This window comes from Macaca nemestrina, chromosome 10 (assembly GCF_043159975.1).
Source record: "Macaca nemestrina isolate mMacNem1 chromosome 10, mMacNem.hap1, whole genome shotgun sequence".
NCBI lineage: Eukaryota > Metazoa > Chordata > Mammalia > Primates > Cercopithecidae > Macaca > Macaca nemestrina.
The window spans coordinates 22570760-22692655 of NC_092134.1; the positions used below are offsets into that span (position 1 = coordinate 22570760).

The 121896-nt window shown below is 46.6% G+C and overlaps 2 protein-coding genes across 12 annotated transcripts; one reads left to right on the plus strand and one right to left on the minus strand.

Annotated features, from left to right (window-relative positions):
- The first annotated feature begins 23368 nt into the window (after positions 1-23368).
- On the plus strand, positions 23369-64514 carry LOC105493417 (hydrogen voltage gated channel 1). Of its 8 annotated transcripts, none has more exons than XM_011761023.2 (8): positions 23649-23743; positions 24124-24207; positions 29579-29618; positions 50984-51268; positions 57619-57756; positions 61852-62083; positions 63034-63146; positions 63831-64514. In XM_011761023.2, exons 3-8 carry the CDS (start codon positions 29598-29600, stop codon positions 63894-63896), a joined length of 855 nt encoding a protein of 284 aa, XP_011759325.2. In that variant the 5' UTR covers positions 23649-23743; positions 24124-24207; positions 29579-29597; the 3' UTR covers positions 63897-64514. The 8 variants fall into 8 exon arrangements, with proteins under 8 accessions (XP_070927210.1, XP_011759326.2, XP_011759327.2 ...); XM_011761026.2 differs by having other exon boundaries at positions 57619-57723; XM_071071109.1 differs by lacking the exons at positions 23649-23743; positions 63034-63146; positions 63831-64514 and adding an exon at positions 23369-23387 and having other exon boundaries at positions 61852-62381.
- On the minus strand, positions 61972-99740 carry LOC105493416 (tectonic family member 1). 4 transcript variants are annotated; one of them, XM_011761019.3, is made up of 15 exons: positions 99453-99740; positions 94229-94349; positions 87819-87949; positions 85100-85251; positions 81415-81502; positions 78907-79016; positions 76899-76919; positions 72930-73064; positions 72299-72424; positions 71820-71905; positions 71096-71236; positions 68156-68318; positions 65959-66084; positions 65396-65540; positions 61972-62105 (listed from the first exon to the last, which is right to left on the minus strand). In XM_011761019.3, exons 1-14 carry the CDS (start codon positions 99670-99672, stop codon positions 65397-65399), a joined length of 1764 nt encoding a protein of 587 aa, XP_011759321.1. In that variant the 5' UTR covers positions 99673-99740; the 3' UTR covers positions 61972-62105; position 65396. The 4 variants fall into 4 exon arrangements, with proteins under 4 accessions (XP_011759321.1, XP_070927207.1, XP_011759320.1 ...); XM_071071106.1 differs by lacking the exon at positions 61972-62105 and adding an exon at positions 63146-63815; XM_011761018.3 differs by lacking the exon at positions 61972-62105 and adding an exon at positions 64174-64269 and having other exon boundaries at positions 99453-99739.
- Positions 99741-121896: the final 22156 nt, after the last annotated feature.

The following is a 121896-nucleotide window of genomic DNA, read 5'->3' on the forward strand; positions in this document are numbered from 1 at the left end:
CTGACCTGAGATCGCGCCACTGCACTCCAGCCTGGGTGACAGAGTGAGACCCTGTCTCAAAAAATAATTTTTGATAGAATTTCAAATTCATTATTGTGTTCCAACCAGTTCCTCAATAGCAATATTTGGCTATGATCACCAAATGCTGATTTTAATATTCATTCAGCCAAAATGCATATTTGGTGCAACTCTTGAAACAATTCTAAAATGCCACTTAAAAATGCATATTCCTTTTTTCTTCTAGCCACCCAATTAGCACAGTATCACATACCATGTCTCCCAAAGAGGACCAGCCCAACACCAGTTGTTCAGGGCTGGTGAACAAGAGAACAGTAAACTAGTCATTATATTCTTGGACAGACTGGCTGCTTGACCTTTCCATGGCAAGTTAGGTAGGTGTGGCAGAGGGAGCGGGTGGGATAAGGGTGTTTTTGCTGAGGTTGGCAGAAGTTCGTTTACCATCTGATGGAGCTTTGCTCATTCACCATCTCCATGAACCCCTTAAGGAGCCCAGTTCCATACCTGCTAGTTACCATAATGAAATCACTTCCCAATTTTTGTTTTTGTGTTTTTGTTTTTTTTGAGACAGTCTTGCTCTGTTGCCCAGGCTGGAGTGCAGTAGCACAATCTCAGCTCACTGCAAGCTCTGCCTCCTGGGTTCACGCCATTCTCCTGCCTTAGCCTCCCAAGTAGCTGGGATTATAGGTGCATGCTACACACCCAACTAATTTTTATATTTTTAGAAGAGACGGGGTTTCACTGTGTTGGCCAGGCTGGTCTCAAACTCCTGACCTCAAGTGATTCGCCTGCCTCAGTCTCCCAAAGTGCTGGGATTCCAGGCCTTCCCAAGTTTTGATTACTGACCCACAAACACCACATATCTTCTCTAGTGCTTGCCCTTCAGATTGAGAAGTGGAATGGACAGATGTAGACTCACATAGTCCCCCACTCAGGAGGCTGTCCAGAGTAAGTGAAGGACACAGATTCAGCGTGGATCAGAGGGTTAGCTGGATTTTACTCACCAGCTTGGCTTAGATTGGTTTCAGATCTGCCCCATGTTCCTCTCACTGTTCTAGGGCCATTGAGTATTACTTAGGAGGGTGGACTGAGGAGAGGAGAGCAAGCAGGCAATCTTAAGATTTGCTGCAGTGCAAATTACTTATTGGGTGCACATTTTGGTCACCATGAATGCTGTGTTTTTATATGTTTATTTTTAGAAGCCATATCTTGCTGAGGTCAATATAATCTTGCTAGAATGAAAGTTTTTTTGTTTGTTTGCTTTTGAGTTGGAGTCTTGCTCTGGCACCCAGGCTGGAGTGCAGTGGCACAATCTTGGCTCACTGCAACCTCCACCTCCCAAGTTTAAGCGATTCTCCTGCCTCAGCCTCCAGAGTAGCTGGAACTATAGGTGCCCACCACCACGCCCAGCTAATTTTTGTATTTTTAGTAGAAACAGGATTTCATCATGTTGGCCAGGCTGGTCTCGAACCCCTGGACCTCAGGTGATACGCCTGCCTCGGCCTCCCAAAGTGTGAGCCAGTGTGCCTGGCACAAGAATGAAAGTTTTGAGAAAGTGGTCTGCATTTTCAACTCCAGAAGACTAGAATTCCTCTAAGACAATGCTGTTTGAACTTTTTTGACAGGTAGAACCCATCAAACAAAGTCATATCGGAGGCCTCATGTAAAATGAATAAAATCAGAACAGCTCTGTTAAAAGCAGGAGCTGGGGACTGCTTGTCCCCCAACGGCTTCCACCTCCAAAGATGGAAACCACAGTCTAGGAGAAACATTGGCTGCTACATACAGGCCTGTGTTTGTAGACCAGCACTGGTAAGATGTCAGTACAACTTACGAGGTAGAGCCTTCCCTGACTTTGTGATGCCTTGTCTGAGATCCAAATAGCTAAGAGGTTCAATCCAAGTATTCTCTGAGTAGAAAGTCAACACGTGGCCGGGCACGGTGGCTCATGCCTGTAATCCCAGCACTTTGTGAGGCCGAGGTGGGCTTGCCTGAGGTCAGGAGTTCGAAACCAGCCTGGGCAACACGGTGAAACCCATCTCTACTAAAATACAAAAAAATTAGCAGGACTTGGTAGCGTGCGCCTGTAGTCCCAGCTACTCAGGAGGCTGAGGCAGGAGAATTGCTCGAACCTGGGAGGTGGAGGTTGCAGTGAGCCAAGATTGTGCCACTGCTTACCAGCCTGGGCGACAGAGTGAGACTACATCTCCAGAAAAAAAGAAAGTCAACATGTAACCACTATTTTCCAAGTTATTTAGCTGGTTTTCTTTTCTTTTTTTTCTTTTTAGATGGAGTTTTGTTCTTGTTGCCCAGGCTGGAGTGCAATGGCACAATCTCGGCTCACCACAACCTCCACCTTCCAAGTTCAAGCGATTCTCTTGCTTCAGCCTCCTGAGTAGCTGGGATTACAGGCATATGCCACCACGCCCAGCTAACTTTGTATTTTTGTAGTAGAGACGGGGTTTCACCATGTTGGCAAGGCTGGTCTCAAACTCCCGACCTTAGGTGATCTGCCTGCCTCAGCCTCCCAAAGTGCTGGGATTATAGGCATGAGCCACCGCACCTGGCCTGGTTTTCATTTCTTTGCACTGCAGTAACAGGCACAGGAGATCAGAAAAGCATTTTGCAGATTTGAACAAAGCATCCTTTAGGAGACCAGGGTTTTTCATCAAGTAGATTTCAGTGCCACGTTTTTTTTGTTTTGTTTTGTTTTCTCTGTGTGTCTGTTTTTCTTTTCTTTTTTCTTTCTTTTTGTTTGTTTGTTCGTTTGTTTGAGACAGAGTCTCTCTGTCGCGCAGGCCGGAGTGCACTAGCGCTAACTCGGCTCACTGCAACCTCCACCTCCCGGATTCAAGTGACTGTCCTGCCTCAGCCTCCCAAGTACCTGGAATTACAGGCACCCACCACCACGTGTGGCTAATTTTTGTATTTTTAGTTGAGACAGGTTTTCACCGTGTTGGCCAGGCTAGTCTCAAACTCCTGACCTCAAGCCATCCACCCGCCTTGGCCTCCCACAGTGCTGAGATTACATGCGTGAACCACCACGCCCAGCCTGTGTATCTGTTTTTCAATGTGGTGTGTATCTATGAGGTATATTGTCATTTTATATATTAACTATTTTATATAGTATATACGGTCCCATTTTCACTTAACGATGGGAATACATTCTGAGAAGTGTGTCATTAGGCAATTTCATCACTGTGCAAATCATCATAGTGTCCCCACACAAACCTAGATGACATAAGCTATACGGTAGAGCCTATTGCTCCCAGGCTACAAACCTGCACTGGACCCTGTAGGCAATTATAACACAATGGTAAGTATTTCTGTATCTAAACATATATAAATATATAGAAAAGGTACAGTAAAAATATGGTATTATAGTCTTAAGGGACCACCATCACATACGTGGTCCATCATTGACTGAAAACTCGTTAGGTGGCATGTGACTGTATTTTTAATGGTTTGTTGTTGTTGTTGTTGTTTTGTTGTTGTTGTTTGAGACAGAGTTTCATTCTGGTTGCCCAGGCTGGAGTGCAATGGCATGATCTCGGCTCACTGCAACCTCCACCCCCTAGGTTCAAGCGATTCTCCTGCCTCAGCCTCCTGAGTAGCTGGGACCACAGGCATGCGCCACCACGCCCAGCTAATTTTGTATTTTTAGTAGAGACGGGATTTCTCCATGTCGGTCAGGCTGGTCTCGAACTCCCAGCCTCAGGTGATCTGCCTGCCTTGGCCTCCCAAAGTGCTAGGATTACAGGCGTGAGCCACCGTGCCTGGCTAGTGTATTTTTTAAATGAAATGTCTTAATACAAAAGAATACATAAAACACCCACATACCTATCACCTGGATTAAGAGGTAGAATATTACAATAGCTTAAGAGCCTATGTGCTTACCTCCCCAGTTACATACTTACCCACTTCTCCAGAGTTAACCATGATCTTGAATTTGAAAGTAATCACTTCCTTACTTTTCTTCATTGTGTGTGTATCCCTGTTAAATTTTGCCGATTTATTTATTTTTGTAGAAACAGGGTCATGCTATATTGCTTAGGCTGGTCTGGAACTCCCAGCCTCAAGAGATCTTCCTGCCTTGGGCTCCCAAGTAGCTGGGATTATAGGTGCAAACTACAGTGTCTGGCAATTTTTGAGCTTCATAGAAAGAGAAATATATGTATTTCTGTAAATGGTTTCCTTCAGCATTTAAAAATTTTTATTTATTTATTTATTTATTTTATTTTGAGACAGAGTCTCACTCTGTCGCCCAGGCTGGAATGCAGTGGCGCCATCACTCACTGCAACCTCCGCCTCCGGGGTTCAAGCGATTCTCCTGCCTCAGCCTCCTGAGCAGCTGGGATTATAGGCACATGCCACCATGCCTGGCTAATTTTTGTATTTTTAGTAGAGATGGGGTTTCACCATGTTGGCCAGACTGGTCTCAAACTCCTGGCCTCAAATGATCCCCCTACCTCAGCCTCCTAAAGTGCTGGGATTACAGATGTGAGCCACCGTGCCCAGCCTAAAACTTTTTATTTATTTTTTAGAGAGTCAGGGTCTTGCCTTGTTGCCCAGGCTGGTCTTGAATTCCTGAGCTCAAGTGATCTGCCCACCTTAGCCTCCCAAAGTGCTGGGATTACTGGCATGTAATCGCCTAGCAAGCATTTTTTTAATAAAGAAATGTATCCATGTTATCTTGCTAAATTCCCATTTTATGGCTTTTGCAGGTAAGAGATAGGGTCCCCCCTCCTTTCTTGCTGATTTTTTGCTCACTGCAGTCTCAGATTCCTGGACTGCAGTGACGCTGAGCTGAGCAATCCACCTACCTCAGCCTCCCAAGTAGTTGGGACTACAGGACTACAGATGCGTGCCATCATGCCCGGCTAATTTTTGTATTTTTCTTTTTCTTTTATTGATTGATTGATTGATGGAGGTGGACTCTCTGTTGCCCAGGCTGGAGTGCAGTGGTGCAATCTCAGCTCACTGCAACCTCCGCCTCCTGGATTCAAGCAATTCTCCAGCCTCAGCCTCACAGGTAGCTGGGATTACAGGCATGTGCCCGCTAATTTTTTTTTTTTTTTTTTTGAGATGGAGTTTCGCTCGGTCACCCAGGCTGGAGTGCGGTGGCGCAATCTCGGCTCATTGCAAGCTCTGCCACCTGTGTTCATGCCGTTCTCCTGCCTCAGCCTCCCAAGTAGCTGGGACTACAGGTGCCCGCCACCACACCCGGCTAATTTTTTTTTTTTTTTTTTTTTTGTATTTTTAGTAGAGACGGGGTTTCACCGTATTAGCCAGGATGGTCTCGATTTCCTGACCTCGTGATCCGCCCACCTCGGCCTTCCAAAGTGCTAGGATTACAGGCGTGAGCCACTGCGCCCAGCCTAATTTTTGTTTTTCAAAACAAAAAAATTTTTGAAATTTTTAATAGAGACGGGGTTTCACCATGTTGGCCAGGCTGGGCTCAAACTCCTGACCTCAGGTGATCTGCCCACCTCAGTCTCCCAAAGTGCTGGGATTACAGGCCTGAGCCACCACACCTGGCCTTAATTTGCATTATTAAATATTAGAAGTTATCTTTGCTCTTTATCCTATTCTCTTTGGGAAATATAATGAGATATGTGTTAGACCTCATTCTGTCTTTCATTTCACTTTAACATCTTGTTTTTTTCCATCTCTTTCCCTATGGTTTGCATTCTTGATAATGTCCTCAGCTCTATCTTCCAGTTTACTATTTTTTTTCTTCAGCTGTGTTTAATCCATCCACCGAGTTTTAAAATTTTAATTACTACACTTTTATCTCAAGTTCTATTGGGTTTTTTGTTTTCCCTTTTTTTTTTTTGGAGTTTTTTGTTTTTCACAATCCACTTGGTCATTTTTTGTTGTCTATTATACCTTGCTAATCTTTGTAAAACTTTTAAAATGTGGCCAGGCACGGTAGCTCATGCCTGTAATCCCAGAACTTTGGGAGGCTGAGTCTGGTGGATCACTTGAGGTCAGGTGTTCGAGACCAGCCTAGGCAACATAGTGAAACCCCATCTCTATTAAAAATACAAAAGTTAGCCAGGCGCCTGTAATTCCAGCTACTGGGGAGGCTGAGGCAGGAAAATTGCTTGAACCTGGGAGGTGAAGGTTGTAGTGAGCCGAGATCACGCCACTCACTGTACTCCAGCCTGGACAACAGAGTGAGACTCAAGACCCCATGGCCTTCTGGTCTGTCGCTTTTTGGCCAAGCACCATGGCTCACGCCTGTAATCTCAGCACTTTGGGAGCTCGAAGCGGGTGGATTACGAGATCAGGTGTTCAAGACCAGCCTGGCCAAAATGGTGAAACCCCGTCTCTACTAAAAATACAAAAAATTAGCCAGGCATGGTGGCATGTACCTATAATCCCAGCTAGTCGGGAGGCTGAGGCAGAGAATTGCTTGAACCCGGAAGGTGAAAGTTGTAGTCAGCCGAGATCGTGACACTGCACTCCAGCCTGGGCAACAGAGAGAGACTGTCTCAAAAAAATAAAATAAAATAAATGATTATTTCATGTTCTATCTGATTATTCCAATATCTGAAGTCTTTGTGGGTTTGTATCTATCATTTGTCGGTTTTTGTGGGGGGTTTTGCCATTCTTCTGAATGTTTCTATCATCTGTTGTTTCTATTATTCCTCATAGTTGTTTCTCTGTGTGTGTTGTGATTTTTTGACAGAGTTGCCCATTTTCTTCACATCTTTATCCATGGGATTCTCTGCGGCCTGAATTGAAGTTGAGCTCCTCCAGAGAAGATTAGAGTTTGCCTCTGCTGGTAGACTGGGGCAGTATCAACCTAGACTGTTTAAATCCTCACTTGACATATTTCTTTTCTTTTTTTTTTTTTTTTTGAGATGGACTCTCGCTCTGTCACCCAAGCTGGAGTGCAGTGGTGTGATCTCAGCTCACTGCAACCTCCACCCTAGATTCAAGCGATTCTCCTGTCTCAGCCTCCGAAGTAACTGGATTTACAGGCGTCTGCCACCACGCCCGGCTAATTTTTCTATTTTTAGTAGAGGTAGGGTTTCACCATGTTGGCCAGGCTGTTCTCGAGCTCCTGGCCTCAAGTAATCTGCCCACCTGAGCCTCCCAAAGTGCTGGGATTATAGGCGTGAGCCACCGCGCCCAGACCCACTTGACATTTTTCAGATCATATAAGTCTCATGAAATTAGGCCACAAACCTGCAGGTCCTAGTTGTGAATTCTCAGCAGAAAGTTGTTTTTCCAAGAGTAATGAGATCCCATTGGTAATAACTGTAATATTTTCATTGTGCATGTGTTTGTTTTGATGAATAAACATTGGAGACACATATATCTTCCAGCCATGAGAGAACTTTCTGAGTTGCTAATAGTTTCTAAACAATATAGATAGATGGGTGAGATTCCATTTAAGCTTTCTATTGCTTTAAAAGTCAGTTGTTATAAAGAAGTAGGAAACTAACTCAAAACTATAATAAGGTTTTCTGCAAACTATGAGGCTCAACCTAGCTCTTACAGAAGCAGGGTACTCCTTTCTATAGTGAGTTGGTGGATTCATGTAGCTAGTTACACTGGCACCTCAGTCTACAGAAGCCCACAGGGGCAACTTCTGAAAGCTGTTGCTTCTCTTGAGAGGTCATGCTGGGCAGTGGTTAAAGCCTGGGCTTTGCAGGCAGTGGTTAAAGCCTGGGCTTTGCAGCCAGTGGCCCAGGTGGGAATCCTGACTCTTGCATTCTTGTTGTGTGTGACCTTGGACAAATCCTTAACCTCCCTGTGCCTCAGTGCTTCCCTTGGTTAAAACAGGGATAGCAGCACCTGACTTCAAGCTATACTACAAGGCTATAGTAACCAAAACAGCATGGTACTGGTACCAAAACAGATATATAGACCAATGGAACAGAACAGAGGCCTCAGAAATAATACCACACATCTACAACCATCTGATCTTTGACAAACCTGACAAAAACAAGAAATGGGGAAGGGATTCCCTATTTAATACATGGTGCTGGGAAAACTGACTAGCCATATGCAGAAAGCTGAAACTGGATCCCTTCCTTACATCTTATACAAAAATTAACTCAAGATGGATTAAAGACTTAAATGTAAGACCTAAAACCATAAAAACCCTAGAAGAAAACCTAGGCAATACCATTCAGGACATAGGCATGGGCAAAGATTTCATGACTAAAACACCAAAAGCAATGACAACAAAAGCCAAAATAGACAAATGGGATCTAATTAAACTAAAGATCTTCTGCACAGCAAAATAAAATATCAGTGTGAACAGGCAAGGTACAGAATGGGAGAAAATTTTTACAATCTACCTGTCTGACAAAGGGCTAACATCCAGAATCTACAAAGAACTTAAACAAATTTGCAAGAAAAAAACAACCCTATCAAAAAGTGGGCAAAGGATATGAACAGACACGTCTCAAAAGAAGACATTTGTGCAGCCAACAGACACATGAAAAAATGCTAATCGTCACTGGTCATCAGAAATGCAAATCAAAACCACAATGAGATACCATCTCACACCAGTTAGAATGGCAATCATTAAACAGTCAAGAAACAATAGATGCTGGAGAGGATGTGGAGAAATAGGAATGCTTTAACACTGTTGGTGGGAGTGTAAATTAGTTCAACCATTGTGGAAGACAATGTGGCGATTCCTCAAGTATCTAGAACTAGAAATACCATTTGACCCAGCAATCCCATTACTAGGTATATACCCAAAGGATTATAAATCATTCTACTATAAAGACACATGTACACGTATGTTTATTGTGGCACTATTCACAATAGCAAAGACTTGGAACCAACCAAATGTCCATCAATGATAGACTGGATTAAGAAAATGTGGCACATATACACCATAGAATACTATGCAGCCATAAAAAAGGATGAGTTCATGTTCTTTGCAGGGACATGGATGAATCTGGAAACTATCATTCTCAGCAAACTATCACAAGGACAGAAAACCAAACACCGCATGTTTTCACTCATAAGTGGGAGTTGAACAATGAGAACACATGGACACAGGGCAGGGAACATCACACACAGGGGCCTCTCAGCAGGTGGGGGCTGGGGGAGGGATAGCATTAGGAGAAATACCTAATGTAAATGACGAATTGATGGGTGCAGCAAGCCAGCATGGCACATGTATATACCTATGTAACAAACCTGCACATTGTGCACATGTACCTATAACTTAAAGTATAATAATAATAAAAAAAACAGGGATAGCAGCATCTATATCAATGGTTGCTCTGAGACTAAATAAATTAATACATGGAAAGTACCCAGACACATAATAGGCAGCAAATATTAGGTATTATTTTTATTGTTTGACTATTTCCTGCCACCAAATCCGGGTAGCATTGATGAAAGGTGTAAAACACAGTAACAAAAAACAAAACAAGAACTCCATCCGCCTACCATCATGTAGTTGATAGTTTGCTAAAAGCACTGTTAGGAAACTCTGTTCCACAAAAATCCACAAGCTTTCCACAATTAACACAGAGCCAACCAGGAAACTGAAGGAAAAGTAAATTTTTTTTTTTTTTTTTTTTTTTGAGGCGGAGTCTCACTGTTGTCCAGTCTGGAGTGCAGTGGTGCGATCTCGACTCACTGCAAGCCCCGCCTCCCAAGTTCACACCATTCTCCTGCTTCAGCCTCCCGAGTAGCTGGGACTACAGGTGCCCGCCACCACGCCCAGCTAATTTTTTGTGTTTTTGGTAGAGACGGGGTTTCACTGTGTTAGCCAGAATGGTCTTGATCTCCTGACCTCATGATCCGCCTGCCTCGGCCTCCCAAAATGCTGGGATTACAGGCGTGAGCCACGGTGCCCAGCCAGGAAAAGTAATTTCATACAGTCAACAAATCAATTACTGGTTCTTTTTGAAAACGGAGTCTCACCCTGTCTTCCAGGCTGGAATGCCGTGGTGTACTCACAGCTCACAGTAGCCTTGACATCAAGCGATCCTCCCACCTCAGCCTCCCAGATTCTTTTCTTTTAGCATATTTTAACATTTTTAATTTTTTAATAAATGTGATAGCATGTAAATCTTTTTTTTTTTTTTTTTTTTTTTTTTTTTTTTTTTTTTTTTGAGACAGAGTCTGGTTCTGTCGCCCAGGCTGGAGTGCAGTGGCACCATCTCGGCTCACTGCAAACTCCACCTCCCGGGTTCAGGCCATTTTCCTGCCTCAGCCTACCGAGCAGCTGGGATGGCAGGTGCCCGCCACCATGCCTAGCTAATTTTTTGTATTTTTAGTAGAGACAGGGTTTCACCATGTTAGCCAGAATGGTCTCATTCTCCTGACCTCGTGATCCGCCAGCCTTGGCCTCCCAAAGTGTTGGGATTACAGGCGTGAGCCACTGTGCCCAGCTGTAAATCACTTTTTAAAGATCCAAATACTCCTAAGCATGGAGTGGGAGGAAAGGGTATATGAGAAATCTCTGTACCTTCCTTTTAATTTTGCCGTGAACATAAAACTAAACTTTTTTTTTTTTTTTTTTTGAGACAGTGTCTTGGTATGTTGGGCAGGCTGGAGTGCAGTGGTGCAATCACGACTCACTGCAGCCTCAACCTCCCAGGCTCAAGCAATCCCCCCACCTCAGCCTCCCGAGCCTGAGGTGAGGTCTCTCCATGTTGCCCAGGCTGAAAACAGTCTTTTAAAACAAAAAATGCGAAATTAAATTGTCCCTTTGCCCCGATCTCTCCCCAGAGAAAACTGTCCCTGTTTGTTTTTTGTACCAGCGTGTATGAGTACCTATCTTCCTAACAAATGACATCGAATCATTGTTTTCATTACTTACTGTATCTTGTAGATTTCCCATATTAATACATTGTAGAGCTCTATTTCGTTTTATTCTTTCAACTCAGCCCCTGATTCTAATTTTTCAAAAAGCTTATTGAAATAAGGTTCTACTTCCCTTTGTTGAAAATAGAGAAGCATGAAGCCAAAAGTACAATAGGAAAAAAACCGTGTCGGGGGGAAAAACTCATGTGATCAGACATGGGGCCTATTTGATGCCAGCACAGCTGATAGTGTTTACCTGGAAACTAGAACCAGAAACCAGGGCCATTTTGATGCCAAGACTTCCTCAGTCTTCGTTTCTTCTGTCTTCTTCTAGATCATTACTTTGTATTTGCAAGCATATATGTGTGCCTGTGATATGTTAGACCAAGTTTTAGTCACTTGTAGTCCCAGCTACTGGGGAGGTTGAGGCAAGAGAATCGCTTGAACCCAGGAGGCAGAGGTTGCAGTGAGCCAAGATCGTGCCATTGCACTTCAGCCTGGGCAACAAGAGTGAAACTCCATCTCAAAAAAAAAAGAAAAAAGAAAAGCTACAGGGACCTGTGTTTTTTTGTTTGTTTTTGTTGGTTTTTATTTGTTTTTTTGAGACAGAGTCTCATTCTGTCGCCCAGGCTGGAGTGCAATGGCATGATCTCAGCTCACTGCAACCCTCGCCTCCCAGGTTCAAGTGATTCTTCTGCCTCAGCCTCCCCAGTAGCTGGGGCTACAAGCGTGCGCCACCATGCCCAGCTACTTTTTGTATTTTTAGTAGAGACGGGGTTTCACCTTGTTGACCAGGCTGGTCTTGAACTCCTGACCCCAGATAATCTGCCCACCTCAGTCCCCCAAAGTACTGGGATTACAGGCATGAGCTGCCTCGCCCAGCCCAGGGACCTGTTTTAATATCCAAGTTGGTGTCAGGCTCTGAGCTAGATCGGATTCCAGGTCACCTAATTCAGCCACTGGTTTGGAAGTTGGGGCCCAGGAATGTGCGTTTTCATCAAGTTTAGTATCAGAGTGATGCTGGTATTTTTTTGTGGCCTGCACTTGGAAAAACACTGCTCTAGGCCATAGTACTTTTATAAAACACATAGGTGTTCCCCAGCTCCCCCTAGATGGTGATAAAAACAGACCTGAGAGCTCTACCTCCATTAGTCAGTGCCCTTCAGGTGAAAGTGACAGAAACGAACTGGCCGTAGCGCAGAGGGAATCTGTTGGTTTGTACAACTAACAGGTCCAGGGTAGCTCTGGGCACAGCTGGATACAAGGCCTCAGTGAGACCAGATGCGGCCTCTGTTTCTCCATCCTGTGGCCCTGCTCTCTGCTCTGTGTTGGTCTAACTTCCAGGCAGGCCTTCCCCATGCAATGCCCCACGGGGCTGGGCCCATCCATCCTTGCAAATAGTAGTTGCAGCTGAGACTTCTCCACTAAGAATTCCAGCTGGAGTTCCACTCTTGAGCCCCACTGGCCTGGTTAGGTCAGCCTCTCAAATCACCCGAAATGAAATTATGGGACAGTCGATGGTACCAGAAGAAGGGAAAGAAATGCCTAACAGGGAAAAACAGAAGACAGCAGTCACACTCTCTAAGGGAAAACTCCAATTATAACTATCTCCAAGTAGGCCAGGTGTGGTGGCTCACGCCTGTAATCCTAGCACTTTGGGAGACTGAGGCAGGACGATCACTTGAGCCCAGGAGGTCAAGGCTGCAGTGAGCCATGATTGCATCACTGCACTCCAGCCTGGGCAACAGAGTGAGACCCTGTCAAACAAAACAAAGAGAGAGATCGAAATATTCCCAAGCACAATGAGTTGCCTCATAGGAAGTGAACTCCCCACTGCTGGAGATAGTCAAGCAGTGGCCCAGAAATGCCACCCCAAGAAAAGCGGTTTTCTTCAAAAGATACTCACTCTTCTAGAACTTGGCTGTTACGACGTCCTTTCTACCCTTTTCCTAGACCAGGAGACCCAGCTTAAACACCACTGCCCCAAAGGCCTCCTCTGGCTCCCTGTGATTTTGCTGTCCTCTCTGTGAGTTGGAGTTTAAGTCCCATTGGAGTTTAAGTCCTGTCCTGCCCCTTCATGGCTGGGCGACGAGGACAAACAGCTTCACTTCTCTGAGCCTTGTTTTTCTTATCTATACCATAACCGGCAGGTTCCCAAAGACCTCTTCTCCACTTCTTCAACAATCACTTCTTCAACAATTTAGCTTAGCATGTGGTGCCCTAAATAAAGGCCACACTGCCTGTCTCCCTTGTTCATGAGACTAAGTGCTGCCCATGGGCTGGGAGCATGTGGCCACTTTGGGCAATTCCTCAGAGAGGCGACCGGCACGTGACTATGGTCCCAATCTTGTTCGCCCCATCCTGGGTCCTCCTGCCTGAAATGCAGATGCTGCCGTCTTGGGCCATGAGGAAGAAGGCGCTTAGGCCTGGCAGAGCAGGGAGTCCCTGTCACCTTGTGGAACAGAGGCACCTCACAGCCCTGGACTTCCTGCCTCCAGCCTGTGGCATGAGAAATAGCGCTGGCTTGTTTAAATCACTGATATTTTGGACTTTCTACCGCGCAGAACCTAATCCTAACTCGTCAGAGGGCCTACCTCATGGCTATTGTGAAGACTAGAAGAGGAGATGTGTGTCACGTGCCTGGCGCAGCGCGTGGCACACGGCCGGGAGGGTAGGGGCAGCGGCGCTGTTATTATCTCCCCGTTATTATCATCACTGGCCATTTCACTCTTCAACATCACATTCGATCTGGCTGTTCTCGGTTCTGCCTCCCGCACTTCAAGTGTGTCCCTTACCAGCAAGGACCTCATCTTGTCTGTCTCTCCCTCAGTTCCTGGCCTGGGCTCCTATTCTGCAAACGACAAAACCAGTTCAGGCTGACTGCAGCAAACAGGAGACGGCGAAGGCAGAGGGGGCCCCACAGAACGACGGAGGCCTGGAAACCCTGGCTTGAGTAGGGGGCCTAGGAGCTTCTCTGCTGCAGGAGTCCACCCCAACAGGAGTGCATGTGGCCATTCACCATGATTCTGTCTCTCTCCCATTGACTCCCGTCCCAGGCCAACCCTTTGGCAGGAAGAGGGGGATGCCTGGATGAGCAGTTCCATCAGGGACCCAGCGAGAGTGCCGAGAACATGAAATGTGCCCTGGGCTGAAGACTCAGCAAAGCCCAGCAAAGGTCAAGTCTGGCCAGGGGCTGTGTTTTGTTTGTTTGGTTTGAGATGGAGTCTCACTCTGTTGCTCAGGCTGGAGTGCGGTGGAGCAATCTCAGCCTACTGCAACCTCCGCCTCCCGGGTTCATGTGATTCTTCTGCCTCAGCCTCCCAACTGGCTGGGATTACAGATGCCCGCCACCACACCCAGCTAACTTTTGTATTTTTAGTAGAGATGGGGTTTTGCCATGTTGACCAGGCTGGTCTCGAACTCTTGGCCTCAAATGATCTGCCTGCCTTGGCCTCCCAAACTGTTGGGATTACAGGCGTGAGCCACCGTTCCTGGCTGGCTGTGTGTTCTTGACAGTAAGCACCAGACACCCTGACCCAACAAAGGGTAAATGGGTCCTCTCCTCTCAAAAACCGAAGGACGGAAGCGGGGGCTGCCCAGGGCCAGTGGATGGAGTGACTAAGCACCAGGCCTTGTCCAGAGGAAGCAGAGGCAGGAGGAGGAAACTCCTGGAAGTCCTGCAGACAGCACTCGGGTCCCCCTGGCCAGAGCAGTTGATGATCACATGACCTCTGCTGCAATAGGTAACTGCAAGGGGTGCGGGGGAGTTCAATGTAGACTCCTGTGGTGGAGACGGCTGGGAGTCCTCCCAGGTCGGCTCTCCTCCAGTGCTGCAGCCGCTGTGGGAGCCTCTAGTTGGCCTGGAGGGTGGAACCAAGGTGTGGAGAGCACTTTCCACCAGCAACCAGCAGGTGGAACAAGGGGATGCTGCTAAACCCTTGAGTGTGAGGTTCTGCTCACTAAAGTGAGTTAGAACATATTTCCAGTGTCTTCTGCCTCCATCTTCCCAATGTTAAGTCTCACCCACTTCAACAGACAGGAAAGGTTGGGCATAGAGGCTCACGCCTGTAATCCCAACACTTTAGGAGGCCAAGGCAGGAGAATCGCTTGAAGCTAGGAGTTCAAGACCAGCCTGGGCAACATAGTGAGACCCTGTCTCAACAAAAAAATAATAATAAAAAGCAGACAAGAAAGATCCTAAAGGACTGGAGAACTTGGCCCATGAACACTAGCCGCACCCACTCTCTCTCTCTGCAGGCAGGGAAGGAGCCCACTGAGAATCCTGTATCGGGAGCCAGGTTCATGTTCTAGCTCTGCCTCTTACCAGCTGTGTGGCCATGTGAATAATTCTCTGAGTCTCAGCCTTAGCTGTGAAATGGAGACAAGATGCTTAACAGCCAGGTGCGGTGTCTCATGCCTGTAATCCCAGCACTTTGGTAGGCCAAGGTGGGCAGATCACGAGGTCAGGAGTTCGAGACCAGTCTAGCCAATATGGTGAAACCCCATCTGAACTAAAAATACAAAAATTAGCCAGGTGTGGTGGTGGGCACCTGTAATCCCAGCTATTAGGCAGGGCTGAGGTAGGAGAATCGCTTGAACCTGGGAGGCAGAGGTTGCAGTGAGCTGAGATCATGCCACCACACTCCAGCCTGGGCGACATAGCAAGACTCCGTCTCAAAAAAAAAAAAAAAAAAAAAAAAAGATGCTTAGCACAGTGCCTGGCATATAGTAAGAACTGAATCAATGGGTGTTCTTGCATTCCAGGCGCTGTGCTAGTCTTGGGGGGACTCCAGTGTGGCCCCCCCCCGTCCTCCCCTTTCTCGCTCCCTTCAAGTGCTTTCATATCTCCTCTCCACTCCCTCCCTCTCTGCGCTGTTCACCCTATCAGTTTCCATCTGACACCACTTATTCCTTCCTCTTCCTCAAAACACTCTTCTCTTGGTTTCCAGGATCCCATACGCCCTTGGTTTTTCCTTCTACCTCTTGGCTACTCTTTCTGTCTCCCTTTGCAGCCTCTTCCTCACCTGCCCAGGCCCTAGCTTGGTCCTGAACCCCTTTGTCAACACTCTGGAAGGGGATCCCAGCCCAGGCCTTGTTGTCAATTCCAGCTGTGCACTGATGACGCCCAAGTCTCTTTGCCAAATTCCTGACTCAGATCCTACTGCCCAGGTGACACCTCCACTTCGACAATTCAAACGAAACATTATCAAAAACAGGGACATCCTCCACCTGGCCCCCTCGCAGGCTTCTCTGCTCGATAGAGGGCACCATGGTTCACCCTGCTACTCTGCCCTTCCTCTCCCCTCGATGTCCAGGCCACCCACAGTTCCCACCTGTCCATTCTGTCTCCCACATGGATCTGGAATCATGCCCCTTTTTCCTTCCCTACTCTCAAAAGACTTGTCCAAGCCATCCTTATCTCTCTACACTTCAATTTTTATCTTCCCTATAATCTAATCCCCACCCAACAACCAGAGTTATCTTTTTTAATCAAACCACATCAGTGGATGGAAGGATAAGCAACATGTGGTATACCCATATAGTGGAATATTCTTTGGCCATAAAAGGAATGAAGGACCATGCTACAACACGGATGATGCTTGAAAACATTGTGCTAAATGAATGACACCAGACGCAAAAGACCATATATGATGATATTCCACTTAAAGCAGGGAAATCCATAAAGATAGAAAGTAGACTAGCAGGTTCTTAGGGCTGGAGGAAGACGGGAATGGGAGTAATTGCTTCACGGGTACAGAGTTTCCTTTTTTTTTTTTCTTAAAGATGGGGTCTTTCTATGTTGCCTAGGCTGGTCTCGACCTTCTGGGCTCAAGCAATCCTCCTGCCTCAGCCTCCAAAGTGATTGGGATTCCAGGTGCATGCCACCATGGATGGGGACTTTGACAGTGTTTCCTTCTGAGATAATGAAAATGTTCTGGAACTAGATAGTACTGCAGGTTGCACAACATTGTGAATGTACTAAATGCCATCAGCTGTATACTTGATCATGGTTAACATGAGAACATTTATGTTATGTGTATTTTACCATATTTTTTGTAAAAAAATCAAATGGTCCCAGCCGGGTACAGTGGCTCATGCCTATAATCCCAGCACTTTGAGAGGCTGAGGTGGGTAGATCACCTGAGGTCAGGAGTTTGAGACCTGCCCTGGGCAACATGGCAAAACCTCATCTCAACTAAAAAAATACAAAAATTAGCTGAGCGTGGTGGCGGGCCCTTGTAATCCCAGCTACTCAGGAGGCTGAGGCAGGAGAATTGCTTGAACCTGGGAGGCAGAGGTTGCAGTGAGCTGAGATGGTGCCATTGCACTCCAGCCTGGGCTACAGGAGTAAAACTCCAGCTAAAAAAAAAAAAAAAAAAAAAAAAAAAAAAATCAAACGGTCCCTCCCCTGCTTAGAACTCCCATGGCTTCCTGTGCTCTGTATGGACTCCAGCCCCTTCTGTGGGCCTCTGGCCTCCTCCCCAGCCTTACTTCTCATGACTCTCTTCCCTCTCCTCTGTGTATCCATAATCCTGGCCTCCTTTTGGCCTCATCAGGCCAAGATCTTCCTACCTCAGGCCCTTCGCACATGCTGTTCCCTCTTCTGAAAAGATTTTCCCTCTCTCTTCATAGCTGATTCTCCTTCAACTTTCAGTGTCCGTTTAAATATCACCTCCTCAGAGACCCCTTCCCTGCCATCCTGCCTCAGTGGCTCCTCATCTCAGTCTCCACCTTTTGTTACCTCCACCACAACCCCCAGCTCATTCCTTTGCAATACTTAATTTTTTTCAAGACAGGGTCTCACTCTGTCACCCAGGCTGGAGTGCAGTGGCGTGATCACATCTCACTGCAGCCTTGACCTCCCAGACTCAAGCAATCCTCTGGCCTCAGCCTCCTGAGTAGCTAGGACTACAGGCATGCACCACCATACCTGGCTAGGTTTTGTGTGTGTGTGTGTGTGTGTGTGTGTGTATACACACAAAAAAAATAAAATATATGTAATTACACAATTATAATTATAGAAATATATATATACACACACATATATTTTAGAGACAGGGTCTCACTATGTTGCCCAGGCTGGTTTTGAACTCCTGGCCTCAAGTGATCTGCCTGCTTCATCCTCCCAAGGTGCTGGGATTGCAGGCGTGAGCCCCCGCACCCAGCCCCTTTTCAATACTTATTGCTTTTTAATTTGTTGTTTAGTATTTGTGTGCCTCCCTACATAGACTAAGTTTAATGAGGGCAGGCAGGACCTGCCTGTCTTACTCCACTCTGTATTCTCTGCCTAGCACATTGTTGGCACTCAGAAACTCTTTGCTGAATTGATGACAGATCACCCAGTGGGCAAGAGAAAGAATGGAGGCAGGATTTACACACAGGCCTCTTTGATGCAACTCCTGTGTTCTTCCTACTCCTCTGTGTGACTCTGAACTATGAGGCAGAAGGCTGAGTCAAGTGCCAGAGAAGAGAGTCGGAGGTGACCATGCCCTTTTCCCATAGCTACGTCGTTAGGCATCGTTGCCCAGGCCTTGTGCAGATCCCGTCATGTGGCCGTCACTGCTGTAGATAAATCATATCTGCTGGGAAAGGCGCCTCTGGGCCTAAACAACAGAACCCCCACCCTGTCCCTGACTGAGAACTCATCTACTTTGCTCTCCCTCTGTCCGTTTTCTCACACTCTACCAGAGCCAGGACAGGGCTTTTGCTCTAGGAAACGAAGTGGCCAACTGCAGCCGTTGAAAACTGCCTTGGGGGAACCAAAACCAGCAGAGGCAGCCCTCTCTCTTCCTGCTGGGCAAAGCCAGAGCTGGCCACTGCCCTGGCCCAGCCCCAGCTGTCCTGGAGCCCAGGGAAGGCCCAGTCCCCTAGGGCTGTACTCAGATCTTCCTCAAAATGCTCCATGTGGCCGGGTGCGGTGGCTCATGCCTAGAATCCCAGCACTTTGAGAGACTGAGGCGGGAGGACCCCTTGAGCCTAGGAGCTTGAGACTAGCCTAGGCAACATAGCAAGACCCTGTCTCCACAAAAAAATAAAAATTAGCCAGGCATGGTTATGCATGCCTGTGGTCCCAGGTACCCAGGAGGCTAAGATGGGAGGATACTTTGAGTCCAGGCGGTCAAGGCTGCAGTGGACAGTGATTGCCACACGGCACTCCAGCCTGGGCGACAGAGCAAGATCCCATCCCTAAATAAGTAAGTAAGTACATGCTCCATGAACATCAAAAGGCAGGACACCCAGAAAACTCAAGCAAGCTGGGCTCACCGCTTGGTAAGAAATGCGGAGGAGCGGGGGTGGGGCAGGGACCGGGGGTGGGGCTTGTGTAAGAGGACTGCCTTGTGTAAGAGAACTGTGTAAGTTCTGACCAAACCAGAACAAGTCCTTCATCTAACGCAGTTCCTAATCTTTTTGTAATCTGGGGCCTTTGACATCTGGGGAAGCTTCCGGACCTCTTCTGAGAGTCATGTTTTTCAATGTATAAAACAGAACGAATGCATTGTATTACAAATGACGCCAGCTATCTTGCATTGAAGTTTTGAATTTTTTTTCACTTGTAATAAATAGATGAGGCTCCTATAGTACACATTAAACTATAAGAACAGCTGGCTCAGTAACTACTATAATTTTGAAGTAATTATACATATAAGTTATATTTTGAGATATCTGCAATAACTATACTGTGGTTTAAAAACATCTGTGATTTCGACTGATGACAAAGTTAGTGGGGTTTTTTTGTTGTTGTTTTTTGTGTGTTTTTTTTTTGAGATGGAGTTTTGCTCTTGTTGCCCAGGCTGGAGTGCAGTGGCGTGATCTCAGTTCACTGCAACCTCCACCTCCTAAGTTCAAGCTATTCTCCTGCCTCAGCCTCCCAAGTAGCTGGGATTCCAGGCACACACCACCATACCCAGTTAATTTTGTATTTTTTTAGTAGAGACGGGGTTTCACCATGTTGGCCAGGCTGGTCTCAAAACTCCTGACCTCAGGTGATCCACCCACCTCAGCCTCCCAAAGTGCTGGGATTACAGGCGTGAGCCACCACGCCCGGCCAGTTAGTGATATTTTTAATGCAACTGCAATTTGTTACATACATTCATAATTGAAGGAAATATTAAATTTCAGTTAAAGGCCAGTGGCTCACATCTATTATCTCAATTAAAAAAAAAATGTGGGGATGCTGAGGCGGGAGGATTGCTTGAAGCCAGGAGTTTGAGAACAGCCTGGGAAACAAAGCAAGGTCCCATCTCTACAAAAAATAAAAATAAATAAATAATAAATTAGCTGGGTACAGTAGCATGTGCCTGTAGTCCCAGCTACTTGGGAGCCTGAGGCAGGGGTATCACTTGAGCCTGGGAGTTTGAGGCTGCAGTGAGTTGTGCTCGAGCCACTGCATTCCAGCCTGAGCAACAAAGTGAGACCCTGTCTCTAAACAAACAAAGTAATAATACATTTCAGTTAGAGGTTAATGAAAATAAAACCAATTTTTTTCCCACCCAAGTTCATAGACCTCCTGGATTCTTTCTGTGGACCTTGGGTTACTCTTCCCTAAGTTTTTTTTTTTTCTTTTAGAGACAGGGTCTTGCTCTGTCACCAAGGCTGGAGTGCTGTGATGCAACCATAGCTCACTGCAGCCTCGAACTCCTGGGCTCAAGGGATTCTCCCACCTCAGCCTCTTGAGTAGCTGGGACTACAGGGACACCACCATGCCCAGTTAATTTTTTAAAACTTTTTTTTTTAGAAATGGGGTCTTGTTCTGTCACCAAGGCTCATCTTGAACTCCTGGGCTCAAGCAATCCTCCCACCTTAGCTTCCCAAAGTGCTCAGACGACAGGTGTGAGCCACCGTGCCCGGACTTCTGCCCTAAGTATTGTTGGCCTCACTTTCCCAACTAAAATGGGAGCTCACTAAGAACAAAGGCTGTTCCTTCACCTTACACTTGGTAGCTTGAAAGTGCCTACCACACAGTAAGTGGTCATGTGTTAGTCTGTTAGGTCTTTTGGATTTTCTAGGTAGACAATCACATCGATTGCAAATGATAGTCTTTCTCTTTTCAATGTTTGTATTTCTTTTTTCTTGTCTTGTTGCATTGACTGAGATCATTAATGAAATGTTGAATAGTAGCAATGGTGGAGGGCACCCCAATCCAAATCCTGTGCCTGGGGATAACAATGTAACACATTTGAGATCTTTTCCTGTCCACTGAAATGTCTGAGCAGTAGCAAGATTTCAGTGAACACAATAATGCTGAGAACATCACCAAATTCTCCAGACTTGCTGAAGTGCTCCTTTGGGATCCTGGTTCCCAAAAAGTACGGACATAGGTCCCTGCTGGTGGCCCCAGGTTCCAGGCCATCAGTAAGGCTGGGAGCTGCAGACTTTCCCAGGGCCACTGCAATGCGGAGCAGAGGCAAGTACCCGGGGAGAAGACTGAGAGATGCCTCTGTAGGGGAAGGGATGGGGGAAGGCAGCCAGAGGATTGAGCCAGGCCAGGGGTTGAGCCTTGCCTTGCCTTAGCAGGGCCTGCTGAGGTCACCACCTGTCTACACTAAGGGTCTAACTACAGGCAAGACCAGATGTAAAGACAGAGGACTGCAACTTCCAGGTGTGCAACTAGGGGACGGGGTACTTGTTCCCTTTTCCCTTCCTCAACCAGAGGGGAGTGAACACAGAGGAGGGGCTGTCGGGAGCAGTCCCCACATCCTCTCTAGTCTGTGTAGCTGGCCCTGGAGGAGGAGGAGAATTTTTAATAAAATATAAGGAAGTTGAAGTTGAAAATGGACCAGACTATGCCTTAGGAACTAGCATAGGACTGTTGTAATCATACATGACTGAGAAGTCAGGAGATCCGACCAAAATATTTTTAAGAAAGCCTGCTGCAGGCCGGCTTTCTCATGCCTGTAATCCCAGCACTTTGGGAGGCCGAGGCAGGCAGATCACTTGAGGTCAGAAATTCAAGACCAGACTGACCAACATGGAGAAACCCCATCTCTACTAAAAATACAAAAATTAGCCAGGCATGGTGGTGGGCACCTGTAATCTCAGCTACTCGGGAGGCTGAGGCAGGAGAATTGCTTGAACTCAGGAGGCAGAGGTTGCAGTGAGCCGAGATCATGCCATTGCACTCCAGCCTGGGCCACAGAATGAGAATGTTGTCAGGTGCAGTGGCTCATGCCTGTAATCCCAGCACCTTAGGAAGCCAAGGCAGGCAGATCACTTGAGGTCAGGAGTTCAAGACCAGTCTGACCCACATAGTGAAACCCCATCTCTACTAAAAATACAAAAATTAGTCGGGCATGGTGATGCTGGCCTGTAATCACAGCTACTCGGGAGGCTTGAGGCAGGAGAACTGCTTGAACCTGGGAGGCGGAGGTTGCAGTGAGCCAAGATCCCATCACTGCACTCCAGGCTGGGCGACACAGTGAGACTCCGTCTCAAAAAAAAAAAAAAAGAAAAGAAAGCCCAGCAGAATTGAGGAAAGCCGAGTCAGTTGAAGCCGTGGAAACAATACCCCTATGGGAGGCAGAAGAATGCACCCCCCTACCAAGATATCCACATCCTAACCCCCTAAAACCTGTATGTTGCCTTAAGTGGCAAAGGGGAATTTGCACATGTGACTACCAGAAGGATCCTGAGCTGGAGAGATTAGCCTGGATGATCCAGGTGGATCCCATATAATCACAGGGCTCCTCAGAAGGGAGAAGGCGCGGTAACCGTGGAGGCAGAGGTGGATTGAGGCAGCCAAAGATCACAGGCACCTCTCCAGCCCGGAAGGGCAAGGAACACACTACCCTGGCGCCTCCAGAAGGCACAGCCCCATCCACACCTTGATTCTGGCCCTGTAGGACCCATCTGAGACTTCTGGCCTCCAGGGCTGTAAGGTAACACTTTTGTGTTAAGCCACTAGGTTTGTGGTGATCTGTTACAGCCGCATGAGGAAACTAACACAACCCCAAGGAGGTGAGCCTCTCCCCACAGCCCCGACCCAACCGGAAGGGAGAGGGGTGCAGAAGAGGGCTCTGCAGGATGTTTGGGACAAATGGTCTCTAGGGAAAGACAGAAGCTAACAGAACTGATTCCACTGTGTGAACAGGGTACTGGGAGGGCCCACAGGGGAGGGACTTCAGAGCTGGGCCTGCGCCAGAGTTAGCCAGGAGCAAGGCAGCCCAGGACAGGCAGGGGCTGCCCGCAGGAAGGTTCGCTCTTGCCAGTACCATCCCATGAGCAGCCTCAGCGCCCCCGACCAAGAGGAGTCCTGAGGGCTGCGAGGTTGCTCACTCCTTACAGCATGCTGCCCAGCCTCCACCCCTGCATGCAGAAACTGTGCAGGGGACGAGCCCAAGGAATCAGGACATCCGGAGGCAGGGACGGCCCGGAGACGGTGGAATGGAGCAGAAGCCCCCCGAGAGGGGTTGGCGGGATGAATTCGCCCCGCTCCAGCCTGAGGAGGAAGGAAGTAGTTCCCTCCGCCCACCCTTTCCTTAGGCTGGTCCGGGGCAGGATTCTCGTGATCCGCGATTCGCTCCCACGGGCGGGACCTTTGTAACTGCGGGAGGCCCAGGACAGGCCCAGCCTGCGGGGTGGGAGGCAGTCGGGGTGAGGGAGGTAGGGACGAACGGGTGGACTGACCACAGGCAGGGACAAGGGGGCTGAGACCCGGGGAGAGGCCTAGACGCCCGCCGACGGTTGGGGGGCTGCGGGCAGTGGGGGCGGAGAAGGCCCGGGCCGGGGCGGGGCCTGGTACGGGGCGGGGCGGGGCGGGGCGGGCCGGGCGGGGCGGGGCGGGGCGGGCGGGGCGGGGCGGGGCGGGCCGGGCCGGGCCGGGCCGGGCGGGGCGGGGCGGGGCGGGGCGGGGCGGGGCGGGCCGGGCGGGCCGGGCCAGACCTGCTCCGAGGCTCCCAGTCGCAGCGGTGACCGCGGGCGGGTGGGGCGCCGCGTAAGTTCTCGGGCCGGGCGGGGGGCGTACCCCGCTTGGCGTGCAGCCCTTTCTCCAAGACCCCCAGTGCCCGATCCCTTTGAGAAGAGGGGACCCCCTCGCATCCCCGCTGTCCAGGCCTCGCCGCTGAGCCCCAGCAGGACCCCAACCCTCGGTTGCCCTCGGCTCTGGCGTGTCCCAGCGGGGGCGGCGCAGCCGGGCAGTGGTTCCCTCGGCGAGGACTGGAGTCCAGGGGAGGGGGACGCGGGAGACGCCGGCCCCAGTGACCCCCCCCCCGCCCATCTCGGAAAATTGGTGGTGCGCGCCGCCCTGGGCCAGGTGCCTTCAGTTCTTCACACTCCGTGCAGCAGCCGCAGGTGACCATCGTCGTCTCTTAACAGGTGAAGGAGCCAAGACGCAGAGAGGCCAAGCCCCTTGCCTTGGGTCACACAGCCAAAGGAGGCAGAGCCAGAACTCACAACCAGGTCTGTGTCCCCTAAGTCCTCGGATGCATCGTCCCTGCCCCGCTGCCCTCCTGGGAGATTGTGGGAGAGAAGTAGGGGTACAGGCAGTGCTGGGTGTCCCGGGAGAAGGCTGCAGTGAGCAGACCCAGCCATCCCTGAAGGAGGAGCCCCGGGGCAGCAAACCCTTCCCTGGAAACAGTTTAAAAACACCGACCTGTTGGAGACAGAGATGCTGAGGAACGAGCATGGTTGGGGCCAAGGGAAACACCAAGACAGAGAGGGGAGAGCGGTTCCTCACTGCAACTTCCTCCAGGAACATTGCCCCCACCACTCTCACCAGTGCTAGGTGTGGGGGATCTTGCAGGCTCAGCTACGTGACTTAGCCTGTCTGTGCCTCAGTTTCCGCATCTGTGCCATGAGGTTAAGCATGTACCTACCTCTCAGGATTGCCGAGAAGATGACATAAGATGTTTGGTGTACAGGCTTAGCCCCCTGGCACCAGGTTACTACCAAAAGTTCATGGTTCCAGTGCCTGCTCCACCCTCCGTCGCGCCCCTCTGAGGGTAATTCTCTGTCCTGAGTGCCTTTAACTTCAGGTTGTTCAGGGCTATCTGAGATCTGCAGGATTTCCGGACAGCCCCACCAACAACTAGGAGCTGCTTGGGTAAGACCAAGGCGAGGGGGCGGCAACTTCTCTGGCTCTGACTCCCCAGAGAGAAAGGCTGATAAGGGCAGGGTTTTGAAAATCTCTGGGCTGAGGTTTGCACAAGGTCCAGAGCTGCTCCGTGGCCCCCAGCCCTCCCCGCCACTGGTTTAGCAAGAAGGAGGAAGCCAGAGTGTTCTTGTCCCCAAACTTGATCCTTTGCTAGTCACTGGGGCTTGGGCCCTGGGAGCTGTCATCCACCACCCTCCTCCTCCTCCCTTCCCCACAGTCTAGGCCAGCGACAAGTTCTAACCCAAAGTATATCCTGAATCCGGCCACTCCTCCATCCCCTACTTCCACCCTGAGTCCAGGCTGCCAGCATCTCTTGCCTCCTCATCACGCTTGACCCCTCACTCCTATCCAAATCCCTAGCATCGCCTGCCAAGCCCTCTCCATGATAAGGCTCTATGTGATTATTCTCGATTCTTCTCTCCGGCCACTGTCCTGTACACTGCTGTCCCCAGCCTCCTCCTCCTAAGTTCTCCACTCTCTCAGGGGTTGTACACAGTGCACATGCTCTTCCTTTTCCCGGGAATGCTCTTCTCTGCAATCTGTGACATACTCCCTTGTAATTCAGGGGACACCTTAAATGTCACGTTGTCCCCGACCACCCCACCTAAGGAGACCCCGCCTGCTCCCTGGCCCCTTACTGTGGCTGGTTGGCTTTCCAGTGCTTAGCTGGGGATGTGGTCTGTCTTGTATATTTCCTTGCTTCTTTGTTTGTCTCCCAGGTAACATGTCAGTCTACCAGCATCCTGACCTTGCCCTTGCCCTTGCCTCTTCACCTTGGATTTCCCAGAACCTGGGAAATCAGTGCCTGGCACCTAGGAAAGACGCAGATACTTTTGTACAGTTGCATGCAATGTGTCAGCCATCAGCCTATTTTTCTTCTCATTGCTTGACAGCATTTTTTTCTCCTGTTTCTACATAGACCTCAGAATTATCATTCCTCCCAAGAGCCCACTGCCTTCCTCAGCTTTTCCCTAAAGTAGGGCTTGAGGGTTGAGGGCCACTTCCAGGTTTTAACCGTACTATTCAACTTAGCTATAAATATCATTGTCCATATTGTGCATGTTTTTGGCTATCAAATGACTTCTTGGAGATACAGTTTCCTAACTGAGGCGTGCAAGTCAAGGATGGGATCATTTTGAAGGCACTTACCTCTTGTGACCAGGTATCTATTTAGAAAAATCATCTCCAGGAGTGCGTGCACATTTCCCTGCAGCTCTGCAAGCATTGGGTTTTACCCTTTTTATTTGTTTTGGCTAGTTTAATGGAGAAGGGCATGGTAGTTTTACATTTTCTGTTGCTTGAATTGCTGAAGCTGAGTGTTTCTCTGCATGTGTGCTAGTTCTAGTTCCTGTCTTGCAAAGGAAGGAAATCTCCGGGGTACCTTAATTCTTCCCTTCACCTCCTCTTGTGGTGATGGTTCCACTTGAGCCCCTCTCGTGAGAGCAGGTTGAGGATTCCAGGGGGCTGGTATGGGGACATACAAAGCTGAGCTCTGCTAGGTCCAGAAGCTGCCCAGTCAACCAGCGAGAAACTCTAAGAGTCCCTTGCACCCTCAGCATGTAACTGTGGGGAGAGAAAGAACCTTTTTAAAGTTTTCTTGAAAGTTTATTTCAAAATAATTTTTTAGAATTAGGCCAGGCACGGTGGCTAATGCCTGTAATTCCAGCACTTTAGGAGGCTGAGGCAATGGATCGCTTGAGGTCAGGAATTTGAGACCAGCCTGGCTAACAATGGCAAAACCCTGTCTCTACTAAAAATACAAAACAAAATTTAGCTGAGCATGGTGGTGGGCACCTATAATCCCAGCTACTCAGGAGACTGAAGCAAGAGATTCACTTGAACCTGGGAGACAGAGGTTGCAGTGAGCCGAGATCATACCACTGCATTCCAGCCTAGGCAACAGAACGAGATGCCGTCTCAGGGGAAAAAAAAAATGTATAGAAGTTACATAGAGAGAGAAGGTGCAATGGCTCACGCCTATAATCCCAACACCATGGGAGGCTGAGGCAGGAGGATCGCTTGAACTCAGGAGTTTGAGGCCAGCCTGGACAACATAGTGAGACCCACCCTGTCTACAAAAATTAGCTGGACCTGGTAGTGTGTGCCTATAGTCCCAGTTACTCAGGAGGCTAAGGTGGGAGGATCCCTTGAGTCCAGGAGTTTGAGGCTGCAGTGAGCACTGATCGCACCACTGCATTCTAGCCAGGGTGACAGAGTGAGACCCCAACTCCAAAAAAGCAAAACAACAACAACAAAAAACAAAAAAAAAACAAAAAAACAAAGGGTGCAACGAATAACCTTGCAGGGTTATTCATTGAAGCACTGAGGTGGGAGGAGATTGGAAACAACCGTAGGTGTCCATCACTAGTGAGATTAAACACATTCCTGCAGGGGGCTCCTGTGCAGCCATGGCAAGGCGTGCACTTCATGCAGGATGCACTGGTATAGAACCACCTCTGAGATACTGTGTTAGTCTTCTGTGGCTGCTGTAACAAATGGCCACAAGCTTGGTAGCTTAAGATAACACATTTATTATGCTGCAGTTCTGGAGGTCAAAAGTCCGCAATCCGTCTCAGTGGGCTCAAGTCAAGGTATGGGCATGGCTGTGTTGCTGCTGCAGGCTCTGGGGGAGAATCTGTTTGCTTGCCTTCCCAACTTCTAGAAGGGCCCACATGCCTTGGATTGAGGCCCCATCCTCCATCTTTTAAAGCATTGAATCTTCAGATCTTTCTGACTCCAGCCTCTGCTTCTGTCCTTACAATCTCTTCTTTCTCCTGCCTCCACTTATCAAAGACTCCTCTGATGACATTGGGTCCACTAGGATAATCCAGAATCATTCCCGCCATCTTGAGAGCTGCAACTTAATCATATCTGCAAAATTCTTTTTGCTATGTAAAGTAATATACAAGTTCAGAGATTAGGGCATGTGCATCTTTGAGGGGGAGCATTATTTTGCCTACCACACCCTAAAGGGAAATAAGGTTCAGAGCAGTATGTGGGTTCACATTTGTTTACGAAAAAAAAATAGAAGGTTGGGGGAGAGTGTATACTCATGTGCTTATGAGGGCATAGAATACTCCAGAAGGCGACGTAGGAAACCGGTCAGAGCAACCGCTTCTGGGAAGGAGAATGGGTAGAGGGGAGATTGACTCGTCATAGAATATCTTTTTATATAATTTAAATTTTTTACTACATGCATAGATCACCTATGTTAAAAATAATGTTTTAAAGCAACACCTACTCATTGTAAAAGTTCACGCCTCCCAGAAGCAGAGAAAAGCCCTACACCCTTTTCTTCCAAAAATAACCACTGCGAAGAGTGATCCTTACAGACCAAAAAAAAAAAGCATCTGTATTTCTTTTGAGTTAGATGGGGTCATCCTGTAGACTCTGCCGTAATGTGACTCCTCTGCTTGCTCTGTGGCTGGCGTCTTTCCACGTCCTTATGTGAATACTCAAACAGCACTAGCAGCTCCTGCTGCTCAGAGGTGCATTCACTGATGTAGCTGGTGGTGGATGTTCAGAAGGTTTTACTGCTTTTCAGAGCAACCCCAACACTGTAATGTCTGTCTTTTTTTAATTGGAGTGAAATTCACATGATGTAAAGTTAACCATTTTGAAGTGAATAATTCAGTGGCATTTAGTACGTTTCACAGTGTGCAGCCTTCACCCTCTATCAGAATATTTTCATTGTTTTTCTTTGTATTAAAATTAAATCATTTTTCTTTTTTAAAAATACCTTGTTAGCTGCATGGAACATTTTTGTCACCCCAAAAGGGAGCCCCCTAAGCCATTAAGCAGTCACTCCCCATTCTTCCCTTCTTCCAGCCCCTGGCAACTACCAATCTGCTTGTTCTGTTCTGGACATTTCATATCCTGTTCTGGACATTTCATATCAATGGAATCATACAATATGTGACATTTTATGTCTGGCTTTTTTCACTTAGCATGGTATCTTTGAGTTTCATCTACATTGTAATATGTATCAGTACTTTCTCTGGCTCTCTCTTTTTTTTTTTTTTTAAATGGAGTCTTGTTCTGTCACCCAGGCTGGAGTGCAGTGGCATGATCTCAGCTCACTGCAACCTCTACCTCCTAGGTTCAAGTGATTCTCCTGCCTCAGCCTCCCAAGTAGCTGGGATTACAGGTCCCCACCACCATGCCCAGCTAATTTTTGTATTTTTAGTACAATTGAGGTTTCACCATGTTGGCCAGGCTGGTCTCAAACTCCTGACCTCAGGTGATCCACCCACCTCGGCCTCCCAAAGTGCTGGGATTACAAGTGTGAGCCACCACACCTGGCCCCCTTCATTTCTTTGTAGGGCTGAATAAAGTTCCATTGTGTGGATAGACCCATTTTGTTGATCCATTCATCCGTTGATGGACAAGTGGGTTGTTTCTACCTTTTGGCTTTTGAGAATAATGCTGTGGAAAGCTATGAACTTTTGTGTACAAATAAGTGTTTGTACACAGGACTCAAAGTCCCTGTTTCAGCTCATTTGGCTCTATATCCAGGATGTATGCCCTCCTACATACACTTTGTACTTTACACTAATTTCAGGCACAGTTAAAACTAAACTAACTTAAAACTAATTTGTCAGAAAGAATTGCAGAGCAAATACCAAGGTAGATGGCAGCAGGATGATAGATCTGGACAAATGTCTTCTTATTTTTCAGATCCAGAGGCAACAGGGACATGGCCACCTGGGACGAGAAGGTAAATGAATTCTGTGGTCTTGCAGCATTAGAGGATATCCTAACCTTGAGAGGATAATTCTGTTTGGTGTTTCAAACAGGAGAGGGAGAACCACCTGTTTAGATGTTTCCACTATACTGAAATATTTAAAATCACAATGATCAAAAGCTATAAAAGGACTTCACAAAACCTCCAAGTAGCCTGATATTCCACATCAGACCATTTGAATCCCAGTCCTACATGTTAATAACTATGCGTTTTTTGTTTTTTGGGTTTTTTTTGGTTTTTTTTTTGAGATGGAGTTTCACCCTTGTTGCCCAGGCTGGAGTGCAATGGTGTGATCTCAGCTCACCGCAACCTCTGTCCCCCAGGTTCAAGTGATTCTCCTGCCTCAGCCTCCCGAGTTGCTGGGATTACAGGCATGCACCACCACACCTGGCTAACTTTGTATTTTTCGTAGAGATGGGGTTTCTCCATGTGGGTCAGGCTGGTCTCGAACTGTGCATGTTAATAACTATGTGTCCTTAGGCACAAAATAACTGTGCCCTTCAATTCCCTAAGCCTCAGTTTCCTTATCTGGAAAATAGTGAAAAGATATTTACCAGCCCTGCCCTTGAAGGATTGTCGGGAAGATTTGATAATACAATGGTCTCAGAATGTTAGGCAAGTACTGAGCCCATGACAGGGCTTGGGCACAGCAAAGTAAAGTCACTTCTCCAAGATCACACAGCTAGAAAGTGGCAGAAATGGGATTTCACACCAGGCGTGGTGGCTCATGTCTGTAATCCCAGCACTGTGGGAGGCCAAGGTTGGCAAATCACTTGAGGTCAGGAGTTCAAGATGAGCCTGGTCAACATGGCAAAACCCCATCTCTACAAAAATACAAAAATTAGCCAGGCATGGTGGCATGCACCTGTAATCCCAGCTACTGGAGAGGCTGAGGCAGGAGAATCGCTTGAGCTTAGGAGGCAGAGGCGCGGTGGCTCATGCCTGTAATTCCAGCACTTTGGGAGGCCAAGGCAGGTGGATCACCTGAGGTCAGGAATTTGAGACCAGCCTGGCCAACATGGTGAAACCCCATCTCTACTGATAATACAAAAATTAGCCAGGCATCATGACGCACACCTCTAATCCCAGCTGCTTAGGGGGCTGAGGCAGGAGAATCGCTTGAACCTGGGAGGTGGAGGCTGCAGTGAGCTAAGATCGCGCCATTGCACTCCATCCTGGGTGACAAGAGCAAAACTCCATCTCCAAAAAAAACAGAAATTGGGATTTCAACCTGGCCTGACTCCAGAGGAAATGCTTTCCTCCTGTATCTTGTGGCCATCTCGAGTAGGAAATAGACTGTTTTTGATATCTGAGGCGCAGGTTTGTTGGATTTGGGGGGCATTGGTTGTGAAGATTGGGGGCGAGGTAGAAAGGAAGTGTTGACTTTCACATCAGCTGTTCATCTTGAGGTTCTGGGAGCCTGGCCAGGCCAAGCTGGCAAGGGCAGAGCAGGAAGCTCAGGGCAGCAGCAGGGGTGAGTGGGGCAGAGTCTGAGAAGCAAATGTGAGGGTCAGAATGACCACAGGATGGTGATGATGGTGATTGTGTGTTTCATCAAATTGATGACCCCGGTAACTGTAAGAGTTAGGAGCCCCTGGAGCTCCAGGTATCCATAAGAGAGTCAGCATGGAAGAAAGGTTAAGTGGGAACTGTTCATGCTTTTCCTTCATTTGTAGTTCCCTATTAAATTAGGCAAACCAAAAAGAACATTCAGAAATGCTTAATGCCGATTAGACTGTGATGAAACCAGCTCACTCATACATAGCACGGGGAACTGGGTTAACCCATGCCACTGTTCTAGACACAAAATTTGACCATGTATATCAAGAATCTTGAAAATTCCCATATTCAAGCCTGGTCATCTCACTTATGGGAAAAGAACCCAGAAAAAATAAAAAGTACAATTTATGGCACCATGTTCTTAGCACATGAGACAACACTGTAGATGCACCTTATTTTATGTACTATGAAGAAAAAAAGTGAAACAAGCATGTGCTGCCATTTACTGTGATTAAAAGTAACACAAGCCTGAAACCGGTCAATTGTCAGGCCCAGCTGGATTTCAGAGACGTTAAAATGTGAGAAAACGTGGTCTTAGGATTGGATTAAAAACCATCCAAAATGGTTAAAAAACATGCAAAATGCAATAATGAAGACCATTTGGCTCCTTGGTAAGTTTCCTGGTCTCTGAACAGGTGTGAATCTGATGCATATAGTGGTAAAAAATAAGATAGGAAATTGTCTGCTGTCTTTTTTTGTTTTGTTTTTTGAGATAGGGCCTGGTTCTGTCTTCCAGGCTGGAGTGCAGTGGCATGATCTTGGCTCACTGCAACCTCTGCCTCCTGGGTTCAAATGGTTCTTGGGCCTCAGCCACCCTAGTAGCTGGAATTACAGGCGTGCACCACCATCCCCAGCTAATTTTTTTGTATTTTTGGTAGAGACAGGGTTTCTCCATGTTGGCCAGGCTAGTCTCGAACTCCTGGCCTGAAGTAATCCACCTGCCTCAGCCTCCCGAAGTGCTAGAATTACAGGCATGAGCCACCGCACCTGGGCCACTGTCTTTGATTATAATTGTAAAAGATATAGACAGGTGGGAGAGAAAGAGGTAGACAGGTAGATGACACATAAGTTTGGTGTGCTGGGATTGTTATGAATTTATTTCCCTTTCTTTTCCTCTTTTCACAATAGTAATACTAAAAGAAATAGATCAAGGCTAAAGATCTGTTCATGGGGTAAAAGGTAGCAGGTCAAACTGGGGGTATGCATTTGAGTCTGGGCGTTCCAAATGAGGCTGGGGGTTGCAGGAACGAGTTGGTGGGGTGAGGGCCTTGTCAGAAGCCCATACCAGGGTATAGGGACAGCAAGGGAAGTAGAGATTGAAATACAGGACCAGGGACACACCTTAGGGAACTCCCAGGGCCTGCAGCCTGGAGCCTGGAGCCTGTTTGTGGTCACACAGAGGCTAGCCTGGGAGGGCGTTGTCAGGAGGGCGTTGTTGGGGGGCTGGGGAAAGGGCCAGGACCACTTGTGGCAAATAAGCCTCTTACTGGTTTGAAGAACATATTCCTTTTCATGATCTGCCCTTATGGAATTAATTGTGTTTTGGAAAAAAGTTGTCTTAATGAGATTGCTTTTAGAATTTTTTGTGTTAGCTCTCCTAGTTTCTGAGAGGAGAACAGCTGTGTTGGGAGAGAGACTGGTGGGGTTTTGTAGCCATGGTGCAGACCTGGCTTGCAGTTCTGCTGAGATAGGCTCACCAGCCCTCCTCAGAGCCCCTCTCTGCCTGCTTCCATCTCCCAGAGCCTCAGTTTTCCTCTTTTGTAAAATGGGAATGATCATACTACCTCACAGAGTTGAGGTGAGGGTTAAACAAGATTGCATGTGGAAAGCACTTAGCTGGGTGCCTGGCTCCAGCCTGCATTTAAGACATGGGAGCTGCTGGCTCTGTCATGAGGATGAACCGCTTTTCAGCCATCAGCTGACCTTGTTCCTCAGCACAGGTGACTGCACTCAGCAGCCACCTCTGGGGAACTTAAGAGCCAGGTGTGTGTAGAAATCCCTGCAACTGCTGGGCTCATTTCGTGTGAGGCATGCAGAAACGCCCGGTGCAGCTGGGGTTCCTTACTCACTTCGGCTGCACATCGACCACGCCAGTACCCAGACCACACCCAGATGGGTTGAATTGGAAGCTCTGAGCCCAGGACTCAGGTTTTGGGGTGCCTTAAAGCTGCCGGGTGATTCCAACATGCAGCCTTGCCTGGGTAGCCCCTCCCTCTGCAGAAGGAGGAAAGAGAAATAGCTGAGCTGTGTGTCCTGTGGTTTCCATGGCCAAAGCATCACTAGACATTGGCTCAGGCAACCTAGTCACACGGGTGGCAGCTCTACATTTCTACCTGGGTAACTTTTTCCTTTTTCTTTCTACACTTTCGTAAAACAAATTGCACAGTCCCTGCTCCTGGTTGACATGACTGATGTCACAGGCTTGGAGCAGACTCCCCTCTCAGTTATTCCCAGGGAAATAGGCAGAGTGTGTCCCCCTAGAACTGTCTTTAAACTCAACCCATTAGCGGGTCCTGAAATCCATTGAGTGGGCTACAATCAACCTTTTAAGGAATGAAATAGGGCCGGGTGCATTGGCTCACACCTGTAATCCCAGCACTTTGGGAGGCCGAGGCAGGTGGATCACTTGAGGTCAGGAGTTTGAGACCAGCCTGGGTAACATGGAGAAACCCCATCTCTACTAAAAATACAAAAAATTAGCTAGGTGTGGTGGTGCACGTCTGTAGTTTCAGCTACTTCTGGGGCTGAGGTGGGAGGATCTCTTCAGCCCAGGTGGTTGAGGCTGCAGTGAGTCCTAATCATGCCACTGCCCTCAAGCCTGGGTGGCAGAGTGAGACCTTGTCTCAAAAAAAGAAAAGAAAAGAAAATAGAATAAAATGGAAAATAAGATCTCCTCACATAGTAACTTTAGGGCTAGTTATAGAATGTGTGTACACAAGTCAGTGTGTACTGAGAGGCAGGGTATGAAACGTGATTTCTTATTGAGAAACACTGCTCCAAACTCCCTTCCCAGCACGGGGCTTCGCCGGCTGTGAGGAAGGTGCAGGGCTGGGCAGTGTTCATGAGGGGTCCTGCAGGAGGAGGGGGCGCTGGGCTGGGCAGCCTGGGTTGGAATCCTAGCCTTGCTTCTCACTGGCTGTGTGACCTGGGGCAAGTCACTGGCCTCTCTGTTCTCAGTCTCCTCATCCATAAACAGAGACATTGCAGTCCCTGCCCCATGGGCTTGTTACGGTATGTTAATGAAGGTCTTTGCACAGAGCTCAGAAAATATTAAACAGCAGGTATTCTAGGGATAGTTGCAATGATTACAGTTCCCACTCCTGTAAATATGTCCCATTAGTCTGCATGCAGCCCTGCCATCATCTCACCAGGCTGAGCGGCTCACCTATCAAGACAGGAGGGTTCCTAACCCTATAGAAAAAGGAGAGAGCTGGGGACCATGGCTTTAGGAGGACCTGGGCCACCAGCTAAACCCCTCAGCCTGTAAGCAGCCCGTCCTGCCAGAGCTGATCAGCTGTCACGGTGGCTGTTTTCATGAACCTCAGACTTCCTCCCCACCCTAGAGAAGGAAAAGTTTCTACACTTATTTAAAGACTTCCCTGATTTTAAAAATAGGCCTTCCTCAGAACACAGATCCCCTGGGGCAGGAGGGGAGAAGTGCTGGGGCAGCTGAGCCTGCTGCTTGGAGTCCTCTTGCCTCCCCACAGAGAAGAGATTTGTTCAGGGGTTTCATTCCAGCTTCCACCATCCAGGAGGTATGTTCAGCAGGAGCCTGCGGTCTGCCAGGCACAGAGGTCATGCTGTGAACAGTTGGGCCACATGAGAGTGTGATGGGAAAGGCCTGGCTGGCTCCTGAGAGCTGGGACAAAGAAGAAGATAGGGGACAGGGTGAGAGGGGGTTGCACATTCTACGCAAAAGAAGTCATGTGTGCAAAGGCCCTGTGGTTGGAGAAACCAGCCAAGTATGAAAGGCTCAAAGGAGACAGTGTGGCCAGAGTGGGGAGAGAGGTGAGAGGGAAGGTCAGCTGGGCAGATAGAGGCTACAGCGTGCAAACAGGAGTGAACTTCTGGAAGGCATTGGTGTCTCTTTTTTTTTTTTTTTTTTTTAAAGAGACAAGGTCTCGCTCTATCACCCAGGCTGGAGTGCAGTGACGCGATCATAGCTCACTGCAGCCTCGACATTCTGGGCTCAAGTGATCCCCCTCTCTTAGTCTCCCAAGTAACTGGGACTGCAGGCGAGCACCACCACACCTAGTTAACTTTTAGATTTTTTTGTAGAGACGGGGGTCTCACTCTGTTGCCCAGGCTGGTCTTGAACTCCTGAACTCATGGATCCTCCCTCCTCTGCCTCCCAAAGTGCAAGGATTACAGGTGTGAGTGACTGCTCCCAGCCAAAAGTTTTAAATAAGGGAGTGTGTCAGGGTCCCCGAGACCCTGTGCCCAGCATCAGTGACTCACTAGGAGGACCTGTGGGACTCGCATGCAGATGCGCTCCTGGTGCAGATTAATTACCATGAAAGGATTGAAATTAAAATCAGTAAAGGGAAAAGGCACGTGGGGTGAAGTTCAGAAGAAACCTGGCGCAAGCTTCCAGAGCCCTCTCCTGGGTTGGAGGCAGAGGTCCTAGGGGTCACAATTCCTCCAGCAGGGAGTTGTGACAAGATGTGTGAAGTGTTTGCTAGCAGAGCAGTTCATTAGAGACCCAATGCCCAGAGTTTTCACTGGAGCTGGGCACAGAGGCACCCTCTGCCTGGCACTTAGAAAAGTTCCAGACTCTCCAAAGGAAAGTAGGAGTTCAGCATAAACCATGCTGTTTCCACAAGCAGTCTAGGCACAGTGAGCTGCTCTTATCAGGGAATGGTGGGAATTTTCCAGAAGTCCACGTTCCCAGATGCCAGTGGAGGCTAGGCAGGCCTGTCTGAGGAAGGCAGCCTCAGGCCTGCTGGGCTGGCCCTTTTCTGCACGGGAAGTGATGTAGTCATGCTTGGAGGGATGCTCTCCTGCAGCTGATAGAGAATGCAGCAGGGAAGGAGAGAGCAGAGAGGAGCTGCGACAGCCTCCAAGTGAGGTGGGGAGTTGGCCAGGGCAGTGGCAGAGGGTGGGGGAAGTAGGTGGCAGATCAGGGGTCACTTAGTTGCCGAAATGCACCAGGCTTAGTGCTGGATAGGGCTATAGAGGAGGGTGAGTGAAGCTAGGACAGGGGACAACTGCCCTGGCCCTGCCTGGGTGGCGTTAAGACCCTGGACCAGGAAGCAGCACACCTGGCTGCAAGTCTATGGACTGTCCACTGACAGGTGGTGGTTACCGTGTTGCAGGCCTCAGTTTGCTCCTCTGCTAAGGGAGGTAAGACTGTATCTCAGAACCTTGATCCCATCTCTTATTTTATTATTATTATTATTGAGACAGAATCTTGCTCTATTTTCCTGGCTGGAGTGCAATGGCTTGATCTTGGCTCACTGCAACCTCCATCTCCCAGGTTCAAGCGATTCTCATGCCTCAGCCTCCCAAGTAGCTGGGATTATAGGCATGCACCACCCCCACCCCCACCTAATTTTTGTATTTTTAGTAGAGATAGAGTTTCACCATGTTGGCCAGGCTGGTCTTGAACTCCTGGGCTCAAGCCAGCCACCTGCCTCAGCCTCCCAAAGTGCTGGGATTACAGGCATGAGTCACCACTCCCAGTTCCATCTCTTAAAATATCATTTTTGTTACTTTAAAAAAAAAAAAATCTACTTTTCTGCCATTTTTTTCTCCGTATTGGCAGAGGAAAGAACAAAGCTGGTGGACTTGAGTTCCTGTGCGGGCTTCATCACTTACTTATGATTTTATGTTTTTTTGTTTTTTTGTTTATTTTGAGGTGGAGTCTTGCCCTGTCACCCAGGCTGGAGTGCAGTGGCACAATCTTGGCTCACTGCAACCTCTGCCTCCCGGGTTTGAGTGATTCCCCTGCCTCAGACTCCCAAGTAGCTGGGACTACAGGCACGTGCCACCACGCCTGGCTAATTTTTGTATTTTTAGTAGAGATGGGGTTTCCCCATGTTGGCCAGGCTGGGCCTGAACTCCTGACCTCAGGTGATCCACCAGCCTTGGCCTCCCAAAGTGCTGGGATTACAGGTATGAGCTACTGCACCCAGCCTTGTGTTTGTTTTTTAACAACTCTACATGAACTTATGTATAGCATAATAAAACAGCAAACAGGTATATATTAGGTTGAATCATATGAAATTGTCCATTTCTTCTAGTTTTTATCTACAACGATGGCATTTTTAAGTCCTCTTTTATATCAGAAAAGTTTTCTTGAATTATATCTTTGTTCTAGCCTATTAATCTAATTTCCTTATTCAGGGATTCCAGTTATGAGTATATTGGTTCCTTCTCTTCCCACCCCCACTAAATACTTCATTCACCACTTAACTCCCTGCAGGCTGGATCTCACTCCAAAAATGGCAGTTTCTTAAGGATAAATGTTGTATTTGTTTTCATGCTGCTGATAAAAACATACCTGAGACTGGAAAGAAAAAGAGGTTTAATTGGACTTATAGTTCCACATGGCTGGCAAGGTCTCAGAATCATGGCGGGAGACAAAAGGCACTTACATGGTGGCAGCAATGATAAGAGAGAAGCAAAAGCAGAAACCCTAATAAACCCATCAGATCTTGTGAGACTTATTCTCTATCAAAAGAATAGCGTGGAAAAGATTGGCCCCCATGATTCTATTACCTCCCCCTGGGTCCCTCCCACAACACATGGGAATTCTGGAAGATACAATTCAAGTTGAGATTTGGGTGGGGACATAGCCAAACTACATCATTCTGCCCCTGACCCCTCCAAATCTCATGTCCTCACATTTTGAAACCAATCACGCCTTCCTAACAGTCCCCCAAAGTCTTAACTCATCTCAGCATTAACCCAAAAGTCCACAGTCCAAAGTCTCATCTGAGACAAGGCAAGTCCTTTTGCCTATGAGCCTGTAAAAATCAAAAGCAAGCTAGTTACTTCCTAGATGCAATGGGGGTACAGGAATTGAGTAAATACAGCTGTTCCTAATGGGAGAAATTGGCCAAAACAAAGGAGGTACAAGGTCCATGCAAGTTTGAAATCCAGCAGGGCAGTCAAATTCTAAGACTTCAAAATGATCTCCTTTGACTCCATGTCTCACATCCAGGTCAGGCTGATGCAAGAGGTAGGTTCCCATAGTCTTGGGCAGCCCCGCCCCTGTGGTTTTGCAGGTTATAACCCACCTTCTGGCTGCTTTCATGGGCTGAGGTTGAGTGTCTGCGACTTTTCCAGCTATATGGTGCAAGCTATTGGTGGATCTACAATTCTGGGGTCTGGAGGACTATGGCCCTCTTCTCTCACAACTCTACTAGGTGATGCCCCAGAAGGTGCTCCCACCCCACATTTCCCTTCCACGCTGCCCTAGCAGAGGCTCTCCATGAGGGCCCTGCCCCTGCAGTAAATTTTTGGCTGGGCATCCAGGCATTTCCAAACATCTTCTGAAATCTAGGCGGAGGTTCCCAAACCTCAATTCTTGACTTCTGTGCATCTGCAGGCTCACCACCATGTGGAAGCTGCCAAAGCTTGGGGCTTCCACCCTCTGAAGCCACAGCCTGAGCTGTACGTTGACCCCTTTCAGCTATAGCTGGAGCAGCTGGACACAGGGCACCAAGTCCCTAGGCCCATGAAACCATTTTTTCTCCTGGGCCTCCGGGCCTGTGATGGGAGGGGCCACTGTGAAGGTCTCTGACATGGCCTGGAGACTTTTTCCCAAGGTCCTGGTGGTTAACATTAGGCTCCCTGCTACTTATGCAAATTTCTGTAGCTGGCTTGAATTTCTCCTCAGAAAATGGGTTTTTCTTTTCTATCACATCATCAGGCTGCAAATTTTCCAAACTTTTATGCTTTGCTTCCCTTATGCAACTGAATGCCTTTAATAGCAGGCATTGAATGCTTTGCTGCTTAGAAATTTCTTCTGCCAGATACCCGAAATCATCTTTCTCAAGTTCAAAGCTCCACAAATCTCTAAGGCAGGGGCAAAATGCTGCCAGCTCTTTGCTAAAACATACCAAAAGTCACCTTTACTCCAGTTGCCAAAAAGTTCCTCATCTCCATCTGAGACCACCTCAGCATGGACCTTATTGTCCAGATCACTATCAGCGTTTTGGGCAAAGTCATTTACGAGTCTCCAGGAAGTTCCACACTTTCCCACATTTTCCTGTCGTCTTCTGAGCCCTCCAAACTATTCCAACCTCTGCCTGATACCCAGTTCCAAAGTTGGTTCCACATTTTCGGATATCTTTTCAGCAATGTCCCACTCTACTGGTACCAATTTACTGTATTAGTTTTCACACTGCTGATAAAGACATACCTGAGACTAGGAAGAAAGAGGTTTAATTGGACTTACAGTTCCACATGGCTGGGGAGGCCTCAGAATCATGGCAGAGGTGAAAGGCACTTCTTACGTGGTGGCAGCAAGAGAAAATTAGAAGCAAAAGCAGAAACCCCTGATAAACCCATCAGATCTTGTGAAACTGGTTCACTATCACGAGAATCACATGGGAAAGATTGGCCCCTGTGATTCAATTACCTCCCCCTGGGTCCCTCCCACAACTCATGGGAATTCTGGGAGATATCATTCAAGTTGAGATTTGGGAGGGGACACAGCCAAACCAAATCATATCTAATAGGTTTGGTATCAGCCAAACCTATTAGAAAAAAATGCAAAGTTTCACCCTCCAACCCAGTCCCTCTCTCCTCCTGGGAGTTGGGGCTGATTTTGTCAGTTTTCCCATAAATGTAGATTGAGGACCCCTTTCCCTGTCGGTGCATGAGGTCTGCAGGCCGGCCACACGGTGGCGAGGTGCTCTGTGGTGTGGGTCTTCCATGGCGTCCTGGGCAACAGACTTTGAGGTGGTTTCTAGTTTTGGGCTATTGAAGCAGGACTGGAGCGAGCACCCGTGTGCACGTGGGGTCTCCTGTCAAGTCAGGCGATAAGGGCATTTTAAATGTTGATAGAAAATAAGGTAGCCATGGTGGCACGCACCTGTAGTCCTAGCTACTTGGGAGGCTGAGGCGGGAGGATTGCTTGAGCCCAGGAGTTTGAGGCTGCACTCCAGCCTGAACAACAAAATGAGATCCCATCTCAATAAAAAGGAAATAAAATTTTGATATAAATTGGTTTAGGGCCAATCCCCTCCTTTGTCCCCAAGGCTGACACATCAGAGAGACTCAAATATTTTTTTCAAAAGATGAAAGGAACTGCCCTGTTACCCTCCTAGGAAGGGTATACCCATTTACATGCCCAACAGCTGGCATACAGGAGTGTCCACTTCCCTCTGCTTCTGTCACCCTGCCACAATGTGTGGCACGGTGTGACTTCAGGCAAGCGGTCTTGCCTCCCCAGGCCTCAGTTTCCCCTTCTGCAAAATGGAGAGACTGCACCTACCCGCCCTGCCTACTACTTAGGCACGTTAAAAGTATCAAGCAACAGCAGGTGGTGTGATCAGTGAGCTCTGAGTAAAAGGAGCAGCTGTCGCTGTTGTTGGCTGCAGAATCAGGCTTTCTCCAAGTGGTTTTGGGCCCTGAAGAGGTCGGCTTTCTTCTTGGAGTCCAGGACAAACGTGTGGCCCAGAAACATAAAGGGAAAAACAGTACTTGGTCTACAGACTACCCTGGTTAACTCAGGCACACGTCCTCTGTCCTGGTTTCCTGTGACCACTGTAACAAACTGCTACAAACTGGGGGCTTCAACAACAGGAACTCATTCTCACCAGTTCCAAAAACCAGAAGCCCAAACTCAAGGTGTTGGCAGGACTGGCTCCTGGAGGCTTTGGGATGGGAAGATCTGTCCCAGGCCTCCGTCCCAGCCTCTGGTGTTGCTGGCAGTCTTTGGCTTGTAGGCATATCACTCTGACCTCTGTGACTTCACGTGACCTTACCCTCTACGTGTCCTTTTCTCTCTTTTTTTTTTTTTTTTTTTGGAGACCAAGTCTCATTCAGTCTCCCAGGCTGGAGTGCAATAGCATGATCTCAGCTCGCTGCAACCTCCTTAGTAGCTAGGATTACAGGCGCCTGCCACCACGCCTGGTTAATTATTTTATTTATTTTTAATTATTATTTATTATTTTATTATTATGATTATTTTTGACACAGAGTCTTGCTCTAACGCCCCGGCTGGAGTGCAGTGGCATGATCTCGGCTCACTGCAGCCTCTTGAGTTCAAGCGATTCTCCTGCTTCAGCCTCCTGAGTAGCTAGGATTACAGGTGCCCACCACCACGCCCAGCTAATTTTTGTATTTTTAGTAGAGACAGGTTTTCACTGTGTTGGCCAGGCTGGTCTCGAACTCCTGACCTCAGGCCATCTGCCCACCCTGGCCTCCCAAAGTGCTGGGATTACAGGCGTGAGCTACCGCGCCCGGCCAATTTTTGTACTTTTAGTAGAGACGGGGTTTCGCCATGTTAGCCATGCTGGTCTTGAACTCGTGACCTCAAGTGGTCCACCCACCTTGGCCTCCCAAAGTGCTGGGATTACAGGTGTGAGCTAACGTGCCTAGCCCCTTTTCTCTTTTTATAAGGACACCAGTCACCGGATTTAGGGCCTACCCTAAATCCAGTATGATTTCATCTTAACATCTTTAGTTACATCTGCAAAGACCTACATTCCAAATAAGGTCACATTCTAAGGTCCCAGGGGGACAGGAATTGTTGGGGGGGTGTGCACGATTCCACCTACTCTACCCTCTGAGCAGGTGGCTCTCCGGTCACTGGCTGCCTGGCTTTCTGTCAGCTGTGTTTTCTAGAACATAGTCTCCAAGTCATGGAGCCCAGGGGCAGATCCTGCTTTTCCAGCTCCCCACGGTGTGTGAGCTTGGACAAGGCCCCCCATCACCAGGACCCTAGAGGATGGCCTCAACCTCAGGGTTGTTAGGAGTTGAAATGAAATAGTGCGTGGAAGGAAGTTAGCAGCATGCGGAGATGATATGAGATGTGATAAAATAAGCAACCATACTAATACACGTTGCTGCCATTGTGTGTTGGAGTTTTGGGGTGAGGGTGGTAGTTAATATGCAAATCAAGTCCCCAAAAATAGCTCTGGGAGGGAACAGGGAAATAGAAACTGAAGGGACATCAGGCCATGGGAATTGGGAGTTGGCTGACTTTCTTAAAAAGTACCTTTTTCTCCAATTGTTGGATAATAATGAACGAGGGACTTTCCCCCTCCCACAGATGGCAGCTTCCGAGCCTGTAAAAATAGGCATCCACAAAATGCTTTTCTCTCCTTCACTTCTAGGTCTGTCTTCTTCACTTTCCCCTTCTCTCCCTGGTTAGTTTTTCTGGTCTAATACCTGTAAGAGAGGTCAGCAATATGTTTACCCTGAAGGAGCAGTGCCTAAGATTTTGTTCATTCATTCATTTATTAACCATTTCTTTCTTTTTTTTTTTTTTTTTTTGAGATGGAGTCTCCCTCTGTCACCCACTGGAGTGCAGTGGCGCGATCTTGGCTCACTGCAGCCTCAGCCTCCCAAGTAGCTGGGACTAAAGGCATGCGCCACCACGCCCGGCTAATTTTTGTATTTTTAGTAGAGATGGGGTTTCACCCTGTTGGTCAGGCTGGTCTCCAGCTCCTGACATCAGGTGATCTGCCCGCCTCGGCCTCCCAAAGTGCTAGGATTACAGGCATGCGCCACCATGCCCAGCCTCTTAACCATTTCTTGAGCCTCTCCCTGTGACTGAGGAAGAGTCTCTGCCCTCCCAGCGTTCGCAGCCCAGTGTGGTGGGGACAGTGTCCCAGTAGTTGTGAAGATGGTGTGACGTACACCCTAACCGGGATGAGGGAAAATTAAGGAAGGCCTCCCAGGGAAGGTAAAATCTAGGTATAAGACCTGGAAGATAGATGGGATGGGGACAGGCCATGCGGAGTCCTGGAAGCAAGAGAGCATGGTCCGCTCTAGAACTACAAGTTCCATGTGGCTGGAGGGTGGCAGAGGCAGGGTGCTAGGAAGGAATAAGGCTGGCAGGGAGACCAGGGTCTGGGGAAGCCAAGAGAGCTGGGACTTGATCCCAAAGGCAGTTGTGGGCGTGGGGATTGCTGCACAGCAAGGACACAGTCAGGTTGGCATTGGAGAAGGAGGACCCTGGCCACAGGGAGGTGGAGGGAGGGTCAGGGCAGGCTCTGGGGAGGGAGAGGGGACGATGGAGTGCCAGCCGGGTTCAGGAAGTGAAACCGATAGGGTGTGAGGGAGAGGGAGGAGCCAAGGACGATTTTCTGTTCTTGGCCTGGGCAGACAGGTGGAAGTGACAGCATGCCCTAGGGGATGTGGAAGGAGGAGTGGACTGGGAGAGAAAGGTAAGAAATCAGTTCAAGTGGGTCACAGCAAACCAATGACCCAGCAGGATCTTGAACATCAGATTGGAGTCTTTGATTTGAATGTGAACCGCATCGAAAACACAGGTGTGCTAAGACCCCCAAAGAGAGAGAGTCACCGGCCCGAGGACAGGGTCAGGACTGAGGTCACCAGGACTCCTGGTGCGGGGCAGGGACATGGTACAGGAGGCTGAGGAGGGCAGCCAGAGATAGGAGGAGAAGCAGGGGGCGAGATTGCCAAGCAGAGCAGATTCAACAGCGTCAAAGAGTATGGGACAGTCAGGCAGGCTGGAGTCACGGTCACAGGCTTTGATATGGAAAGGTGACCTCAGAGGAGCATCAGAGTACAGTGGGGACAGCAAGGAGTCTTGCACAGGAGATGGAGCTGTGAGGGTGTCCCACATCAGCAACTCCACCTGTAGACTTTTGGGGTTATAAGTGACAGAAACATAGCTCAGTGTCACTTAAGCCACAAAGCGGCTGTATCCGCTCATGTAACTTAACGCCTGAGGGATGCAGAGGCAGGCAGTGGGCAGAGAAGTGAAATATCCAAGGATGTGATGAAGCTGGAGGAGAGGAGTTTGAGGATTTTTTGTTTTCTTTTTTTGAGACAGTCTCACTCTGTCGTCCAGGCTGGGGTGCAGTGGCGTGATCTTGGCTCACTGCAACCTCTGCCTCCTGGATTCAAGTAATTCTCGTGCCTTAGCCTCCCAAGTAGCTGGGATTACAGGCGCCCACCACCACGCCTGGCTGTTTTTTGTGTTTTTAATAGAGATGGGGTTTTGCCACATTGGTCAGGCTGGTCTCAAACTCTTGACCTCAAGTGATCCGCCCATCTCGGCCTCCCAAAGTGCTGGAATTGCAGGTGTGAGCCACCGCGCCCAGGCGAATTTTTGTTGTTAAGGGATAATCATAGCTGGCACTTCCAGAGCTGGGGGCTGCTCCGAGCCAGGCACCAAGGTAGGTGCTCTGTGCGCCACACTGGATCAGTCTGTCCATGAATGCCAGGAGTCCGGGGTGCATGGTGAAGCTGCTGAGGCCCACCACATTCTCTTGATTAGCCCTATCTTTGCCCTTTTCTGGAACTTTTCTGCTTCTGGAATGACAGACTCTTGACTGAAAACCAGAAATGTTTTCTGCTCTGCTGAGTGCCCTAGATATTTTCATCCCAAATTACTAAAAGTTGCTTCTTCACTGGTTGCAAGGTTTCAGAAAGAAAAATTTCCTCTTCTGTAAAATATAAATGCGGTTTTTGCAAAGTACCTTGAGGTTCCCACCCTACTGAGAAATAGGACAGGCTGCTCTTGTCTGCCAGGTAAGGTGTTTCCAAAGGAAAGTATGGAGTCAGGCGCGGTGGCCCATGCCTGTAATCCCAGTGCTTTGGGAGGCCGAGGCGGGTGGATCACTTGAGCCCAGGAGTTTGAGACCAGCCTGGGCAACATAGCAAAACCATGCCTCTACAAAAAAAACCAAAAAATAAAAAATTAGCCAAGTGTGATGGTATGTGCCTGTAGTTCCAGCTACTCAGAGGCTTTTGTGGGAGGATCGCTTGATCCCGGGAGGTCAAGGCTGTGGTGAACCGTGATTGCACACTACACTCCAGCCTGGGTGACAGAGTGAGAACTTGTCTCAAAAAAGGGAATTATGGCCAGGCACGGTGGCTCACACCTGTAATCCCAGCACTTTGGGAGGCCGAGGCGGGTGGATCACCTGAGGCCAGGAGTTCGAGACCAGCTTGGCCAACATGGTGAAACCCCATCTCTACTAAAATTACAAAAATTAGCCAGGCATGGTGGCAGGCACCTGTAATCCCAGCTACTTGGGAGGCTGAGGCAGGAGAATCGCTTGAACCTGGGAGGCGGAGGTTGCAGTGAGCTGAGATCGTGCTACTGCACTCCAGCCTGGGGGATGAGAACAAGACTTCATCTCAAAAAAAAAAAAAAAAAAAAAAAAGAAGGAGTTATGGCCGGTGGCTGCCTGGAGAGCTTAAGTATACCCTGGCCCTGGCCGTGGCCAGCCCTGGGAGTTCAGAGACATTTGGTCTGGCTGAGATGAGCCCAGCGTGGGAGATGAGGTATCAGTGCCCTCAGCCAACAGGTGCATGATGGGCTTCTGCTCAAGGTCATATGTCACACAAGAATTGGGGGACACAGACCCTGACTTCATGGAGGGTAAATGCTAGTGAGGAGGGAGAAGGAATAAATATATGACTGCACAAAACAGTTTCTAGTTAGAAACTAGCATAAGGGCTCTCAAAGGAAAAGTGGGAAGAGAAGTTATAAATGGAAGGGGAACTGATTTAGATTTTAGGGTCAGGGAGGGTCTTTCTGAGGAACTAACATTTTAGCTGAAGTTTCAAGCAGAAGTAAGAGTAAGCGAAGCTCGGAGTGGGGAGAAGAGCATTCCAGGTTGAGGGAACAGCCTGCATGATGGTTCAGTGTGGAGCATCAGAGGGGTAGAAGAGTTGCTGGAGTGTGGCGAGGAAGCTGTGGGGAAGGAGAGATGCCGATTCCTGGAGGGCCATGAACTACAGGTACACATATGTTAAACTAGTAGATATGGTCCCTGGGGCTCTGTTTATTTTTCCTTTCAGCTTTTTTTTCTCCCTGTGTTTCCAGTTGATGTTTTCTATTGCCATGTCTTTAAGTTCGTTGATCTTTTCTTTGGTAATATGTTATAAGTCGTTAAGCCCATCCATTGATTTTTCATTTCATATATATACTTTTCAGTTCTAAAATATCCATCTGGATCAGGGTTGGTTTTTTTTTTCCCCCTTCTTTTTTTGTGGGATGGAGTTTCACTTTTGTTGCCTAGGCTGGCGTGCAATGGTGCAATCTCTGCTCACCGCAACCTCCTTCTCTCTGGTTCAAGTGATTCTCCTGCCTCAGCCTCCTGAGTAGCTGGGATTACAGGCATGTGCCACGATGCCTGGTTAATTTTGTATTTTTAGTAGAGATGGGGTTTCTCCATGTTGGTCAGGCTGGTCTCAAACTCCTGACCTCAGGTGATCCGCCCACCTCGGCCTCCCAAACTGCTGGGATTACAGGAGTGAGCCACCATGCTCAGCCATCTGGATCTTTTTTGTAGATTCCATTTCTCTATTAAGATTTTTATTTGTTCCCTCATTAAGTTTATGTTTTCTTTGAAATTCTTGAATATATTTTTGTAATATCTGTTTTCAAGTCTTTGTTGGCCAGTTCTATCATTTCTATCCACTTTTAGTCTTTTTTTTTTTTTTTTTTGAGATGGAGTTTCACTCTTATTGCCCAGGCTGGAGTGCAATGGCGCAATCTCGGCTTACCGCAACCTCTGCTTCCTGGGTTCAAGCAATTCTCTTGCCACAGCCTCCCGAGTAGCTGGGATTAGAGACATGTGCCACCATGCCCAGCTAATTTTGTATTTTTGGTAGAGATGAGGTTTCTCCATGTTGGTCAGGTTGGTCTCGAACTCCCGACCTTAGGTGATCTGCCCACCTCAGCCTCCCAAAGTGCTGGGATTACAGGCGTGAGCCACCGCACCCAACTATTCTGAGTCTTCTATTAGCTGATTTTTCTATTAGTTGTGGGCCACATTTTTCAGCTTTATCTGTCTAGTAATTTTTATTGTATGCCAGACAGTATGCATCTATGAGGTTGAGTTTATGTTGTTGTCTTCCTAATAGAGTATTGAGTTTTGTTCCAACAGGCAGTTAATTTACCTGGGTATCAGCTTGTTCATTTCAAGGCTTATTTTTAAGCTTTGTTGGGATGAGTGTAATGTGGCCCTTCCTATAAAGCTAGATTAGGTCTACTTATAAGGCCATGATTTTTCTGGGATTTCTGCTGAATGCTTAGGGTGTTCAATAAGGTCTCTCTACTCTGGCTGTTGGGAACTCACATATCTCCCAACCCAGTCCTATGTAATCTCTGGTCGTTGTTCAGCTCACAGCACCCCAAGGTTTTTTGGGGTTTTTTTTCCTGAAAGTTATATTTTTCCCTGCCTCATGAAATCTTGTTCCATATACACGATGTTTAGGACTCAGCCAAAGTCCATATTTTTGGATCTCCTCCTTTGCATAGCTTTCCTATTTCTGGTACATTGCCATGCAGATTCCCGAGGGAGGGAGCCTCAATAGCTTTGAACTCTAGTCTTTGCCTTCACAGTCCAGAAAGTACCTCCAGGCACAAAGGCAGGGTGATTGTGGGGTGTGCCTCATTCATTTTTCTTCTCTAAGGGATCACAGTAAATTTCACATATTTTATCCAGTTTTATAATTGGTTATGGCAGGAGGGATAATCTGTTTAGTGACTCTATAGTGTAATAAGGCCAGAAGCAGAAATCTCATTCTTGTGTATGTTTACACTCATGCTTTTATACATTCTAAAACAGTATATAATATTTTCCATATATTTAACATTTTTGCTTAAGTGTTATGACATTGTTCTTATTCTTCCATATCTTTCTTTTATAATCAACATTTTTTAGGAGCTATCCACATTGCTAGATTCATTGTTGCTTAACAAACATTTCAATATTATTGAGTGTCTGCTAAGTGCGAGGCATTGTTCTAGGTGCTGGGTATACAGTTGTACTTGATACTTAAATGTAAGCCAGGCACAGTGGCTTGTACCTGTAATCCCAACTACTCAAGAAGCTGAGGCTGGAAGGTTGCTTTAGCCCAGGAATTTAAGACCAGCCTGGGCAACATAGCAAGACCCCATCTCTAAAAAAAAAATTGTTTTAATTAGCCAGATACAGTATAGTGTGCCATAGTCTGAACTACCTGGGAGGTTGAGGCAGGAGAATTGCTTGAGCCCAGGAATTCAAGACTGCAGTGAGCTATGATTGCACCCCTGCATCTAACCTGGGTGATAGAGTGAGATCCTCTTTAAAAAAAGAAAAGAAAAGAAAATTAAATGTAAGGTCTTCCTCTAAAGTATCCACTGACCAAAAGAAACTAGCAGGAAACAACCACTGAGGTAGGAGGAAAACCAGGAGACTGTGGCATCCTAGAAGCCACTGAAGGAAGTGTTTGAAGAAAGAAGTGATTGGTCTACCGTGTTCAGTGCTGCCGAGTGGGTACACATGGGCATCACCAGTGACATACTGAGATGCAGTTAATTCATTTTAACTGCTGTATAGTGTCCCATCACATGAACAGAGAATATTCATTCCTCTATCTCCCACATTTAGGTGAATTTTCTTTTTCTTTTTTGAGACAGAGTCTTGCTCTGTTGCCCAGGCTGGAGAACATGGCTTACTGCAGCCTCGTCCTCCCAAGCTCAAGCAATCCTCCTGCCTCAGCCTCCCAAGTAACTGGGACTACAGGTGTGCTACCCTGCCTGGATAATTTTTTTTTATTATTTTTCTAGAGACAGGGTCTTGCCATATTGCCCAGGCTGGTCTCAGCTCCTGGGCTCAAGCAGTCCTCCCACCTCAGCCTTCCAAAGTGTGGGGATTACAGGTGTGAGCTACCACACCTGCCCAACTACGTGAATATTTGCAATAAACGTTTTTGAACATGTCACCAATTTGCGCACATGTGCCCAAGTTTCTCTTTGGACCCTATGTAGGGATAGAATCACTAGATCATTCAGAAAGATACGCACAATTTCAGCTTGACAAGATCATGCCAAATTTCTCCTCAAAACGATGGTGCTGGTGCCTATAGAACTTCAGTAGTCAAGAGACGCCATTGCTTCACGCCCTCACCAATATTTGATATAGATTTTAAGACTCTTGCCAACCTGAGGAGTGAAAAGATGTGCTGTTGTTACTTCACTCTGCGTTTTTCTGAGTATTATTGGGGATAAGCATCTTGGCTATTTGAGTTTTCTCTTACATGACCTGCCTGTTAACGTCCACTGCCCAGTTTTCCATGGAGTTCTTCTTTCTCTTTTTGGTTTATAAGATTTCTTTATATATTCTGGTTACTAAGTCTTTGTCTATCAAATACATGGCAAATATTTATCCCAGTCTGTGGTGTCCCAGTCTGAGGTATGTCTTTTAACTTCATAGGTTGTGTGTGTGTGTGTGTGTGTGTGTGTGTGTGTGTGTGTCATAGTAAAGTTTATAGTTTTGATGCGGTCAAATCTATGGATTTTGTGTTTGCTTTTGTGTTGTTCGTTTGTGTTTTGAGACAGGTCTCAACCTGTCGCCCAGGCTGAAGTGCAGTGGCGTGATCTCAGCTCACTGCAACCTCTGCCTCCCAGCTTCAAGCGATTCTGGGGCCTCAGCCTTCTGAGTAGCTGGGATTACAGGCATGCGCCACCATACCCAGCTGATTTTTGTATTTTTTGTAGAGATGGGGTCTCGCCGTGTTGGCCGGGCTGGTCTCAAACTCCTGACCTCAGGCAATCCACTTGCCTTAGCCCATGGGATGAGTGCTGGGATTACAGGCATGAGCCACCGCACCCAGCGGTGTTTCAAAAAAAAAATAGTGTTTTTTAAAAAAAAACTATTTTGTGGTGTTTTGTGTTATTTAAGCAATCTTCCCTATCCTAAGCTCATGAAGTTACTGGCTTAAGACTTTTTAAGTTGTTCCTTTTTAAATACACTTTACACATTGATGAAAGTGCATCTCAGATGTATTCTGTGTCGGGGGCAAGGTGGGGAATGGATTTTTTTTCCTATTGAGAAAGCCAGGTGTCCCAGCCTCTCCAGCCTTTCTTTCTCGTGAGTCTGGACTGCCACCCCATCTCCTCTAGGCTCCCTCAGGGACATTGGGCTCTCTCTTCCCAATGAGGTAGGAGTAGTCCCAATGAGTAGTCATGTAGCCTGCTCTTGCACTCATACCTATACATTTCAATTATTTAACTTTACGTAAAATTTGATACCTGGTAGGGCAAGTGGGTAAAGTGGAGAAAGGGCACAGGGATATTTGCTTTTGCTTTAAATAACTGTCTGTGTGAATAACGCTGGCTGAACTTGGAAAATGTCCATCTGCCACGCGCCTGTCATGATGTGTGGCGTGATGGGTGGGGATCTCATGACTTCTCTGTGAAACTCTGGGTACTTTTACTTTTGGCTTCCCCTCCCCACGCCCTGCCCACTGGCCCCTCCAGTTTCCAGGTTATGATGTCTCTGAACCTTGGGGCGGCCCTTCCGGTATTCACACGTGGGCCTGTAGCGGGTGTTTTGGGACCAGGCTGCAGTACTGATTCCGTTGGTTACCACCAACCAGACCACAGCGACAGGCCTGCTGGGGGCAGGAGTTTCCTGTTGCCTCATAGACACCGAGACCCTGGATTCCAAAAATAAAAGCACGAGAAACCACCGTGACCTCATGGTCTCTGCTCACAGGGGTTTCTGAGCACCCGGGACCATCTTCACCTGCAGTGGCCTGGCCCGGCCTGGGCCATGTGGGCTCTGAGTGGCCCAGAGGGCCCCAGAGCCACCTGCCTGAAGCTCTTGCTCTCTGTCCCCGCCCTCTAGGCAGTCACCCGCAGGGCCAAGGTGGCTCCCGCTGAGAGGATGAGCAAGTTCTTAAAGCACTTCACGGTCGTAGGGGACGACTACCATGCCTGGAACATCAACTACAAGAAATGGGAGAATGAAGAGGACGAGGAGGAGGAGGAACAGCCGCCACCCACACCAGCCTCGGGCGAGGAAGGCAGAGTTGCAGGCCCTGACGCTGCCCCTGCCCCTGGCCCCGCGCCCAGGGCCCCCCTTGACTTCAGGGGCACGTTGAGGAAACTGTTCAGCTCCCACAGGTTTCAGGTAAGTGGGACAGGAGTCCGGGATGCCCAGAGCTGGCAGGAGAGCCATCAGGGAATGTGAGGCAGGTGGCCAGGCTGAGCCCATTTGGCCACTGCCTCATTCATTCTATGAGTGTTTGCCCAGCACCTACCACGTGCCGGGGACCCTGTACTGCACTGGGCATGTGGCAGGCAGATCTCAAGTTGTCAGGGAGAAAAGAGTCATGATCCAAAAGGAAAGGGTCCACCAATGGATGAGTGTGAAATCGAATGTGTTCTATCTGTACAGTGGAATATGATTCCAACATCAAAAGCAAAGAAGTGCTGATCCATGCCACAATGTGAATGAACCTTGAAAACATGGTGCTGAGGAAAAGAAGCCAGACACAAAAGGCCAGAGTAAGATTCCATTGATACAAAACGTCTAAGGACAGGCAAATCCATAGAGACAGGAAGCAGATTGGCGGCTGCCACAGGTGGGAGTGTTTCCATTTGAGGAGATGAAAATGTTCTGGAATTATAGTGGTGATGGTTACACAACCTCGTGAATGGACTTAATGCCACTAAATTTTATGCCAACTTTAAAATGGTATATTTTACGTTATGCAAATTTTACCACACACAAAGTAAATAAAGGGTAAATAACAGAGACAGAAAGAACACTCGGCCGGGCGCGGTGGCTCAAGCCTGTAATCCCAGCACTTTGGGAGGCCGAGACGGGCGGATCATGAGTTCAGGAGATCGAGACCATCCTGGCTAACACGGTGAAACCCCGTCTCTACTAAAATACAAAAAAAATTAGCCGGGCGAGGTGGCGGGCGCCTGTAGTCCCAGCTACTCGGGAGGCTGAGGCAGGAGAATGGCGTGAACCCGGGAGGCGGGGCTTGCAGTGAGCTGAGATCCAGCCACTGCACTCCAGCCTGGGCAACAGAGCTAGACTGTGTCTCAAAAAAAAAAAAAAAAAAAGAAAGAACACTCATCCGTTCACTCTGCGAACACTCAGTGCCAGAGGCTCCCCTGCCTCATGGAGACCCATCCTGCTGGGGGCCTCAGTCTCTCTTGTGGAGTGATGCCCAAAATACCTGGCTGTCCTGGCCTTAGCCCACTGCTGATAGCCTCCAGGTGTGGTTGCAGGGAGAAAGCAGAGCTGGGGTGGTCCTCACAGACGAGCGAAGGGAACTGAACTTTCTATGGAGTTCAAGCAATTCTCCTGCCTCAGCCTCCCAAGTAGCTGGGATTACAGGCGCCTGCCACCACACCTGGCTAATTTTGCATTTTTAGTAGAGACAGGGTTTCACTATGTTGGTCAGGCTGGTCTTGAACCCCTGACCTCAGGTGATTCACCCACCTCAGCCTCCCAAAGTGCCAGGATTACAGGTCTTAGCCACCGTGCCCGGCCAACTGTCCTGCCATTGACTGATTGATTGATTGGTTTGAGACAGAGTCTTGCTCTGTCACCCAGGCTGGAGTGCAGTGGCATGATCTCAGCTCACTGCAACCTCTGCTTCCTGGGTTCAAGCTATCCTCCTGCCTCAGCCTCCCAAGTAGCTGGGATTACAGGCACCCGCCACCACACCTGGCTAATTTTTGTATTTTTGGTAGAGAATAGGTTTCACCATATTGGGCAGGCTGGTCTCAAACTCCTGACCTCAAGTGATCCACCCATCTCAGCCTCCCAAAGTGCTGGGATTACAGGCATGAGCCACTCTGCCTGGCCATGTCCTGCCATTTAGAAGGGCTTTTATTATTTTTTTAAGAGATAGGATCTTGCTATGTTGCCCAGGCTGGTCTCGAATTCCTGGTCTCAAGTGATCCTCCCATCTTGGCCTCCCAAAGTGCTGTGATTACAGGTGTGAGCCACCATACATGGTCTAGAAAGACATTTCTGATTTTGAAGGACAAATGCAAGTGGAGTCTGGTCAGCTCTCTCTAGACCCCATCCCCAACCCCAACATGGCAGAGCCTATGTCTGGGTTCCTAGAAGTCCATTCAAGTCCTGGGAGGGCACAGGCCTGGGGACCACAGGGAAGCACACAGTTCTCAAAGGTGGGCATTTGGAGGATGCTACTGCAGGTGTCCCCAAACAAAATAGACCTGTCCCTCCTTAGAGCCTGTCCCTCTTCTGGAAGCAGAGAAATGCAGCCCTTGCATCTTCTATCACTGACTTTATTCCAGGGTAAAAGATTAAAAAAAATTATTTTGGGCCGGGCGCGGTGGCTCAAGCCTGTAATCCCAGCACTTTGGGAGGCCGAGACGGGCGGATCACGAGGTCAGGAGATCGAGACCATCCTGGCTAACTCGGTGAAACCCCGTCTCTACTAAAAAAATACAAAAAACTAGCCGGGCGAGAGGGCGGGCGCCTGTAGTCCCAGCTACTTGGGGGGCTGAGGCAGGAGAATGGCGTGAACCCAGGAGGCGGAGCTTGCAGTGAGCTGAGATCCGGCCACTGCACTCCAGCCTGGGCCACAGAGCCAGACTCCGTCTCAAAAAAAAAAAAAAAAAAAATATTTTGGTCTTTTTTTTCCCCCACTCTTGTGTGGCTGAAAGCAGCGAAGCAAGAGAGCTGACATGCCAGAGCGCCTGGCGGCCCAGCTCCTCTGTGGCTGTGATGGGAAAGGAAACATGCTATTAAGTTGTTGGGGGTTGAAATCCCAAACCCTCAATTTCAGGAGCAGAAGGAAGGAACCAGCTTCCTTGCAGCTGCAAGGGGAGCCCTGGGCCGCCCCCTCAGGATGTTCCCCTCCTCCCTGGGCTTAGGGCTGGGGACTAGCCCCTGAGCTGGGACCCCCAGAGACACTCCTGCTGGGGAAAAAGACAAATGCCTGTCATAAAGTGAGTGGAGGTGTTTATTCACCTACCCAACAGTCACTTATTGAGCACCTGCTGTGTACAGTGACAAATGTGGCAGACACATCTTTGCCCTCATTGAGGATTTGGCAGGCTGCAGAGAGGCAGGAATGATGGGAGCCGTCACTGAGACACACATTGGTTACAGATGGAGAGAAGCCCTCCTCAGGGAGGAGGGAGGCTTTGAGAGGTCCTGGGGGTGGGGGACTGATCAGGGACTGGAGTTGGAGGAGGTGACACCTGCATGCTGAGCAGGAGTGAACCCCGTGGATGGATGGCGTGGGAGGCTTCCAGGTAGAGGGGCTTCCTTTGCCAAGGACTTGCAGCATTGGAGGAATTGAGAAGGGTGCACGTGGATTGGGTGTGGGTGCTGCCAGCAGGCAATTGGCAAGAGAAGAGGCCAGGGAAAGTCATCCACGGGTTGTGGGGTAACTTTGAAAGCTCTAAGTGTGTGGGTGGGGGATCAGATTTGTAGAGGGACTCAGTGGCAGCAGTGAGGCCACACTGGAGTAGGTGGGGAGGCTCAGAGGTTGTGGTTTCTGCAGGTAGGATCGGCATCCAGGAAGCTCCTGGGATCCCTTTCTTGAGTGGTTTGAGATGGCCAAGGTGCTTGATATATTGTTAACTGCGGTCCCTTCTTACATGGGATGGCACCACCAAGGGAGAGAATACAGGGGGTGATTCAGGGCCCAAGGAAGCCATGAATGACAGGACAGAGTTGAGCCAAGGGAAGGTGGTCCCAGGAGTCAGGGAGCTTTTTTATTCCCATGTACCGCAGGCCAGCCCTGTGCTAAGCGCTCTTCATACTTCACTCACATCATGCTCCCATTGTTGCTCTGGGGTAGAAAATGTGGCCCACTCCATTTTCCCCGTGAGGACAGTGAAGGTTCCAGCGATAAGAGATGTGCCCAAGGTCCAGGCAGATGGGGGAGCTGGGAGCTGAGCCCAGGACTGGCCGCCCCACAGCGCGGACTCTGCAGTCTTTGCCAGGGTGAGGATTTGGAATGAAGCAGCTTCTCTGAATTCTCAGCAATTTTCCTTGTGACCTGGTTCCCCTCAGAAGCAACACTCCCTGTGAACTGGCAGATTCAGGGCCCCGGGGATGAATTTTCATAGAGGCCAGGGTTATTATCCAGGCATCGTAGTTTTGTGACCTTGGGTTGGTCTGTCTCTCATTTTTCTTTTGCATTGTTTTTTAAATTGAGGTGAGATTCACGTAACAATCATTTTTAAGTAAATGATTCTGTGGCATTTATTTAATACATTCACAGTGTTGTACAAGTCACCACTATCTACTTCCAGAGCATTTTCTTTTTTTTCTTTTTTCTTTTTGAGACGGAGTTTTGCTCTTGTTGCCCAAGCTGGACTGCAATGATGTGATCTCGGCTCACTGCAACCTCCGCCTCCCGGGTTCAAGCATTCTCCTACCTCAGCCTCCCAAGTGGCTGGGATTATAGGCACATGCCACCATGCCCAGCTAATTTTCTGTACTTTTAGTAGAAACAAGGTTTCACTATGTTAGCCAGGCTGGTCTCGAACTCCTGACCTCAGGTGATCTGCCCGCCTCGGCCTCCCAAAGTGCTGGGATTACAGGCATGAGCCACCGTGCCTGACCCCAGAGCATTTTCAAATGGAAACCTGGTACCCATTAGCAGTCACTCCCCATTCCCCCTCCCCCAGCCCCAGGCAACTGTGAACCTGCATTCTGTCTCTGGATTTGCCATTTCTGGACATTTCGTATAGATGGGATCATATAATGTGTGATCTTTTCTGTCTGCCTTCTTTCACTTAGTATGACGATTTCATAGTAGTGTGGGTCAGAACCTCATCCTTTTCATGGCTGAATATTGTGTCTGTTCCTTGTAGCTCTGTGGCTTGGTTTTACCTCATATGAGCTCTCAGATCCCTTTAGTTCCAAAATAAAACCAAGGAAAAACAACAACAAAAACCCCACTAGAGGCTTGCACCTTTATTAAGCTTGCTGAATTTGGAATGTGTGAAAACTTCATTATAAGGCAATTTGCCATGCAATTTTCACAACAAACCACATCATAGAATACTTTAATTACTGAAATAATTACCTACAGGTTGAAAGGATCAAAGAATTAATAGTCTGTTCTTGCAGAGGCCTGAACTTGTTTAATTTTAAACTGAAACTGCAGAAATTGCCAAGATAGTGGCAGATTAATTTTCAGAGGCCAGAATCAACTGATCTGAGAGTGCGAATGGCAGGGGATGGCGATGGTCCGGAATTTCCAAGGGAACAGAAGGGTCACTCAAAGTCCTGTGGGGCTCCTCCCACTGCTACATTTCCACTGCCATTATGGTATCCCCAACGCTGTCACCTTCACCCTGCCATCAGTGCCCTCGCCAACATCATCACCAGCTGTCACCATGACTGCCATCACTACCAGCTGCTTCCCACAGCTGCCATCAGTGAGACCACCCACCCACTCCACACTGTTCCCCACCTGTCCTCTGTCAGCCCATCACAAAGCCCACGAGGTTGTTTCCCATAGCAGCTCTCCTCAATTCTCCAGGACACCGGGACTCCTCTCCCCTTCACCCTCTTCACCCACTGTGGGCACACGTGAGCTGGGGCAGGCACCTCACATCTCCAGGCAGAAGCTGGTTTGTAAGCACAGCAGCCGTCCCTGTAGCTGAGGAGCCTGCAGTCGGCAGTCCCCAAGGTCCCTCCCAGGACTCAGACTGCTGAGGCAGCGCTGTGTTGAGTTATTTATTGAGCATCTGTTCTGTGAGCACCCCAGCAACAGCAAGCCCCAGGAATAGAAAAATACAAACTTGCCTGGGCGCGGTGGCTCACGCCTGTAATCCCAGCACTTTGGGAGGCCAAGGTGGGTGGATCACTTGGGGTTAGGAGCTTGAGACCAGCCTGGCCAACATGGTGAAACACCATCTCTACTAAAAATACAAAAATTAGCCAGGCATGGTGGTGTGTGCCTGTTATCCCAGATACTCGGGAGGCTGAAGCAGGAGAATTGCTTGAACTCAGGAGGTGGGGGTTGCAGTGAGCCGAGATCATGCCATTGTACTCCAGCCTGGGCGACAAAACGAGACTGTCTCAAAAAAAAAAAAAAAAAAAAATATATATATATATATATATATACACACACACACACACACACACACTTAAAAACTGATTATTTGTTGCCATCTAGGTATGGGCAGTTTGGTTTGAGAGGTGGTATTTGAGAAACAGTGACCAAGGGTCAGAAAATGAGCGAGACATGTTCTGGGAGGGCAGGGAAGGTGGGCACCACCTAGAGGCAGAGCAGGCCAGGAGGGTGGTGGGAAGGAGGCTGGTGGCTTCTATCAGAGAGGAGCTGGCCCTGCGCAGCCACCATCCCGGTGGGGCCTCTGGCGAGCTATAGCAATAGCCTCCCACCCTTAATGGCTTTGCCCAGTGGTTTCACCCACGTGCTTCCAAGCCAGCTCTTAATCATGGGAAGAGGGAGGGCCTCCATATGGGTCTCATGGTCTCTGGTGCCTTCCCTCGGCCCGCAGGTCATCATCATCTGCTTGGTGGTTCTGGACACCCTCCTGGTGCTTGCTGAGCTCATCCTGGACCTGAGGATCATCCAGCCCGACAAGAATAACTATGCCGCCATGGTAGGGGTTGACAGCTCTTCTGGGGTCTTACTGGTATGTTTTGCTTGTGTTATCTGCACAGTAGGGGTGCAGAGTGGAGCAGCTGACACCCCACTTGGAGTAGCAAGGTCTGTGGTAGTTTAATAGGTGTTTTCATCTTCCTTTCCAGATTATGGATTAGCATTTACTACAAGCAGGAAACCTTGTTTCACATGATGGCTGGAATCCTGGGCCATGCTAGGCTAGTGAGCATGTGGGGTGGATCCACTCTGCCATCTCTGGCTCAGGAGGGGCATTTCTCCTGTCTTCTGTTGATGGTCTGCATGGTCCCCATGCTGGGCCGTCAGGGGATGTGCTGTTTATTCACTGATTCAGTTACTGAGCCCATCCTAGACGTTCAGGCAAAGGGTGGTGGACACACCCTGTCTCGGTGCCAAGGGAGGAGATCAGGAGAGTTAAAATCATCCCTGGCTGGGCGCAGTGGCTCACACCTGTAATCTCTGCACTTTGGGAGGACAAGGTGGGTGGATCACCTGAGGTCGTGGGTGGATCACCTGAGGTCAGGAGTTCAAGACCAGCCTGGCCAACATAATAAAACCCCGTCTCTACTGAAAATACAAAAAATTAGCTGGACGTGGTGGCGCAGGCCTATAATCCCAGCTACTCAGGAGGCCAAGGCAGGAGAATCACTTGAACCCCAGAGGCGGAGGTTGCAGTGAGCCGAGATAGCGCCTCTGCACTTCAGCCCGGGCAACAAGAGCAAAACTCCGTCTCCAGAAAAAAAAAAAGCATTTCCCGTCCCCAACCCCCGCCATGCCCTTTTTTGGAAAAACAAAATGGAATTGATATGCAAATATATGTCTTTGCAAGTAGTGAAAAAGGCAGAAGGAAATGTTAAACCTCCTTCTTCCTGGTACCTTTCCCAGAGGCAGCCCAGTGACATCTCCTATGCCGGCATGAAAGGAGAATCTTCCCTGTCCATCTAATTTCTCCTAAATAATTGCTTTCATGTTTCTCAGAGACTGAGGTCTTGAACCCCTGGGCTCAAGCGATCCACCCACCTCTGCCTCCCAAAGTGCTGGGATTACAGGCATGCGACACTGCACTTGGCTCTCTTCCTCTATTTTTAATAGAATCCATTAACATACCTGCCATATTGTCTTTTTTCTCTCAACTTTTTATTATGAAAAATGGCAAAGACACATTTTGCTGTTTGCTTTGTCACTATATATCCCCACAGATGCACACACATTTCCATCTGACCATTTGACGTCACAAACCTTCACTCCTAAATACTTCAACATGCCTAATAAGGTTTTTCTCCCGTGGAGCCATGAGAGCATCATCAGACCTAAAATAAGATCAATAGTCCCACCTAACAACCACTTTTATTCACTCACTCATCCCAAATGTCTCTTTTTATTTTGGGGGGACAGAGTCTCTATCGCCCAGGCTGGAGTGCAGTGGCACGATCTCATCACACTGCAACGTCCGCCTCCTGAGTTCAAGCGATTCTCCTGCCTCAGGATCCAGAGTAACTGGGATTACAGGTGCTCGCCACCACACCCAGCTAATTTTTGTATTTTTAGTAGAGACGAGACTTCACCATGTTGGCCAGGCTGGTATCAAACTCCTGACCTCAAGTGATCTGCCCACCTCAGCCTCCCAAAGTGCTGGGATTACAGGCACGAGCCACCATGCCCAGCCCAAGAATGTCTTTAATGGCACTTTTTTTCAAACTAGGATAGGGAATTCCAATATTCTATTTGGTTGTGTCTCCTTGGAATTTTTTTTTTTTTTTTTTTTCCTTGAGACAGAGTCTTGCTCTGTCACCCAGCCTGGAGTGCAGTAGCACTAACAGCTCACTGCAGCCTTGACCTCATGGGCTCAAGCCTTCCTCCCGCCTCAGCCTCCTGAGTAACTAGCACCACAGCCATGCACCACCACACCTAGCTAATTTTTAAATTTTTTTATAGAGAAAGAGTTTCCCTGTGTTGCCCAGGCTGGTCTTGAACTCCCAGGCTCAAGCAATCCTGTCTTGGCCTCCCAAAATGCTGGGATTACAGGTGTGAGCCACCACACGCAGCCTCCCTGGGCTTTCTTAATCTAGATAAATCCTCCTGCTTTTCTTTTTCCTTCATGACCATGACTCTTGGAAGAGCCCAGCCAATAGAATGTCCCATGTTCTGGATTTGTCTGATGAGTTTGAAGTCTCCTGCCTTATTTCCTGCACACCACGGTTAGGTCCAGGGCTTGATCAGCAGGGAGTCCTCATTGGCGGGCGATGTTCTGGAGGTGGCATTTTCAGGAGGCACACGCCAGGGGTCCCACTCAGTTGGGTCACTTGATTTAGGTAGTAAATGCTGGATGGCTCCACTGGCCAGGGGCATTTTTCCTGTTGCAGTGGTAAATGATCTGTCCGGTACTCCTTTGGTAGCATGCAAATATCCTCTTCCCCAGTTGGCATCTGTTGGTGATCCTTGCCTGAGTCAGTGACTACACTAAGGGATGCAGAATGGTGATTTTCTAATTCTGTCTTTCCTTCTACATTTAGTAGTCGGTACTCTTCTATAAAAAGGCACTTCCCTGTTTTCCCATGTGTGTGCGTTTGCATGGGTGTATGTGCTGCACTGTGAATTTTTTTTTATTCACTGTGTTACAATCAATCTTAGTCATTCTTTTCAATGTTCAGATTGCCCCAAATGTTGTCACTGTGAACCTCTTCAAGCTGACTGCTGGGTCCTGTTGACATGACTCTGTGATGTCTTTGAAGACTTCCTTGCTTTCTGGCACAAGACATCCTTGCCCACATTGTACCTTCCCTGCCCCAGATCTGGAAATGGTTATCTTGGTGTGAGGACTGGTTATTTTATATTTTTATTTTTATTTTTATGTTTTTGAGATGGAGTCTCACTCTGTCGCCCAGGCTGAAGTGCAGTGGCCTGATCTCAGCTCACTGCAAGCTCCACCTCCCAGGTTTACGCCATTCTCCTGCCTCAGCCTCCCAAGTAGCTGGGACTACAGGTGCCCGCCACCATGCCCGCCTAGTTTTTTGTATTTTTTTAGTAGAGACAGGGTTTCACCCAGGATGGTCTCGATCTCCTGACCTTGTGATCCACCTGTCTCGGCCTCCCAAAGTGCTGGGATTACAGGCTTGAGCCACCGCGCCTGGCCTATTTTTATTTTTTGAGACAGAGTCTGACTTGTCACCCAGGCTGGAGTGCAGTGGTGCAATCTCGGCTCACTGCAACCTGTCCTCTGGGTTCAAGCAATTCTCCTGCCTCAGCCTCCCAAGTAGCTGGGACTACAGGCGTGCACCAACACACCTGGCTCACTTTTTGTATTTTTTTTTAGTAGAGACAGGTTTTCACCATGTTAGCCAAGATGGTCTCAAACTCCTGACCTCAAGTGATCTACCTGCCTCAGCCTCCCAAAGTGCTGGGATTACAGGCATGAGCCACTGTGCCCAGCCAGGACTAGATCAAGATCTCGGAACCCTTTTCACTTACCTTGGTGATCACTCCTAATTGGAACATATGGATCTGCCTCCATTCATTCATTCATTCATTCATTCATTCACTCAGTTATTTTAGAGATGGGGTCTTGCTATGTTGCCCAGGCTGGCCTCAAACTGGGCTCTGGGCAGGAGGCCCCACCTAGCCTCCTGAGTAACTGGGACTATAGGCTCGAGCCACCACACCCAGCTTAATCTTTTTAACAATTGTGTCCTTAGGGCCCCATATGGAGGTGCCACCATTCATTTTAAGAGTACCTTCTAATGGACATTTCTGTCTAACGGACATTTCCGTTGTCTTACAAACAATGCAGAAAATATTTGCTCTGCAAACAGTGCTGCAGTAAATATCCTTAGTCCCTGTGCACACGGGAGTTCAGCTGTAGGATAAGTTCTTAGCCACGGAATTGCTGGTCCAAAGGGTCTGGAGGACGCTTTAATTCCGACATTGCCTAATTGCCCTTTAGACAGCAGGTGCCTCATCTGTGGTGTTCACAGCCGTGTATCCAGCACCGGGCATCTGGATTTGTCCAACAGATGAATTATCTTGCTGGTGACCAGGCAGGTGCATGCGAAGGCAGCTTGACCTCCCAGAGGCCCGATCTCCCCTGACTGTGGTTCCTTGTCCCCTTCAGATACTCCACTACATGAGCATCACCATCTTGGCCCTTTTTATGATGGAGATTACCTTTAAATTATTTGTCTTCCGCCTGGAGTTCTTTCACCACAAGTTTGAGATCCTGGATGCCGTCGTGGTGGTGGTCTCATTCGTCCTCGACGTTGTCCGCCTGTTCCAGGAGCACAAGTTTGAGGCTCTGGGCCTGCTGATTCTGCTTCGGCTGTGGCGGGTGGCCCGGATCATCAACGGTACGTCTCGTGCACTCCCAGGCTGTGGATGGAGAGTGGGGGCTCAGGCATACATCCGAGGCCTGGCAGCACAGTCACTCTGGGCGCCTGAGCTCACAGTGGCTCCCATTACGGAGGCCTCCCCACTGACCCCTCACCTCCCTCTCCTCCCTTCTTCCTCTTCAGCCCTTTTAGGAGCTGGTTATGAGCAGGTTTATGTCAAGCAAATAAAATGAAACGGTTGGGTACAGTGGTCATGCCTGTAATCCCAGCAATTTGGGAGGCTGAGGCAGGAGGATAACTTGAGCCCAGGAGTTCAAGACCAGCCTGGGCAACAAAGGTGAAACCCTGTCTCTACAAAAAAAAAAAAAATAGAAACATCAGTTGGGTGTGGTGGTGCACACATGTAGTCCCAGCCACTGGGGGGGGCGGAGGTGGGAGGATCGCTTGAGCCCAGGATTTGGAGACTGCAGTAAGCCAAGATTGTGCCACCACACTCCAGCCTGGGTGACAGAGCGAGACCCCATCTCAAAACAACAACAACAAAAAAAAAAAACTGGCCTCTGTCAAAGGAAAGAAAAAAAGCCTTTGAGTTCCTACGGAAGATGCCTGTTATGGAGAAAGGGGGCATTTCCCAGCCTGTGCTTTCGTGGTATCTGTGCACACTGCTGCTATGCACCCAATATGATTGTGAACAGGTTCTAGGTTAAGAAGCCTAATGTTCATCTTGTCAGCAATTATTTTTAAGGATTTCTCAGCCATAACAGCTATAGAGAGATATTGCATAACTGGGGACTAAGTAGCTCAGGCATGAAACCCTGACTTCCCAGCTCTGATGCCCTAAAGTGATGACTGTCTCGTGTGTCTGTCACCACTCCTCCCAACACTATACGGGTGTAAGAATACAGATTTTTTTTCCTCAGTGGTTAAGTTAGAAACCAGTATCACTGAGACCCCCAATTTTATTTCAGGGATTATCATCACAGTTAAGACACGTTCAGAACGGCAACTCTTAAGGTTAAAACAGATGAATGTACAATTGGCCGCCAAGATTCAACACCTTGAGTTCAGCTGCTCTGAGAAGGTAAGACACATCTGGGGACCAGGCATGGTGGCTCATGCTTGGAATCCCAGCACTTTGGGAGGCTGAGGCAGGTGGATCACCTGAGGTCCGGAGTTCGAGACCAGCCTGACCAACATGGAGAAACCCTGTCTCTACTAAAAATACAAAATTAGCCGGGCCTGGTGGCGCATGCCTGTAATCCTAGCTACTCAGGAGGCTGAGGCAGCAGAATCGCTTGAACCTGGGAGGCAGAGGTTGCAGTGAGCCAAGATTGCGCCATTGCACTCCAGCCTGAACAAGAGCAAAACTCTGTCTCAACAACAACAACAACAAAAAGACGTCTGAGAAGCTGGCCTCTGCTGCAGCAGCCGCCTGCAGCACAGCGCTGCTCATGCACCTAGAGCGCCCTTCCCTGGGCTGAGCCTGCCTTGTCCTTTCAGATCCAGCCCAGGCATCATATCCTCCCTGAAGCTGTGCCCACTCCCACACCCTGGGGCTCTGCCAGGTCCCCCACCTTTGTCTTCTCACTGCTGTCACTGCTGCTCAGTGGAGCCTATAATTGTAGCAGTCTCCTCAGCAGACTGAATGCCACAGAGTGTAGCTTTCATTCATCTCTGTGGCTCTGTGCCTGGGGCTTACTGAATGATTGTCACATCCCTGGCGAGGCTCAAAGTAAATTCCAGTGTTTGTCTGCTTTTGCAATAGGAACAAGAAATTGAAAGACTTAACAAGCTATTGCGACAGCATGGACTTCTTGGTGAAGTGAACTAGACCCAGACCAGCTCCCCGCAGAGAAGACACTGCCTCATGGGCCTGTGCTGTCATGTGAGGAACAGCTGCCCCTCCTGGGCCACCTGGTGAGAGGTTTGGTTTGATGCCTCTGCCTCCCTCCTGCCAGCATGGATTCTGGGTGGACACAGCCTTGTGGAAGGTCCAGTACCACCAAGAGCTGCCCATCCATTCCCACCCCACACTGTGTCAAAGGTATCACATTTTCTCATGTTGAACACTTTAGCCTTGCTTGAAAATGAGCAACAAAGCTGGACAATTTCTAGTTGTATATAAAATTTAGTCGCATCGAATGTACAGTTTTCAAATTTCACATGTATATTAAGGAATTGATGTATCCTTTCATATGAGCATTCTGAAAGAAAGAAAAAGAAGCTACTTTAGCTGCCACCCCATTCTAGAAAAGTCTCTTATTTTCAAGCTGTTCTAAATAGCTTCCCTTGTCTCAGTTTCCCCAAAAGGGGTACCCAGGCCCCTCCTCTGTGTGCCCCAGCTGCATCAGCCAGCTTTCTAGGTGGCTCCATTGCGTTCTGCCACCTGATATTTTTCCTCAATTACTGTACAATTACTGTATAAAATAAACTCTCTCTTTCCCCTGGATCCTCCTACTGTATTCTTTCCTCTGTGGCACCCATACCAGCCTGCCAGTCAGAGAGCAAGCTAGCTATAGTGCCTGGTGCAGAAATGGCAATAAGACCCAAGACTCCACTATAATTAACATGGTACTTAGGGGAAGATCCCTTGCAAGGCTGTGTACTCTTCTCGCACGATTTTATCTAATATATTGCTATTTTTTGTACTCACTGCAACCAGACCTAAAAAGGAAAAAACCTGAACTGAATATTTTTAAAATAACTCAAAGCAGGGGATGAATGAACTGGCCAAATCCCCCATGCCTCTGCTGCTTCAAGGCCTGTTCATTTTCTTTACCATCTCTCCAAAGACTTTTTGGGTTCTATCTATGACCTATGTGTTAAGTGTATTCCCCATTCAAAAGTCAGACAGAATAACATTTCCAAAAGGAAAAAAGGTGGGAAGGGAGTGGAGAAGGGCAGTGTGCTGGTTTGGAGGCAACCTCAAAGGTTAGAAGTATAATAAGGCCAGGCATGGTGGCTCACACCTGTAATCTCAGCACTTTCAGAGGCTGAGGCAGGAGGAGCACCTGAGCCCAGGAGTTTGAGACCAGCCTGGTCAACACAGCAAGACCCCATCTCTACAAAATATATTAAAATTAGCCAGGTGTTGTGGTGTGTACCTGTAGTCCCAGCTATTAGGAGGCTGAGGTGGGAGGATCACTCAAGCCCAGAAGGTCAAGGCCGCAGTGAGCCATGATCACACTACTGCACTCCAGCCTCAGTGACAAAGCAAGACCCTCAAAAAGTATAAAATGCAGTGTCCCCTAGGGACTTCTAGCCCCACATGCACTTTCCACAGGGGATGACCTCAGAGGAGGGGCGTAGTTTCCTCAAGTGATGACTTACGTCAAACAAACGGGAAGAAGAAGTTAAAGGGCAGCCTGGCATTGATGGCTGGCGGAGCTCTGAAGCCTGCCTCTGCAGGTGCAGACACATCCACAAAAGTAACCGCAGTAGAAATAAGAATCGTCCTTTCATTTCCTGAGCTGACCTGTAATAAACAGAGAGAGCAAGGCCCACCCTCCAGTGTGCTCCCAGAATGACAACAATGAGACACTTTTCATTCTCTTCCTCACTCAACCACTGTCAGTTCATGAATCTGATAGATCCTGGAGCACTAATCAGCCATTAACTTGGATGAGGGAAACAATTTTACCAGGGTGTCTGATTAACACATGAATATCAGTCATAATTTTCATGAGAATTTTAAAGATCCAATCGAAACCAGAATGCTAATATAAATAGTACCATCAGTGTTTCCTTCTAAGTAAAAGAATGCTGAAGTATTTTATGAACCCCCATGGTTTAAATTATAATCTTTTACACAAAGTAATACCTGTCACCTACCACACTTGAGTTGTGTCTAGACTTCTGTCTTAACATATGCCTTTAAACTAGGTTAGACCTACCTCAGGAAAGGAGGATGAAATTAGATTTGCAGTTACATTGACTATTTTGGCCTGTGGATTCAGTAGGGATCCGTATTTGGTCCACTTCACTTCTATAACCAAAGCCCCTGGGAGCTGGCAGGAATCCTGCAAAACAGAATGCTGTTAATCCATTGGAATCTTACACAACCACAAGTCAGACTTAATCTGCAGTTCAGAGTGTTAATTAGAAAAGGTTTCATATATTACAAAATGTTCTGAACAAGAAAATGAATAGACTCTAGTAGTTCAGATAAAAACAGCTTAGAGAAAGTACGTATTTTAAAGTAACTCAATGCCCCAAAAATATTTTTAACAACTGAAGCATAATTTTTCCATCCCCTTCTATTTCTAAAAAAGTCGACACATCACCTGAAACTGCGGTAGTGCCGATATTCAACTGTGGACCCTTTAGGGCCATAACTGCTCTAACTTCATCTACCTGTTTACACCTGCCTCACAGACTTCAGGAAAGAAACTGGTGGGAGGGATGGAGGGGAAGAAATAATTATTAGCAGACAAATAAAACCTGATTGCATATCATGTTAAAATGCTCTGAGGGGAAATTTAAGTGCCTTCTCATTTATCTAATTTCATCAACTGGCACTTAAGATGTGACATTTGGGTAACCAGGCAGTGTCAGTATGTTGTCAAAGACATCAACTCTTCATCTGCACCAGGAACGCTGCTGGTGCCATGAAGGAGCTGAGCTGCCCATTTGGTTGGCTGCTTTGGGAGCCAACTCTAAGGCCTCTGACCCAAGGGAAAAAGGGGCCGTGGGACTTCCAGGACTTTTTCCTGCCTTTGCAGTCTCTCCAGTTGGCAAATGTGGTAACTGTTGAAGCTGCAGGCTGGGTACGTGGGGACTCCATGGTACTATTCTACTTTTGTGTATGTATGACATGTTTTCATTAAAAAAAAAAAAGCTTTAAAATACATCTCTTCAGGACATGAAAACCTCACAGGCCTGCTAAATTTGGTGGCTGCAAAAAAAGCACTGATGGAATTCCTTAGCTTGGAACTGCCTTTAAAAACCGTGCAGGCTGAACAATCCTCTCGAATATCCAGTTCTTAGGAGACGATGCAGCATGCAGCTGGTGGAAACTGAGTTTAGCAGGTGCTCGTGCCTGCCTCTACCTGGGTTGCCGGCAGAGTTGGTACAAAACCCACTGCTGCAGGCCCTCTGAGCATTCAGGATCAGCACAGACCCTGACAATGCTGTGTGCGCACTGCTGCCTCTCCTCCCGACCCGTATCTTCCCTTCTGAGGAGTAATAACTGCATGTCTTCAGCCATGGCCAAGAAGCCAGAAGCAATGTGCCTGGTTCTGGCGGGAGAGTTGAGCCAAGACTTCGCAGTGGAATGGAGTAATCCTGGGTCTCTGCTGGCCTCGGTGGGAGGGCGGATCAGAAAAGCGAGCAGTCCTCATCCCTGCTATGCCCATGCTAGAAATACTCGGAGCAGATAATGAGAGGTCTGAAGAAAGTGTGACAAGAACAAGCTGGGCAATTACAGGCTAAGATGGAGAGCACGCCTCCGGGCCAGGGCTGGCCCACACACTGACTGCTAAGACAAAAGAAAAAGGTGGGCAGAAGCATCACATGTGACCAGGAACCTATCTGTAGGATTGTCAACTTCCATTCAACTCTGTGAGGAACTGTGGCAGTGAAAACTCTGAGGTGTAGGCTGCCTGGGTAGACCAGAGGACAATGGGTGGGATAGCCACGTGCATGGAAGGAAGTCTCAGTCTTTGATACAGGACTCAACATTCGTCTATCGTGTCATGAGATGCCTGGAGAGGGCTCAAGGGACACCAACAATCACAATGATGGTAGCAACAGGATGAGGATCACAGTGGTTCCCATTTATGGACCACTAGGCACCATGCCCAGGGCCACATAAATGTTACCTCACTTAACCCTCTCAGTGCCCCATGAGGCCACTCACCCACTATGACTAGCGTTCCCATTTCACAGATGAAAACAGAGGCTCAAAGCCATAAAACTGCCAGCCAGAGACAACATTGCTAACAAGGGGCAAAAATCAGTATCCAAGATTCAGCACATGCTCCCACTCAGAACCATCCTGCCTCCTTAACAGCTGGCTTCCCCGGCTGCCTTCATCACACCACCTGGAAGAGAGAGACTGCTAGCATGGAACCTGCACCTTCTCCCCTTTACCTTCCTGTTGAATGACTGGGTGATGAAGTGGATGGGCACCCAGTCCAGCACATCCTGGGCCTGCGAATTTCCAAAAGGGGCCACATAATCTGGGAAGCCCTGGCCCCACAGCAGGTTCTTCACCTTCTGGGCTACAAGCCGACACGGGAGAGCTCCAATCAGTCTTGGTGAAGGAAAAAGAAGTCAACTGAATGAGGCTGTTGTTCATCCACCAGCAGTTTTTCTTTATTTTCTTATTCCTTTCCTTCCCTTTGTTTATTTATTTATTTATTTATGACAAGGTCTCACTCTGATGCCCAAGCTGGAGTGCAGTGGCGCCATCATAGCTCACTGCAGCCTCAAACTCCTGGGTTCATGCGATCCTCCCAGAGTGCTGGGACTACAGGAGTGAGCCACCACACCCAGCCCACCAGCAGTTTTTTGTTTTTTGATTTTCGATTTTTGTTTTTTGTTTTGTTTTGTTTGAGATGGAATTTGCTCTGTCACCCAGGCTGGAGTACAGTGAGGCAATCTCAGCTCACTGCGACCTCCACCTCCCGGGTTCAAGTGATTCTCCTGCCTCAGCCTCCTGAGTAGCTGGGACTACAGGCGCCCACCACCATGTCCGGCTAATTTTTTTGTATTTTTAGTAGAGACGGGGTTTCACCATGTTGGCCAAGCTGGTCTCGAACTCCTGACCACAGGTGGTCTGCCCACATTGGCATCCCGAAGTGCTGGGATTACAGGTGTGAGCCACCGCTCCCAGCCCCACCAGCAGTTTCATTCCTTCCCAGTTTCATTATCTCCTCACTCTCCAAATGGGGGATTATCTGACAGAAGCTAAAGCGTCTCTAACTTTGCAAAATCTTGACCTGCGAGATGATGAGTCTAAAACAATGTTTCCCAAAATGTGTTCCACTGAAGCTCTGTACAAGAAGGGTTTCATGGCCAAAGTTGGGGAAGCATTGAACCTCCATGTCCCCATGTCCCTCCTGAGGCACATGTGTCTATTAAAGGTTCTGATGAGTAATATAGGAAGGAACCATGGTTTTAACTTTAATTTGGTGTTTCCCAAACGTATTGGACTGTAGACCTACCCCTACTGATGTCTTGTGGAAATGTATTCCATGGAACCCTCTCCCTTTGAGAAATGCTGGTCTAAATGGATCAGAATTAATAATGTAAATGGTGGGCCGGGCACGGTGGCTCGAGCCTGTAATCCCAGCACTTTGGGAGGCCGAGACGGGTGGATCACGAGGTCAGGAGATCGAGACCATCCTGGCTAACACGGTGAAACCCCGTCTCTACTAAAAATACAAAAAATTAGTCGGGCGAGGTGGCGGGCGCCTGTAGTCCCAGCTACTCGGGAGGCTGAGGCAGGAGAATGGCGTGAACCCGGGAGGCGGAGCTTGCAGTGAGCTGAGATCCGGCCACTGCACTGCACTCCAGCCTGGGAGACACAGCAAGACTCCGCCTCAAAAAAAAAAAAAAAATAATAATAATAATAATAATAATAATAATAATAATGTAAATGGTGGCTGGATGTAGTGGCTCACATCTGTAATCCCAACATATTGGGAGGCTGAAGCAAGAAGAGCACTTGAGCCCAGGAGTTCGAGACCAGCCCGGGAAACATAGGGAGATGCCGTCTCTACTAAAATTTTAAAAATTAGCCAGGTGTGATGGCACTCGCATGTGGGCCCAGCTATTAGGAGGCTGAGGCAGGAGGATAGCTTGAGCCTGCAGGCCGAGGCTGCAGTGACCCTGATCACGCCACTGCACTCCAGCCTGGGCAACAGGGTGAGACCCTGTCTCAAAAAATAATAAGTAAATGGTAAATATTGGTCTAAACAAAATAATGATCCAATGACCCTGGGAAGATGTGGGAAGTGTGTGGGTCATGAGGTAGGGGATGAAGGGGAAAGAGCCAACCTTTGTCTTCCTTAATGGAAACTCAATAAAAAATTCATAAAACCAAAATATCAAGAAGTAGCATTATATGCAGGATATTTCAAGATTTGGGGGTAGATTTTGAAAAAAACAGCAACAAGATTTGAAAGTGGTTGCCTCCAAGGTGGGGCAAATGAGGGTAAGAACTGTTTTTATAACAAGCCATGCAGCGCTGTTTGATATTTTACATTATGTACATATTTGGTAAGATGTAAGCAGATAATATTCAGATTTCCTCTCCCTGGTTTTGATGTGCTGTGTATATTAAAATGCAGAAACATAGGAAATATTTTCAGGGAAAATATTTTTACTGTGAACTCAAATTCTAAACAACCTTAAAAATGAAACATACAGGCCAGGCACAGTGGCTCAGACCTGTAATCCCAGCACTTTGGGAGGCCAAGGCAGGCAGATCACCTGAGGTCAGGAGTTCTAGACCAGCCTGGCCAACATGGTGAAACCCTGTCTCTACTAAAAATACAAAATTTAGCTGGGCATGTTGGCACGTACCTGTAGTCCCAGCTACTCAGGAGGCTGAGGCAGGAGAATTGCTTGAACCTGGAGGCAGAGGTTGCAGTGAGTTGAGATTGCACCACTGGGTGACAGAGCGAGACTCTGTCTCAAAAAAAAAAAAAAAAAAAAAAAGCCAGGTGTGGTGGTGCGTGCCTGTAGTCCCAACTACTTGGGAGACTGAGGTGGGATCCCTTGAGCCCAGGAGGTCAGGGCTGCAGTGAGCTATAATGGCGCCACTGTACTCCAGCCTAGGAGACAGAGCGAGACCCCATCTCTTAAAAAAAGAAACACACAAAGCCTTGAAATTTTTGCTTTGCCACATTTAATAACAAAAATGATTGTAACAGTTTTGCTACTATTCATGCATGATGATATACTGTATGTGGCTTTCATATGAGCTCATCAGCTGATGCAGAGATTTGATTAAAATGGGGAAAAGTGAGAATGCTTTGTTTTCTGATCAACACAAGTTCAAATAGAAACAAGTGACTCTTTTACCTTAGTTTACAGCCAGATTGCATAGTGTAACCAAATAATACTGGGGTCCGGACCCCCTCCAGTGCTAAGCAGTCTTGCTCAGCTGTGCTATGAAGAATAGTAAACTGTCTGTATCTGTTCGTGGTCTGAATAATCCCAGACATTCACAGACAGTTAAGGGACAACTGCCTAGTGGTAGAGCAGCCTGATTCTCAGGTAAGAAGACAGTGTCACTGTGTGACATGAGGGAGACCCAAATACACTTTTTCTGGGCCTCTGTGATTTTAACAGCTATTTCCCAGGAGTGGGCAAAAAAGTAGTTCTATTTTCCTTAGTAAGTGGATTCTCAGAAGAAAAATTATCAGAAACTGGCCCTTCAAAATTGTTTAAATGTGAAATTAAAAACGTTTAAATGTCAACTTTTCTCTCTTAAGATTTTCGTTGTAAAACACTGACATATTTTGTGGCTTAATGGCAGGCTGGGAAAAAAAAAAAGGAGATTTTTAAAAAAAAACCTGACATTTTCCCAGGATGTGCTGTCTCACCCCCAACTGCCAGTCTCCCCCCAGCCCACCTGCTGTGTAGCCAGACTGGCCGCCCACCAGAGCCACCTGCAGGAAGCTCGGCCTGGACTGCTCTCTTCTTCCCACAAGCAGCCCAGGGGAGCCTCGGCGATAAAAAGCAGTGCAGCCCACGCACACGGAGACAGGAATAAATCCACCCTCTACAGAACCAAAAAGGATATCCCTTATGAGGCTGGAATCCAGCAGCTAACGGGAGCCCCACGACATAACCAGGGTTTCCACTGAGAGGGACTGGCTTGGTATTTTCCTGAAAGACAGTGTAGAAATGCCCCCAAATAATTCTCATTTTAATAAGGAAATGGCAGGGAGAAAAATGCTTCTTTCATAATAAAATCTGGAATTAACAACCAACAAAATAATTTCTCCCTCCCTACTCAGAACTATAAATACATCTGCCAGGTGTAGGAGTACATCATACTGTAAAAGAACAAGCTAACGTGGAAGGGAATCTTTTCCCAAAAGGAAAAAAAATACAAGGAGAATGCTTGGTTTCATTACAGATGCCACAGGCTACACAAAGCCCTCTGTTCACTACAAAGGCTTGGATGTAATACTTAGAAATTCAGTTTTATCCACTAAGAAGTCATTATTTCTTTTTAACTTGGCAATTAAATACTTATGCCAAATTGATCAACCTTACCTGAAGAAAATGAATTTCAAACTTTTGCTGCAGTGGGACCACTACACTGCTAACTGTCCCCAGAAGGAATGACAGATCAGCTTTGGTGACTTCACCTCTATCTGTGTATGTGAGGCTGTATTTTACCTAAAAAAAAATGATACTCCTAATATACCTGTTCCATTACATTTCAGAAGCTGTATGAATAACTGAAAATACCCACAGATAGCAAATCTTTCCCCATTTCTCCATGTGTTAAAGCCTTGCTCTGCTGTCCAGTTGGATTACGAGAGGTGTTCCCTCAGCACCACCCCTAGCAGACAAGGTCATCTGAGCCACTCTGCCCAATTACAGAAGTTCCACATAAGCTGGTCCAAGCAGAATGTAATAAGCCTATCTCTGCAGAGGAAACATGTTAAAACAAAAACAGCAACAACAAAAATATTTTGATGTATTCCGGCAAGTCACTAGGTTTGTGGAGACAAGAGGTGTCCTTTGATGAGACAGCAGAAAGGCAAGCAGGCAGCCAAGCCAGGTAAAGCCACACCACAGGCTAGGACAGAGTGTCCTCGGACGGCATCCAGTTACCCCAGCGCGACAGGAGGCTTAAGTCTGCCACAGACAAGCTCTCAAAGCCAAATTCGGCACCTACCTCAAGAACAACATTCATGCAAAGGTGAAAGTGTCCAGCATTGACGAGAGCCGGCTGTAGCACATCAGTGTCTTCCCGTCGGGTGAGCGTTTTATTTAGAGACTGAATGAGGACGGACTGAACAGTGATAGGGACCTGCAGAGTGAAGACCAGGAGTGTTGAAGATGCTCTACCCAGGGAGGATGGGCTAAAATAACAACCAACTGGAAAGAAACCTCCCCTGATATATGGCCAAGTAGGGGGAAGCATGCTACACAACATGTGTATACTATGATCCACATTTGCAAAAGTAATAAACATATATACATTCACAAAGAAAATACTTGAAGATATAACCAAAACTTTAAAAGTAGTTACCTCTAATAACAAAGTTTACACAAAAACTTGTACACAAATGTTCACAGCTGCACTATCATAATAGCTAAAACCAAAAACCACTGAAATGTCCATCAACTGATAAATGGATAAATACAAAGTCTAGCCTTACAAAGGAATATGACTTATCCTTAAAAATAGTACTAATACATGCCACAGTACAGATGAATCTTGAAAACATGCTAAGTCATAAAAGCCAGACACGAAAGGCCACACTTCTAATTCCATTTATACGGAATGTCCAATTGGCAAACCCATAGAGATGAAAACTAGATCAGTGGTTGCCAGGGGCTGGGGGACAGAGCTGGAGAAGAATGAGGAGTGACTGCTAACACAGGGCTCCTTTTTGGGGTGATGGAAATGTTCTGGAATTAGTGGTAATGGTTGCACAACCTGTGACTATACTAAAAGCCACAGAATTGTATACTTTAAAATGGTGAGTTTTATGGTATGTGAATTATATCTCAAATACATACACACAAAACTCCATCACACTGTCAAGCGCACATATATATCCTCACCTCCAAAACACAACTCCTACACACTCCATACCCACACATGCACATTCACACACAGTCCCAGGATACATATGCTTAAGCCCCCACACACCCCCGAATATTCATTTGACCCAATTTATACACAACTTCTACACAAATGCAAGTGCACACATACATAAACACACACACACACACAGTGGTTTCTCTGGGTGGTAGGATTATGAGCAATAGAAAACAGACACAGACAAACGTTTTCAGCAACACCAGGAAGCCCTGCTTATCCCAGTGCTATTAAAGGACATTTTGCATTCATGGCCACCGCCAGCAGACTAGCAAGGCATCAACCCATCCTCTAAAGGTAGCTAGGCCTCCTCACACTATAGGATGAATCTGTCATTTGCTCTAAACTTCAATTCTTGGAAACCACTGTTGAGGAAGGAGCCTCATGTATCTATTAATAGTTGTTTATACCACTTTGAACTTAATCATGCACCATGCTGTTTATAATTCAAAATGACCAAGTATTTAAGCAGTCATTTTAGAGATAAATAAGCAGTCCTTATGTGTCTGCCCCCATGACCAAGAAGACCTGCGAGTCAAAACCTCTCACAGAAGAAAGTGACATGACTCAGTAACAAAGATGTGAGCTGTCATGTGACGAGAATGGCAGAAGTGCAACGCCAGTCACTGCGAAGCCCTCTGCATAACACACCGCACCAAAGAGTTTCAGCATGGAGGGGATCCTAGGCTGCGATTCAATTAGCTCTTGTTTAACATAAGGACAACCTGGGTTCCTTACTCTGAGCACAGTGGCCCCTGATTCAGCAATGACACCGGGTTCCAAGAAAGAGCATAGCCTGCCATACCAGCCTCTGCTGAAGCCACTTCCATGGTGTGTCCGTGGAATTGGCAAAAACCAAAGGATTCAATATCAATGAGCTTTGGAGAGTCCTGGTGTCAATGGCAGTAGCTGCCCTCATCTCAGCAGCTCACTCAACAGTCACGAGAAGGAAACGGTAGGGCCGTGCTGATTTCCTTGATTCCTCTTTCACCACATACCATTCCCAAACCACACACTGGTAAAGAACTCCAGCATACTCAATGAAACTACAGGGCTACCCTGGAATCATTTACTGATGGCTTCACAGATACTGTCAATGATTCCAGGCAATCATAACAGTCTTCACTTAGTGAGGAGATTAGACCCAATTTCTATACTCCTGATCCTCTAACCTTAAAATCTGCTTAAGAAAATTTTAAACAAATTCCTGCTATTAGTTTACATGCTCGTCCTTTAGAGCACAACCTTTGGTGTCACACAGACCTAAGCTGGAAGTCCCAGTCCACTGGGTGTGTGTAGCCTGTCATGTGGGCTCACAGAGAGAGCTGGCCCAGTGTGGTGGTAAAGTATAAGGTCCCTGGGGCCAGACCGCCTAGATTCCTGTCCCAGCTCTGCCACTTCCCAGCTGTGCAGCCGTGGGCAAGCTCATTCATCTCCCTGTAACTCATCTGCCAGAGAGTGACAGTAACTGAACCTACCTCCTAGGACAGCCAAGAGGATTCAAAGATGGTGGACACGTACAGCACTTAGAATGGTGCCTGGCATCTGCTCCAAGCCTCCCAGTAACATCCATCACATTCCTCATAATAGGTCTTTCCACACTTACTGGACCCACCTCCTTCCTAGTCATTCATCACTAAAAACATAACTCACTGAGTGCCCAGAACATACCGGACGCTGCATTAGAAATACCGATATATCATGAACAAGGCTGATAGGGCTGCTGCCCCCACAGACAGTTCCAGTTTTAAGTGGTAGAATCCAAGCACTCTCTAGGGATTGGAGGGAGGTGAGAGCTAGCCCATTGCATGACTTTCACACTGCATTCCTGCGAGCCCTAGCGTTCTTTACTGGGACCAAAGAGGAAAGAGAAGGAGACTGGGCAGGTGGAGGGCTTCAGGCCCCATCCCTGCTCCAACCAGCACAGCTCCACATTCAGTCTGTGTTATACTCTAGGGAGGGTTCCGCTTCAGACTGCATTTAAGAAAGGATATCTATAACTAAAACAAGTTTGAAAACACAAGTAACATCCAGTAACATCCATCATTCCTCATAATAGGTCTTTCCATCCTTCACAGAAGACGGGATCCAGCCCCACACACCATTGTGTGAGACCCAAAGTCACGTGGCTATTTCCTTTCAAACATCTCCTTCAAACACGTTTGTGTGCAGAGCATCAGTGAAGTCAATCACAGCCAGCGCATCCCCATCCCAAGTGCGTCCCATGCACAGATGCCACACCAGCACCTCATGTGCTTCTCCCACTTGACCCTGCATCACGCCTCTGCACAGATACTTACCATCCACTCAACAAAGGGAGAACTCAGTGTTACTAAGACAAGAAAATAATGGCAAAGCTGAGGTTTGAACCTAGGCTGGCCAGTTCCATAGGCTGGGAAACTAGGACAAAGCCACCAACTCAGGCCTCCATGGGGACTGTGTTCACAGGCAGGCCTAGGCTACAGACCCTAGAATAAGGGGTGAGGGATCCACATTCCTTTGACATAGCCATGAAGAGACCCTGGCATCCTGACCACAACCAAGCAGAACCCTGGGCTGGGGCGATAAGGTTTTGAAAAGAACCCACCCTCAAATAAAGCCCTGAAGGTACACTGTGGGGCACGCCTCCCACATGGTGTGGACACCTACTGGCCAAAGTGCTTACAGCTTCTGTCCTGGACAGGCAGCATCCTGGGAGCTGGACAGCTTTCTCAACAAGAGACCAAGAAGAGAACAAGGGACAGCCTGAATGTCCAGAATCTGTCAATCACACCCACTGCTGGTCACGACAGTGGTGTCACTGAACCGTAGAAGAGTACAAAACCACAACAACGGAGGCAGCTGGAAAGCCCAGAAGTGTTACTCCCGCTAAGGAGTTTCCCTATTGCTCTTCTGCTTGCTTTTTGGCAAATGTATTTGCTATTGACAACAAGGTCCCCTTCTAACTGTAACTGTATTCCTTTAAAAGGGCTCAGAAATAAGACAGAGTATTATAAACTATTCTACTTTCCCTTACAAAAAAAAAAATACTCTTACCTTTGTTCTTGAATCAGGTGCCTAGATAAAAAGAAACCACAAAAAATTGTGTTAAGTACAACAAAAAGAAGCATTTTCATTGCTTTTTCAGATCTTGAGTTGAAGAGTATATTCATCTTATTAAAGGTTTCACAAAGAAGAAAACAGAATTTCCTTGATCAAAACTTCCCATATCCATCTGTTTGAATCTACGTCCTAATCAAAGAGGTCACGTTGCATTTTCCTTCTATCTTCATTTCCTCCAGGTGGAAGCTCACTGAGCTAGTCTCAGGAAGGTTCCATGCTCCAGGGTCATTATTGTGTATTTCCACATGGTCTCACGGCCGTAAGCACTGTGAGAAGCACAGTTCTTGCACTCCTGGTCACTCTCACTGCACCTGTCCTTGCTGGAAGGCCACCATTCCTTGCCAAGGCGATTTCCACATCCTAACTGGTCTTCCTGCCTCTGGCCCAAGCCTCCTCAATGACAAGCCCTTGCCTCCCCAGTAGAGCCGCAGCTCTGTTTCTGAAAGGCCCACTGGGAAATGTGGGGAGGGAGACAAATACACCTGTTTGGAGAGACTGTGCTGAAAGAGAACTGTACCTGGATGCCCAAGGAATTACTTCAAGACAACTGTGAGCTCAAGCTAACTAGAAGAATTCACAAGCCTGGATGGCTGACTTACACAAGAGAGGGAGAGAGAAAATGAGAGGAGAGGGAAAGGTTAAGCTTGATCCTAAAAACTGAAGTCCAGACAAATAATGGTGCCATGAACCACCCTACCCCTGTACCCCTCATAAAAAGGAAATTGAGAAGGGACCCCTTTGACAATAATCATATGTTTCTGGCGGGGGGGTTATTTTGTTTTGTTAGAGACCAGGTCTCACTCTGTCACCCAGGCTGGAGTGTGATCATAGCTCACTGCAACCTTAGCTCACTGCAACCTCAGCCTCTTGGGCTCCAGTGATCCTCCTGTCTTAGCCTCTTGAGTAGCTGGGACGACAGGTGTGCACAACCATGCCACACTAGTTTTTTTATTCTTTGTAAGGCAGGGTCTCACTATGTTGCCCAGGCTGGTTCTTGAACTCTTAGCCTCAAGTGATCTTCCTGCCTCAGCCTATCATATGGTTTTTTAATCATTGAAAAAAGTCTTCTTGCCTTGCCACCCTCCATCTCATCTGTCATGTGGGCCAGTGGCCTCACTCATTTCTTCAGTTTAGGGTTCAGACACTGCAACCAGAGAGAAGGGGCCCTTTCACCACCGTGCCCTCTTCTCCCATTTCCTGTTCTTTCCTGACTGCCTGTGTCATCTGCCAACCAAAAAGTGGATTTCCTCTTATTTTCTGGCCTGTTTCTGAGAGAGAGCCCTTTTTGGGGCTAATAAGATTATTTCTGGGGCCGGGCGCGATGGCTCAAGCCTGTAATCCCAGCACTTTGGGAGGCCGAGATGGGTGGATCACGAGGTCAGGAGATCGAGACCATCCTGGCTAACACAGTGAAACCCCATCTCTACTAAGAAATACAAAAAAACTAGCCGGGCGAGGTGGCGGGCGCCTGTAGTCCCAGCTACTTGGGAGGTTGAGGCAGGAGAATGGCGTGAACCCGGGAGGCAGAGCTTGCGGTGAGCTGAGATCTGGCCACTGCACTCCAGCCTGGGTGACAGAGCGAGACTCCGTCTCAAAAAAAAAAAAAAAAAAAGATTATTTCTGTCACAGACATGAAGATGTTTTTATGATTTCTAAAGTTTTTAGTTATTAGTAAAGATTTGTTTTTATTCAGGAGACAGGTATTGGTTACCATCAAAATGAATGAAAGAAAAAAATCAACAAAAGCAAAATATGAGCTAATTATATAAAAATAAATTATTTAAAGGATTATTTCAATAATCACTGATACAAAAGTACTGGAGAAATTTAAACTTGAGTGTCAATCATGTACTGAAATTATTCTATACTTGTCATATTTTAAAAGGGCAGAAAGAACAGAAACATACCTAATGAGTAAGTTCCACTTCAAAACAATTCTTACCCTCAGAATTTCCGGGCTGCTGTAAAAAGCCATGCTGAGGGCTTCAATTTCTTCACACTGTTCTAAATTTATTTTTCTGGTGCACCTAACAGCCTGGTTCACTAGAAACGCTGGAAATCATTAACATTCCCAAGGGAAAAAAATACAAAAGAGAAGAAATTTTTCAATTTCCCAATGGCAACTAAAAAATTGCAATCTAGGTAAAACTGTAAAATAAGTTACAACACAGATATACAATTTTTTTTTTTTTATTTTTTTAGTAGAGACAGGGTTTCACCATGTGGCCCAGGCTAGTCTCAAACTCCTGACCTCAAGTGATCCTCTCGCCTCAGCCTCCCAGAGTGCTGGGATTATAGGTGTGAACCAGTGCGCCTGGCCTACGATATTTTAAACAGGGTTTTAAATTATTTTTCAAATAGGTAATACATTCATGAGATTGTATTCAAAATTCAAAAAGCACAAAAAGATAATAAGTAAAGCCCCTTCCCATTCCTCTCTTGCCCCCCACCTACCACCAGTCCCCTTCTCCAGAGGCAACTGGCAAGAGGCTTCTTGTGTATCTTTCGAGAAATATTCTATGGAAAAAAAGCAAATATGTGTGTAAAAAACATATATATATAGTTATTATTCTTTCCCCTTTTGGAAACAAATGTACAATATATACACTATTCTGCCCCTCATTTTGTTCACTGAACAATATATCTTAGAGATTGGCCTGTCTTTACATGAAGCAGCTCTTCCTTTCTTGGAGATAATTAGTATTATATTATAGATGTGGCATAATTATTGTACCAGTTCCCTATTAATGAACATTTAAGTTGTCTCCATCTTTGCTATCACCAACAATGCTGCAATCTATTATTTTGCATGTTGGCCAGCATTTCTGTAGGATCAACTCCTGGAAGTAGAACAGCTGGGTTGAAGAGCACATTTATTGGTAATCTGGATACAAATTGCTAAGTTGCCCTTCACCAAGGTTGTACCAATTTAGTCTTATCAGCTATGTAGGTGAGTGCCTATTTCCCCACAGCTTCAGTTTTTTTGAGTTTTGCCAATCTGACAGGGGAAAATGGTATCTCAGTTTGGTTTTTAGGTTTTGTCGCAGTGGGGGAGTTGTTTTTAATTTTGTTTTCTTTTTCTTTTTCTTTGAGTCAGGGTCTCGTTCTGTCACCCAGGATGGAGTGCGGTGGTGCAATTTCAGCTCACTGCAACCTCCACCTCCCTGGCTCAAGCAATCTTCCTACCTCAGCCTCCTGAGTAGCTGGAACTACAGATGTGCATCACTATGTCTGGCCTGATTTTTGTAATTTTTATAAAGACAGGGTTTCGCTATGTTGCCCAGGCTCAAACTTCTAATCTCAAGCAATCTGCCCACCTCAGCCTCCCAAAGTGCTGCGATTAGAGGCATTAACAGCTGCACCCAGCCTTTGGTTTGGTTTTAATTTACACTGTTCTTGGTGTGTACAAGATTGTCTTTTCAGAAGAATGCATTTTCCTATCGTCCATTACTTAGCTTTTTCATTGTGAGGTCCCTTGGGGATGGCAGAGCCAAGCCTGCTGCCTTCCACTGCCTAGGGGGCCACTCTGCAAACTCCTGGAGGCCCCTGAATGGAGAGGAGCATAGGGGAGCACAGGCTGCAGGCCAACTGCATCCCTGCTCTACCACCACCTGAGTGAGCCTGAATAAGAAACTGCACATCTCCGTTTCCTGCTCTAAAAAAGGGAGATACTGGCCGGGTGCGGTGGCTCACACCTGTAATCCCAGCACTTTGGGAGGCTGAGGTGGGCAGATCACAAGGTCAGGAGATCGAGACCATCCCGGCTAACATGGTGAAACCCTGTCTCTACCAAAAATACAAAAAATTAGCCGGGCGTGGTGGCGGGCACCTGTAGTCCCAGGTACTCGGGAGGCTGAGGCAGGAGAATGGCATGAACCCGGGAGGCGGAGTTTGCAGTGAACCGAGATGGTGTCACTGCACTCCAGCCTGGGCGAGAGCGAGACTGTCTCAAAAAAAAAAAAAAAAGAAAAATAAACAAACAAACAAAACCAGAGATACTAACCTCAAGGGATTACAGAGAGAATTAAAGGGAAAACACATGCAAGCACTTAACATAATACCCAGCACAAATAAGTGCTTAATAATTGTTAGCTGTTGATATGCTTTAGAACTTTCCAATAACTGGAAGTAAACAATTGAGTGAGCTGTTTTCAGGTAGTCAGTTCCCCATCACTACAAGTGCTCAAGCAGTGGCTGCACGTGGTAGAAAAGACTGGCCCTGAGTGGGAAATTGAACTACATGACCTTTGAGGCCTCTTTAACCCGAAGATTCTGTTTCTAGTCACAAGGCCTGTTTAATTATGACTACTACAAATGTAAGGTATTAAGTTGGTGCAAAAATAATTGCGATTTTGGTCATTACTTTTAATGGCAAAAACCACAACTACTTTTCCACTAACCTAATAATAACAGCAAATGTCTAAGGAAAAAAGAATGGCCACTTTCTTACCTGCAGGGTTATTATCAGTGCACAGAGATGATGTCAGGGATGAAGGAAATCTCAGAAACGAATCTGAAGTCTGCAGAGGAACCCCATACTGCAAACACAACAACCAACAGTAATTATGGTGTAATTAAGGTATTCATTCAACACTTTACTGGGCACCTACAACATGCCAAGCAGCACTGCAGGCATCAGGGACACAGTGATGAGCAAAAAACAGATGTGGTCCTTGCCCTCAAGAAGCTCACATTTAGTTGTGTCGCCATTTTTTAAAGGATGTGTGTTTGTGTGTGTGCATGTTACTGTATTTGTAGGCTTCTTAGTCATGGAATTCCTCTGGAAGGGTACATGAGACACTGACATAACAGTTTGCCTCTGCAGACAGGAACTAGGTGGCTGGACACAGGGGTGAGAGAATTATTTTTCACTAGCATTAATTATTTAAATAACATATACAGTATACATTAAAATAAAAATCAATTTTTTATGAATCAATTTTATGAAAGAATGCCTTCTTTCCCAAAACTAAACCCCACAAAATTATTTCCCAATCTTCAAAACTCAGATTAATAGCTATTAGGTTTATAGCCAATTTTCTCGAACTTGCAAGTTTATCCAAATGCTTCAGTGCCAGCAGGAGTATGGGAAACATGTCCTTCCACTCACTGGAGCTGGGAGTGTAAAGCACTGCAATTTTTCTGGAGAGCAATCTGGTATCAATATTTAAATTTTCCATTCATTTTACCAAACTAACTCATTTATAGGAATGTATCCTAAGGATTTAATCAGTGAAGTGTACAAAAATGTATGTATATATGAGAATGTTCATTGTGGATAAAAGCAAAAATGGGAAACTGTTAAGAGTGGAACAGCTCAGATACATACACAGAAAAGAATATTTTTGTTTTTGTTTTCCCTGAGATAGAGTCTCGCTCTGTTGCCCAGGCTGGAGTGCAGTGGCATGATCTCAGCTCACTGCAACCTCCGCTTCCTGGGTTCAAGTGATCCTCATGCCTCAGCCTTCCAAGTCGATGGAACTACAGGAACGCGCCAACATGCTCTGCTAATTTTTGTATTTTAGTAGACATGGGGTTTCACTATATCATCCAGGCTGGTGTGGAACTCCTGACCTCAAGTGATTTGCCCGCCTCAGCCTCCCAAAGTGCTGGGATTATAGGCGTGAGCCACCGCGCCAAGAATATTTTGTAAACTGCAGCTCTTGGCTGGGTGCGGTGGCTCACGCGTGTAATCCCAGCACTTTGGGAGGCCGAGGTGAGCAGATCACCTGAGGTCAGGAGTTCAAGACCAGCCTGGCCAACATGGTGAAACCCCGTCTCTACAAAAACACAAAAGTTAGCTGAAGACCAGCCTGGCCAACATGGTGAAACCCTGTCTCTACAAAAATACAAAAATTAGCTGATCATGATGGTGGGTGCCTGCAATCCCAGCTACTTGGGAGGCTGAGGTGGGAGAATCGCTTGAACCTGAGAGGCGGAGGTTGCAGTGAGCCGAGATCACACCACTGCACTCCAGCCTGGGCAACAGAGCAAGACTCTGTCTCAAAAAAAAAAAAAAAAAAAAAAAAGGCCGCAGCAGCAGCTCTATCACTAGTTCTGACAAGTTACTTTCCCGTGCCTAAGTTTTTCTCATCAGGTAAATGGAGACAATGGTGTATCCTTCCCAGAGGGGTGCATGAAGTAATGCCTGAAAAGCTCTTCACAGTGCCAGAACATGAAAAATGCTCAATGGTAAATTTTATATTGACATGGGAAGATGCACATGACTTACCACTGAAAAAGGAATTTTCTAGAACAACATGGATAGCTATAAATCCCACTTCTGTACAACACCATATATACATTATAATAGACATATTTAAAAATCAGCAAGAATACACACCAATCTTTTCAAAGTGATTTGCAGTATGAATTTTAATGGATACAGGGATCTTTCAACTTTTACTTATATGCCTCTATACTTTGAACTTTTAGAACTATTTCTCCACATCCTCTCCAGCACCTATTGTTTCCCGACTTTTTTCATACTTTCCTTTTAAAAAAAGTTAAGGTTCCAAAAAAGTTAAGGTTCATTCAAAGTTAATATGTGTTGCATTTAAAGATGTACTACTGAATAGACATAAAACAGCACACATCTTCCAAAATCCGTAAAACTAAATACAATTTTGAGAAGATGACCAGGTATCCAACTAATCTACTCCATGGTCTCAGCAACGTGCCTCAAGCATTTTGCTACATCTTTTAAGGTTGAGGAGAACAAAGAACTCTGAAGAGACAAAATACAAGTTTATCATAGAATAAACAACCTTAAATCCTCTATTCAGAATTCAAATACTCAGTTTTGTTTTATTTTTATTATTATACTTTAAGTTCTGGGATACATGTGCAGAACGTGCAGGTTTGTTACATAGATATACACATGCCATGGTGGTTTGCTGCACCCATCAACCCATCATCTACATTAGGTATTTCTCCTAATGCTATCCCCTCCCCAAGCCCCCCACCCCCCAACAGACCCCGGTGTGTGATGTTCCCCTCCCTGTGTCCATGTGTTCTCATTGTTCAACTCCCACTTATGAGTGAGAACATGCGGTGTTTTGTTTTCTGTTCCTGTGTTAGTCTGCTGAGAATGATGGTTTCCAGCTTCATCCATGTCCCTGCAAAGGACATGAACTCATCCTTTTTTATGGCTGTTTAGTATTACATGTTGTATATGTGCCACATTTTCTACATCCAGTCTATCATTGATGGGCATTTGGGTTGGTTCCAAGTCTTTGCTATTGTGAATAGTGCTGCAATAAACATACAAGGGCATGTGTCTTTACAGAATGATTTTTAATCCTTTCAGTACATACTCAGTAATGGAATTGCTTGGTCAAATGGTATTTCTGGTTTGAGATCCTTGAGGAATCGCCACACTGTCTTCCACAATGGTTGAACTAATTTACACTCCCACCAACTGTAAAAGTGTTCCTATTTCTCCACATCCTCTCCAGCACCTATTGTTTCCCGACTTTTTAACAATCGTCATTCTAACTGGCGTGAGATGGTATCTCATTGTGGTTTTGATTTGCATTTCTCTAATGACCAGTGATGAGCTTTTTTTCATAGGTTTGTTGGCCGCATAAATGTCTTCTTTTGAAAAGTGTCTGTTCATATCCTTCACCCACTTTTTGATTGGGTCGTTTTTTCCTTGTAAATTTATTTAAGTTCCTTGTAGATTCTGGATATTAGCCCTTTGTCATATGGGTAGACTGCAAAAATTTTTTCCCATTCTGTAGGTCACCTGTTCACTCTGATGATAGTTTCTTTTGCTGTGCAGAAGCTCTTTAGTTTAATTAGATCCCATTTGTCAATTTTGGCTTTTGTTGCCATTGCTTTTGGTTGTTTTACTCATGAAGTCTTTGCCCATGCCTATGTCCTGAATGGTATTGCCTGGGTTTTCTTCTAGGGTTTGTATGGTTTTAGGTCTTACATTTAAGTCTTTAATCCATCTTCAAATATTCAGTTTTAATTTTCATGATCTTTGATTTGTAGGCATGAACATTAAGTTATTTAGTCTGTAATATCAACTCTGTCTCAGCGAAGACAGTTTTGCTGGTAACCTGAAAATTAACTTACAAGGACAAGACATTTGTGATGGGATGAAAAGAATCAATCAAGTTCAGGCTCACCTTATATTTAGCAGTAGTAGGAATATCCAGTTTGGTTGTGAAGGAAATATCTGATTCAGCATTCAATGTAAAACCATCAGATGTTTTCATCAATGTATCAAAATTATTTTCATCAGGTACTTCTGGATTAATAAAGGATAATGCAGGCTTATCTGTTTTTTTTAAAAAAAAAAACAGTATTTTAAATCGGTATAAAATATATGTATAGTATGTATGATATATATAAAGGTTTTGGAAACAGTTTTTAATAGCATTAAGGCTGATGTAAAAAACAAATAGTGTCTTGGCTGGGCACATTGGCTCACACCTGTAATCTCAGCACTTTGGGAGGCCAAGGTGGGCGGATCGCCTGAGGTCAGGAGTTTGAGACCAGCCTGGCCAAATGGTGAAACCTTGTCTCTACTAAAAATACAAAGATTAGCCAGGCATGGTGGTGCACAACTGTAATCCCAGCTACTCAGGAGGCTGAGGCAGGAGAATCACTGAAACCCAGGAGGCAGAGGTTGCAGTGAGCTGAGATGGCGCCACTGTACTCCAGCCTGGGCGACAGAGCAGGACTCCATCTCAAAAAAAAAAAAAAAGTGTCTTTTTCCATATTCACTTCTCCCAGGAATTTTTAAAGCTTATTCAATAAACAGGACCTCCAGACTCAGCCTGCTTCTTCTAATAATGGGGAAGTAATAGTTGATAGCATCTACAAGTGAACAGCACAACAGAAGCCGATAATAATCTGTCTATTTCTCTAGCCCATGGACTGATGAGTCTGCTGTATCAACCTGTAAGGAGAAGCTCTCTCCGGATGCCTGTGGGAATGAAAGAATCCGATTTCTACTCTCACACAGCCACTGTGAAAGTCCTGGAGAAAAATGTGCTGTGTACAGAAGAGAGAGAAGGGAGCAGGCTGGCATGTTCACTGGGCTGGTGTTACAACAGAGAACCTGAGTCACTGGCCAGTTATCACTTCAGACTACAAACCACACAGAGCATCTGTCTGTTCAATCACAAGAGAATAAAACCAAAATCTGTAAAGATATTCTGAAAATATGACAGAGTTTAATTGACAAATAAAAGCATAAATGTGTCTCTGATCTTTGATATCCTGATAACATTTTACATGCACTTGTACTTTGGATCTAGAAATATATTTGAGCTAAATGCTCAGATAAAAATAAAGATCCTGTTTTCATGCAAATATTCTTAGTAAAAATAAAAGAAAAAAAGGAAATAGAAACCACAGGTAATGTTCAAAGCTGAGCCTGATTTTCAACCATTAAACCAGGAGGAAATAAAGTTAAAAAAACACATGTAGGCCGGGCGCGGTGGCTCAAGCCTGTAATCCCAGCACTTTGGGAGGCCGAGACGGGCGGATCACGAGGTCAGGAGATCGAGACCATCCTGGCTAACACGGTGAAACCCCGTCTCTACTAAAAAATACAAAAATCTAGCCGGGCGAGGTGGCGGGCGCCTGTAGTCCCAGCTGCTCGGGAGGCTGAGGCAGGAGAATGGCGTAAACCCGGGAGGCGGAGCTTGCAGTGAGCTGAGATCCGGCCACTGCAGTCCAGCCTGGGCAACAGAGCAAGACTCCGTCTCAAAAAAAAAAAAACAAAAAAAACACATGTATATATAGAAACCTAGATTCCTATGTATGTCTGCATATTATAAACACCTTTGAGATAAGTATAAGGTTTCAAAAGACAACTACACAAACATAATTACTTTTAAAGAAAATGTGCATGCCCACAGGTCTATAAAGTTACTTCCTATTACCTGTGAAATGGTCTCTAAAGAGATACACTATACATATAGCAAAACATAGAATAATTGCTTTAAATCTAACTGAGGGTTGGACGAGGCAGTTCACACCTGTAATCTCAGCATTTTGAGAGGTCGAGGCAGGAGAATCATTTAACGACAGGAGTTTGAGACTAGCCTGGCCAACATGGTGAAACCCTATCTCTAGTGAAAATAAAAAATTAGCTGGGTGTGGTGGCAGGTGCCTGTAATCTCAGCTACTCGGGAGGCTGAGGCAGGAGAATCACTTGAACCCGGGAGGCAGAGGTTGCAGTGAGCTGAGATCGTGCCACTGCATTCCAGCCTGAGTGACAGAGTAAGACTCTGTCTCAAAAAAAAAAAAAAGAAAAAAAAAAAGGGGGCTGGATGCGGTGGCTCACGCCTGTAATCCCAGCACTTTGGGAGGCCGAGGTGGGCAGATCACCTGAGGTCGGGAGTTCGAGACCAGCCTGACCAACATGGAGAAACTCCAACTCTACTAAAAATACAAAACTGGCTGGGCATGGTGGTCCATGCCTGTAATCCCAGCTACTTGGGAGGCTGAGGCAAGAGACTTGCTTGAACCCAAGAGGCTGGGGTTGTGGTGAGCTGAGATCGAGCCATTGCACTCCAGCCTGGGCAACAAGAGTGAAACTCCGTCTCAAAACAAACAAACAAACAAAAGAAACCACAAAAATTAGCCAGGCGTGGTGGCAGGCACCTGTAATCCCAGCTACTCAGTAGGCTGAGGCAGGAGAATCACTTGAATCTGGGAGGTAGAGGTTGCAGTGAGCTGAGATTGTGCTACTGCACTCTAGCCTAGATGACAGAGCAAGACTCTGTCTCAAAAAAATAATAATCATAATCATACAATAAATCTGACATTTTTCCATAACTTTGAGAAAAAATTTCCAGAGTTTCACAAAACATATCAATGTCAAATACTTACAGTTTGTAATATGAATGCAGAAAATAGATGGACTAATCTGTTCAACAAGTTTAAATACTCTTTGAGGTGGGTTTGCTGTAAAATTCAATGAATACATGACTGCTTTTTGACTACAAAACTGGCTGTCACCCCTGAAAATTAAAAAAATAATAATACGAAGTTACAAGACATAAGCACACAATCTCAGCAAGATTATTTAAAAACTGTCAGATGCTTGTACTATACTATGTTAACAGTTATGTGGAGGATATTTATGAAAGCATGACATTAGAATTGAATCCGGCAGGGCACGGTGGCTCACACCTGTAATCCCAGCACTTTGGGGGGCCGAGGTGGGCGGATCACAAGATCAGGAGATTGAGACAAGCCTGACCAAGATGGTAAAACCCCATCTCTACTAAAAATACAAAAATTAGCCGGGCATGGTGGCGTGTGCCTGTAATCCCAGCTACTACGGAGGCTGAGGCACGAACATCGTTTGAACCAAAAGGGCGGAGGTTGCAGTGAGCCGAGATCACGCCACTGCACTCCGGCCTGGCAACACAGTGATACTTCATCTCAAAAAAAAAAAAAAATTGGATCTTTTTTTTGAGATGTAGTCTCACTCTCCCAGGCTGGAGTGCAGTGGCACGATCTCAGCTCACTGCAAACTCTGCATCCCAGGTTCAAGTGATTCTCCTGCCTCAGCCTCCCAAGTAGTTGGGACTACAGGTGTGCACTACCACGCCTGGCTGATTTTTGTATTTTCATTAGAGACAGGGTTTCACCATGTTGGCCAGGCTGGTCTCAAACTCCTTACCTCAGATGATCCACCTGCCTCAGCCTCCCGAAGTGCTGGGATTACAGGGATTAGTCACCACACCCGGCTGAATCCATTTTTATTTAGTTTATTCTGTGTTAAAATATTTTGCATTGGCCGGGCACGGTGGCTCACATCTGTAATCCCAGCACTTTGGGAGGCCGAGGCAGGTGGATCACGAGGTCAAGGGATCGAGACCAGCCTGGCAAACACAGTGAAACCCCGTCTCCATTAAAAATACAAAACATTAGCTGGGCATGGTGGTGGGCGCCTGTAGTCCCAGCTACTCGGGAGGCTGAGGCAGGAGAATGGCATGAATCCGGGAGGTGGAGCTTGCAGTGAGCCAAGATCGTGCCACTGTACTCTAGCCTGGGTGACAGAGCAAGACTCCACCTCAAAAAAAAAAAAAAATTTTTGCATTTGGGCCAAGCACAGTAGCATGCACCTATATTACCAACTACTCAGGAGGTTAAGATGGGAGGATCACTTGAGGTCAGGAGTTCGAGGCCAGTCTGGCAACACACTGAGACCCTGATCTCTTTTAAAAAAAAAAAAAAGTTTGGCATTTAAAACTTTTTCCTCTAACAGAAAAAAAAAAAAAAATTGAGACAAGTAGAATAGCTTTTAAGGAAATCTTGTCAAGAAATGTAGATCAGGGTATAATTTTTATGTCAATGAACCTTATAAACTCTGATAGCATCAATTAGATAAAATTTTGCAGACCTTCAGATTGTTTAAAAGTACCCAGAACAGATCCAAATTCCTTGTCTTTAGAATAAAGCTGTCTTCAAAGGACTGTGAGAATAAGAAAATGTGGAGTCATCTGGAAGGTTTAATGCTTAGAAGTTATGGTACAGGGGCAGGCACAGTGTGGCTCATGCCTGTAATCCCAGCACTTTGGGAGGCCGAGGCGGGTGGACCACCTGAGATCAGTCATCTGGAAGGTTTAATGCTTACAAGTTATGGTACAGGGCCAGGCACAGTGGATCATGCCTATAATCCCGGAACTTTGGGAGGCTGAGGCCAGCGGATCACCTCAGGTCTGGCCTGGCCAACATGGCGAAACCCTGTCTCTACTAAAAATACAAAAATTAGCCAGGCGTGGTGGCATGCAGAGACTGAGGCAGGAGTATTGCTTGAGCCTGGGAGGTTGCAGTGAGCCAAGATCATGCCACTACACTCCAGCCTGGGCGACACAGTGAGACTCTGTCTCAAAAAAAAAAAAAAAAAGGAAGTTGTAAGTCTTCAACCAATCCCAGATTTGACAAACCCCAATCAATTTGCTATAGATATGGATATGGTACAGGCCAAGCACCATGGCTCATGCCTCTAATCCCAGCATTTTGGGAGGCTGAGGAGGATCACTTGAGGCCAGGAATTCAAGACCAGCCTGGGCAACACAGACCCCTATCTCTACAAAATCAAAGAAAAAATTAGCCCAGCATGCTGGCAGATGCTCATAGTTCTAACTACTTGGGAGCCTGAGGTAGGAGGACTTGAGCCCAGGAGGAAGGTTACAGTGAACTATGATCGTGTCACTGCACTCCAGCCTGGGTGACAGAGCAAGACCTGTCTCAAAAAAATATAGAGGCTGGGCACAGTGACTTACGCCTACCATGCCAGTACTTTGAGAAGGCCACGGCAGGAGGATCACTTGAAGCCAGGAGCTCAAGACCAGCCTGGGCAACAAAGTGAGACCTTGTCTCTACAAAAAAAAAAAAAAAAATAGTTAGCTGGACAGATAGATAATGGTATAGAGACAAAGTCATAACAAAAATGGGACCATATTCTACATACTGTTTTAAGGCTTTTCTCACTTAATATATAATGCCTAATATGCACTTGCAATATTATACTAAGTGGCTTCATTGTATACCAGCCTATTAATACCCCAATTTGTTCAACCAATTCTCTACTGTTGGTTTAGGTTTCTAATTTTCCCCAATTATATGTAATGCTATAATGACATCCTTATACATATATCTTTATGAGTATCTCCAGGTGTTTCCTTAGGATATGTTTCCTGAAGTGGAACTGCTAAGCCAAAAGGCAGGTAACATTATTTAAGGCTTCTGAGACACACTCCCAGATTGCCCTCTAGAAGTGCACAATATACATTCTCACGAACACTGTAGTAAGAGTGCCTATTTCCCTGTACTCTTGCCAAGACTGGATATTATCATTCAGTTTTTACTGGGCCTTAAAGGATAAGTAGAAATCAGACAGACAGTAGGAATGGGAAGCAAATCCAAGTGCAAGAACAGCAATGGCCAAGGCTGGGTAATGACTCATGGTCTTTGGGAAACTCTGAGTACCGAGGTTGGACTGGAGTGGATTCAAGATGGCTGGTAGCAGGCAACAGGCTCTGAAAGAAGGTGGGAATCAATCTGAATCCAGGTTAAGAAGCCTATAGATAATGATAACTTCTGAAGGTCTTTTAGTGAGCGCCTGACAGGATGAGGTGTGAGCTCATAAAGTAGGAGCAGGGATGGACGACCATAAGGGCTAGAGTGATGGAAGGCTCCACAGAATGGGACTCCTTACTCCCCTCCAGTCAACCACCTCCCCAATCCTGCGCAGTATTTCAGTATCATCATCAGATCTAGATACTTCTCTCTAGCCCCACTGTCACAGCTTTTGGGGAAGGTGGGGAGGGAAACCGTTAATCCACATCTGCAATAGCTTTTTACTTGGTTCTCTGCCATCAGGCTTGGCCTTGTGATCCACTGCACATGCTGCTGCAGAATTACAGAAGATGTGAATCTGATCCTCTTAACAACCCAGGCCCTGTGGACTTCAGGACAGAGTCCAAACCCCTCAGCATACACACAAGGCCCCTGGGGACCTGACCCCTGATCTCTTTGCTGTACTCCTCTCACCCCACCCCTCTCTGGCCACACTGAGTTACCTGCAGTTAAGCAGGCCATCCTGCATCCCCCATCTCTGCCCATGCAGCTCCCTCTGCCTGGAATGCCCTTCTCCTCGGTCCATGCTGACCATCTTCCACGTGTCCTTCAGGACCCAGCTCAGCTCCTGTCTTCTGGGGAGCATTTCTTAGTGAGGCTGAGTTAGATGCCATTCCTCTGCCTTCTCATCGTGCTTGATGTAGAAACTGCCATCCACTCTTCTATCTCCCTTACTCAATGGTAAGTTCTTTGAAGGCAGGAGAGTGCCTAACTCATCTTTACGTCCCTGGTGCTGGCATCAGGAGGTGCTCAAGAAAGGTTGGGAGAAAGAAAAGACTGCTGAGACATGAAAAGTGAAAGGAAGAGGCAGGGGTCAGGGGAGCCTCCAGGTTTCTGGCCTGGTGTCTGCCTAAAAGACTAATGGTAGAGGAAGTCAAAAAGGGACACTAGGAAATCAGTTAGAGATGGAGAGGAGAAATTCATTCATCCATTCAACTCATTATTATTATTATTATTATTATTATTATTATTATTTTGACAGAGTTTCATTCTTGTTGCCCAGGCTAGAGTGCAATGGCGCAATCTTGGCTCCTGCAACCTCTGCCTCCCAGGTTCAAGCGATTCTCCCACCTCAGCCTCTGAGTAGCTGGGATTACAGGCACCCATCACCACACCCAGCTAATTTTTGTATTTTTAGTAAAGACGGGGTTTCACCGCCTTGGCCAGGCTGGTCTCGAACTCCTGACCTCAAGTGATCCACACACCTCCGTCTCCCAAAGAGCTGGGATTACAGGCATGAAACACCGTGCCCAGCCAATTCAACTCATTCTTAATGAGGGCCCACTACGTGGCAGGAGCTCTACTAGGCACTAATGGTTCAGAAGTAAAGAGATCCTCCAGGCGGGGCGCGGTGGCTCACACCTGTAATCCCAGCACTTTGGGAGGCCGAGGTGGGCGGATCACGAGGTCAGGAGTTCGAGAACATCCTAACACGGTGAAATCCTGTCTCAACTAAAAATACAAAAAATTAGCTGGGCGTGGTGGCACACGCCTGTAGTCCCAGCTCCCCAGGAGGCTGAGGCAGGAAAATTGCTTGAACCCGGGAGGTGGAGGTTGCAGTGAGCCAAGATGGAGCCCCTGCCCTCCAGCCTGGGCAACAAAGCAGCTTGTCTCAAAAAAAAAAAAAAAAATAGCCCCAAGTTGGAGCAAAAATCTCACTTTCAGGATCCTGTATTTACTAAGGGAGGAAAACAGAATGATTTTCAACAAATACTGAAACATGCTACAGGCCAGGTAGCCAGAAAATTAATCTGACTACATTGCCCTGTTCTCTGAGCATTTTTACAATACTAGAAATAGGCTCAAAATCCCATTAGTCAATAAAATAGTTTCCCACAGGAAAAACCCAATGTACCTCTTAAAAGGTTCACCTATCAAATATCAATTGCTAAAACTTGCTATAAGGCTAAATTTAAATTAGCTATCTCTGAATACTAAGTTGGTCCCATCCTGAATTAATGAGCCTCTTCTAAGTGTTGCTAGTTTTTCAAAAAGCCTTGAAGCTAGGCGCGTTGGCTTACGTCTGAAATCCCAGCACTTTGGGAGGCCAAGGCGGGCGGATCACCTGAGGTCAGCAGTTCGAGACCAGACTGACCAATATGGTGAAACCCCGGCTCTACTAAAAATATGCCAGGTATTGTGGCGTGCACCTATGGTCCCAGCTGCTCGGGAGGCTGAGAAAGGAGAACTGCTTGAAGCCAGGAGGCAGAGGTTGCAGTGAGCCACTATCGCACCACTGCACTCCACTCTGGGCGACAGAGCGAGACTCCACCTCATTAAAAAAAAAAAAAAAAGGCTTGAAATCTCAATTATAAGAGATCATTCAGAACAGATTATTTCTTTACCTTATAATCAGCTGGGAATGTCATTTTTCATTGTTCTATACAATGCGAACTGTGAGAATTCCTGGTAGATTTACATATCAGAAAAGTACAAAAGATTTCTTATCTAATTTTTTGTTACAAGTACTATGTCCACAACAAAAGCTGTGAAATTAAACTGCACTTTTCACCCTAGGCTATACTAATTCACTGATACAAAAAATGTGACCACTGTCTGTTTACAACTCAAATTGAAATGTGATTCAATCTCTAAACAAAGAGGTTTCATTACATTCTTTTAATGTACATTCTCTCTTCTCTTTTGCCCGCACAGTCACCTGGTTGAATGCAGATAAGGGACAGCTACTTTTTTTTTTTGAGACGAGTCTCACTCTGTCGCCCAGGCTGGAGTGCAGTGGCGAGATCTCCGCTCACTGCAAGCTCCGCCTCCCGGGTTCACACCATTCTCCTGCCTCAGCCTCCCCAGTAGCTGGGACAGGTGCCCGCCACCACGCCTGGCTAATTTGTTTGGATTTTTAGTAGAGACGGGGTTTCACTGTGATAGCCAGAATGGTCTCAATCTCCTGATCTGGTGATCCACCCACCTCAGCCTCCCAAAAGTGCTGGGATTACAGTGTGAGCCACCGCACCTGGCCAGGGACAGCTACTTTTTTACATATTTGTTTGGATAGTATGGCTTCAGAACGATGCAAAACACCGGAAATCAGGTTTGGGTTTTTAAGCCTGGGAAAGTTTTCCCTTTCCCCAAATTGTATTATCCTGGTCAAATTTTATCAAAATTGCATGTGTCATACGTAAACTTACGTGACAACTGGAACTGAGCAGGCAGAAAAGACACTGAAATCCACAGAGCTGCAGTCAGGATCACAGCAGCAGTTGACGTCACACTGTGCTGGGGACAAGTCACAGACACACAGAGCAGCAACTGCACAAAAAAGAGGGGTAGGATCCAGAGCATCACCATCAGCAGGTGGTGACTGCCCCCTGCCACCACAGTGTACCATAAGTCAATTTCATACAAAGGGTCCATTTTATTTTTCCTATTGCATTTTGGGGGAAATTTGTGAAGTGGAAATGAGTCAGTTTGAGCATTCCACAATTAGAGGTTTCCCCAAAGTTGCTAATGATCTGACTCGCTTGGAAAGTTCTGTTAGTGCTTTGCCTACAGAGATGCTGATTTGGTAAGCTGAATACGAAACCCAGGCATTTGCAGCTTTCAGAAACTTTCCAGGTGATACTTATAATTAGACAAGTTTAAGAACCAGCACGCCTAAACCATTTGCCTGACCATAGAACCACCAGTTTAAAACTCCAAAGTCCTTAAGCCCCTTCTCTGGAGATTACGAGTCAGAGGAAGGGCCCACTTAAACCTTCAGGAAAGAGGTTTTTCAACCTTGCCCCTCTCTTCATGTATAACCTGCTGCTTTAAAGCTGAACTCATATTCACAGATTCTTGGCCAAGAATCATAACGGCTCAGGTGCTCAGAATGTCTTTGGTGATTTAGACAATAAGGTTTGAGGGCAGGGTAGGAATCTCCCCCACGTCACAACTTTTATTTTATTTTATTTTTAAAGGAGTTTCAGCTCTTGTTGCCCAGGCTGGAGTGCAATGGTGCAGTCTTGGCTCACTACAACCTCCGCCTCCTGGGTTCAAGCTATTCTCCTGCCTCAGCCTCCTGAGTAGCTGGGATTACAGGCATGCACTACCATGCCCGGCTTTTTTTTTTTTTTTTTTTTTGTATTTTTAGTAGAGATGGGGTTTCACCATGTTGGCCAGGCTGGTCTCGAACTCCTGACCTCAAGTGATCCACTGGCCTCAGCTGCCCAAAGTGCTGGGATTACAGGCGTGAGCCACCGCTCCTGGCCAACTTTTAATTATTAATAAGGATGATTTTTCTTTGCCGCTTTGTAACAAAAATGATTATCTGGATTTTCAATTCTCTATTTTATTCTGTCAAATAAGGAAGAGAAAACCCTTTTAAAAAAATAGAGAATGAATTTATGGTTGCAATTATTGCTGGAAGGGAAGAAGTAAGATCAACCTTCAATCATATCTGTAATGTTTTCTTTTTCAAAAGAAGATTTCAAGGCCAGGCATGGTGGCTTACACCTGTAATTCCAGCACTCTGGGAGGCGGGCAGATCACTTGAGGTCAGGAGTTTGAGACTACCCTGGCCAACATGGTTAAACCCTGTCTGTCTTAAAAATACAAAAATTAGCCAGGCATGGTGGTGGGCACCTGTAATCCCAGCTACTCAGGGAGGCTGAGGCAGGAGAATCACTTGAACCCAAAAGGCAGAGGTTACAGTAAACTGAGATCACACCACTGCACTCCAGCCTGGATGACAGAGTGAGACTCCATCTTAAAAAAAAAAAAAAAAAGAAACTCAAGCCAAAAAACAAAAATAACGAAAAAGGAATCTGAAGCAAATGCTGCTAGTGTCCACCCAACATTCTTTTTTGTACATATGAATTATTTCACGATAAAAAGGAGCTTTAGAAAAATGTACCCCAGAGCAGCCAGACACAGTCTCAACCTCAGGAGGTTGAGACCAGCCTGGCCAATATGGTAAAACCCCATCTCTACCGAAAATACAAAAATTAGCCAGGCATGGTGGCATACACCTGTAGTCCCAGCTACTCAGGAGGCTGAGGCAGAAGAATCACCTGAACTCAGGAGGCAGAGGTTGCAGTGAGCCGAGATCGTGCCACTGCACTCCAGCCTGGGCGACAGAGCAAGACTCCATCCCCTCCCCAAAAAAAAAAAAAGAAAGAAAAAAGAAAAGAAAAGAAAAATATATCCCATAGCTCACGCCTGTAATCCTAGCATTCTGGAAGGCTGAAAAGGGTGGATCCCCTGAGGTTAGGAGTTCGAGACCAGCCTGGCCAACATGGTAAAACTCCATCTCTACTAAAAATACCAAAAAAATTAGGCATGGTGGCGCACAGCTGTAATCCCAACTACTTGGGAGGCTGAGACAGGAGAATTGCTTGAACCTGGGAGGTGGAGGTTGCAGTGAGCTGAGACTGCGCCACTGCACTCCAGCCTGGGTGATAAAAAAAAAAGAAAAGTACCCCATAAAAGGTATAATGCACTCTGGAAAAAAATGTGTGAGGTGAAGGGGAAGGTTTTGTTAATACACGATAATTTCTTAGTCTAAGACACAAAAGCTTTCCCCCTAAAGTTTAGAGTGCTTCTAATTGAGAACTCTTCTATGTGCTTAGTAAAATGATACAACTTATGCATGCTAATGTAAAAAATAAAAAGTGCTTTAGGTTCCCTGTATGTTTAAAATTACAATCTTGCTTTGTTTTCAAAACTTAAAGCCCTTGTAGGTAGCTATAAGACTACTAAGGACGAAGCAATAGTGTTTAATAACTCCACTTAGGAAAAAGGTTTCTACCCAGGATGCAAGTGCACTTAATCATCCAACAAGTAGCTGTTGAGCCCCATCAGGTCCAAGAAGCACTCAGCTGCTCTTGCTTCCTATAGCATCTGCACACCTGGCTTGTAGAGCAGGGTACTAATGAACAGAGCCCAGATTCAAGATGAAGGGTTATCACTCTTCTCCACCAACACTGCCTGCAAGCCACCTGCAATGTTCCATCCAGTTCTCCACTCAGAGTCAGCCTCCTGCTCTAATATCTATAAGTTGTGTGTTCTAAAATTAGGCAAATAATTTACCCACCTGAAAAATGGGGATAACAGTACCCTCATGAGGTTGTAAGGATTAAATGAGATACATCATAGGTGAAATGCTTAGCACAGTGCTAAGTGAACAGTTAACAAATGAGTTATTACTGTCACAAGTCTTGAGAGGTCCTTTAAAAAAGTGAAGACAGGCGACAGGCAGAGTGCGGTGGCTCATGCCTGTATGGAGGCACTATGGGAGGCCTAGGTGGGCAATCACTTGAGGCCAGGAGTTCGAGACCAGCCTGAGCAACATGGCAAAACCCCATCTCTACAAAAAATTAGCCAGGTGTGGTGGCATGCACCTGTAGTTCCAGCTACCCAGGAGTCTGAGGTGGGAAGATCACCTGAGCCTAGGAGGTCGAGGCTGCAGTGAGCTGTGATCATGCTACTACACTCCAGCCTGAGTGACAGAGTGAGACCCTGTATCCAAAAAAAAAATAAAATGTGGGGACAAGTACAAATTCATCCCCGATAATGGAAAAACAGCCTTGAACACATGCTATAATAATGATGTTTCAAGCATAGCTTTATTTTGGAGAGAAAATGCATTAACAGATGGAGTACTTACATGAATAAAAGACAATCCAGTCCAAAAACTACTTAGAGTTTCAGACATTGAATACTTGGCTTCATTCTGTCCCAGTTTGTCACTGATTTAACTTCCCTACTAATTCATCAAATCAACAATTTAAATATAAAACAGAGCTCTGTTTATATATTAAAATAGCAAATATATTTCTCTGTAGTTTTTCTTTCAGATTACTCATAATTCAGAAAGAGCTTTTTGGAGAAATCAAGGTTCAGTAACTGAAGTTAAGTTCTAGAGTTCAAGATACCAGCTGATGACTTTTTTACCTACTAATACTGAGTCTTAATCAATCTGAGAAAAGATCTTCTTAAGAAGGGATCGTCCAGGCACAGTTGTTTACACCTGTAATCCCAGCACTTTGGAAGGCCAAGGTGGATCACTTGAGCCCAGGAGTTTGAGATCAGCCTGAACAACTTAGCGAGATCTCATCTCTACTAAAAATTAAAAAAATTAAAAAGCAAGCTGGGGGAGCACACCTGTGGATCCAGCTACTCTGAAGGCTGAGGCAAAAGGATCCCTTAAGCCCAGTAGATTGAGACTTAAGTGAGATATAATCATGCCACTGCACTCCAGCCTAGGTAACAGAGTGAGACCTCGCCTCAAAAAAAAAAAAAAAAAAAAAAAAAAAAGACTGAAAAAAAGATTTAAAGTACTGCATACCTATTGGGGTTACTCTCAATCCACACAACTGGAAAATTTTAAAAACTTTGAGATCATGAACCACTTTAAGAATCGGCTGCTATGAACTCTCATCTCAGGAAAAGGCATATTCACAAAGTTTTGCACTCAATCTTAGAGGGTCACAGTCATTCTCTGAAGTCATCCACGTCAATTTTTTTTTTTTTTTTTTTTTTTTTGAGACAGTCTTGCTCTGTCGCCCAGTCTGGAGTGCAGTGGTAATTACGGCAACCTCTGCCTCCTAGGTTCAAGCTATTCTCCTGCCTCAGCCTCCCGAGTAACTGGGATTACAGGCATGCACCACCATGCCCGGCTAATTTTTCTATTTTTAGTAGAGACTGGGTTTCGCCATGTTGACCAGGCAGATCTTGAACTCCTACCTCAAGCAATCCACCCGACTTGGCCTCCCAAAGTGCTGGGATTACAGGCGTGAGCCACGGCGCCAGCCAAACGTCAAATTAGATTATAAAATATTTCCACTAAATGTGTAATTCTAGAATTAGACAATCATTTTCTGAAAAAAAAAAATGTTAATTATCCCTAAATATGACTCCTAAGAAGTGAGCATAACCCCTCCTTCCATGGCTTCCCACCTCCAATTCAACACAGGAGGAATCCTGGGTTTTTAGAATTCAGGTCAACAGACAAGCGTCTTAACCTAGTCACATTTAGTAAGATAGACCTTTGGCCTCTCTTTAAGTGAAAGTTCCATGCAGCCTAGGCACCAATTTCCACCATTGTCTCGACTTAATTTCGTCTTGGGCTGCAAGGATTCATTCATTATTGCTCTTTGCCTTACTGTTGTCTGGGATCACTTCAAGTATTTTCAAAGGTCTGATACTGTACCACTTAAACTCTCTGAGACCCGGTTTTCTCATTTACATGACAGTGATAGTAAGAGCTACCTCTCAGGGTTATTGTTTAAAGAACGGACGTTTATGGAACACTTAGTGTCTGCACACAGTAAGTGCTCAATAAGCGTTAGCTATCATTATTACGTCCTCACCCGGGCTGCCCCCTTGAGGTTGGATCCCTGTGGACCACAGGAGCTGGCACATAGTACCCACCGTCCGTGACTGGGGTAGGCCTGGGGCCGGAGGAGGACCCTGGTGCTCTAGGAGTACCAGGGGGCCTGGTCGACGGGAAAGGTCCGAAAGTCGCCAGGGCTGCCTCGGTGGAGTTGAGGCCCTCTGTCGTCACCGCCGGGGTGGCCTCGGTCTGGGCGCTCACTGAGGCCCAGCAGCTCAGGAGTACCACCAAGAGCGGCGGGAGGCCTCGCGGCCTCATCTTCCAGCGGGTCCCAACTACGCCCGCGCCAGGGACCGCGCGTTGCCCGGCAACCGCTACACCCAGGCGCGAGGCATCACGGGAAGCGGCTTGCTAAGCCGCGAGAAGCTGCCGGAGACTGACGGGGGCGAAGCCTGGATGAGGCAGGGGGCGGATCCTGGATGAGGCCAGAGGGCGGAGCCTGGGTGAGGCAGCGATGGCAGGCACTAGGGCGAGCACTAGTGAGCGGCTGTGAAGCTGGCATAAACGAGAGGCGTGTAAATCCCAGCTGTGGTTCCCAACCGGTCTGCGGCGCTTACTTAAAAAATGTGGATTTTCTGTAGTTCCAGCTACTCGGGAGACTGAGGCAGGAGAATCGCTTGAACCCAGGAGGTGGAGGCTACAGTGAGCCGTGAGCGTGCCACTGCACTCCAGCCTGGGCGACAGTGCGAGACTCTGTCTCAACCAAAAAAAAAAAAAAAAAAAAAAAGACGGATTTCCAGGTACCACCTCAGGAGATCCTGAGTCAGTAAGTCTAGGACAGGACCCAGGAATCAGTTTTTGGGGGATTTTTTTGAGACAGGGTCTCACTCGACATGTCGCCCAGGCTGGAGTGCAGTGGTTCGATCTCGGCTCATTGCAGCCTCGACCTCTGGGGCTCAAGCAATCCTCCCACTTCAACCTCCTGAGTAGCTGGGAACTCATGCGCGCGCCACCATACCCAGCTAATTTTTGTATTTTTTTTGTAGAGACGAGGTCTCCCTCCGTCGCCCGGGTCTCCCTCCCAGGCGTCGCCCAGACTGGTCTCAAACTCCTGGGTTCAAGTGATCCACCTGCTTCAACCTCTTGAGTCCTGAGTAGTTGGGATTACAGGCATGAGCCACCACTCCCAGCCAGGAATAAATATTTTTAACAAATGTCCCGACACAAGCAGATGAGTTGGATGGAAATTTGGGAAGCGCCGTCTCAACACCACTAATGTGGGTGTTTCAAAGGAGCATAGGGATCTGTGAGATCACTGTCCCTGAATTCTCTCTATCCCAGACTCTGTCAACACTGGCTTCACCTTTTTTGTTTTAGCTGCATCTCACAAGGTTGCCACATAACTTCTGTCTGCTGTATTGTGATAAAGGGGACAAATGAACACTTAATAACTTTTATTATCATTATTATTATTATTTTTTTTTTTTTTTTTTTTTTTTTTGAGACGGAGTCTCACTCTGTCGCCCAGGCTGGAGTGCAGTGGCCGGATCTCAGCTCACTGCAAGCTCCACCTCCCAGGTTCACGCCATTCTCCTGCCTCAGCCTCCCGAGTAGCTGGGACTACAGGCGCCCGCCACCTCGCCCGGCTAGTTTTTTTGTAGTTTTAGTAGAGACGGGGTTTCACTGTGTTCACCAGGATGGTCTCGATCTCCTGACCTCGTGATCCACCCGTCTCGGCCTCCCAAAGTGCTGGGATTACAGGCTTGAGCCACCGCGCCCGGCCATTATCATTATTTTTTGTAGCGAGGGGGTCTCACTATGCTGATCAGGCTAGTCACAAACTCCTGACCTCAAGTGATCCTCCCACCTCAGCCTCCCAAAGAGCTGGGATTACAGGCATGAGCCACCACGCCAGGCCTAAGAACTTTTTTAAAGACAAAAATCTTTCACAAAAATTAAGTAAAATAATTTAGACATCTTAAAGGGGAAAACAAAGCAAATCCACTGTAATGCTACAAAATGACCTGGAGACCCTAAGATTTAGGAAAGCCTGTCCATTCTGAATGGGCTTATTTAGGAGGTACCCAAGCCCAGGGATGTTGGCTGCACCTTTGACACTTAATCTCTGTACAATTCAGAAGTAGATGTCAAACTACTTAGACATGGCCAGGCACAGTGGCTCACACCTGTACTCCTAGCCCTTTGGGAGGATCGCTTGAGTCCAGGAGTTGAGACCAGTCTGGGCAACATGGTGAAACCATATCTCTACAAAAAATACAAAAATTAGCCAGGTGTGGTGGCACGTGTCTGTAGTCCCAGCTACTCAGGAGGCTGAGGTGGAAGGATCACCTCAGCCCGGAGAGCTCAAGACTACAGTGAACCATGATCGGGCCACTGCACTCCAAAACGAAAAAACCTTAAACATAATGCAGTATTTATTCAAGAAATGTATATACCAATTCAAAAGAATGCCAAACAGCATATATATATCTAGTTTATTAAATGTATTTAGCAAAATTAAATCATCAAAGTGATATCTTTAGCACCTTCCTGTGGCATTCCAGAGACAGTGTATAAAAATATAATTGAATCACTCAAATGTGTAAGACAGATATTTCTCTTTTTTCTGCGAAGGATTGCTTTAGCATCTGACTGAAATTCTGGGCTGCTTTTAATAACTGATTAAATGCTTCCCCTTTTAAAAAAATAACCAAAAGTAGACTGGGCATGGTGGCTCACGCCTGTAATCCCAGCACTTTGGGAGGCTGAGGCGGGCGGATCATGAGGTCAAGAGATCGAGACCATCCTGGCCAATATGGTGAAACCCCATCTTTATTAAAAATACAAAAATTAGCCGAGCGTGGTGATGGGCGCCTGTAGTCCCAGCTACTCAGGAGGCTGAGGTGGGAGAACTGCTTGAATCTGGGAGGTGGAGGTTGCAGTGAGTCAAGATCACACCACTGCACTCCAGCCTGGTGACAGAGCAAGACTCCGTCTCCAAAACAAAAAAAAACACCAAAAGTATATTTTCCAAACCTTCATCTCATAACTTCTAAAACCAGGGCATATTTGTTTTCCTTTTAAACCTCTTTACTTCCAGCCCTCTACTTTCTTTCCTATTTCTTAATACCTGTGAACCATTTTGTTCTACTTTCTGTTTTGAAATTTTAGACTGCTGGATTAAATTTTGATAACTCGTCCTTTAGCTTTATAATTTTTTTTTTTTTTTTTTTGAGATGGAGTTTCACTCTGTCACCCAGGCTAGAGTGCAGTAGCAGGATCTTGGCTCAGTGCAACCTTTGCCTCCCAGGTTCAAGTGATTCTCCTGCCTCGGCCTCCCAAGTAGCTGGGATTACAGGCACCCGCCACCAGCCCAGCTAATTTTTGTATTTTCAGTAGAGCCGGGATTTCACCATATTGGCCAGGCTGTTCTTAAACTCCTGATCTCAAGTGATCCGTCCACCTTGGCCTCCCAAAGTGCTGGGATTACAGGCATGAGCCACCATTCCCATCCAGTTTTATAATTTTTGTTATGGTTATAGGACCTCTGAGATCCTCTTCAGGTCTGATATCCCATTTTTCCAACAAGGACCTGCTATGATATGATTTGCCAATTTCACTGCCTCTTTTGTCCAATCTCAAATATACACTTGGTAGATGGCCCCAAAGTAATTTTATGACATTTGACTCTGAATGAGGATTGCACCTACCCAGATACATTTTGCAAACCTTAGGAACACTGGAACTTTTCATTTCACAGGTGACCCATTTCTGACAGCCTGTTTTCATCTTTCAACCCAGAACACACTTTCTCCCTTCCTTTTGTCCCTGGCCTTAGCAGGTTCCCTCATTAGGATGGAAGGACACAAAAGTGGCTAAGATTGAGTTCCATATTGTGCCCAAAACCTCAACATTTGGTTTGTGCAAAAATGTTTGTGATTTCAAATATCCATCTGTTTCTCCAGGATTATTGGCATTCACAATTCCTTATAGTGTATGCTGACATTGGGAGGATCAAGACAATTCAGCTTTTTAGAATTCTGTGCTGAGAAGCTGCCATATATGAGGAGCCTGAAAGAAAAAAAAAAATCAAAGATAGGAGGAGTATGTAGGTAGGGAAACAAAACTAAGGCTAACTTCACAAGGTAGTGTCAACCACTCTGTCTTGCTCTTTGGTGTGGTTTGAGGTGAATTGGTTATTGTTGTTGTTATTGCTGAAGTCATGGCTCCAACCTGCTTAAAATTAATAAATTAGCTGGGCATGATGGCACGTTCCTGTAAACCCAGTTACTCTGGAGGCCGAGGTGGGAGGATTGCATGATGCCGGGAGGTCAAGGGCTGCAGTGAGCCATGGTCACACTACTGCAGTCTGGCCTGGGCAACAGAGTGAGACCCTGTCTCAAAAAAAAAAAAAAAAAAAGCATAAATTTTTTTCTGGTGATTAGTATATCTATTTTTATTCATCTTACCCAAACATTTCACAAATGAGGTGGCAGAGTCATCAAGCTTCCTAAAGGGGTTGCTTTAGAGCTACAAAGGGATCAAGACTGTGTGAAGACAGAGGTTTGGCTGTACCATTTTGACTGAAGTAACTAGTCGGGTAATTGATTTCCAGATCAACACCTAGAAGAAAATAATCCTCAACTGCTCTCATTCTCTCAGTCCGCACACACCTCATCAACCACTGAGTACTATTCTTGCTCCTTTTTTTTTTTTTTTTTTTTTTTGTAATTGAGTCTTGCTCTGTCACTCAGGCTAGAGTGCAGTGGAGCAGTTTCGGCTCACTGCAACCTCTGCCTCCCAGGTTCAAGGGATTCTCCTGCCTCAGCCTCCCAAGTAGCTGGGACTACAGGCGCCCGCCACCGTGCCCAACTAATTTTTGTATTTTTAGTAAGACGGGGTTTCACTATCTTGGCCAGATACTCGAACTCCTGACCTAGTGATCCACCCACCTCGGCCTCCCAAAGTGCTGGGATTATAGGCATGAGCCACTGCGCCCAGCCTATTCTTGTTCTTTAAGTGTTTTCTGAAATGTTACGGGCACAGAAGGACTATCTGAGCAGACTTCACATTCTTGAAAGGTCTCACATTTGCATTTGACCTTTTCTAAAACAAAGTCATACATACAGTCACAGACATTCACCAACAGGAATGAAATAAGAATTCCTTGTTTACCATACAGTTTTTTTTTTTTTTTCTTTTTGGGTTTCTTTTTTTTTTTCGTTGAGACAAAGTCTCATTCTTTTGCCCAGGCTGGTGTGCAATGGCCCAATCTCAGCTCACTGCAACCTCCACCTCCCAGGTTCAAGTGATTCTCCTGCCTCAGCCTCCCAAGTAGCTGGGATTACACGTGCCCGCCACCTCGCCTGGCTAATTTTTGTATTTTTAGTAGAGACAGGGTTTCACCACGTTGACCAGGCTGATCTCAAACTCCTGACCTCAAGTGATCCACCCACCTCAGCTTCCCAAAGTGCTGGAATTACAGGCACGAGTCACCATACCCAGCTTACCATACAGTTTTAACCTTGCATCCTATTATTGAACCAGACTGCAGTTTGAATAAACTCGGCTTTCTAAAAAATCATTTTTGTTTTTATTCTTTTCAGATTGAAATTTTCCAAACAGGGACCGAGCACAGTGGCTCACACCTGTAATCCCAGCACTTTGGGAGGCCAAGGTCAGGAGTTGGAGATCAGCCTGGCCAACGTGGTGAAACCCCGTCTCTACTAAAAAATACAAAAATTAGCCAGGAGTGGTGGCAGGCACCTTAATCCCAGCTACTTGGGAGGCAGAGGCAGGAGAATTGTTTGAACCCGGGAGGCTGAGGTTGCAGTGAGCCGAGATAAAGCCATTGCACTCAAACCTGGGGGACAAGAGCAAGACTTCTCTGAAAAAAAAAAAAAGAAATTTTCCAAACAGGATGAAAGGCACAGAAAAGAAAGCCACTGTGTACTCCTCCAAGATTATTCATAAATTGACATTTTGCCATACTTGCTCCACATTTCTTTTTTCTTAGGTTTATAGAGGGATAATTTATATGCAGTATACATTTTTTGTGTAATAGTTTTGATGTAAGGTTTTTCTTACACATCAGGGTACAGGTTTCTTCGGTGGGCAATTCTATGAATATTTCTTATTTCCTTTTTTATTTTTATTTTTGGGTAGACACAGAGTCTCACTCTGTTGCCCAGGCTAGAGTAAGGTGGTGCGATCATAGCTCGCTGCAGCCTTGAACCCCTGGGCTTAAGGGATCCTCCCACCTCAGCCTCTAGAGTAGCTAGGACTACAAGCGCGTGCCACACGCCTGGCTCAATTTTATGAGTTTTTTTGTTTATGTTTTTGTTTTTTTGTGACGGAATTTTGCTCTTGTTGCCCAGGCTGGAGTGCAATGACACAATCTCAGCTCCCTGCAACCTCTGCCTCCTGAGTTCAAGCGATTCTCCTACCTCAACCTCCCAAGTAGCTGGAATTACAGGCATACACCACCATGTACAGCTAACTTTTTTTGTATTCTTAGTAGAGATGGAGTTTCACCATGTTGGTCAGGCTGGTCTTGAATCCCCGACCTCAATTGATCCACCCACCTCGGCCTCCCAAAGTGCTGGGATTAGAGGCATGAGCCACCATGCCTGGCCTAGTTTTATGAGTTTTAACAAACACATACAATCATGTTAACCACAACCACAATCAAGATGTAGAACATGTGGGCAAGGTGGCTCACGCTTATAATCCCAGCACTTTGAGAGACCAAGCTGGGAGAATCACTTGAGGCCAGGAGTTCATAGACAAGCTTGGGCCATTGGCAAGACCCCATCTCTATGGAAGTGAAAAAATTAGCTGTTTTCCATAGTGGCTGTACCATTTTATGTTCCCAAAAACAGTGCATAAGCATCCCAACTTCTCTAAATCCTTGTCAACACTTATGGTTTTCTGTTATTTTGATAGTTATCATCCTAATGGGTACAAGTTGATATTTCATGGTTTTGATTTCCCTAATGATTAGTGATGTTGTGAATCTCTTTGTGTGCTTGTTGGCCATTGGTATATCTTCTTTGCAGAAATGTCTATCAAGTCAGAGGCCCATTTTATAATTGGGTTGTTTATTGTCATTGTTCAGTTGTAGGAGTTCCTTATATATTCTGGAAATTATCCTCTTTACAGATAGGTGATTTACAGATATTTTCTCCTATTCCATTGGGTTGCCTTTCACTCTGTTGATTTTTGCCTTTGATGTCCACATGTTTTTACTCTGATATGGTCCCATTTGTCTATTTTTTCTTTTTTGTTGTCTGTGCTTTTGGTGTCTTATCCAAGAAATCATTGCCAAATCTAATATCCTGAAGCTTTTCCCATATGTTTTCTTCTAGGAGTGTTGAGGTCTTAACATTTTGAGGTCATTAATCCATTTTGAGTTCATTTCTGTATATAGTATAAAGTAAGGATCCAGCTTCATTCTTCTGCACATGATTTCCAGTTTTTCCAGCATCATTTGTTGAAGGGACTCTTCTTTCTGCATTGTGTAGTCTTGGCATGCTTGTTGAAACTCCTCTAACCATATATGCAAAAATTTCTTTCAGTTCATTATTTTTTTATTTTTTACAATTTTTTGTAGAAATGGAGTTTCACTACATTACCCAGGCTGATCTCAAACTCCTGCCTTAAATGATCCTCCTGCCTCAGCCTCCCAAAGTGCTGGAATTACAGGCATGAGCCACCATGCTTGACCCAGTCCATTTTGTTTTGTTTCGTTTTTTTGAGATGGAGTTTCGCTCTTGTTGCCCAGGCTGGAGTGCAATGGCACGATCTTGGCTCAGCACAACCCCCACCTCCTGGGTTCAAATGATTCTCCTGCCTCAGCCTCCCAAGTAGCTGGGATTACAGGCATGCGCCACTATGCCAGGCTAATTTTGTATTTTTAGTAGAGATGAGGTTTCTCCATGTTGGTCAGGCTGGTCTTGAACTCCCAACCTCAGGTGATCCACCCGCCTCGGCCTCCCAAAGTGCTGGGATTACAGTCATGAGCCACTAGGCCTGGATTACAGGCCGGGTGCCCCAGTTCATTCTTTTTCTTGGTGACAAGTATTCCAAAAATGGCTCTTTTGCAATTTATCCATCCATTCATCAGTTGAAGGAATTTGGATTTTTCTAGGTTTTGGTGGTTAAAAATAAAATATATGTTTCATTTATCTTATATACATACCTAGGGGTGAGATTTCTGGGCTGTGTGGTCAGTATGTGTTTAAATGTATAAGAAACTGCCTAACTTTTTTCCAAAGTGACTGGCCCATTTGCTTTCCCAATAACAACGTATGAAAGTCCCAGTTTCCCATGCTCACGGGCACTTAGGATGGCCACCATTGTTTTCATTTTTGTTTTTAGTTATTCTGATAGGTGTATGGTGGTTTTTCTTTGCAGTTTCATTAACTGGCTTTTAAGAAATCCAATCACGGCCGGGCGCGGTGGCTCATGCCTATAATCCCAGCACTTTGGGAGGCCGAGGCAGGCAGATCATGAGGTCAGGAGTTTGAGAGCAACCTGGCCATCATAGTGAAAACCCGTCTCTACTAAAAATACAAAAAATTTAGCCAGGCATGGTGGTGGGCGCCTGTAATCCCAGCTACTTGGGAGGCTGAGGCAAGGAGAATCACTTGAACCTGGGAGATGGAGGTTGCAGTGAGCTGAGATCACACCACTGCACTCCAGCCTGGCGACAGAGTAAGACTCCGTCTCAAAAAAAAAAAAAAAAGAAAGAAAGAAAGAAAGAAAGAAAGAAAGAAAGAAAGAAAAAGAAATCCATTCACCTAGTGACAGCACATCTACATTACATTTTAATCTTGGGGTGCTGAAAGTATTTGTCAAATGTGAAATGAAAAAATAAACTCATTTTTCTGTATATAAGGAGCTTCAAAAAATGAAAGTCAGCTGGCTTCCTGGTCCCACTGAGCAACCCTGCTCTCTCCTCCTCCACCGCTATTTCTGTTTCTGTGTTGTAAATATGTTTTCATTCTTTCCTCGGGACATGCAGATAGTTCCTCTTTCACTTACCTTTTACTGGCTACTGGCAGCCTGTTAGTGAATTCCTCTTCTTCTTTTTTTTTTCTCTTGAGACAGAGTTTCACCCTTGTTGCCCAGTCTGGAGTGCAGTGGTGTGATCATGGCTCACTGCAACCTTGCCTCCCGGGTTCAAGTGATTCTCCTGCCTCAGCCTCCCAAGTAGCTGGGATTACAGGCACACACCACCTCGCCCGGCTAATTTTGTATTTTTAGTAGAGACAGGGTTTTACCATGTTGGTCAGGCTGGTCTCAAACTCCTGACCTCAGGTAATCCACCCACTTTGGCCTCCCAAAGTGCTGGGATTACAGGCGTGAGCCACCATGCCCAGTGTTTGTTTGTTTGTTTGTTTGTGTGTTTGTTTCCTTTTATTTATTTATTTGAAATGGAGTCTTGCTCTGTCACCCAGGCTGAAGTGCAGTGGCACCATCTCAGCTCACTGCTCACTGTAACCTCCACCTCCCGGGTTCAAGCGATTCTCCTGCCTCAGCCTCCCAAGTAGCTGGGATTACAGGCACATGCCACAACCCCAGATAATTTTTGTATTTTCAGTAGAGATGGGGTTTCACAATGTTGGCCAGGCTGGCCTCAAACTCCTGACCTCAAGTGATCCACCCACCTCGGCCTCCCAAAGTGCTGGAATTACAGGCATGAGCCACTGTGCCTGCTCAGAAATATGTATTCTTCAAGATAAAATCCATCATACTGATGCTTCCAATTAAGACTCTGTCTCCCTCCCCCCTCACCAAAAAAAAAGAGAAAAACAATACCAATAACAATACTAATTCTTAATACAGAATAATGATACCAATACTACCACCCAACCACAGGATTAGTTAAAATATGTTAAGAATGTTTTTAGCTGCACACTTTCTTTTTGGGACAGTCTCCTTCTGTCACCCAGGCTGGAGTGTAGTGGCGTGATCTCGGCTCACTGTGACCTCCACCTCCCGGGTTCAAGAGATTCTCCTGCCTCAGCCTCCTGAGTAGCTGGAACTGCAGACACCTGCCACCACATCCAGCTAATTTTTGTATTTTTCATAGAGGTGAGGTTTCACCATGTTGGCCAGGCTGGTCTCAAACTCCTGACCTCAGGTGATCCGCCCACCTCAGCCTCCCAAAGTGCTGGGATTACAGGTGTGAGCCACCGTGCCCAGCCTGCACACTTTCATTTAATCCCTCTGTTTTTAGGATGTTGCCTCGCCTCCCCAGATGGTATTTATATTCAATTAATTATTGGTTTTCGGTCCCACCACTCAGCACAGGGGCCTTCGACCAATTCCCGAGCCTTTCTGGGGTTTATCAGCTCTAACTACCTTGCTATTCATTAGCAACTCCTGCAAGAACTAGGGTTTCTCCTCCCAGGTAAACCACCCATCTACATTCTATCTTCTAAAAAGGATTTGAGATCCCTCATGAGCAGTCTTCTCCCATTCTTTGTGGGTTTATACCTCTTTGATTCCTTTCCTAGTATTTTAGGAGTGTTTCAGGAGAGAGCAGAGATAACTGCATGGGCTCAATCTGCCGTGTTTCTATATGTTTTATGTAAACATTTTCCTATCAGGCACGGAGAGGTAATATAGTGAAATGATTAGAAGCACACATTCTATAATGGGGGAGGATAGGCCTATGTGGGGCAGGGGATATATCTCTGTACTTTCTGCTCAATTTTGCTGTGAACCTAAAACTGCTCTTAAAAATAAGGTCTAGGCCAGGCGCGGTGGCTCACACCTGTAATCCTAGGACTTGGAGAGGCCAAGACGGGCGGATCACTTGAGGTCAGTTCAAAACCAGCCCGACCAACATGGTGAAACCCCATCTCTACCAAAGATGCAAAAAAATTAGCTGGGCATGGTGGCGTGCGCCTGTAATCCCAGCTACTTGGGAGGCTAAGGCAGGAGAATTGCTTGAACCTGGGAGGCGGAGGTTGCAGTGAGCCAAGATTGCGCCACTGCACTCCAGCTTGGGCCACAAAGTGTGATTCTGTCTCAAAAAAGAAAAAAAAAAGGTCTACTGGGCCGGGCGTAGTGGCTCACGCCTGTAATCCCAGCATTTTGGGATGCTGAGGTGAGCAGATCACTTGAGGTCAGGAGTTCCAGGCCAGCCGGGCCAACATGGTAAAACCCCGTCCCTACTGAAAAATTTTCTAAAAATACAAAAATTACTGGGGCCTGGTGGTGGGCGCCTGTAGTCACAGCTACTTGGGAGGCTGAGGCACGAGAATCCCTTGAACCTGGGAGGTGGAGGTTGCAGTGAGCCGAGATTGCCTCTGCACTCCAGCCTGGGCAACAGAGTGAGACTCTGTCGGAAGGAAGGAAGGAAGGAAGGAAGGAAGGAAGGAAGGAAGGAAGGAAGGAAGGAAGGAAGGAAGGAAGGAAGGAAGGAAGGAAGGAAGGAAGGAAGGGAGGGAGGGAGGGAGGGAGGGAGGGAGGGAGGGAGGGAGGGAGGGAGGGAGGGAGGGAGGGAAAAGAGAAAACAAGCACACTTTCTGAAGCCACAGTATTCAAATCCCTAGTTCTGCCACTTGCTAGCAGTATAACTTTGGGCATGGTTTCTGTGTTCAGATTCTTCATCTATAAAACAGAAAAATAGTGGTACCTAGGTACCAGTTTTGTGCATACAACATGGTGTATGCAGTATGCAGCCTGGCTAACTAAGCCCTCAAAAAGCTTTAAAATGCAACCTGGACAATATGGCAAGACTCTTTCTCCACAAAAAAACAAAAACAAATTGGCCAGATGTAGTGCCACACACCAGTCCTAGCTACTCAGGAGGCTGAAATGGGAGGATCACTTGAGCCCTAGAGTTGGAAGCTGCAGTGAGCTATGATCATGCTACTGCACTTCAGTCTGGGTGACACAGCAAAACCCTGTCTCCATTTGAAAGAAAATAAAAGCTGTCCGGGCTTGGTGGCTCACGCCTGTAATACCAGCACTTTGGGAGGCCGAGGCGGGCGGATCATGAGGTCAGGAGATAGAGACCATCCTGGCTCTACTAAAAATACAATAAATTAGCTGGGTGTGGTGGTGCACACGTAGTCCCAGCTACTCAGGAGGCTGAGGCAGGAGAATTGCTTGAACCCAGGAGGTGGAGGTTGCAGCGAGCCGAGATCACGCCACTGCGCTCCAGCCTGGGTGACAGAGCAAGACTCCGTCTTAAAAAATAAAAAATAAATAAATAAGCAAAAGCTTAGACATGTTATTTGAGAAAGGGTGCAGGGTGCAGGTTTCCTTAATTGGAAAAGACAAAATGATGTTGATTAAATCTCCAGAAAGCAAAAGGAGAAAATATATATTAATCTTGCCTTGAAATCGACTGTATTGCCCTCAGGATTTAGCAATGTTAAATAATGCCATTTCACCTATTCCCTGCAGATGGCAGCCTTTGTCACCAAAACTTGGTTCCTCTCACAGGGTTGACCCCGAGCAGAGGAGAAAATGCTACTCTTTCATTGGCTCTAGTTCACTCAACAAATATTTACTGAGCACCTACTATGTGCCAGGACCCAGAAACAGCAGTGGTCAGGCAGGCACCAGCATTGCCCTCTCAGAACTTCCAACAGTTCTAGAACTTCATTCCAAGGAGCTGAGGGGCCCTCCCAAGGAGAGCTTCCATGAGAATGGGCCTTCAATTACAGAAGCCTTAGCAGGAGTCAGAAACAGAATGCCTTCTCGAGCAAAAACTATGTTGCAAAGGACATTACTCACCACCAATTGCTTTCCAGGCTTACCTGCACTTAAAAAGAGCCTTTCATAAGTTCCACCCTCAGAGGAAAGAGCTGGGATATTTTATTTTATTTTATTATTTATTTATTTATTTTGAGACAGAGTCTTACTCTGTTGCCCTGGCTGCAGTGCAGTGGCCCAGGATAGGCTCACTGCAACCTCTGCCTCTCAAGTTTAAATGATTCTCGTGCCTTAACCTCCCGAGTAGCTGGGACTACAGGTGCTCACCACCATGCCTGGCTAATTTTTGTATTTTTAGTAGAGACAGGGTTTTGCCATATTGGCAGGCTGGTCTCGAACTCCTGAGCTCAGGTGATCTGCCTGCCTCAGCCTCCCAAGGTGCTGGGACTACAGGTGTGAGCCACCGTGCCCAGCCAAGAGTTGGAATATTTTAAATTAAATAATTCAAACTTAAAGCTGCTGGAACTTTCTTCTGAGCCTTGGGAGGAATGTGGCCATGTAGTATGCAGTTGCAATTTCTGCTTTGTCCTGTAAATGATTAGAAATGACCCAGTAGGCCGGGCGCGGTGGCTCATGCCTGTAATCCCAGCGCTTTGGGAGGCCAAGATGGGTGAATCACCTGAGATCAGGAGCTGGGGACAAGCCTGGCCAATATGGTGAAACCCCGTTTCTACTAAAAATATAAAAATTGGGCATGGTAGTGGGCACCTGTAATCCCAGCTACTTGGGAGGCTGAGGCAGACTTGTTTGAACTCAGGAGGTGGAGGTTACAGTGAGCCGAGATTGCACCACTGCACTCCAGCCTGAGCAATAAACGGTGGCTCACGCCTGTAATCTCAGCATTTTGGGAGGCTAAGGCAGACAGATCACAAGGTCAGGAGTTTGAGACCAACCTGACCAACATGGTGAAACCCCATCTCTACCAAAAAAAAAAAAAAAAAAAATAGCCGGGTGTGGTGGCACAAACCTGTAATCCCAGCTACTCAGGAGGCTGAGGCAGGAGAATCACTTGAACCTGGGAGGAGGAGGTTGCAGTTAGCCAAGATCACACTACTGCACTCCAGCCTGGATGACAGAGGGAGACTCCATCTCAAGAAAAAAAAAAGAAAGAAATGACCCACTAGCACCAGAGATAAGACCCTCTCAGGACATTACTCCTCTTCATAGAATGCTAAAGCATCTTCCTTGAAATGTCTCAAGCTGCTTTAATCAAATGACTGTAACATACATATGGGCCTTGTATGGAAAATGTTGCAACTCAGCTGAAACTGTTTCTATCTATATAAGTGAAACCTTAGCTTCTCCTCTTTCCAACACTGACCCCATTCCTTCGGAGTCTGTGTTTCCCAGGTGATCATCCTCAAGCCTTGCACTTGAATAAACTCTGTACTTAATCATATTTTCTAAATCTCGTTATGCAAGTTTGACAGATACTAAGAGGCATTGTCACTAATGCAGAAAGAGGGTGGCGGGGTTATGGGGTGAGTAAACGGGAAGATTTAGAAAATACAGACCAGGGATAACAATGCAAAATGCCCCACCAATTTTTAAACCAAACATCTCCTTTTTAAGAAAAATAATCCAAATTTTGGAAATAAGACCAAGAGAGGGCAGTGTAGTTCTTTCAATGTCATCTAGGACTTTGTTTCACAAGCTCACCCAAAGATTACTTAATTCTCTAGCAGGGATCAGCAAACTGTTCCCGTAAAGGTCCAGGTAGTAAATATTTTAGGCTTTGTGGGCTGTTTCCTATCTGTCGACCACTCAACTCTATCGGTCATCATGGTCCACAGTTTCTGTACAGCAAAAGCAGCCTCAGGAGCTACAGAAATAATTGGGTATGGCTGTGTTCCAATAAAACTATATTTTAGGCTGGTCATGGTGGCTCACACCTGTAATCCCAGCACTTTGGGAGGCCGAGGCAGGAGGATTGCTTGAGGCCAAGAGCTCAAGACCAACATAGTGTGACCCCATCTCTTATTTTTAAAAATAATAAAATTAAAATCTTATTACAAACACAAGCAGCCAGGCCAGATGTGGCCCACCAACTACTTATATAGGCCAGGGAATGCTCCTTTGTTTGCATAGGTATTGATTGATTAAAGGCCCAGATTTTTGTCCAGTAGAGTTTTTGGTTGTTTTTTGCTTGTTTTTGTTTTTGAGACAGAGTCTCACTCTGTTGCCTAGGCTGGAGTGCGGTGGCATAATCTCAGCTAACTGCAACCTCCACCTCCTGGGTTAAAGCAATTCTTCTGCCTCAGCCTCCCGAGTAGCTGAGACTACAGGTGTGCTCCACCAGCTAATTTTTTTTTTTTTTTTTTTTTTTAGTAGAGATGGGATTTTACTGTGTTAGCTAGACTGCTGGTCTCGAGCTCCTGACCTCAAGTAATCTGCCTGCCTCGGCCTCCCAAAATGCTGGGATTACAGGCATGAGCCACTGTTCCTGGCCTTGTGCAGTAGAGTTTTGAATTATTTCTCTCCAGTACAAAAGACAATCCCATAGCTTATAGTTCTTACTACCCTGCGGAAGATTAACCAGTTTTGTATCTAAGTTTCCCACTTCCTCAAGTACCTACTTCCTGAAAACATTCTCTGAACCAACTTCACCATCCGACAGTTTCCTCTTTGACAAGTAGAATACATTTCTGACATGTGTCAATTCTATATTTGTTTGTTTTGTTTTTTGTTTTGTGTGAGGTGGGGTCTCACTCTGTCACCCAGGCTGGAGTACAATGGTGCAATCTTGGCTCGCTGCAACCTCCACCTCCGGGCTCATGCCATCTGCCCACCTCAGCCTCTCAAGTAGCTGGGACTATAGGCGCACACCACCATGCCCTGCTAATTTTTGTATTTTTTGTAGAGACAGGGTTTCAACTTATTGCCCAGGCTGGTCTCGAACTCTTGGGCTCAAATGCCTGCCTCAGCCTCCCAAAGTGCTGGGATTACAGGTATGAGCCACCATGCCCAGGCTTCCATTCTATATTTGAATGAGTCATGTTTTATTTTTATTTTTATTTTTATTTTTATTTTTATTTTTTGAGACGGAGTTTCGCTCTTGTCGCCCAGGCTGGAGTGTAATGGCGCCATCTCAGCTCACTGCAACCTCCACCTCCTGGGTTCAAGCAATTCTCGTGCTTCAGTCCCCCAAGCAGCTGGGAGTACAGGCACATGCCACCATGCCCAGCTAATTTTTGTATTTTTAGTAGAGACAGGGTTTCACCATGTTGGCTAAGCTTGTCTCAAACTCCTGACCTTAGGTGATCTGCCCGCCTCTTTCTCCCAAAGTGCTGGGATTACAGGTGTGAGTCACTGCATCCGGCCCTCTCCCCACCTTCTTAATTTCATTTTCTACCTCCCCATCATTCGCTACACACTTTGGCCACACAGACCCTTTTCCTACTCCTCTAACAACTCAAACTTTAAAGAAAAACTTTGGCTGGGAACAGTGGCTCACACCTGTAATCCTAGCACTTTGGGAGACTGAGGCGAGTGGATTGCCTGAGCTCAGGAGTTCGAGACCAGCCTGGGCAACATGGAGAAACCCTGTCTCTATTAAAATACAAAAAAAAAAAAAAAAAAAAAAAATTAGCTGGGCGTAGGGGCGTGCACCTGTAGTCCCAGCTGCTTGGGAGCCTGAGGCAGGAGAATCGCTTGAACAGGGGAGGTGGAGGTTGCAGTGAGCTGAGATTGTGCCACTGCACTCCAGCCTGGTGACAGAGAGAGACTCCATCTACAAAACAAAACAAAACAAAACAAATCAAAACAAAAAAACAAGATTTAATTGTGGTAAAATATATATAACATAAAATTTCAGAAACCATCTTTAGGTGTACAGTTCAGTGGTAATAAGTACAATTCACACTGTTGTGCAGCCATCAACACAGTCCATCTCCAGAATTCTTTTTCATCTTGCCAAACTGAAACTCTGTACCCATCAAACAATAATTCCCCGTTCCTCCGCCCCCCAACCCCTAGCAACCACCATTCTGCTTTCTGTCTCTATGAATTTGACTACCCTAGGTATCTCCTATAAGTGGAATCACAAAGTATTTGTCTGCTTGTGACTGGCTTATTTCACTTAGCATAATGTCCTTTAAGAATTACATCCATGTTGTAGCCTGTGTTAAAATTTAAATTTTTTTCTTTTTTTTTTTTTTTTTGGCTCTGTTGCCCTGGCTGGTGTGCAGTGGCGTGATCTCAGCTCACTGCAACCTCTTTCTCCCAAGTTCAAGCAATTCTCCTGCCTCAGCCTCCCAAATAGCTGGGATTATAGGCATGTACCACCATGCCCAGCTAATTTTAGTATTTTTTGTAGAGGTGGGGTTTCACCATGTTGGCCAGGCTGGTCTTGAACTCCTGACTTCAGGTGACTCACCTCGGCCTCTCAAAGTACTAGAATTATAGATGTGAGCCCCTATGCCCAGTTCCCCCTTTTTTTCTCTTTTCTTTTTAGAGACAAGGTGTCACTCTGTCACCCATTTTGGAGGGCAGTGGCACACTCATAGCTCACTGTAATCTTGAACTCCTGGATTCAAGTGATCCTCCCACCTCAGCTTCCCGAGTAGCTAAAACTATAGGTTCACACCACCATGCCAAGTTAAAAAACTTCTTCTTTTGAGAGATAGGGTCTTGCTATGTTGTCCAGGCTAGTCTCAAACTCCTAGGCTCCAATGATCCTCCTGCCTCACCCTCCCAAAGTGCTGGGATTACAAGCATGAGCAATAGCACCCAACCAGAACTTCCTTCCTTTTTAAGACTAAATAACCGGGTGCAGTGGCTCATGCCTGTAATCCCAGTACTTTGGGAGGCTGAGGCAGGCGGATCACGACGTCAAGAGATCAAGACCATCCTGGCCAACATGGTGAAACCATCTCTACTAAAAATACAAAAATTAGTTGGGTGTGTTGGTATGCGCCTGTAGTCCCAGCTACTCAGGAGGCTGAGGCAGGAGAATGGCATGAACCCAGGAGGCAGAGCTTGCAGTGAGCCAAGATCGCACCACTGCGCTCCAGCCTGGGTGACAGAGTGAGACTCCATCTCAAAAAAAAAAAAAAAAAAAAAAAACACTGTATGGATGGACCATATTTTCCTCATCCATTCATCTGTCAAAGGACACTCAGATTGCTTCCATGCCTTGGCTATTGTGAATAATGCTGCTACAAACATGGATGAACAAATATCTGTTTGAATCCCCTTGTGTGTGTGTGTGTGTGTGTGTATGAGACAATGTTGCTCTGTTGCCCAGACAGGAGTGCAATGCCACGTCCCATCTTACTGCAGTCTCCGCCTCCAAGGTTCAAGCCATCCTCCAGCCTCAGCCTCCCAAAGTGCTGAGATTACAGGCGTATGCCACCACATCAGCCAATTTTTGTATTTTTAGTAGAGATGGGGTTTTGCCATGGTGGCCAGGCTGGTCTCAAACTCCTGACCTCAAGTGATCTGCCCACCTTGGCCTCCCAAAGTGCTGGGATTAAAGGCATGAACCACTGTGCCCAGCCAAATCCTCACTTTCAGTTCCTTTGGGTATATACTCAGAAGTGGAATTGCTAAATTATATGGTAATTCAATTTTTAATTTTTGAGGAGCCACCATACTCTCTTCCATAATGACTACCATTTTACATTTCCACCAACAGAGCACAAGGGTTCCAATGTTTCCACATCCTCACCAACACTTCTTATTTGCTGTTTTGTTTTGTTTTGTTTGAGACCGAGTTTCACTCTTGTTGCCCAGGCTGGAGTGCAATGGCGCCATCTCAGCTCACCACAACCTCTGCTCCCAGGTTCAATCGATTCTCCTGCCTCAGCCTCCCGAGCAGCTGGGATTACAAGCATGTGCCATCAGGCCTGGCTAATTTTGTATTTTTAGTAGAGATGGGGTTTCTCCATGTTGGTCAGGCAACTTGAACTCCCGACTTCAGGGGATCCGCCCACCTCGGCCTCCCAAAGTGCTGGGATTACAGGCGTGAGCCCAACCTATTTTCTGTTTTGTAATAGGTATGAGGGAGTATCTCATTGTGATTTTGATTTGCATTTTCCTTTTTTTTTTTTTTTTTGAGACGGAGTCTCGCTCTGTCCCCCAGGCTAGAGTGCAGTGGCCGGATCTCAGCTCACTGCAAGCTCTGCCTCCCGGGTTTACGCCATTCTCCTGCCTCAGCCTCCCGAGTAGCTGGGACTACAGGAACCCGCCACCTCGCCCAGCTAGATTTTTGTATTTTTTAGTAGAGATGGGGTTTCACTGTGTTAACCAGGATGGTCTTGATCTCCTGACCTCGTGATCCGCCCCTCTCGGCCTCCCAAAGTGCTGGGATTACAGGCTTGAGCCACCGCACCCGGCCTTGATTTGCATTTTCTTAATGACTAGTGATGTTGATCGTCTTTTCATGTGCTCATTGGCCATTTATATATCTTCCTTAAAGAAATGTCTATTTAAGTTATTTGGCTGTTTTTTTTTTTTCTTTTTCAAACAGAGTCTCGCTCTGTCTCTCAGGCTGGAGTGCAGTGGTGCGATCTTGGCTCACTGCAACCTCCATCTCCTGGGTTCAAGCAATTCTCCTGCCTCAGCCTCCTGAATAGCTGGGATTATAGGTGCGCGTCACCACGCCTGGCTAATTTTTGTATGTTTTTTAGTAGAGACAGGTTTCACAGTGTTGGTCAGGCTGGTCTCAAACTCCTGACCTCGCGATCCTCCCACCTCCGCCTCCCAAAGTGCTGGGATTACAGGTGTGAGCCACCGCACCCAGCCTTGCCTGTTTTTTAGTTGGTTTTTTTGTTGTTGAGATGTAAGAGTTCCTTATATATTCTGTTTTTTGTGGGTTTTTTTGTTTGCATTGAGACAGAGTCTCTCACTGTCGCCCAGGCTAGGCTGGAGTGCAATGGCATGATCTCGATTCACTGCAACCTCTGCCTCCTGGGTTCAAGCGATTCTCCTGCCTAAGCCTCCAGAGTAGCTGGGATTACAGGTGCCCACCACCACACCTGGCTAATTTTTTATATTTTTAGTATAGATGGGGTTTCACTATGTTGGTCAGGCTGGTCTCCAACTCCTAACCTCAGGTGATCCGCCCACCTCAGTCTCCCAAAGTGCTGGGATTACAGGCGTGAGCCACTGCACCCGGCCTGTATTCTGTTTTTTTGTTTGTTTGTTTTTGTTTTTGTTTTTGTTTTGTAGAGACAAAGTTTCCCTCTGTCTCCCAGGCTGGAATGCTGAGGCATGATCACGGCTCAATGCAGCCTCATCCTCCTGGGCTCAAACAATCCTTTCACCTCAGGCTCCCAAGTAGCTGGGACTACAGGTGTGTGCCACGACTCTTGGATCTTTTTTAAAATTTTTAGTAGAGATGAGGTCTCGCTAAGTCGCCCAGGCTAGTCTTGAACTCCTGAGCTCAAGTGATCCTCCCTGCTCAGCCTCCCAAAGTGCTACGGTTACAGGTGTGAGCCATATTATCTGGATATTAATCCTTTATCAAATATACGACTTGCAACAATTTTCCCTCATTCTGTTGGTTGCCTTTTCACTCTGTTGATTGTGTCTCATGCACGGAAGCTTTAAATTTTGATACAATCCAACTGATATATTTGTTCTTTTGTTGCCTGTGCTTTTAGTGTCATATCCAAAAAATCATGGCCAAATCCAATGTCATGAAGCTTTCTCCCTCTGTTTTTTTTCTAAGAATTGTATAGTTTTGGCTCTGACACACAGATCTTTGATCAATTTTGAGGAACTTTTATTACCTTTTTTTTTTTTTTTTTTTGAAACAAGGTCTCACTGTGTCACCCAGGCTGGAGCCTTGATCTCCCAGGCTCAAGTGATCCTCTCACCTCAGCCTCTTGAGTAGCTAGGACTACAGGCATGTGCCACCATGCCCGGCTAATTTTTGTATTTTAGTAGAGATGGGATTTTACCGTGTTGGCCTGGCTGGTCTCAAACTCCTGGGCTCAAGCAATCCGCCCACCTCGGCCTCCCAAAGTGCAGGGATTACAGGTGTGAACCACCGCACCCAGATAAACTGTTATCTTTTAATGTGGTCAAGTTGATCTAAATTTTCCTTAACAGCTTGTGTACTTTTATATATTATTGAAGCTGCCATTTCTTATCCCAATATTCCATATTCTAAGACTTTTCAATATTTCTTTTTACTCTTGGAATTTACTCTTGTATATAATGTGAGTTTGGGATCCAATTTAACTTTTTTTTTTTTTTTAAGACAGAGTCTCACTTTTTTGCCCAGGCTGGAGTGCAGTGGTACGATCTTGGCTCACTGCAACCTCTGCCTCCTGGGCTTAAGCGATTCTCCTGCCTCAGCCTCCTAAGTAGCTGGGACTACAGGCATGAGCCACCACACCAGTTAATTTTTGTATTTTTAGTAGAGATTGGATTTCACTATGTTGATCAGGCTAGTCTCAAACTCCTGGCCTCAAGTGATTTACCCACCTCGGCTTCCCAAAGTGCTGAGATTTTAGGCATGAGCCGCCATGCCCAGCCCACAATTTAATTTTTTAGAGAGATAACCAATGTTCTCACACAATTTAAAAAATAATTTATTTTTTGGCCAGCCATGGTGGCTCACACCTGTAATCCCAGAACTTTGGGAGGCCAAGACAGGTGGATTGCCTGAGCTCAGGATTTCGAGGTCAACCTAGGGAACACGGTGAAACCTCGTCTGAAAAAAAAAAAAAAAAAAGTTACCCAGGTGTGTAACATGGTGAAACCCCGTCTCTGCTAAAAATACAAAAAATTAGCCGGGTGTGGTGGCAGGTGCCTGTAGTCCCAGCTACTCGGGAGGCTGAGGCAGAAGAATGGCGTGAACCTGGGACGCAGAACTTGCAGACAGCTGAGATTGCACCACTGCACTCCAGCCTGGATGATAGAGTGAGACTCCGTCTCAAAAAAAAAAAAAAAAAAAAAAAAAGGTTAGCTAGGTGTGGTGGCACGCACCTGTAGTTCCTCTACTCAGAAGGCTGAGGTGACAGGATCGCTTGAGCTTGGGAGGTGGAGGCTGCAGTGAGCTGAGATTGCACCACCGCACTCCAGCCTGGGTAACAGAGTAAAACAGTTTCAAAATACATGTATATTATTTTTTTCCAGTAATTTATAATATTACTGCAACTTCCTTTTAAGTTTTTGTATATTTGTGGGTGTCTTCTTCTCTTACTATCTACCTAGCGGGCTGGGTGCGGTGGTTCACGCCTGTAATCCCAGCCACTTTGGGAAGCTGAAGCAGGTGGATCACGTGAGACCAGCCTGACCAACATGGAGAAACCCCGTCTCTACTAAAACTCCAAAATTAGCCGGGCGTGGTGGTGCATGCCTGTAATCCCAGCTACTCGGGAGGCTGAGGCAGGAGAATCGCTTGAACTCAGGAGGCGGAAATTGAGGTGAGCCGAGATGGTGCCATTGCACTCCAGCCTGGGCAACAAGAGTGAAACTCCATCTCAAAAATAAAAAATAAATTTTATATGTATGTGTATATGTGTGTGTGTGTGTGTGTGTGTATGTATATATATACACACACACCTAGTTAAGCCTTCAAAATTTCACTTCCCTTCCACATCTGTTTGGCTTGTCTACTAAGATCACAGTTCTAGCTCTTTATAAAAGATCCCTGTAATCCCAGCACTTTGGGAGACTGAGGTGGGAGGATCACTTGAACCCAGGAGTTTGAGGCAGCAGTGAGCTATGATCGTGCCACTGCAGTCCAGCCTGGGTGACAGAGCAAGATCATGTTTTAAAAAAAATCCCTGCCTTCCTCCAGTTTAGTCAGCAGATCTTCCTTTATTTGTCTTTCACTCTTCTGCTGGTTCT

Coding starts and splice junctions, on each gene's coding strand:
- LOC105493417 (XM_071071109.1), top strand. CDS start 29,598: ATGGCCACCTGGGACGAGAAG. Junction 29,619..50,983: donor TGGCCACCTGGGACGAGAAG/GTAAATGAATTC, acceptor CCCGCCCTCTAG/GCAGTCACCCGCAGGGCCAA. Junction 51,269..57,618: donor TCAGCTCCCACAGGTTTCAG/GTAAGTGGGACA, acceptor CTCGGCCCGCAG/GTCATCATCATCTGCTTGGT.
- LOC105493416 (XM_011761019.3), bottom strand. CDS start 99,672: ATGAGGCCGCGAGGCCTCCCGCCGCTCTTGGTGGTACTCCTGAGCTGC. Junction 87,950..94,228: donor TGCTCAGTTCCAGTTGTCAC/GTAAGTTTACGT, acceptor TTTAATTTTCAG/GGGTGACAGCCAGTTTTGTA. Junction 71,906..72,298: donor TTGAAATTCATTTTCTTCAG/GTAAGGTTGATC, acceptor ACTGTCTTTCAG/GAAAATACCAAGCCAGTCCC.